Below are 144,179 nucleotides of genomic sequence, written 5' to 3' on the forward strand. Positions count from 1 at the left end.
TTAAAAATAAAGTTAAGGCATACTTTACTTCAAAGTAACAGTGAGTTAGTAAGTAAGTGGGCACAGATAATGAGGGAGAGAATGATACCAAGTTTTTTGGACTTAAATGGCCACATGAATTAACTACCTCTGAGATGAGCATGCCATAACCAATACTGGAAAAGAAGTGCATTTGAGGAGAGAAGGAATGTCGTGACATTAGTTGAGAAAATAACAGGGTATTCATGAGGAAATTGTAAGTTCAGGAGAAAGAGGTGAAGGTTCAGGAGAATGGAGAGAGTATAGGTTAGGAATGAAAATTGTGGAGCTCTTGGTAAATAAAGAGCACTTGCAATCATGTTGCTGAATAAAACTGTCCAAGAATATCATGTAAAATATAAATAAAATATTAAATAATCTTCTTTAGCTCTTTTTAAGACACAATCCCTGCAATGTGAAAGGTGCCAACAGTAGTCTATATTTAATATCTCACTTTTCTAAAGCAATGGAAAAATTAAATAGACATATAATATTGCCAACATTAGCCAGCTTACTGTTTAATTCATTTATTGCTGCAGCAGGGAGAAAGATAAGTGACCACAAAAGGAATATTAATAATGATCTAAATAAGTAATCAGAAGTCCCCAGGACACAGTTGAAAAAAAGATAATGTGGGAAAATATAGAAATATAATGTTAATAATAACCCAAATGTTTTAAGAAGGTATAGAGTTGTACAATAATGATAATAATGGATTACATTTATCTAATGTTGCTAGGCATAACATTAGGCATTCGGTTCAATGCTTTATATGCATTCATTTACTTAACCCTCATAACAAAACTATGAATTAGATTTACAATTCCCTTATTATACACTCAATAACTAAGGTTGATAGAGATTAATTATCTTGCCCAAAGTTACAAAAAACATAAATGAAATAACTGAGATTTGAATCTAGGACTTTCTAATTCCAAAATACTTTTTCTTAACCATTGCACTATACTTCCTAATGTTGTCCATATTAAATACTGCCTCACTGTTAGGTTCACATTTCCTCATTGAGGAAAAGCTATGTCTACTTTTACCACTTCCCTTCAACAATGTACTGGAAGTTCAAGCCAGGGCAATTAAGTAAATAAAAGAAATAAAAGCCACCTAGATTGTGCAGCCATTCTGGGAAACAGCATAGAGTTTCCTCAAAAAGTTAAAAACAGTACTACCCTACCACCTAGCAATTGCACTACTAGGTATTTACCCAAAGGATACAAAAATACTGATTCGAAGGGATACATACACCCTGATGTTTGTAGCAGCATTATCAACAATAGCCAAATTATGGAAAGAGCCCAAGTGTCCATCAATTGATGAATAGATAAAAATGATGTGGTATATATACATATGTGTGTGTGTGTGTGTATAAAATAGATATGTTATGTATATAATGGAATATTACTCAGCCATAAAAGAGAATGAAATCTTGCCATTTGCACTGACATGGATGGAGCTAGAGAGTATTATGCTAAGCAGAATAAGTTAATCAAAGAAAGACAAATACCATATGATTTTATTAATCTGTAGAATTTAAGAAACAAAACAGATGAATGAGGGGGGCATGGAAAGAGAGAGACAAACCAAGAAACAGACTCTTAACTGTAGAGAACAAACTGAGGGTTACCAGAGGGGAGATGGGTGAGTGATGGGTAAAATAGGTGATGGGTATTAAGGAGAGCACTTGTGACGAGTGCTGGGTATTGTATGTAAGTGATTAATCACTGAATTCTATACCTGAAACTAATACTACACTGTATGGTAACTAACTGGAATTTAAATAAAAACCTGAAAGGGGAAAAAGCCATCCAGATTGGAAAAAAGAAGTGTAACTTTCTTTCAAAAACAACATGATCTTGTATAGAGAAAATCTTAATGAATCCACTAAAAAAATACTAAAACTAATAAATTAATTCAGCAAGGTCACAGGATACAGGAGAAACAAAAATCAACTGTCTTTTTATGCACTGGCAATGAATAGTCTGAAAATGAAATTAAGAAAAAATGTTCATTCTTACTAGCATCAAAAGGAACAAAATGCTTAGTAGTAAATTTAAGCAATGAAGCGCAAGACCTATACGCTGAAAAGAGTTTGAAAGACAGCCCATATTCATGGCTTAGGAGAACCATATTGTTAAAATAGCAATACTCCCCAATTGACCTATAGATTCAATGCAATTCTTATCAAAAGTCCATACTGACTTATATGCAGAAATTGGCTAGCTAATCCAAAAACATGTGGAAATGCAAAGGGCCCAAAGTAAACAATCTTTAAAAAAAAAAGAACAAAGTTGGAGCGCTCATACTTTCCGATTTCAAAACTTACTACAAAGCTAGAGTAGCCAAGAAAGTGTGCCACTGGCATAAGGATGGACATATAGGTCAATGTGATAAAACTGAGAGCCCAGAAGTAAACTCTTACTTTTATCATCCACTGATTTTTAACTAAAGTGCCAAGAAAATTCAAAGCGACAAAGACAGTCTTTACAATACAGAGTGATGAAACAATTGGATATGCATATGTAAACAAATGAACGAATGAACCCCTATCTCAAAATGGATTGCAGACCTAAATGTCTTCACTAAAACCATAAAGCTTTTAGAAGGAAATATTGGCATAAAGCTTTGTGATCTTGGGTTAGGCAATAGTTTCTTAGATATGACAAGTGACAAAAGAAAAATAGATAAACCACACCAAAATTAAAAAGTTTATTACTTCAAAAGATAATTAAGAAAGTTTTAAAAGACAATTCACAGAATGAGATAAAATATTTTCAAGTTACAAATTCAATAAGAGTCTTATTACGAAAATAGAACTCTTATAGGTCAATAAGTAAAAGACAAATAACCCTGAAAAGGGCCAAGGATTCTAATAACATTTCTCCAAAGAAGATATACAAATGGCCAATAAGCACACGAAAAAATGTTCAATGTCATTAATCATTAGGAAAATGCAAATCAAACCCACGATAACATAACATTTCACACACACTAGGATGGCTATGATCAAAAAGACAGACTAGGGGCACCTGGGTGGCTCAGTCATTAAGCGTCTGCCTTCAGCTCAGGTCATGATCCCAGGGTCCTGGGATCGAGCCCCACATCAGGCTCCTTGCTCAGTGGAGAGTCTGCTTCTCTCTCTCTCCCCCTCCCCACTGCTTGTTCTCTCTCTCTCTTAAATAAATAAATAAAATCTTTGAAGGAAAAAAAAAAAAGACAGACTATAACAAGTGCCGATGAGGATGTGGAGAAGCTAGAACACTCATACACTGCTGGTGGGAATGTTAAATGGTGCAGCCACTTTAGAAAACAGTTTGATGGTTCCTCAAAATGTTTAACATAGAATTACCATATGACCCAGTTATTTCCTCTCTTGGTATTTACCAAGAAGAAATTAAAATGCACGTCCACACAAAGACCTGTACACAAATGTTCATAGCATTAGTCACAATAGCCAAAAAGTGGAAACAAATCAAATGTCCATTAACTGATGAATGGATTTTAAAAATGTGGTATATTCATACAATAGAATATCATTTGATCATAAAAGAGAGTGAAATACTGGACCAAAAGAGTTAAGATGGTGGAATAGTAGGGGGACCCTGGGCTTGCCTTGACCCTTGAACACAGCTAGATCAACATCAAATCATTTTGAACAACTAGGAAATTGATTTGAGGATTAAAAAGCAATCTGCACAGGTGGAAGGAGAGAACATGGCAGATGTGAGGTTTGGAGACATAAATTGGGGGAGAGAAAAGCTGTGGTGCCAGGGAGAAGAGGGAGCCCTTTTCACAGAGAGACCTCAGGGAGAGAAGGGGAAAGCAAGAGACAGAGCAGCATGTAGGGTTCATGCAAGATGCTGTGGTGTGGGGAGCCCCTGGGTCTCACCAGAAGAGAAGGAACATTCTACTTCCTAGAGTACATTTGGAAGAGGTTATATTGCCTCTCTAAGGGTGAAGGACCTGTCAGGCACTACTGAGCTGCCACTCAACAGCAGGGGACAGAAGCGTGCACAGAAGGCAGGTAGTCTGGTCACAGCTTTTTGCTGTACTTCACCATAGACTCCAGGCACCTCTGTGGCTATGCAACAGCTTTTCTGGAAAAGAACAGTGCTGGGCACAGCACAGCGAGGATCTCCTCCAGGGGAGGAAAGTGGGTCTGTGCCTTGCTAGGTCCTTTAAGATTCGGAGCTTTAAATCCCAACCCAGAGATAAAACACAGGACAACTGTGGACCAGGCATGCCAACAACCTAGGCACAGACAGATTGAGGGCAGGGATCTGATGAGGGACTAGGACACAGGAGGGAATTGTTCACTTTTCTGTGAGGGCCTCCTGAACAGTGGTGGCTGGGAGTTCCCCTCCCGGACATGAGAGGGTGGGGATAATGCCATCTTCCACCCCTGCCCCCACCCGCCAGCATAGTCAGACTTCAGAGAGAAAGACACACTTCCAGTGGAGGCTGGAGTTGCTTACACCAAACCCCACCCCCGTACCTGGCAGGCACATCTTTACTAACTGAGCCAGTGCAATGGGCCTTTCTCTCAGAAGACTGACACGGGCCCCCTTCATTTTCCAAGTCTACTGAGCATAGAAGGCTCCAAAGTGTCGCTTTAGTTCTAGTGGAAATAGGACTAGGCCTTCTTTTTATTTTTTCTTATTTTTTATTTTTTTTACTTTTTTAATTTTCTTTTTTCTTTGGAATCAGGCTTATAGCTTTTTGTTCATTTGTTGCGTTGTAGGTTTATTTCCTGTTTTCATTTTCATCTTTTGGATCAGGCTTCCCTATATTTTTTTCTTCTTTCTTTTTATTTGGAATCAGTAATATCATTTTTTGCTTATCTGTTTGTTTGCTTTTTTATTCCTTTTCACTTTTCTTGAATCAGGCTTTTTTTTTTTCTTTAATCAGGCTTATCTTAACAAACAAATCAAAGCACACCTAGTCAAAAGTCCAAACACTCACCACTGCAAGCAAAGAGGAACTCTGAAGAGGACTGGCCTGTAGGAAGGACCAGTCAAAACACAACAGCAGAGTGCATACCACATACACCAGAAACACCTCCTTGAGCACCAGACCCTGGACAGTGTATGACTCCTTCTTAATATAGTATTATTCTCAGGAGCAGGAAACATAACAAGCTTTTACAAGATGCAAAAGACAGAAACCTAGACATAATGATAAGATTGAGGAATTCTCCACAAAAGAAAGATCAGGAAGAAATCACAGCCAGGGATTTATTCAAAACAGATATAAACAATATATCTGAACAAGAATTTAGAACAACAGTCATAAGAATACTAGCTGGGCTTGAAAGAAGCATAGAAGACACCAGAGAAACCCTGGCTGCAGACACTAAAGACCTAAAAGCCAGTCAGGCTGAAATAAAAAGTGCTATAACTGAGATGTGAAACCAACTGGATGTAATCACAATGGGGATGGAAGAAGCAGAGGAACACATAGGTGATATAGAAGATAAAATAATGGAAAATAATGAAGCTGAAAAGAAGAGGGAAAGAAAACAATTAGATTATGAACATAGACTTTGAGAATGCAGTGATTCCACAAAACACAGTAATATCTGTATCACAGGAGTCCCAGAAGAAAAGCAGGAAAAGGGGGCAGAAGGTTTATTTGAACAAATTATAGCTGAGCACATCTCTAATCTGGGAAGGAAAGAGGCATTCATATCCAAATGGCACAGAGAATTCCCTTCAAAATCAACAAAAACAGGTCAACACCAAGACATATCATAGTGAAACTTGGAAAATACAAAGAGAAAGAGAATTCTGAAAGCAGTTAGGGACAAAAAATCCTTAACCTACAAGGTTAGACACATAAAGTTAGCAGGATATGCAGAAATGTGGCAGGCCAGAAGAGAGTGGCATGATATATTCAACATGCTAAATGAGAAAAATATGCAGCCAAGAATACTATATCCAGCGAAGCTGCCATAGAATAGAAGGAGAGATACAGAGTTTCCAAGACAAGCAAAAACAAAAGGAGTTTGTTAACACTAAACCAGCACTGCAAGAAATAGTAAAGGGGACAGTTTGCGTGAGAAAGAGAGACAAAAAGCAATGAAGACTAGAAAGCAACAGCAACAATCTACAGGAAGAGCAACTTTACAGGTAATACAATGGCACTAAATTCAGATCTATCAATAATCACTCTGAATGTAAGTGGACTAAATGCTCTAATCAAAAGACATAGCTTATTAGAACGGATAAAAAAATGGTTATTAGAATGGATTAAAAAAACAGTCCTGCAAGAAATAATAAGGGGGGCTCTTTGAGGGGGGAAAAAAAGACCAAAAGCAACAAAGACTAGAAAAGAACTGAGAACATCAACAGAAACACCACCTCTATAGGTAACACAATGACACTAAATTTGTATCTTTCAATAATCACTCTGAATGTAAATGGACTAAATGCTCCAACCAAAGACATAGGGTATCAGAATGGATGAAAAACACAAGACCCACTGATATGCAGCTTACAAGAGACTAATTTTAGACTCAAAGACACCTCCAGATTGAAATTGAGGGGGTGGAGAACCATCTATCATGCTAATGGATATCAAAAGAAAGCTGGAGTGACCATACTCATACCGGACAAACTAGATTTTAAATCAAAGACTGTAATAAGAGATGAAGAAGGGCACTATATCACAATAAGGGGGTCTATCCAATAAGAATATCTAAAAATTGTGGATATTTATGCCCCCAACTTGGGAGCAGCCAAATATATAAATCAATTATTAAGAAACTTAAAGAAACATATTGATAATAACACAATAATAGTAGGGGACTTTAACACCCCATTTACAGCAACAGACTGATCATCTAAGCAAAAGATCAACAAGGAAACAATGACCTTGAATGACACACTGGACCACATGGACTGAACAGATATATTCAGAACATTTCATCCTATATCAGAACACACATTCTTTTCAAGTGTACGTGGAACATTCTCCAGAACAGATCACATACTGAGTCACAAATCAGGCCTCAACCAGTACAAAAAGATTGGGATCATACCATACACATTTTCAGACCACAACACTATGAAACTTGAAGTCACCCACAAGAAAAAAATTTGAAAAGACCACAAATACATGAAGGTTAAAGAACACCCTACTAAAGAATGAATGGGATAACGAGGAAATTAAAGAAGAAATAAAAAATACATGGAAGCAAACGAAAATGAAAACATGACAGCTGAAAACCTTTGGGGCACAGCAAAGGTGATCATAAGAGGGGAATATATAGTATTATAGGCCTTCCTCAAGAAACAGAAGTCTCAAATACACAACCTAACTTTACACCTAAAGGAGCTAGAAAAGGAACAGCAAGTGAAGCCTAAAGCCAGCAGAAGGGAAATAATAAAGATTAGAGCAGAAATAAATGATATAGAAACAAACAAACTAGGGGCACCTCGGTGGCAGAGCAGTTAAGCGTCTGCCTTCGGCTCAGGCGTGATCCCGGCGTTATGGGATCGAGCCCCACATCAGGCTCCTCTGCTGTGAGCCTGCTTCTTCCTCTCCCACTCCCCCTGCTTGTGTTCCCTCTCTCGCTGGCTATCTCTATCTCTGTCAAATAAATAAATAAAATCTTTAAAAAAACAAACAAACAAACAAACTAAAAAACAGTAGAACAGATCAACAAAACTAAGAGCTGGTTCTTTGAAAGAATTAACAAAATTGATAAACTCCTTGCCAGACTTATCAAAACAAAGAGAAAGGACCCAAACTAATAAAATCATGAATGAAAGAGGAGAGATCACAACCAACACCACAGAAATACAAACAACTAGAAGAGAATATTATGAGCAATTATATGCCAACAAATTAGGCAATCTGGAAGAAATGGATGCATTCCTAGAAACACAAAAACTACCAAAACTTAAAAAGGAAGAGATAGAAAACCTGAACAGACACACAACCAGCAAAGAAATAGAATCAGTAATCAAATATCTCCCAAATACATTTCTCAATTTCATAAAAGCCATCTATGAAAAGCCTACAGCAAATATTATTCTCAATGGGGAAGAGCTGGAAGCCTTTCCCTTAAGATCAGGAACACGACAAGGATGCCCACTCTCGCCACTATTATTCAACATAGTACTAGAAGTCCTTGCAACAGCAATCAGACAACAAAAACGGATCAAAGGTATCCAAATCGGCAGAGAAGAAGTCAAAATGTCTCTCTTCGCAGATGACATGATACTCTATATGGAAAACCCAAATGACTCCACTCCCAAACTACTAGAAGTTATAGAGCAATTCAGTAATGTGGCGGGATACAAAATCAATGCTCAGAAATCAGTTGCATTTCTATACACGAATAATGAGACTGAAGAAAGAGGAATTAGGTAATCGATTTCATTTACAATAGCACCAAAAATCATACGATATCTTGGATTTAACTTAACCAGAGAGGTAAAGCATCTATACTCAAGAAACTACAGAACACTGATGAAAGTCATTGAAGAAGACATAAAAACATGGAAAAATATTCCATGCTCATGAATAGGAAAAATAAAGAGTTAAAATGTCTATGCTACCCAGAGCAATCTACACTTTCAATGCTATCCCGATCAAAATACCAAGGACATTTTTCAAAGAACTGGAACAAATAGTCCTTAAATTTGTATGGAAACAGAAAAAGGCCCCTAGTGGCTCCAAGGAACTGTTGAAAAGGAAAAAAAAAGTCAGGGGGCATCACAATGCCGGATTTCGAACTGTACTACAAAGCTGTGATCCACAAAGACAGCATGGTACTGGCAAAAAACAGACACATAGACCAATGGAACAGAATAGAGAACCCAGAAATGGACCCTCGGCCTTTGGGCAACAATATTTGATAAAGCAGGAAAACATCCGTGGGGAAAAGACAGTCTCTTCAATAAATGGTGCTCGCGGGAAAATTGGACAGCTACATGCAAAAGAATGAAACTTACCACCTCTCACCATACACAAAAATAAACTCCAATGGATGAAAGACTCGATGTGAGACAGGAATCCATCAAATTTAGAGGAGAAATAGGCAGCAACCTCTATGACATCGCCAAAGCAACATTTTCATGACCATCTCAAAGGCAAGAGAAACAAAAAGATAAAATGAACTATGGGACTTCATCAAGATAAAAAGCTTCTGCACAGCCAAGGAAACAGTCAACAAAACACTAAGAGCCAGAATGAAGGAGAAATATATTTGTAAAGACACTACAGATAAAGGACTGGTATCCAAGATCTACAAAGAACTTCTCAAACTCAATACACGAGAAACAAACAAATCAAAAAATGGGACAAGATATGAACAACAGACATTTTCAATGAAGAATACAAATGGCTAACAGACACATGAAAAAAATGTTCAAAATCATTAGCCATCAGGAAATTCAAATCAAAACCACACTGAGATACCACCTACGCCAGTTAGAATGGCAAAAATAGACAAGGCAAGAAACAACAATTGTTGGAGAGGATGTGGAGAAAGGGATCCCTCCTACATTGTTGGTGGGAATGCAAGTGGTACAGCCACTCTGGAAAACAGTGTGGAGGTCCCAAAAGTTAAAAATTGAGCTACCTCGATCAGCCATATTGCACTAGTGGTGTTTACCCCAAAGATACAGACGTAGTGAAGAGAAGGGCCATATGCACCCCAATGTTCATAGCAGCAATGTCTCACAATAGCTAAATCGTGGAAGGAGCGAGATGCCTCTTCAACAGATGACTGGATTAAGAAGGTGTGGTCCATATATACAATGGAATATTACTCAGCTATCAGAAAGAACGATCAACATTTGCTGCAACATGGGCAAATTGAGGAGAGATAATGCTAAGTGAAATAAGTCAAGAGAAAGAACAACTATCATATGATTTCTCTCATCTATGGAACATAAGAACTAGGAAGATCGGTAGGGAAGAAAGGGATAAAGAAAGGGGGGTAACTAGGGGAATGAAACATGAGACCATGGACTAGTATGAGAAACAAACTGAGGGCCTCAGAGGGGGGGGGTGGGATGGGATAGACTGGTGATGGGTAGGGAGGCACGTATTGCATGGTGCACTGGGTGTTATACGCAACTAACTAATCATCGAGCTTTACATCGGAAACCGGGATGTACTGTATGGTGATTAACATAATATAATAAAAAATCATTAATTAAATTTAATAAATAAATAAATAAATAAATAAATAAATCCTAACTCTGGGGAAAAAAACAAAAGAAAGAAAAAAAAATCTCCCAAAAAACCAGAGTCCAGGGCCAGATGGCCTCCCAGTGGAATTCAATGAAACATTTAAAGAATTAATACCTATTCTTCTGAAACTGTTTCAAAAAATAGAAATGGAAGGAAAACTTCCAAACTCATTCTATGAAGCCAGCATTACCTTGATCCCAAAACCACATAAAGACCCCACTAAAAAGGAAACTTACAGACCAATGTCCCTGATGAACATGGATACAAAAATTCTCAACAAGAAACTAGCTAATTGGATCTAACAGTACATTAAAAGGATTATTCACCATGATCAAGCAGGATTTATTCCCCGCTGCAGGGGTGATTCAATATCTGCAAATCAATCAACATGATACACCACATTAACAAAAGAAAGGATAAGAACCATATGATCCTGTGAAAAGATGCAGAAAAAGCATTGACAAAATACAACATGCTTTCTTGATTAAAACCCTCAAGAAAGTAGGGATAGAAGAAACATATTTCAATATCATAAAGGCCATATGCAAAAGACCCACAGCTAATATCATCCTCAATGAGGAAAAGCTCTCAGTTTTTTTCCCCCTCTAAGGTCAGGAACATGACAGGGATGTCCACTCTCACTATAAATATTTAACATAGGACTAGAAGTCCTCGCCTCAGCAATCAGACAATAAAAGGCATCTGAATCAGCAAGGAAGAAGTCAAACTTCCACTTTTCACAAACATGATACTCTACGTAGAAAACCTGAAAGACTCCACCAAAAAATTACTAGAACTCGTACAGGAATTCAGCAATGTGGCAGGATATAGGATCAGTGCACAGAAATCAGTTGTATTTTTATATACTAACAATGAGACAGAAGAAAGAGAAATTAAGGAATCAATCCCATTTGTAATTGCACCAAAAACCATGATACCCAGGAATAAACCTAACCAAATAGGTAAAGGATCTGTATGCTTAAAACTACAGGACACTTATGAAATAAATTGAAGACACAAAGAAATGGAAAAACATTCCATGCTCATGGATTGGAAGAACAAACATTGTTAAAATATCTATACTGCCCAAAGCAATCTACACATTCAGTGCAATCCTGATCAAAATGACACCAGCCTTTTTCACAGAACTAGAACAACTAATCCTAAAATTTGTATGGAACAAGAAAAGACCCTGAATACCCAAAGTAATGTTGAAAAAGAAAAGCAAAGCAGGAGGCATTACAATCCCAGACTTCAAGCTGTATTACAAAGATGTAATCATCAAGACAGTATGTACTGGCATAAAAACAGACACATAAATCAATGGAACAGAAGAGATAACCCAGATATGGACCCACAACTATATGGTCAACTAATCTTGGTCAACGAATCTTCAACAAAGGAAAGACTATCCAATGGAAAAAAGTCTCTTCAAGAAATGGTGCTGGGAAAACAGGACAGCAACATGTAGAAGAATGAAACTGCACCACTTTCTTTTTTAGATTTTTTTTTTAAGATTTTATTTATTTATTTGACAGAGAGAGAGACAGCCAGCGAGAGGGGGAGCACAAGCAAGGGGAGTGGGAGAGGAAGAAGCAGGCTCCTAGCGGAGGAGCCTGACGTGGGGCTCAATCCCAGAACGCCAGGATCACGCCCTGAGCCGAAGGCAGGCGCTTAACCGCTATGCCACCCAGGCGCCCCGAAACTGCACCACTTTCTTACCGCATACACAAAAATAAATTCAAGATGGATGAAAGACCTAAATATAAGACAGGAAACCATCAAAATCTTAGAGGGGAACACAGGCAGCAACCTCTCTGACCTTGGCTGCAGCAACTGCTTACTAGACTTGTTTCTGAGGAAAGGGAAACAGAAGCAAAAATGAACTATTGGGGCTACATCAAAATAAAAAACTTCTGCACAGTAAAGGAAACAATCAACAAAACTAAAAGGTAACTGATAGAATGGGAGAAGATATTTGCAAATGACATATCGGAAAAAGAGCTAGTATCCAGAATCTATGAAGAACTCACCAAAATCAACACCCCAAAACTAAATAATCCAGTTAAGAATGGGCAGAAGACATGAACAGACACTTCTTCAAAGAAGACATATAGATTGCTAACAGACACATGAAAAAATGCTCAATATCACTCATCATCAGGGAAACACAAATCAAAACCACAATGCAGATACCACCTCATATCTGTCAGAATGGCTAAAATTAACAACTCAGGACTCAGGAAACAACAGATGTCAGCAAGGATGCAGAGAAGGGGGAACATTTTGCACTGTTGGTGGGAACGCAAACTGGTGCAGCTACTCTGGGAAACAATATAGAGGTTCTTCAAATAGTTAAAAATAGAACTACCCTACCACCCAGCAATTGCCCTATTGGGTATTTATCCAGAAGATACAAAAATGATGATTCAAAGGGACACATACACCTCAATATTTACAGCAGTATTATCACAATTGCCAAATTATGGAAAGAGCCCAAATGTCCATCAACAATGAATGGATAAAGAAGAAGTAGACTATATATATATACACACACACTGCATTTATACACATACACACACACACAAACACACATTGTGTATACACACACACGCACACACACACACAGACACACAGACACACACACACACACACACACACACACACACGCACAGGAATATTACTCAGCCAGCAAAAATGAAATCTTGCCATTTGCAACAATGTAAATGGAACTAGAATGTATTATGCTAAGCAAAGTAAGTCAGTCAGAGAATGACAAAAACCATATGATTTTACTCATATGTGGAATTTAAGAAACCAAACAGATAAACATAGGGAAGGGAAGGAAAAATAAGATAAAAACAGAAAGGGAGGCAAACCATAAGTTAATTTTATCTGTAGAGAACAAACGGAGGGTTGCTGGAGGAGAGGTGGGTGGGGAATGGGCTAAATGGGTGATGGGCATTAAGGGGGGCACTTGTGATGAGCAAGGAGTTTATACGTAAGTGGTGAATCACTGAATTCTACTCCTGAAACCAATACCACACTACATATTAACTTGAATTTAAGTTTTAAAAAAAGAATGAAATACTGATTCACACAAGTGAATATTAAAAATATAATTCTTACTGAAAGCAACAAAACACAGAAGGCCACATATATGACTCCATTTATATTAAATATCCAGAATAGGCAAATCATACTATAGAGACAGAGAGTAGATTAGTGGATGCCAGGGGCTGGGAGAGAGGAGAATGGGAACTGACTGCTAATAGATAAAAAGTTTTTTTTTTTTTAATTGTGGTAAAATACGCATTAATTATCTATCTTCAAGAGCACAGTTCAGTAGCATTAAGTACACTCACAATGGTGCAACCATCACCACCACCCATCTCCAGAACTCTTTCCATCTTGCAAAATTGAAACTTTGCTACCCATTAAAAACTAACTCATCTTTTCCCCTTCCCCCCAGTGCCTGGAAACCACCATTCTACTTTCTGTTTTTATGAATTCAACTATTCCAGGTACCTCATATAAGTGGAATTATCCAGTATGTCTTTTTGTAACTGGCTTATTTCACTTTGCATAATGTCCTCAAGGTTCATCCATGTTGCAGCAGGTGTCAGAATTTATTGCCTTTTTAAGGCTGAAAACAATTCCATTGTATGTATATACCATATTTTGTTCATATATTCATGTATTCATGGACACTTGGGTTGCTCCCACCTTTGGCTATTGTGAATAATGCTGCTGTGAACATGAATGCATAAATACCTCTTCAAGACCCTGATTTCAATTCTTTTGGGTATATACCCAGAAGTAGAATTGCTGGATCATATCAGATGCGTTTTATTTAAGATGATGAAAATGTTCTGGAGTTATATAGTGGTTATGGCTGCAAATTCTGTGAATATACAAAAACCACTGAACTATATAGTTTTTTAAAAAAAGAGAGAGATTATGTTTATCTTTTGTAAGAAAGATATACAGATGCTCATGCATTTGCTATTTAATTATAATTCAAGGGAGACAGTTTATCCACTAAATTCAACAAACAAAAAAATGCTTTGGTTTTATAAATAGTAGGCTAACGAGAAAAGAAGGAAATGGGGAAGGGACAGAGAGAGAAGGAACAAGAAAAAAATTTTAAGAGGGAAAAAGAAAAATAAAAAGGGACATGGGTCCACGTGTAAATTTGGGTTAAAGTGTAAACATCCCAAATCCTCTCTGTCCTGCCAAATTCTTATCTCCCCACTACACCACCCCTACCATAACTAACTCAGCCCTCTTTCTCATCTCAGATTCGCTTTTCACATAAGCATGTGAATCCAAGATAAAGTACTCATGTTATGATCTCTGATTCACTTAACTTATAGACATCAAAGGAAATTATCATCTATTAAGTAGAACAGTTCACTAGAAAGAAACCTGATTTAGGAGTCAGAAAACTTGGGTTCAATTCATCTATTTTCCAATCACATATGCTGTCAAGTGGAAGTTCTGAGAATAGTGCCTGTGGTTGAAAAACTCTGAATTTCTCATCATATTAGTAGTAATTGATTTAAAGATCTAATAAAAGGCATTGAGAATTCAAAATAGCATCTATGGTTCACGTTGAGATGTGCCAACTATGAAATGCTATGAAATCAATACAACCTTGAAAGTGAAACTGCAGTTGGCTAAAAAAAATGAAGAGATTTCCATGACAGCTGTGCTAGGTGATAAAGATGCAGAGGTCACACATTTAGTGACCTGTTGAACACGAAATAAAGACATGAACCACTCCTCCTTAACAGACAATGGACTTTAACTTTTTAACTCATTTCCTAAGAAATATATTATGGACTCTTAATCTGTGCTATTATTTCCACTGAACTAACATAGGACTCTCCCAGTTCCATTGTTTACATTCTAAGCATAGTCTTAAAGATCATGTGAAGGATGTGTCAACTAAAAAAAAAAAAAAAAAAAAAAAAAAATTAACATTTCCCTAGTTGTGTTTCACTAATTTAAGATCTTGATGCTATTGTTGTTGATTCTATAGAATCTATGTTTTTTTATATATACAGCAAAAAAGGTGAGGGGGTTAAAGAACAAGAGAAGATGAAAATGAGTAACTGAAGAGAAACTCCAGATCTTACTTGCTCTCCTAAATTTTTGTTTTTATCATCCTTATTATTCACTACTCACATTTCCAGAATGCCAGTTATGCAAGAGGCTTGCTGGACTTTGGGATTCAAAGGAAAGAATTATTAGAACCTCTGATTACATTAAGTTCTCATTCTAGCGTGGCAAAAACTAGCAGGAACTGAGTTGCGGTCGCCCTCTAGATGGACCCTGAGCTCTCTAGTTGACATATTTTCACTTGACTCATTTTCTTCATTTATGTTCCCTGCTTGACCACTGTTGGATTTGTCTATCAAACTGAGACTTGAGAAACTCCACCCCACTGCTTCCAATGTGGCCAAGAGAATGAATGAGACCAGAACCAAGACAAACCCATTGGGTTTAAAGGCTTGGAGGACCTTGGTGAGTGAGTGTGTGTGTGTATGTAAAATTTTTTTGAGAATTGGGCCCAGCGGCTAGATAGGAGTGGGTTTAGGAGTTTGGGAAATGTATGGGATTGAGTAATATCTGCCTCCTCCCTCTCCAATTCATGTCCACCTGGAATTTGTGAATATGACCTTGTTTGGAAATAGTCTTTGTAGATGCAGTGAAGTTAAGATGAGATCATACTAGATTAGGTAAACCCGAATCCATGGCACTTGTCCTTATGCAGAGGAAAATTTGGACACAGAGAGACATTAGAGAGGAAAACACCATGTGAAGTCAGAAATGGAGATTAAAACAGCACACCTACAAGCCAAAAAATACCAAGGATTCCTGGCAACCACCAGGTTCTAGGAAGAAAAGGAAGGATTCTTCCCTAGAGCATTCAGAGGGAGCACAGCTACGCTGACATCTTGATTTTGGACACCAAGCTTTTAGAACCACAGGAACGTGGATTTCTGTTGTTTTAAACTACCAAGTGTGTGGTACTGTGTTACAGCAGCCCTAGGGAGCTAATATATGGAGTGAGGAAACAGAAACTGTGAGTATAGAGTTCTTTAAAGAAGTTTGGCTACATGTGGAAGAAAAAGATACGGTGCGACCTGGAAAGGAGGAATTGAAAATTGAGACGTAACATTTGGACATTGTGTGCCTTTTTCCAGAACTTCTTGGCTGTTGTAGTACAGATACGGAGAAATGGAGAGTAGGGTCTACTTAAGCTTGGAATTTTGTCAAGCAGTTATGACGGGAGAGACAACAGATGAAAGAATTTACAGATTCATGGGACTACTACTAAAGTGAAGAACTCTGGATTCAAAGCTGGCTGAGGAAAGAAAAAAATAGGTGGCAGTGGTAGGTGGGGTTTGATGGATTAAGAGAAAGTAAAGGAGTCAAAGAACTAGAAATTCCCATTATTCCAGTGTAATGAACTGAACCCTGTCCTTGCAAAATCTGTATGTTGAAGCTCTAACCACCAATTTGACTGTATTTGGAGATAGGGTCTTTTAGGAGATAATTAAGGTTAAGTGAGATCCTATGGGTGGGGCCCCTACCCAATAGAACTGGTGTCCTTACAAGAAGAGTAGAGACACCAGAGCTCCTAATCCCACTCCTATCTAGTTGCTGGGCCCAACTCTCAAAATACTATGTTATGATGTTATGTTATGTTATGTTATGTTATGTTATGTTATGTTATACTAATTATTCTATTTATTATATTAGATCAGTATCACCAATGACCTCCAAGCCTCTAAACCCAATATGTTTGTCTCAGTTCTGGTCTGAGACTAGTATACTGCATACACTGTGATCTTTCCAAAAGACAGAATTGCTCATGCACCCATACTTCCCTTCTCCCTCTAGTCACTTCAGTAAGCTTTCGATGTTTCCAAAATCCATAACATAGACTACAAAGCCCATGCATGCAAGCCCCTACACTCTCACCCCCGTATCTCCTCATAGTCCCCCTCTCTCAAGGCATTTTCCAGTCACGCTCGCAATGACCTTCTTTCAGGTCTTTAAATGAACTTATTAGCTTCCATCATGGGACCTCTGCACATGCTGACAGTTCCTCCTTCCATCTACAAGCTCCTCTCCTTACTCTTTTCCCTAGTTAACCCTACCTATTTTTTAATTTTAGCTCAAGCACCATTTATTCAGTAAGCATTCAAGACCCAGTCTAAGTCTTTGTTTTTACTCTCATAAAAATATATGCCTTTGCTTATGAGCCCTACCTCAGTTTGTAAATAAATATTCTTTAGGATGATTATGTGACTAATGTCTGTCTCCCCTACTAAGAGAGAGTTCCATTTATTCAACACCATGAAGTCTTTGGCAGCAGGGCCAATGCATATTTTTTATCATCTTTGATTTCTATTGCTTAGTATAGTATGTGGCACATTACAGGCACTCAATAAGTATTTGTTGAATAAGTAAAAGCCTATATTCTTTCTAAATCAAACTGCCTTGTCCATAGCTACTAAGAAAGAGGCAAGCAACCATAATCCCGGCACACTACCTAGCATGGCTGACTAGACCAAAAGGAGTACATCTTTATTAACTACCTTTTGCTGTGCAGTGAACTATTCTAAAACTCATTGGCTTAAAACAACAGGCACTTATTTAGCTCCTGATTAAACAGGACAGCAAATTGTGCTGAAACAGACTGCTTGATCTGGCTGATCTGGACCAGCTTGGTTGATCCTGGTTAGGCTCACACATGCATTTGCAGTAAACTTTCAGCTGACTAGCTAGTCTAAAGTAGCTTATTTTTGTCCACCTGGTCTCTCAACCTCCAGCAGCCTAGCCAAGACATATTCACACGTCAGATTTTCAAGACAAATAGAAGGACTTAAGGGTCCAAAGGACCAAGCATGCAACTGCATATCACTTCTCTTTCCTTCTACTGACCAAGCAAGTCACAAAGGCAGCCCAGATTCAAGGATAGAAAAAAGGACTCCATCTCTTGATGGGAAAGTTTACAAAATTATATAGCAAGTGTGTGGTTGCAGGGAACTGTGACTCTTTTTGCAATCTATCATAACATCTATTTAACAGGCAATGGCTTACAGCATGATAATATGGAACACAAATGTGAGCTAGGACAATAAGAACCTTACTCTCAGGAAGTAGAATGCAGAGACAAAAGAAGACTGAGCAATGCAGGGTGAGAGCTAAGGTTGAAAGAGTAACTACAACAGTCCCCATCCTAGCCAAAGATAAAAGGAACTAAAGCTCTGAGTAAGCAGAGGCAGTCGGTAGAGGAAGAATGGCTCAGGCCTCAGAGTGATGCAAAAATGCCATGGGAGAGACCCTGGGAAAGGTGGAGAAAGCAGCTAAAAACTAGAGCAGCTTTAGTTCCACTCCACCTTTCCCTGCCAGCTCTAGTCCAAACAAAGCCCTACAACAGGCCCCATACTCATTCAGGCTGAGTTCTTTGTAACTAAAAGTCTAACCAAATATGTGTATGAGAAATATATGTACAACCCTTTTCTTTTTCCTTCTTTCTAAATAGAACTATGCTACCTGCTCACCTACTTTTTCAAAAGAGAGGAAAAAAAAAAAAGATGTTTCTTTGAATGCATGAATGAATTTTGTGATTGGGAGAAGCAAGAGTTTAATAGCACAAGCTTTGAAATAGCACAGTACACCAAATGGATGCAAGTGAGAAAATAAGGTTAATTTTCAGGAAAGAAAATTCCATGAATTTTCTTATATTCATGGTCAACTTTCACTCCGTAAGAGGGTCAATGTGTATACACAGGTGTGCAGGAGGCACCCTTTTTTGGTCCATCTTACTATTCTCCAGTGTTTTCCATTTGAGAACCACTGATATGATGAAACACGAGCTTCATTACAAGTTGTAAACATTGCAATATGCATGAAGAAAATCATATTACAAGCTAAATATTACCCATTTGGATTTGCAGCCAAGTTACAGTCCACTAAATCCTAAGTACTTTTTTTTTCCCAGCCAAAGCTATATTGCATTTCAACTCTCTTGTTAGAAACTGATGCTAGGAATTGACAAGATAATAGGATGGAGAAAGTTTTCAGATCTCATTTACAGCAGATGGGAGAAGGGTCAGTTTCCTGGGTAATGAAGCATTGTCTGGTTGCCCCTAAATCACTCCAAACTCTGCCTGGTCCCAAGAGGCTTAGAACGCATCTGCATTATCACTATCCTTCAGAGCATTATTCTAACACCTTAAAAAAGAAAAGTTCTAATAAATGATCTGAGAATTGGGAGACACAAATGCCAAACTTCAAATTTTGGTTTAAAAAAATAATCTACAGTCCTTCTTGTAAGTATTGCAAGGAATCCTTGTAATTCATGGAAAAAGCTTTTAATTTATATCTAACACTAGACCTTTTTGTCTAATTTGTTCTTTCTCAAACTAATATGTCTTGAAGGCTCCCATTGACTACTTGTTGCTAACAAAACATAGAGGAAAATAAAAGGGCACTGTTTCTGCCTCTCATTCCAATTCTACCTTAATGGCTCCACTCCTCAGTCTACAAATACTTTCCTTCCACCCTTATCTTACAGAAGAGAGCCTGATCCTGTGAGTTATGTTTGGCTTTCCTGGGAACACAGGGAACATAATGGTAAGGATTAACAAAGGAGAATGTAGTCCTTAATATTTATCTTTTAATTTCAGCATCAAATATCTGTCTTTAGCCCTCATGCTTGTTTCAGTTAAATCCCCACAGTGTCCCCTGCCACACTGACAGACAGAAGGCTCTTACGGAGTTCCCAGGACTTCTGGAACACTTCATATACTGTGATGGGCACCTAGATAAGTGACTCGCTTATCAGATTCACCAGTATCCATCAATATAAGGAGAAACAGTATCTATCTGCAAGCATCATTACATTCCAGACAGAATGTCAGTAAAAACCATATGAATTCGTCCAGAAATTTCCACTCTCCAAAAATTCACACAGGCCCAAAACCCTTTTACTTAGCCCTTCCAAGCCTTTATATCTTATAGCAATAAAAATCAAGAGCCTGAATACTGTATAACTACCATTGTGAGCCATATTTTACATGTTATTAAATCTCTGACTTGCATCAGCTTGATTTATTTGCGTCCTGGTCTGTGAGCCTGGGCTAATTTATAGTGATTAATTCATCGTTCATGTCCTCATTGATTCTGAAAAGCTATCTCTCCTCCCTGATAGTTTATTCCATACCAGCTCACATGATCTCTCTTTGCATGAACATTCTTTCGGGTTCTTTACAGATTTGTGTGTATGACCAGAAAAAAGAAAAATGATTTTAAGAGAGACCAAAGTAACATGTTCAGCCCTGATACAGTGGAGGAAAAGATTTATATACATACAGACATACATACATACACACATGTGAGATCTATTAGACTTAAGGTATGAAGCATACGAGAGAGAATATTCACTTTCTCTTTGTTAAAAGAAAGCCTTTAGTAAAGCTGACTCAAATTTAACTCTTCAGTTCCATTCCTACCACACAGTATAATAGTAACTACTATGTAATGTGTATGGAACTACTAATTCTATTATAAACTTTGTAACATTTCCATATTCATGGTTTCTCCGTTTTTAATATCCCCTATTTATTACCACATATTTATCAGCAGAAAAGTTCTAAAAATAAAAATCCTTGTTGCCTGTGTTCTGACACAGTAAGAAAGTATGCAGCTGGGGACTGAGACCCATCTCCCCATCACAGTATTCAAAGTGCGGGGTTGGGTAGTGATAGCTCCTGAGAAGAGAAAGAGCAGAGGCACTCCTGGAGCCTGCCCAGATCAGGAGCAACCAGGCTGGGCTCTAGGACTCAAATGGGAAGGTCTGTGCAGTATTCTCCAATAGCTGAGTTCAGTATTTTATTCACAACATTCTTTTCTTAATTATCTCAGAACCAGAAGCACCGACCAGCAGGTTGTCCTGAGAAGAGAGCTATAATGAATGTATTCTTAAGATTGAGAGGAGGAACTTAGTGTCTTCCTAGCACACTTGCGGGCTGAGCGCTGTTTGGGTTTTGGTGGGGAGGGCTTTGGGGGGCATTTTAGCTTGTTTTGTTTATATGCTTTGGTTTGGTTTGGATTAGATTTAGATTTGGGTTGATTTGGTTTGAGCAACAGTTTTAAATCTGTTTTTTCACTTCTTATAATATGCAAACCACTCCACAGATTTGTTTCCAACTTTCTTGCTATCCTCTCGATTTTTTTCTCTTTCCTCTTACCTATCTTTTCTGCCAATTCTCAAAATCCATTATGATTATAAATATACTTTACATTTACATGGCATTTAGTATATAAAGTACTCACCCATGTCATATTCATTTAAACCTTACAATAACCTTATGCAATGTATATCATTATCACCATTTTACAAATTTTTTAAAAAATGGTGTTAAACCCAAATTCTTTCTTTTCAGATCTAGTAACATTAACCATTCCTGGGTGCTTGCAATATGCAAGGCTTTGTGCTAGTTGCTATATCTGCACTCAGTTCTCCAACAGGCCAGTGTGGTAGGGATTGCTAATTCTCCTTAAGCTACAGATGAGAAAAATACATGCTCTATCAAGATTAAGCAACTTGCCCAGAGTCACACAGCTAGTAACTGGCACGGCCAAAATTTCCCAAGGTTACATAACTGCTGAACACCAGAGCACAGCACTAGAACTTAGGCTTTCTAATTCTGAAAAGGGGCCCATCTACAGTTCTTTTGTTTCCACCTCAAGCTCTGTATCATGGCAAAACATATTTGGTTGTTCCCTCTGTTCAAATATTCTAAATAAAAAGTGTTGGAAGGCATCATAATAAAAGGAAGTATGTTTCTCCAGAGGTTATGCTTCGCACACCCCCCAAGACAGAGTAGAAAGAGTTAAAAGACCCCACTGAAGCTGACTCATTCCATAATTTATCTAGTGCTATAAAAATCAAAGACTTCTTCAGTTTCCTGGCAGCTTCGCTGTCTTAAAGGTGAAATGCCCTCAGGGTCCATAAATAGGTTTTGTTTTTTTGGAGTGCTCAATGTTCCAAAGTGTTTTTTATCTTTAAAATATTAAGTAAACACTGCAAGGTACTTAAATGGGCTCTGGGGGTGTCTCTGGTTTGATTCTGGCCCTTCAGCAAAGCTACTGAAGTATAGATCTGGAGAACTAATCAAAAGAAAACTAAATTCGCAGCTTTCTTTAAATATTTCATAGCATAACGTTTTAGTGTTTCACCTGCCTGCTGTCTCTGCTGGTTTATGAGCAGCTGTCCTGAGAGCATGGACTGTGCTGCCCACACGGACACCTCGACCACACAAGGATGACCCAGCAGCTGGGGACTGGCCAGAGAGAGGAAGGCAACAGCACCTGCCTGCTGTGGCCTCCTTTTCTTTTTGGACTTTCCCTCAGTAGGAAAGCACATTAGGTAGGAGCTGCCTTGAGATGAACAATAACTTGCCAGGTTTTCATCATCTCTCTGGCAGCACCGTCCACAAGGAGCACTTAACATTGCACGGAGAAAATGGTTCCCAGCCATCGGCTTCCTCCCTGGAAGCAGCCAACCATTTCATAAATGGGGACCTGGAGAGTAGCAGGGATGTCTCAGCTCCGACTCACCCTGCTGCCGGGAAGAACGAAACCACTAACACTGAGTGTGCCGCAATGTGTGTCAGGACCATCATCACCTACACACAAAGGCTTTTTAATCGCAATTCTAAATGAAACTCCAACATATTCCCCACCTATCTGAACTCCCAAAGTTCCAAGAGCAAAATCAGTCAGAGGATTTATTTTTAAGGCATGTCCTATATAGTAAAGGAAAAAGCAACTGAAAAGCCTTTTCTAGCCTAGCAGGCAGACTAGCGCACATGCAGACACACACACACAAAAACACACAATGCAATTACTTTTTCCAGATCCCAGCAATCCCTACCATCCATTTAAGCCCCTAAAATGGGTTTTTATGGTTAAGAATAAGTATGGTAATAGAGAATATGAACTCCCATTTCTCCTTCTGCTTCTCCAAAGATTTGAACTACCATAGCATAGGTAAAGGGGAGAAAATGCAGAAACCTCAGGCCCACAGCATTTTCTCCCTCTCTAGAACCTACAGGTGTTCTAAAGGTTCCCAGTTAGCCTGGAACAGATGAGACCGGATCCATCTGGCATGTAGAGTTGTGTCACAGCCCTTGGTATCATTTTATATCTACTGATTTACATGAAGGATGAGGAGCCTCAAAGGCAAAGAACTCAAACATGGTCCAAGATTCCAGTGCAGACATAGGTGACATTTCTGGCAAACCAAGGTGAGGAGAAAGATAAGGTAGACTGCCTGAGAGTGCTGCAGAGTCCCAAAGAAAGAAATCACTCCAAGTAAAGAAGGTATCTGGCATGATGAATAAGACCCAGGGACAAAGCCTAAAGTTTAGAGGAAAGTGGCAATTATGGCTGTCTCAAATAGGTATTTGAACCTGCCCAGTGAAAGAAAAACCGTCCGGAGTTGCAGCAGAGCATCAGCCATCCATGGCAGAGTGGATGGTGTGGTACCCAGTGGAGCAGTGACAGCAGCGACTGACCCATGAACATTTGTGAACCACCACCTAGAGATCCATTAAGGCAGAGTCTGAGAAAAGTCAAGGGAGTGAGGCTGTCATTGTGTCTCGAGGTCAGTGTTGGGAGTTATCTAACCAGCAAAAATCTGGAACTGCTGCAGGTTACTGAAATATAATCATTCAACCCTCAAATACTTATTTCTAAAAGGTTATATCTACCCATTCTGAAAGTACAATAGCTACTTGAATTCCCAGCATGGATTTCATATGGGAGCCTCCCTATATTTTCAGCTGTTCTGAGCTGTTCTTGTTGAATCCCCAGCCATCCTTTCAGATAGGTAGTGTCTGAAGTATCAACATATACAATAGTATCTGAGGCTCAAGTTGGTATCTGCCTAGGCACCTGTTAACACAAATATCTCTACTTAATGTGGAGATTTCTAGCGCACAAGATGACTGAGCCTTTTGGACCCTGTATTTGCAACTCTTGTTCTTTCATCTTCAATGCTTCCCTAAATTTTCAAAAAGCAATGACAGTTATAAAGAACACAGCGTTTTTCTTTGAATGGAAAGTATATTTGAGCTTACTTCATTTCTTAACCAAGTCTTTTGAGACATGACATCAGAGAATTAATGTTCCCTGCAACCCAGATACTTTGTCGCTAGATGATATCAAAAGTAATTGGAAAAGGTTTCAAACTTACGTTAAGTAATAATCACACCATTTTTCTGTCCCCCATCCCGCGAAAGATTTGCCTCCACTAATTTTCCTCTCGTTCTTTCCTGCATTCACTCCAATCTGTTCTGTCTCATAAAGTCTAAATTGAAAGACCAATGTCAATTCTTAGTCCTTATTTTACTCAATTTATGGGCAACAACTGACACCTCTGTTGACTTTTTTTTTTTTTTACTCCTAAATTTATTTCTCTGGTCTGGCCTCTCTCCTGAAGTCCAAAATCAGTATCCAACTGCATATCTCACCTCTCCACTTGAGAGCTAAGGCATTTCAAACCTAATATTATAAAAGTCTTCATTTCTTCTTCTTCCACATTGTTCCTCCTCCCTCAGTTTTCCTCAATCTCAACAAATGTCAACTCTATTCCTTCATGGGCCATAAACCTTGGAGTCATCCTTGACTCCCCTCTTTTTCTCATACCCCATTACTGAATCCTTCAACAAATTCTAAAAGATTGACCTTCAATATATATCCAGAATCTGACCACTTCTCACCACCTCCATCACTGTTACTCTGGGCTAAGCTCCCATCATCTCTTATCTGGATAATTGCAATAGTCTTCTCCCTGATCTTCCTGTTTCCATTTGTTCACCACACAACGGCACAATATGTATGTTAAAATGTAACCAGATCACGTCACGTCTCTACTCAACAATCCTTGTACAGCTTGCTATCCAACACAGAATAAAAGTCAAAGTTCTTATTACCATGTGCACAAGGCCTGACCTAATTTAGAGCTCACCAAGTCTTTGATGTCATCTACTACTCTCTCCTTCCTTTCTTCTACTGCAGCCATGATGGAACTCGCTGTCCCCTCAACAGCCCAAACATGTTCCCATCCCAGAGTCTTCACACTCACCGTCCCCTCTACCTGGAGTTATCTTATCCAACCTCATGTCTCACTCCTTCCCTTTCTTGTGGTCTCTTCTCAAATACTCCTCATCAGAGATAACTTCCCTGGCTCTGAATATACAAAAAGAACACCTCATTCCCACTTGTCGCTCTCCTGGCCTCGCCTAGCTTTGCTTTCCCTCCATGGCACTAATGATCACCTGACATAATTATTTTCTCCCCCCATTCAAATGTAAATTCCATCAGAGTAGATATATTATCAGTTTTGATTACTGATGCACCCCCATCACCCAGAACATTATCTCATTCATATATCATATTTCATCTCCTCCAAGACTTATGTTTATATACATTTTAACATCTCTAGATTGGGGATGCATCTTACAATATGCAACTTTCTTTCCCTTCTTAGTGGTCCATATAACAGTGGTCTGTATTTTAATTGACATCTTAGATTCAATGAAATATGGTATTGGCATTCAGAACATATTTTGAATGAACAAATCCATTTATGTTATTTTCAGAATTAATCGGAGCTTAGGCTCTTGGGCAAAAGGCTACTGAATTATAATGTAATATACAACTTAATCTACTGATTTGGAATGTTTATCTGATTTATACTAAAATAGGGTTATAGAAAAGTATCAAGGAAAGGGAATTGTTAAACTGAAACAGCCTAGAGTAAGGAAGAGACAATAGAGGCAAGAGAATCACCAGAACTTATTTAAAAATTTGAGGTAATTAATCAAACAGACATACATAACTTACTAGCCCCTGAGGGAAACACTCTATTAACATATAAAACAAAAATTATTCATAATGGTAACCTGAGACCTACTCATCACAAAATGAATAAAATATTTAGTATGCTCAGTTCAAAAAGCAAAACAATAGTACATCGGCATTAGGTTTCCTTCAAAAAAAATGGTTAAAATAAAAATAATTAATTTGGCTTTTATAAGTGATAAAATTTAATAATCTGGAACATTTATTCCAATGGTACACTTACGGCTCTCTAAATGATGTCATCATCATCGGAGTAATTCTCAGAGATCTTCTATTGGTATTCACTGTGCATTTCCACTAAATTTCATTAAGACCCAATATGAGTTCATCCTAGAAGAAAATCTGAGGAAATGCAGAATTATAAGACCTTTTTACATGAAATCTAATCTTACTTCTTATTTTGATAGATGCTCTGAATTAAAATGTGTTGGAATACTACTAATACTAAAATGTGTTGGAATCATTTTCTAGTGTTCACATATTACACACTTCTGCTAGTGAATAAAATTTACCTTTGCCCACCTTGTATGCTTCCTGCCAATGAAGGAGGAAAAAGTTTTATAATTTTCTAATTGTGATTGTTTCTACTATGTTGTATATGTCCTGTTAATTCTGTATACCATAAATTTAGAAAATTTTTTATCAACATAACAAAATAAAATGAAAGTTAAGTCAGTAGGTAAATCATGTAGTTGGGAAAGAAAGGTGGGTCATAGTTTGGGACAAAGGTAAGAGTATCTTACTGATTTCAGCTCTGTACAAATGCAGTCTATTAACACAGGCTTATATTGTCCATATGAACTCAGTATTCTCAATAAAGTTAATTTCCCACATCTCAGTTATTAAAATGTTTATTCCTTGGTATCTGCTCTCAAAAGGTACATAATCAAAAAATTCATTCATCAAAATGCTGAGTGGTTGTCTATTATTTTTTATCTTTGCTTGTTCATATTTTGTGCAATAAAACATCTTACTGCTCGATAATAAAAGAAATATTGAGATGTTGACTTTGTGCAAGTTTTTAAATGTTGACTTTGTGCAAGTTTTTTAAATGTTGACTTTGTGCAACTTCAGGTCCTCACTTGTTACATAGGGATAGCAATTCCTAAAAGAATGGTTATAAAGACTCAATAATGCCAAAATGCTAAGAAATTTGAATGGTGTCTGTTACATAAAAAAACTTGATTATTATTACTTTTACTAGATTTACTGTTGTTGTTATTAAGAAATTAGACATTTGGGCTAAAACATCGATCTAGGAATAAAGACATAGGATTTAACAGAATGCCCCCCTTGGGCTGTTTTCATGAGGACTCAGTACGAATAGGGGTGAAGGTTGACCCGTCATTTAAGCAGTGGAAGGAATGAGAAAGAAGACTGTGAAGAATTGACTACATTAATTCTGCACCCCTCTTGGGGTGCCTGGGTGGCTCAGTTGGTTAAGCATTTACCTTCAGCTCAGGTCATGATCCCAGCATCTGCTGGGAGTCTGCTTGTCCCTCCCCCTGTGCTCGCTCTCTCTCTCTCTCTCTCTCACCCTCTCAAATAAAATCTCTTAGAAAATTCCATACCCTTCTTGTATGCCTGCCTTTGCCTTATCACTTTGTAGTACTCTCCCACTCTGGGCAGGGGGCTCCATCCCACCTCTGGTTTCTGGACTTAACCACATGACTTGCTTTAGCCATTGGGATTTTAGACCGCTGGTGGATAAGACATGGAACAGAGGCTCCATTGTTCCAGCTAAAGCCTTTCCAGACTGAACAAGAAGCCGTCTAATACCTGCGTATGTGAGAGATACCAATCACAATCAATACATCATTTATCAAGCCAAGACCAAAAACACCACCCAGTTCACCTGAAAACTCATGAGTTAAATAAATGTATTGTTTTAGTCACTGAGTTTTGGGTGGTTGTTACACAGCATAACTGTGGCAATAAATAACTGATAGAAGTTGATAGTGCACTGAGTGGAAACAGTGAAAAAAAATGATGCACCAGGTCCTTGTTGGTGAAAAAGATGGTATGCAGTAAAATGTTAAAAGTATCAAGGATCTGGGTACTACTCTTCCAGTGCAGTAAGGAACAAAGGACTGTGTCCCACTCCAAGATCAGACTTGCAAAATCCAAGAGAAAAATTGAGTACTAGCAGCTTGAAAACAGAAAGGAAACGAGGCAGGAGTCCTGGGTGTGCAGCCAGCAGGAAAAAGATAATGGGGAAATAGCCTAGCCCTGAAAAGGACTTTGGGGTTCAAAAGAAGAAAGCCCCAAGTGGTTCCCCCAACATTCAGTCTCACAGATTTTCCGTGGATCATTCTAATTTTTCAGTAGGGCAAATGCCATTATTTTTTTAATTGCTCTTTCATACTAGTTTCCTATCCATTTTCATCACCAAAATCTTAAAGATTTCCTTCCTTCTCACCTTACTATTACAAAATAACCTCTTTTCTGGCCTGACCTGGTCAGCTCTCTCATCATGAAATCCACTATTAACACCAGATGATTTTTAAACCAAATTCAATCATGTTTCTTTGCTATCTAAAAATATTTAATGACTAATTGCCTACTTAATTACTTATACCTGGATCACCCTTTCACTTAAGACTCTCCACAAAATACACACAACTTCTGTTCCAGGATGGATATGGACGGGTGGGTGAACAGATGGGCAGATAGGTAGATAGATTCACAGGTAGATGATTGACAGAGAGATAGATGATAGATAGATAGATAGACAGACTAACTCAAACTAATTAGCCACAAGGACAAGTAGATTTTACCTCCCAGTTAGAAATATAATTTAGTAGGGGTGGCTTTATATACATATTTTTGAGTTTCATATTTGCAGTTCCACAGAGCACTGAGACTGTAATTCAGTAATCTTAACCTTGACTTCACACTGAAATCACCTGGAGAGCTTTAATAGCTACTGGTGCTTGGATTTCTGATTAATTGGTAAGGATAATCAGGATTTTTTAAAGCTCCCTCGGTGATTTTAACATAAGAACCACTTCTATGGGACACCTGGGTGGCTCCGCCAGATAAACAGCTGCCTTTGGCTCAGGTCATGATCCCAGGGTCCTGGGATCCAGTCCCACATTGGGCTGCTTGCTCAGTGGGGAGCCTGCTTCTCCCTCTGCCTGCTGCTCCCTCTGCTTGTGTGTGCGTGGACTCTCTCTTTCTCTCTCTCTCTCTCTCTCTCTCTCTCTCTCATAAATAAATAAATAAATAGAATATTTTTTTAAAGATTTTATTTATTTGACAGAGAGACACAGCCAGCGAGAGAGGGAACACAGCAGGGGGAGTGGGAGAGGAAGAAGCAGGCTCCCAGCGGAGGAGCCTGATGTGGGGCTCGATCCCAGAACGCTGGGATCACGCCCTGAGCCAAAGGCAGACGCTTAACGACTGAGCCACCCAGGCGCCCCTAAAATATTTTTTAAAAAGAAAAAAAAGAATCACTTCTATAACCGAACAATGCTAGAATGATTTTTTTTTTCTTTCTAGTCTCAACAAAGATGGCTTGCCTTAGCATACATGGAGCATTTTACTGTATAATGCAATGAGAAGCACAGAACCTTAAGTATCTTTCAGTGTGTTGGTATCTGTAAAACAGAAATATGGACTGCACACTCTATCTCTAGTTTTTCCCCCAAAACTGGAATTCTTTTGTAATTAAAGAAAGAGAATTGTGCTGCTACTGGATGCAAACTGATAGAGCCCATGCGGCATCCAATGAGAGATCTGCAGAGACCATGTTTGGGCTGCCCTTATTATTGCTTCACATCAATATTACGAATTCAGACATCAACATGGCAGCTTATCCCACTTCCAGACACATCTTAAGACAAGGTATCTTAGTGATTTGAATGAGAATCCATGATTTCTGATTATTTTTGATTAGAAAAAGAGCAACTTTGCACAGGGCAAGCCTAACTATTTTTTCTCTAGACTGAGTCTCAGGCCCCAGAGGGACAAATTCAAAAGACTGGATGACTGTGATTAGAAAATGTAGTTGAAGTTTTTTTCTTTTCTTTTTTTTTTTTTCTTAAATTCAACCCATCCTTCTGTCCAGCCCCTAGCTGGAATGGACACAAAAGCTTTTGAAAAATAATTGGATCATACAACCATAATCAGTAAGAAGGACATGTGTGGTTGGTTAGTCCCCTTTTCCCATCCCCTTTACATGATCCTATGAAGCTCAGGCTGCTGCTGTCTTGGCCAACCCTTTCTTGATGCTGCTAATGTCACCTGCTTTATTGGGACTCATTCCTTCAACTCTCTCCTATACTGGAATGATTTATTTGTCCCCAGGACCCTCCCATCAGCATTTAGAGCAGTCTCTTTTTCTCCCTTCATAATTAAACTGCCATAAATCTAGTGTCCGGGAGCCAAATCCTCAGGTCCAAGTCCCCACAGGCACCGCACGGGATTACCAGGAGACCTCAAGGAATCAGGACTGCTAGTGCTTAACCCAGTGTCCCAGAGTTCATGAGGCAGATATGCAAATTCACCTGCTCCTGAATCTCACTGTATAAGTTTCAGTGTCGTCAAGGTTATACAAACAACTAGTCAGTTAAAAGTGAATATTGTCTTATACAGTCATATTCAAAACTATTTCAACACTATAATACATTTAGTCTTCTTTGTTCTAAATATTTTACTCAAGACTTCTTTCACTTTGAGCTTTTTGATGCTAAAACATATATGTGCTTTTTTTATTTTTTAGGGTACAACACAATCCCTTCTAGAACATTCCAGTCACTGTGCTATGCACAGTAACACTAACCAAATGGAAAAGGTTTTTAAAAGGCTTTCAACAAGACAGCTCTTTATTACTGCAATGCAATTTTGAGTTCAATCTACTCTAAAGAAAGAAAAAAATCACTGCAGTTTGCAACTAGAATGCACCAGTGAAACATAAAATGTTAACCCCTGGTACTCCTAGTACCCCTAGACATACACAGCAGTCCTCCTTCCCCATCACAGTGTTGTGAGTCAATTCCTTCCTAACAGACTTCTAAATCATTCCTGATGAATGAAAACATCTCCCTGAAGGAGTCATTCAGTATATTCACCAGACAGCTCCAGTTATCACCTGTGTTGTTATACCTCGAAAATAGTATGGTCATCTCAACATCTCAGTGAAAATACTATAGAAATAGTTTTACTAATTACTGTTGAGTTGCAACCAGCATTAACTTCCAGTTAGTGTGTATAACTATTTAAAAGTATCACTGTTAATACCATAACATCCTATGATACTTTTACTAAATCTTCTGAATGTTATAGCCCCTGGATTCACTGTTAAGAATAAACCAGTTTACTTTGCCAGATACAAAAACAGTTCTGGGGCACCTTTCCTCAAAGCAGCAATTCTAAAAAGGCCCATCGTTTCCTCCCTACTGTCTTTATAAGGCTATAACTTGCCAACAGCCTGGAAAAGGCAGTTCTACACACTTCGTGCTCCACAATTTCTAGGTAAAGGAATTAGAACCAGCATGGGAGTTCTGACCCAAGCTAGACCAATGATATCATCTCTCAAAAATTTAAAATTGGGAGCCGGAGAGTAAGTCCGTAAGTTATGGTCAGCAAGCAAAGCAACCTTGTGTGAAAGCAATGAGTCAACAGAAAATACAGTCTGCAAAAAAGAGAAAGCAGACTGTCTTGGTTATCTATTGCTGTATAACAAATTACTCCAAAACTCAGTGCCTTAAAACAACAAACATTTATCATATCACAGTTTCTGAAGGTCAGAAATCTGGGAGCAGGTTAGTGAGGTGGTTCTGATCCAGGGTCTCTCATAACATTGTAGTCAAGTTTTCAGCTGGGTCGGTAGAGATCTCAAGACCAGACTGGGCCTTAAGGATCTGCTTGTAAATTTAGTAAAATGGTCATTAGCAGGCTTCAGTTCCTCCTGGGTGAACGCCCTTAAGGAGCTTGGTTTCTTATAATAGTACATGGACCTCTCCATAGGTCTGCTCACCACATGGCAACTTGCTTCCCCGGTACCAATGACGTGTGTATGTGTGAGAGAGAGAGAAGAACACATCTAAGATGGAAGCCAAAATCATCTTGAATCTCATCTTAGAAGTGACAGCCTATCTCTTTGGCTATGCTATATTCCTTTGAGAGTAAATCACTAGATCCAGCCAGATTGCATGAGAAGAGGTTACACAAGAGCATGAATACCACAAGGGAGAATCATTGGGAGCCATATTAGAAACCACCTACCATAGTCTACACCTATGGCCCCCAATGATTCACTTTTCTTTTATGTGCAATATTCCCTCATCTCCTCCCAAACCGTGGAGAGTTTTATCCCATTATGCTATCAGTTCAAAGTCCAGAATCCTGTCATCAAAATTAAGTCCAGGCATTGATGGGACTGCTCAGGTGTAGTTCCCTAAGTACAGCTCCTCAAATTCAGTACCTCTTGATCAACACACAATTATCTGCCCTCTCTACACACATGCACACACAATGTATGTATGGTATGATGGAAGCAGAGTACTGGAAAACTGCTATACACATTCCTGTCCAAAAGGGAAGATAAGGGATACACAATGGTCCTTGACAGCTCTGAAATCCAGCTGGGCAAATGTTGGTTGCTTCTTGGTTAGATTTCAAGGCCTGGGAAAAATTTTCCCTGACTCTCAACTCTACATTCTCAGTTCTTTATTCTTCCCTCTGAGTCTTCTTTTCTTTTGTTATGAAAGAAAGCATGTATTTACACCTAAACAACTATCACAGCCTCTTTCCTTCCAGCAACTCTGGGGTTCAAAATCTCTGCTCTTTTTATACTGTCTCTATCCCCCTAATCCAAGCTGGCAATATTTCTGCATATATAACTCTTAAGAACTTTGTGGGTCTACTGTGAATGATCTTGGGGTTCACTCCATTAGACAAAAGCTACGATCACAAATCTTGAAATAAGCTCGTCCTGCCCTTGAGCCTTGGCTGAAACAGCTGAAGCACTACAGTTTCAATGAGAGGATCTGTGAGAAGCACCACTGATCTCTTTAACGGACCCCCTGTGTTACTGAGTAATACCCTGGGGCATGACCTTTGATCTCTCTGAGGTCTTAACAGAAGTTTTGACAGTGGCATCCTTTGCTTCATCTTGAGATCTCTGTTCTCTTGGCAGTACCCTGGATTTGATTTTTGATAAAATCCCATTTCTTAATTTTGGCACCAGCTGCCATCTGGAAGAACAAAATTTTTAAAACTATCAACTCTCGGCTCCTTTTACTTTAACATCCTTACCTCGATTTAATTCATTGCTCTCTCATTTTACTATATCAGCTGTAGGAAGAAACAGGACAGCACCTTCAGCATGTTGCTGGAAAATCTCCTGAGCTAGGTCACCCAATTCATAAAGTACATTTTCTACTTTTCACATTACTACCAACAACAATGTTGCTAAGTTTTCTGGCCCTCATTACAAGGATCCCCCTTTCCTTCATTTTACTGCCAGCAACCATCCTCAGCCTTAGAAAAGACCAAGACTTTTCTATTAGCAGCTTCTTCGAGGCACTCTAGAATTTCACTAGATTTGCTCAAATCCCAGTTCCAAAGCCACTCCTACATTTTAGGTTTTCATCATGGCAGTACCCTACTTCTAGGCACCAAATCTGTATTTATTATCTTTCGCTGCATAACAAATTATACCAAAAAAATAGCAGCTTAAAACAACAAACATTATTTCTCTCACAGTTCCTGGGAGCCAGAAATCAGAAGCAGTTTGGCTAGGGAATTTTGGCTCAGAGTACTCAGGAGGTTACAGTCAAGCTGTCAGCTGACACTGCAACATCTCAAGATTCAACGACTCAACTTCGGAAGAGGTATCCACGTCCAAGTTCATGTGGTTATTAGCAGGCTTTAGTTAATCATAGGCTTTCAGACTGCAGTCCTCAGTTTCTCATAAGTTGTTGGACTGAGGACATCAAGTCTTCACCAAATCAACTGGGCCTTTCCATATGGCTACTCAAAACATGGCACTTTGTTCCCCCAACATAGGCATTCTGATTGAAGTCACCACCTTTTTAAACCTAACCTCAAAAGTGACATCCCATTACTTCCACTTTTAGAAGTGGGTCAAGAAATCCAGGCAACACTCAAGGAAGGAAAATTACATTACATTAAGGCATGTAATGTAATTACATTAGGGCATGAATACCAGGAGGGGGGAAGACCATCTTAGAAGTTACACCACACATTCTTCAAGATGAGAGACGAAGAAGTGGCAGGAGAAAAGGAAAGATCACCTGATGGGTTTCCAGTCTCATGAGAGATGCCTATTTCCAGTAGTTGCGTTGTATGAGATTTCCCTGAACACCTAAGATAAATGTACCCTCTTAAGGAACTTTGAGTTTCTGCTCCTTACAACCAATTTTTTCCTAAAACTATATTCTGTTTCCTTGCAGAATCTGTACTCCACCTTTGTGAAACTGAAAGCAAATATAATATACCCCTTTACAATCTAAACAAGACTCAGAATGTCTAAACTGGCCTGCAGATATTATAGATCAGGCATGCTCTGTATTCTGCTGACCCTGTCAGCAAAAAGCTCTCTGCCAGCACATTAAAGACAGCACACTTTTTTTAGAAGCTGCACTTTTAATTTCTGTGACATGTGATGAGGCAGTCTCACTAGCCAGAATATTTTATTAGGTCATAATGTGTTAAATGTGGTTTAATCAAGAGTTGCCATTAGATAGCTTCCCAGTGAACTTCAGACGTAAGATGATCATATAACAAGTCATCTATGGAATCGCTCTGAAATAGTGTTAAGAAAGATGGGCCATCTCTGCAATCTAAGCAATAATACCCTCATAACTAGTAATAATAATGATGAAATAGCGAATATTTATTGTGCACACACATAAGGTTCTCTTATAGCTCAAGATGGCTATCCTGGAAATGCCCATCATTTTATACTCTTACACATGCCCACTCTTTTTAGGAAAATTACACTGAAAAAACACAACTTGCATGTATTGGTTACCATATCTTAATCTCTGAAATATTACATTTAGTCTTCACAGCCCTATAAGACAGCTACCATTATCTCCATTTCAAAAGCAGAGGAAACGAGTTCAGCAACATTGAGCAACTAGTCCAAGGTCAAATAGCTTGCCTCTGGATAAAACTAATCTGGGTGGTCCCCTGTCACATTCTATCAGGGATGGTCTGTGGGGTCAATCATTACAGCAAAAAGAATGGTAAGTGACTTGTGATGCTAGGTCACACAAACCATTTCAGCTTCCACTTTGCTCTCTTGGATTCCTCATGCTGGAGGAAACCAGATGCCATATGGTAAGAACACATAAGAAGTCGTAAGAAAGTCATGTGGCAAAGAACTGAGTTCTCCTAAACACCATCAACTTGCCAGGAATGTCAGTGAGCTATTTGAGAAGTGAATCCTCCAGCTCCAGTCAATCCCTGAGGTGACAGTATCCCCAACTAGCATCTTGACTATAACTTCAGGAGAGACCTCAAGCCAAAACCACCCAGGTGAGTCACTCCCAAATTCCTGACACACAGAAACTGCAGGATAATAAATGCTGCTGTTTTTCCAGCCACTAAGTTTTGAGGTTGTTTGTTACTCAACAGGTAAATGATATAGCAATGAAGCTGAGTGCCCTGCCTCAAGTTCTTTCATGGATTATAGTCATGAATTTGCCAAAACTGAGGTTTAATCTGAAGATGGATTGGGAAGGCATCTGCTTTTAAGCTCATTTATGCAGCCGTAGGCAAGATTCAGTTTTGATTATTGGCCAGAGAACTCCCTCCGTTTCTTGCCATGTGGGCCTCTCCATAGAGCAGCTCACAAAGCGGCAGCTAGCTATCTTCTCTTACAGCAAGTAAGAAAGAATAAAAGCAGAATACCCAAGATGGAAGCCACAGCCTTTTATAATCTACTCTCAAAAGTGACAGCACATCAAATCTGCCACATTTTATTCCCTAAAGGTGAATAAATAAATCTAGCCCATACTTAAGGAGAGGAGATTACACAAGGGTGTGAATACCAGTAAGTGGGGATCATTGGGGGCCATTCTCCACACTGGGATATGACTCCAGTGGTCTGGGTCAAGGTTTTTCTTTTCATCATTATGCTCCATGCCTCCCTTGATCTAGTCATGAATTCCATTTATAGAAATAGAATCCAAAAACAGTATGGAACTACCTCAAAAAGTTAAAAACAGAACAACCCTATGGTCTAGTAATCACAAAAATACAAAAACACTAATTCAGTGGGATACATACACCCCTATGTCTATAAGCAGCATTATTTACAATAGCCAAATAATGGAAGCAATCCAAGTATCTGTTGATAAATAAATGAATAAAGAAAATGTGGTATATATATATAGAATGGAATATTATTCAGCCATAAAAAAGAATGAAATCTTGCCATTTGCAATGACATAGATGGAATTAGAGAGTATAATGCTAAGTGAAATAAGTCAGTCAGAGAAAAACAAATACCATATGATTTCACTCATATGAGAATTTAAGACACAAAACAAATGAGCAAAGGAAGAAAAAAAGGAGAGAGAGAGAGAGAGACAAACCAAAAAACAGATGTTTAACTATAGAGAACAAACTGGTGGTTACCAGAGAGGACATGGGTCGGGGGATGGGTGAAATAAGTGATGGGGATTAAGGAATGCACTTGTCTCAATGAGCACTGGGTGATATATGGAATTCTTGCATCACTATATTGTACACCTGAAACTAATATAATACTGTAAGTTAACTATGCTAGAATTAAAATAAACAAAATATTTTTTTAAAAAAGTAATAGAATCCAAACATCAGCCTTCTCCTATAATTACAACACATCTCTCCAGGATATCTGGTAAAAGGATGATTAGGCTGAAGACTACTCCTGAGTCACCCCCATGTTACAGCTGCTTCTACTCCCCAGTCATATTTCTACCTCAGGTCATTGATCAGCTACACTCAGAGTTAATCCCTTCACTCTTCAAAGTACCACTAACTCAAGACTTAATTCAAAGACAACTTTCCTGATGGCTCAAGAGTAACTGAAATTATTTACTGTCTCTCAGCAAATATCTATAAAATTGAACATTAGTCAATACTGCCTTTAAAATTATTCCAACCCCCTAGGCATTGATAACTTCCCGCAGATCACCTTGCCCAAAGATTCCACCTACTACATTATCCCTCCCTATCCAGGGCCACCATATAGAACTGGACAAGTTGTTCACTGCACAAGAGTGCTTGGCTAAAGGGGTGAGTAGGGGACTAAAATTCAGCTCGTATTTTGCTTCCCAATCTGAAGGATCAGTCTTGGGGTGGGGTTGCTTCTACCCAAAGCAGTACAAAGTGCCACCTAGGCTAGCTGAAGTTTTGTGCACTTTTCACACTGGTTTGCAGGACCCCTTCTCTCATTTATAAACTATTCCTAGAAACTCCTATGACAAGGAAAAAAAAATGATGAAAAGCCTATCATTACTCATAACTTTCAAATTCTAAAGAAAGTGGATCCTAGAAGTTAAAGAAACTTTTTAGCTGTGAGCACATCATTTTTAACATAATGGTCTTTCACATACTTGAAGATAGAGTTCAGTGAAAAGAATGAAGATGCAAAATTAGAAAAACTTAGGCAAAGCTAATTTTCTCTGCTTAAGATAAGGGATATGGAAAATAATAGGATTGGGGAGAAACTGGAACCAGGAGCTCGAAGGTGTATGGAAGCTAAGGAGAGCAACCTTGCAGATACAAGAGACATCTGATGGACATTTTTGGATGAAATGCTGTTCACCTGAGATGTAAAACACCCTTTCACCTTCCTAAAATTTTTCTCACTACCATCTGGGTATATATTTGCTTGGGTTAAAGACAGGGATAAATGCACCACGATAGCCATGTTTAGGGTAAACTCAAAATTGCTTACTTTATTATACAGAACACTTTGGTTCTCCTCCTCTCACGTCTTCAAATCTTCATCCACACCCTGAGGCCTATATTTCCATAAACAAATCACCCCATCATAAAGATTTCTGTAAAACTCAAGGCAATATATACTACTCCTAGAAGAAAGGACTGCTACTTATGTAACAATTTTTCCTTCCATCAAATAAACTTAAAACTCCCCACCAAATTAATAATGCTTATTAAGGCAAGTAACTTTGATTGAGTCTCTGGAATTTTCACATACATCATATCACCAAATAACCCTAGAAAACTGGTATTATCCTCCCATTTTAAAGATGAGGAATTATGGCTTAGAAATATTAAGAAACATCCACAAGGTAATAAAGTAAGAAGTAGAAAAAACACAAATCATATCCAGATGATACTGGAGCTCTGTTTTTTTTGTTGTTGTTGTTTTTTGTTTTGTTTTGTTTTGTTTTTCTCTACAGCATATTATCGCCATACAGTTTGGTCGTAGCAATCAGCTATCAATATACACTTTTTTAATGCCTTAATTACTCAGATCAACATATAATGAGCTTACTTTTGATCGGTGCTCCTATTTTTTGAGCTTTAAGACAGACTGAAAGCTTAGCAACATACTGTCTTTAGGAAGAAGAGTCATAGGCATCCAAATTTTGTACAGCCTCAAAGAAACTCAAAAAGATAAAACATTTAACACACTTAATCCCTGTGCTCATGACATGCTTTGCACACAACATGATAATTTACAAGAAACAGAGTGTTTAATTTGGAAGTTTCAGCTGAGGCATTGAGATAGGATATATAACAGATACCAAAATAATTTTGCAGAAAAAAACATATGCAGATTTTCAAGACATTATCCAAAAACCAAGTCAAAGTCTGGTTTATATCCATAAGAATATATAGAAGACTTTAAAAAGTAGAGTTGGGGGGCGCCTGGGTGGCACAGCGGTTAAGGCGTCTGCCTTCGGCTCAGGGCGTTATCCCGGCGTTACGGGATCGAGCCCCACATCAGGCTCCTCCGCTATGAGCCTGCTTCTTCCTCTCCCACTCCCCCTGCTTGTGTTCCCTCTCTCGCTGGCTGTCTCTATCTCTGTCAAATAAATAAATAAAATCTTTAAAAAAAAAAATAAAATAAAATAAAAAGTAGAGTTGGGGACAGAACGCTTTGAGAAAGATGATGCTGTATGATGAGCTCTAACCCATCAGACAACGAAGAAGAAAGGATAGAGAAGTTTCTGCTCCTTCATTTCAAGCCTAGAGAGTAAGGTTCTTCAGTGGAACCACCTAGAGAGAAGGAGAGGTATGTTCTAACATTTTAGGATTCAAAGGTTGGCTGTCTCCCTAAGGAAACTGGGGAGCTACTTTGGTGGCAAAGTAAAGGTGGCTTGTGGCTGCACGTGAGAAGTAGCTGCATTTGCAGTCAGTCCTACATGAGTATTCACGTGGATTAGATGTCAGCCTCACAGGAGCCAGCTGAAAGCTCACCTAAGTCAACCACCCAGAAGGGCCCACAGGACTCCAATAGCAAGAGCCTACATGTGAGGGGCAGCCGCGTTCAGGATCAGCTCCCTGGAGGGCAAGCTGCACAGTTCCCTAGAACCCTGCATTCAGAGAGGCCCCAGGTTCGATCGAATGCTCTGTGTTCTCAAATTCTTAATAATCGTATCTTTGACAAGTGTTATAGAAGTCCAGCAGGATAGGGGCGCCTGGGTGGCACAGCGGTTAAGCGTCTGCCTTCGGCTCAGGGCGTGATCCCGGCGTTCTGGGATCGAGCCCCACATCAGGCTCCTCTGCTGTGAGCCTGCTTCTTCCTCTCCCACTCCCCCTGCTTGTGTTCCCTCTCTCACTGGCTGTCTCTATCTCTGTCGAATAAATAAATAAAATCTTTAAACAAAAAAAAAAAAAAGAAAGAAAGAAGAAGTCCAGCAGGATAATGTGTGTCTGCCATTCCTTGCTGCTCCATTTGCAGACAGCATTTATGATCCCCCAGAAGCACAGAATTCAAGCGGACCCACAATGCCCAGAAACTCAGTGAGACGAGTACAAGGTAAATGTGTTATGTCCATAACCGAATAAGCAGAGGTTGCGGACAGGCCCCAGAGGCCATACCTTACGTATCAATTACAACTTGCTCCAAACACAAAAAGCAGGCAGTGACATGCTAAAAAATACAAATGACCAAGGAAACCTATCGAATCCTTCTTATATTTTAGGGAGGGAACAAGTTAATTCTCTGAATTAACTAACCACTTACACTACAAATGATGACATGGAAGGAAAGAGAAAGACAGGGCAACTCACGGTTCCTTTTCCTTTTGGTCCTCCCTTATTTATTAGTAAGCCCAAGGTAGAAAGTGTTAGTAGAATGTACATGCATCAAGAAGTGGAATAAAAACAATTGAGCTTGTTTTGTGCAAGATTTCCACTGTTCTGTGTTTGTGGGTTCCAGCTGCAAAATACAAGCTATGTGATTTCAGGGATTTTGCATACAAGTTAAATATTCTTTTATTTGGTTTGAAAACTGGCATTGCAAAATATAAGGAAGAACAATGAAATCATGCGAATTTTTTTCTTGCAATGACATTAAATAGCAAAAACACCATGATGAGGGAGATTATGTAATAAAGGAAAAAGCTTTATATTTTAGGACTTTTTTTTTTTTAAAGATTTTATTTATTTATTTGACACAGAGAGAGAGCACAAGCAGGGGGAAGCGGCAGGCAAAGGGAGATGGAGAGGGAGAAGCAGGCTCTCCACCGGATGTGGGGCTCGAACCCAGGACCCTGGGATCATGACCTGAGCCAAAGGTAGATGCCTAACCAACTGAGCCACCCAGGTACCCCTGTATTTTAGGACTTTTAAAGACACTTTCTCCTGCTTTTTGAACAAGGGACCCTGCATATCATTTTGCACTGGGCCCTGAAATTTGTAGCTGGTTCTGATTGCACCAACCACTTAAATCTACTCTTTTCCTTCAATGAACTCACTCCCCCACAGGGCCTAACACTGGAGGGTCAAAACATAGTTAGCAAACTAGGAAAGGAGGAGAAATACTAATGGGATGGGAAGGAAAATACAATGGTCCCTGCTGGGGAAAAAGAAAAAAAATATGATTAATGTTTTGATCGTTGTTGGGAAGGCACATTCTAGTGTTTGAACCTGAGAATGGTGTTGATCTAAAATGACTTTACTGCAGTCTGTTACCTAAATTTGAACCAAAAGTAATGGAATCAGCCCTCCACCCAGAGGGAACAAGAGATTATTCCACTAAATAAATTTTAAAGGAGCAGTAGGGGGCAAAAGTAGAGTTGCATTTTTATCGTATCTCAAGAGTCATGCTTGCTCAATACCCCAGTTACAAATGAAACAGAAAGTTTGAAGAGGTCTGACCAGAGTTTTATCTGCAAAAAAAAGAAAGAAAGCAAGCTTTTCATGGTTTAGAATACTTCAGCCACAGAAATTACATTGAAAATGATTAGACTCCATAGCCGATTTTACCTCACAAATTACCCATATGTTCCAGCTCATGTTACAATTTCTTTGGGGAGCATTAAAATGATTTTTCAATTTTCTCACTCAATTTTTTCTATCTCTGCTGAAAATAAGAGATGACATTGTATGATAAGAGCAAGTCACTTTAAATTAGAACAACTTGACTTTTGTCTTGCAGTCAATCAAATGCAGATCAAATATGGGGTTTTTTTTCCCCAAAGAAATAACAAACTGTGGAAAATTCATAAAGAAGCACTTCACATATTTTTAGAAATATAAAGGTTTGTTTTGAAATTCCTCTATTTTTAATCTTCTGTCACACTGATAAGCTGTGAATTTTAATTTATCACTTTGCCACATCTTCAAAACAAGAAAAAAGCCAAGAAAGTTCTTTCTGAAAGATAAACACAATAAGGTTTCCGTCGCAATACATGTCTTTAAAATGTAGAACTGTAATTATTTCACATAGTCCACCCAAATTAGCCTCTACTGATCAATAGATTTTGTTTCCATGATTTTTTCAGCTGAATTGAATTTTATACAGAACTTCCACGTATCAGAGCACAAAACGCTTTTAAAACATTTTGAGATAACTGATCAATACAAAAAAATTATATTAAATGGAGATTCCAGAAATAAAAGTATATGCTACAAAGTTAAATGTTAGATTTAGAGCAAGTAATGAATACAAGGTATCAGGGTGTGTTAAAGGATTTGCTGATAAGTAAAGTCTCATGAATAAACAAATGTGAACTTTATGAGATGTGTCAGTCACATTCTCTGCCTCTGAAATTATGCAGAAGCAGTGAAATAGCTAGAAACTGAGCCGCTGAGCACTCCAATATGGTTCCTTAATTGTTTTTTTTCCCCCTAATTTTTCATCTCCCCTATATTGCAGAAACTTTCTGGATGACATTTCACTGACTACTTAATGATTGCCTCTTATGGACCAGGTCTTAGAGCCTTCCAACTAGTCTAGAGTTGCTAGATAGAATACAGAACTCCCAGTGAGATTTGAATTTCAGGTAAATGAGTAGTTTTTTAGTAAAAGTATGTCCCAAATATTTCATGGGATATATGTTTCTTTTCCAAAACTGGCCATCCTAGATCACTGGAACTGGGAGCTTTGCTCCTACACTACAGAACCAGTACTCAGGCATCTGCACAATACAAGCTGAATTTTGACTCCACGCACACCTCCACTGCTGCCTTCCCTCCATCCCTCTCCTATGTTGGCCTATTTTGTCTGAAGCTGATCTCTTCCTCTATTTTGTAATTACATCTTTCTTTGATGAAATTTATTTTCCAACAATTTCCATAAATAATGTGTGGAGGTAGAACATTCTGAGCTCTTACATGTTTGAGAATATCTTTATTCCGCCATCGCATTTGATTGATACTTAGTCTGAATATAGAATTCTAGATTAAGAATGAGTTCTCCTCAGAACTTTGAAGGAATTGCTCCCTTGTCTTCTAGTATCCAGTATTGCTGATGAGAAGTCAAAGGGCATTCTGATTTTCATTCTTTTTGTGGGTGACCTGTTTCATGTTTGTTTTCTGAAAGCATTTATGATCTCTTCATTCTTGGTTGTATTAGTTTGCTAGGGCTGCCATAACAAAATGCCACAGTCAGGGCACCTGGGTGGCTCAGTCGGGTAAGCATCTGACTCTTGATTTCAGCTCAGGTCATGATCTCAGGGTTGTGAGATCACGCCCACATCATGGTCTGCACTCAGCAGGGAGCCTGCTTGAGATTCTCTCCCTCTCCCTCTGCCCCTCCCCACCATGCTTGCACTCTCTCTATAAAATAAATAAATAAATCTTTCTTTTTTTTTTTAATGTCACAAAGTGGGTGATTTAAATAACAGAAATTTACTTTCTCACCATTATGGATATTAGAAGTCCAAGATGAAGGGATCATCAGGTTGTTTCTTTTAAAGCTTTTAGGATTGTAGATGACTACCTTCTCACTGTGTTCTCACATGAACATCCCTCTGTGTCCTAATCACCTCTACTTATAAGAACACCAGTCCCAAGGAGGAGGTAAGGTTGTGTGCTTAAATCTTATGTCACCTTGTACCATCAATGAGAAATTAGACTCCAACTATGTACCATCTTTTCATATTCCCAGGCTCTGAGCTCTGACGATTACAGTAGAGCCAAGAAATATAGCCCTATGTCCATGGAACAGTTACCCAAACTTACCTAGTGAAACCTAGTTAAGTGAAGGGAAATCAGGGCAGGGGACAGTCGAAGGGACGAGCAAGAATGAAATGATGGTGATACCAAAGCTGATGAGTAAGGGAAGGAAAGGGAGATGAGCAATTAAGGCCAAAACTATAGCCAAATCATATGCACAGAAGCTATACTATGGATAGGCTCAAAATATGCAGATCTGTAGGTATATTTACTGCTTACAAATGCTTACTCTCCTCAGCTTAGAAATTAGATACTAATATATTGTTTTGCCCTCCCATTTTCATGGGTTTAGGTCAATGGTTCTCAAAGTATGGTCCTGGACTGTATGATCATTATCTAAGAACTTATTAAAAACACAAATTTTTAGAGATTCTAAATATGTAAAGCAAATATTAACAGATCTGAAGGGAGATATAGAAAACAATGCCAAAATAGTAGGAGACTTCAACACCCCACTTTCAACAATGGATAGATAATCCAGACAGAAAATAAATAATCACTGGGCTTGAGCTAAACATTAGGCCAAATAGACCTACCAGTTATATAAAAAACATTCCATCAAACAGCAGCAGAGCACATGTTCTTCTTTCCAAGTACACATAGAACGTTCTCTGGGATATGTCATACATTATTAGGCCATAAAACAAGTCTTAACAAATTCAAGATTGAAATCAAAACAAGCATCTTTTCTAACCACAGTCATATGAAACAAGGAATCAATAATGGGAGGAAAACTGGAAAACTCACAAATACGTAGAAATTAAACAACACACTCCTGAACAATCAATGGATCAAAAAAGAAAAAGGGAAATCAAAAAATATCTTGAAACATAACACATCAAAATATATGGATTGTAGCAAAAGCAGTTATAACAGGGCAGTTTGTAACAATAAATGCCTATATTAAGAAAAAAGGGGCATCTGGGTGGCTCAGTGGGTTAAGCACCTGACTTGGTTTCGGCTCTGGTCATGATCTCAGGGTCGTGAGATGAACCCCAACGACAGCTCCACACTGCACATGGAGCCTCCTTAAGATTCTCTCTCTCCTTCTCTTTCTGCCCCTTCCCCTCCAGGGCACGTGGACGTGCTTGCTCGCTCTCTCTCTCTCAGAAAAAAAGAAAAAAAGAACGATCACAAATAAACATTACTTAAGGAACCAGAAAAAGAAGAGACAAACCCCAAAGTTAACAGAAGGAAAATATAACAAGATCAGATCAGAAATAAATGAAATAGAGACTAGAAAGGTAATAGAAAAAATAAAACTTAGTTGCTTTTTTAAAGATACACAAAATAAACTTTTAGCAAGACTAAGAAAAAAGAGAAAAGATTCAAAAAACAAGGCAAAAAAAGCAAATAAATAAATTAAGTGGGATTCTGGAGTTAAGATGGCAGAGGAGTAGGGGACCCCTTTTTCAGCCAGTCCCCTGAGTCGAGTTGGATAGGTACCAGACCATCCTGAACATCCACGGAATCAGCCTGAGAAGCAGGAAGATACATCTGGATCTCTACAAACGAACATCTCCAGTGCTGAGATTGAGATATGAAGCGGGGAGCTGTGAAACCGTGCACAAATATGGGAAGATAAACAGAAGGGGGAGGGAGCTGCTGCGCTCGGGCGCCGGGAAGCGGTAGCCACCTGCACGGGGGAGCGGGCCGGACTCATGGACCAGCACCCACGAGAGAGCAGACTGAGACTATGAGCCGGGGAACGCACACGATCAGACTGAAACGAAGCTCCGGTGCGCTCACTGGAACCAGACTGAGACCAGGAGCTCCGGAGCATGCGGGGGTAGCTGGCGACTGGCGGTGTTAGAAACACAAAGGACAGAGATGCTCCAGCCCTGGAAATGAGGGCTGGGACGCCGGGTGTGGGGCGGACATCCCAGGACACTGCAGGGGTGAGCAGCACCAACAGAAACAGAGTTAAAGTGGCCAGAACATCAGTGGAGAACGGTCCACGATCCCTCTGTTCTGAGACAGAGGCTGAGATTCGGCCACTGCTGCTCTGACTCTCAGAAGAGGCAGAGCAAACCGCCAAGGAAAGCTTCCAGAGAACAAAAGCCTGGAAATACTGGCTCACAGTGTGCCCATCCCCATCCCCCCTTGCAGGGGACACAGAGACTCTACCCAAACAGGGTTGCCTGAGTATCAGCACGGCAGGCCCCTCCCCCAGAAGGCAGGCTGAAAAATCAAGGTCATCCCTAGGTCGCTATAAAACAAGTGCGTACAGCCTGGGTCCCGGTGAATAATTTGGGCTCTGGACAACCTGCAACCTCTCCTCATCAGAATGACGAGAAGGAGAAATCCCCCACAGCAAAAAAAAGACAATGAGTCTATGGCCTCTGCCACAGAACTAATGGATATGGATATAACCAAATTATCAGAAATGGAATTCAGAGTAACAATGGTCACGATGATGTGTAGACTTGAAAAAAGTATTCACGAAAATGTTAATGAGAATATAGAAACTCTAAGGACAGAAATGAGAGTGAATCTGGCAGAAATTAAAAATTCTACGAGCCAAATGCAGTCAAAACTAAAGGCTCTGACGGCCAGGCTGAATGAGGCAGAAGAACGTATCAGCAAATTGGAGGATGGGTTAGTAGAAGAGAAGGCTAAAATAGAATCTGGGCTAAAAAAATCCAATCTCAAGAATGTAGGTTACGGGAGATTACTGACTCAATGAAACGTTCCAATGTCAGAATCTTCGGCATCTCCGAGGGGGTGGAGAAAAACAGAGGTCTAGAAGAGATATTTGAACAAATTGTAGCTGAAAACTTCCCTAATCTAGCAAGGGAAACAAATATTCGTGTCCAAGAGGCGGAGAGGACCCCTCCCAAGCTCAACCCCGACAAACCTACGCCACATCACGTCATAGTGCATTTTGCAAATATTAGATCCAAGGATACAGTATTGAAAGCGGCCAGGGCAAAGAAATTTCTCATGTACCAAGGCAATTTATCAGAATTACATCAGACCTGTCTACACAGACCTGGAATGAGAGAAAGGGTTCGGGGGCATTTTTAAAGCTCTTTCAGAGAAAAACACGCAGCCAAGGATCCTTTATCCAGCAAGGCTGTCATTCAGAATGGATGGAGAAATAAAGACCTTCCAGAATCGCCAGTCATTGACCAATTTTGTAATGAAACCAACCCTACAGGAGATATTAAGGGGGGTTCTATAAAAGTAAAAAGGCCCCAAGAGTGATACAGAACAGAAAGTCACAATCTATAGAAACAAAGCCTTTACTGGCAACATAGCATCATTAAAATCATATCTCTCAATAAGCAGTCTCAATGTAAATGGCCTAAATGCTCCCATAAAACGCCACAGGGTTGCAGATTGGATAAAAAGACATGACCCATTCATTTGCTGTCTACAAGAGACTCATTTTGAACCTAAAGATACATTCAGACTGAAAGCAAAGGGATGGAATACCATCTTTCACGCAAATGGACCTAAAAAGAAAGCTGGGGTAGCAATTTTCATATCAGACAGATTAGATTTTAAACTACAGACTATAGTTAGAAGGGCACTATATTATTCTTAAAGGATGTATCCAACAAGTGGATACGACAATTATAAATATATATGCCCCCAACAGGGGAGCAGCAAGATACACAAACCAACTCTTAACCACAATAAAGAGACATATAGATAAAAAAATACGTTAATAGTAGGGGACCTCAACAATTCCACTATCAGAAATAGACAGATCACCTAAGCAAGAAATCAGCAAAGAAACAATAGCTTTGAATGCCATACTCAACGTGTTGGACCTCATAGATATATATAGAACACCACACCACAGAACCAAAGAATACTCATTCTCTTCTAAGGCCCATGGAACATTCTCAAGAATAGACCATGTTCTGGGTCACAAAACAGGTCTCAACCAATTCCAAAAGACTGAATTATTCCCTGCGTATTCTCAGACCACAACACTTTGAAATTGGAACTCAACCACAAGGAAAAATTTGGAAGAAACTCAAACACTTGGAGACTAAGAACCATCCTGCTCAGGAATGAATCGATAAACCAGGAAATCAAAAATCAATTTAAACAATTTATGAAGACCAAGGAGAATGAAGACACAATGGTCCAAAACCTATGGGATACTGCAAAGGCAGTCCTAAGGGGAAAATACATAGCCATCCAAGCCTCACTCAAAAGAATAGAAAAATCTAAAATACAGTTTTTATATTCTCACCTCAAGAAGCTGGAACAGCAACAGAGGGACAGGCCTAATCCACGCACGAGGAAGCAGTTGACCAAAATTAGAGCTGAAATCAATCAAGCAGAAACCAGAAGTACAGTAGAGCAGATCAACAGGACTAGAAGCTGGTTCTTTGAGAGAATCAATAAAATTGACAGACCACTGGCAACACTTATCCAAAAGAAAAGAGAAAGGACCCAGATTATTAAAATTATGAATGAAAAAGGAGAGGTCATAACCAAAACCAATGAAATTGGAAGGATTATCAGAAACTTTTATCAATAGCTTTATGCCAACAATCTGGAAGAGATGGAATCCTTCCTGGAAACCTATAAACTACCAAGATTGAAACAGGAAGAAATTGATTTCTTAAACAGGCCAATTAATTATGAAGAAATTGAGTCAGTGATAAACAACCTTCCAAATAACAAAACTCCAGGCCCGGATGGTTTTCCTGGGGAATTCTACCAAACATTCAAAGAAGAAATAATACCTATTCTCCTAAAGCTATTTCAAAAAATAGAAACTGAAGGAAAGCTACCAAACTCATTCTATGAGGCCAGTATTACCTTGATCCCCAAACCAGGCAAAGACCCCATCAAAAAGAATTACAGACTGATATCCTTGATGAATATGGATGCCAAAATTCTCAACAAGATCCTAGCTAATAGAATCCAACAGTACATTAAAAGGATTATCCATCATGACCAAGTGGGATTCATCCCTGGGATGCAAGGGTGGTTCAACATTCGCAAATCTATCAGTGTGATAGATTATATCAACAAGAAAAAAGCCAAGAATCATATGATTCTCTCAATAGATGCAGAAAAAGCATTTGACAAAATACAGAATCCTTTCCTGATTAAAACTCTTTAGAGTGTAGGGATAGAGGGTACATTCCTCAATCTCATAAAAACCATCTATGAAAAGCCTACAGCAAATATAATTTTCGATGGGGAAAAGCTGGAAGCCTTTCCCTTAAGACCAGGAACACGACAAGGATACCCACTCTCGCCACTATTATTCAACATAGTACTAGAAGTCCTTGCAACAGCAATCAGACAACAAAAAGGGATAAAAGGTATCCAAATAGGCAAAGAAGAAGTCAAAATGTCTCTCTTTGCAGATGACATGATACTTTATATGGAAAACCCAAAATAATCCACCCAAACTATTAGAAGTTATAGAGCAATTCAGTAACGTGGCAGGATACAAAATCAATGCTCAGAAATCAATTGCATTTCTATACACGAATAATGAGACTGAAGAAAGAGAAATTAGGGAATCCATCCCATTTACAATAGCACCAAAAACATACGTTACCTTGGAATTAACTTAACCAGAGACGTAAAGGACCTATATTCTAGAAACTATAAATCACTTTCGAAAGACTTTGAAGAAGACACAAAAAGATGGAAAAATATTCCATGCTCATGGATCAGAAGACTTAACATTGTTAAAATGTCCATGCTACCCAGAGCAATCTACGCTTTCAATACCATCCCGATCAAAATACCGATGACATTTTTCAAAGAACTGGAACAAATAGTCCTTAAATTTGTATGGAACCAGAAAAGGCCCCAAATTGCCAAGGAATTGTTGAAAAGGAAAAACAAAGCTGGGGGCATCACAATGCCGGATTTAGAACTGTACTACAAAGCTGTGATCACAAAGACAGCATGGTACTGGCACAAAAACAGCCACATAGACCAATGGAACAGAATAGAGAACCCAGAAATAGACCCTCGGCTCTTTAGGCAACTAATCTTTGATAAAGCAGGAAAAAACATCCAGTGGAAAAAAGACAGTCTCTTCAATAAATGGTGCTGGGAAAATTGGAAAGCTACATGCAAAAGAATGAAACTTGACCACTCTTTCACACCATACACAAAGATAAACTCCAAATGGATGAAAGACCTCAATGTGAGACAGGAATCCATCAAAATCCCAGAGGAGAACATAGGCAGCAACCTATATGACATCGGCCAAAGCAAACTTTTTCATGACACATCTCCAAAGGCAAAAGAAACAAAAGAAAAAATGAACTCGTGGGACTTCATCAAGATAAAAAGCTTCTGCACAGCCAAGGAAACAATCAAAAAAACTAAGAGGCAGCCCATGGAATGGGAGAATATATTTGCAAATGAGGCTACAGATAAAAGACTGGTATCCAAGATCTACAAAGAACTTCTCAAACTCAATACACGAAAAACAAATAAATCATAAAATGGGCAGAAGATATGAACAGACACTTTTCCAATGATGACATACAAATGGCTAACAGACACATGAAAAAATGTTCAACATCATTAGCCATCTGGGAAATTCAAATCAAAACCACACTAAGATACCACCTTAGACCAGTTAGAATGGTAAAAATTGACAAGGAAGAAACAACAGTTGCTGGAGAGGATGTGGAGAAAGGGGATCCCTCCTACATTGTTGGTGGGAATGCAAGTTGGTACAGCCACTCTGGAAAACAGTGTGGAGGTCCCTTAAAAAGTTAAAAATTGAGCTACCCTATGACCCAGCCATTGCACTACTGGGTATTTACCCCAATGATACAGATGTAGTGAAGAGAAGGGCCATATGCACCCCAATGTTCATAGCAGCAATGTCCACAATAGCTAAATCATGGAAGGAGCCGAGATGCCCTGCAACAGATGACTGGATTAAGAAGTTGTAGGTCATTTATACAATGGAATATTACTCAGCTATCAAAAAGGATGGTTTCTCAACACTTGCTGCAACATGGACAGCACTGGAGGAGATAATGCTAAGTGAAATAAGTCAAGCAGAGAAAGACAATTATCATATGATTTCTCTCATCTATGGAACATAAGAACTAGGAAGAACAGTAGGGGAAGAAAGGGATAAAGAAAGGGGGGGGGTAATCAGAAGGGGGAATGAAGCATGAGAGACTATGGACTATGAGAAACAAACTGAGGGCTTCAGAGGGGAGGGGCGTGGGGGAATGGGATAGACCGGTGATGGGATGTAAGGAGGGCACGTATTGCATGGTGCACTGGGTGTTATATGCAACTAATGAATCATCGAACTTACATCAAAAAAATAAATAAATAAATACATAAATAATAAAAATAAAATAAATTAAATTAAGTGGGACTACATTAAATTAAAAAGTTTTGGCACAGCAAAGGAAACCATCAACAAAATGAAAAGGCAACTACAGGATAGGAAATAAATATTTGCAAATCCTGTATCTAATAAGGCGTTAATGTCTGAAACATATAAGGAATTTTTACAACTCAATAGCAAAAAAATCAATATCTCAATTTTAAAATGGGCAAAGGGCCTGAATAGACATTTCCTAAAAAAGAGACGCAAATGCTGGTAACGGCAAGTATTGCACAGACATGTGTTCAAGTAAATCATCTATTCTACCATTTTTAAAAAAGGGATACAAATGGCCAAGAGATACATTAAAGATGCTCAATATCACTAATCATTAGGAAAATGCAAATCAAAACCACAATAAGCCACTACCTCACATCTGTTACAATGGCTATTATCAAATAGTCAAATGATAACAAGTGGTGGCAAGGATGTGGAGGAAAGGGAACCCTTGTACACTGAAAATGTAAATTGGTACCCATTATGGAAAACAGTATGGAGGTTCCTCAAAAAACTAGAATAGAACCCCCATGTGATCTAGCAATCCACTTCTGGGTACATATCCAAAGGAAACAAAATCACTATCTCAAAGAAATATCTGAACTCCCACATGCACCGCAGCATTATTCACAATTGCCACGAAAAGGAAACAACCTCAGTGTCAATCAATGGATGAATGGACAAAGAAAATATGGTATACATACAACAGAATATTATTCAGCCATTAAAAAAGAAATCTTGCCACTTGTGACAACATGAATGAGACAGGAGGGCATCATGCTAAGCGAAATAAGCCAGACAGAGAAAGACAAATACTGTATGATATCAGTTATTGATGTAATCTTTTTAGAAATTATAGCTGAATTTGTAGAAACAAAGAATGGCATAGTGGTTGCATGGTTACTAGAGGCTGGTGAAAACGGGGAAAGTTTGGTCAAACAGTACAAACTTTCAATTATAAGAGGAAAAAGTTCTCAGGATCTAATGTGCAGCATGGTAACGTTATGTAGTGAACACTGTATTTTGTATTTGAAATTTGCTAAGACAGTGGATGCTAACTGCTCTCACAACAAAAAAAAAGTTACTATGTGAGTGATGGATGTTAATTAACTTGACTGTGAGAATCGTTTCACGATAGGTATGTATATCAAGTCATCACGTTGTACACTTTAAATATATGACAATTTTGTCAATTAATCTCAATGAAATGGGGGAGGCAGCAGAGGATGCAAATTCTCCAGTTCCACTCCAGGCTGCTAAATCAGAAACTCTGGATTTTGAACTTTGACAAGTCCACCAGGTGATTCTGAATTAAACTAAAATTTAAGACCCACTGGGTTAGCCTAAGAGAACACAAGCCTCTATGTGCACATGTACATGACTGCATAGCCTTATAGTTCTTGGAGGAGAGAAGGGGCAGGGAGAGAGAGCTGCCCCGGATGACATGATGACGTGTCAGAGTAGAGAGCTTTGGTGTCCTATATAAAAAGATTTAACTTGGAGACCTGAAATTTAGATAGTTACAACCCTCTGAAAAACAAAAATTAAAAATAGTAGAGGAAAAAAAGTATTTTCTGCTCATCACCTGATATCTTTTAGGTGTTTGACACAAGCTTCTTTCTCCATTCTCCTCTCCTTTGGTTCAGAGACAGGCAGTAAGGTTAAGCTCACAGGTTCTGGAACCAGACACTGCAGGCTTCAAACCCCAGCTCCCTCACTTTATTAGGTATGCAACTTGGGCATGTTAACCTCTTTCCACTTCCTTGTCTGCAAAAGCGGGCATATAATAACTAGACCTCTTTCACAGGATTGTGATAGGTTAAATTCATACATATAAAAGTTACATTTTATAGACACTTAGCCCCCCCATTCATACTAAGTCCCATGTAAGTGTTACCCATTTAACATGCATTCACTTTTTTACTTATATTATGCTCTAAGATCTCTGCATCTTAACTCTTTTATTACAGTAAAAGAATTTTGTTTAAAATCTATATATTAGGGCGCCTGGGTTGCTCAGTCAGTGAAGTGTCTGCCTTCGGCTCAGGTCATGATCCCAGAGTCCTGGGATCAAGTCCCACATCAGGCTCCCTGCTCAGTGGGGAGCCTGCTTCTCCCTCTCCTCCCCATTCATACTCTCTCTCACTATTTCTGTCCCTATCTCTGTCTGTCTCAAATAAATAAAATCTTAAAAATAAAATAAAATCTATATATTAAATACATAGCATTGATTTAGTGATTTCAGTTTCCGGTAAAAGAGCAATGTGACAATATCTTGCTGAAGTACCAGAAAATCCTTAAAGATCTTTCTTTTATTTCAGTTGTCACTGAATTAACTATTTGAAAGTAATTTATAGCAGTGAGCATTTTGGGAATTATATACAGATTTGGTACTGTAAGAGTTAACTGAAGAGCTCTTATCAAAGGAAGAAACTGGCTGAATAGGAACTAGCTGAATAAAAGAAAAAAAGACTGATGTGGCTGCTAGAGTATGTTTTGCATGCAGAAATATGAATCACAGCCGTGAAAATAAAAAAAAAAAAATGTCGATTGTTATGAATGTTTCTACAGGGCATACTGAACCTAAGAACATTTTTCTTTCTCTTCATGTGACTTCCTTCGTGGATGATTTCCTAGGAGTTCTGATAGTCGATTCATTCCATTTTGGCAAAATATAGCAACTTCTTCCAAATCAGTTTTCTCAACTGGAGGGGGCATCAGACAGCCAGAGAAATAAATTCAAAATACACATCCCTGCCACAGCCCACCTTGAAATGCTTATCAAACTTTCTCAGAAAGGGTCCCAGGTATGTGTACTTAGAAACATCTCCTCAAGGGATCAGGGTATTTTGCTCCCCATCTCACATTAAGCCCTTACCTCCCACACACCATACAAACACATAACTGCAAACCACTGTTCTAGATGGCACCCGGTTCCCAGTAGAAGTGTTCAAAGCATGCATTCCACATGAAACAACAGTGTCGTCATTAAAAACCCAGGCTCTGGAGTCAAGTTGGGTTTGAACTCAGGCTCTTCTATGTGTGACCTTAGCTAATTCACAATGCTACCGTTAATAGCATTAGTTATACGAAACATTGGGTGTTTTCTATGTTCTAGGCACTGTGATAACACTAAACAGATTAACTCACAAACCAATGAAGTTGATGCTATTATTTTTTTTTTTTTTAGATTTTATTTATTTATTTGACAGAGAGAGAGACAGCCAGCGAGAGAGGGAACACAAGCAGGGGGAGTGGGAGAGGAAGAAGCTGGCTCACAACGGAGGAGTCTGATGCGGGGCTCGATCCCAGAACGCCGGGATCACGCCCTGAGCCAAAGGCAGACGCTTAACAACCGCGCCACCCAGGCACCCCAATTGATGCTATTATTATCCCGATTTCACAGATGAGGAAATTGACGCTTAGAGAGAGGGTATGCAACTGTTAACTTGTTTAAAATCATACAGCTAAACAAAAATGGAGCTGGGATAACACCCAGGGTCTCTAACTCTAGGGACCATGCACTTGGCTGCTTTGTTGTATGGACACTCAGAAATACAAAGAGAGTAAAAGGCAAAACTCATGAAAAACAGGAGTTCATGAATCTAAGAAAGAAATCAAAATGAAAATCTATGAATTTGGGTTAGCCTGGCACTGTGCTAGACAAAGAAAAAAAACAGTAATGGTGGATTAATGTTCAAAGGAAGGTAATGGGGAGGTTGCCCATAAAAGTATTGGAGGAGATTATGCTATGTGAAATAAGTCAAGCAGAGAAAGACAATTATCATATGGTTTCACTCATTTGTGGAACATAAGGAATAGCAGGGCGATCGGTAGGAGAAGGAAGGGAAGAATGAAGGGGGGGGTAAACAGAAGGGGAATGAACCACGAGAGACTATGGACTCTGGGAAACAAACTGAGGGCTTCAGAGGGGAGGGGGGTGGGGGTTGGGATGGGCTGGTGATCGGTATTAAGGAGGACACGTATTGCATGGAGCACTGGGTGTTATACGCAACAATGAATCATGGAACACTACATCAAAAACTAATGATGTACTGCATGGTGACTAACATAACATAACAACAAATTAAAAAAAAAAAAAAAAAGGAGGGATTCCCATTTCCCAGGTCACACCCTACAACTAACCTATTAAATGAAGAATGGCAGATGTCATTTCCACACTTCGCCTTTTTAATGCACTTTTCCCTGAAAACACTGAATGGAAGTTCCAGTAGGACAGCTATTTAGCAGGTGTAGACAACATCAAATCCAAAACTTGAACAAAAAGATACAGAGCTTTGGGAGGGAGGTCTCCAGAGGGAATGAAAAAAGGGAGCCTGAACACAACAGATGATATTTTAGAGAAGTTGAGGGGAAAATTGTGGGAAAAAAATATAAGCTACTTTGCAGATATACACAGAAAAAATTAGAAAATTTTGACTTTGTATTGAACAATATTTACCCAATTATAATTATGTGAATACTATTTATAGCTCTCAACTTTTTGAATCAACCTACACAACAATCACCAAAGACCCAGTTTTGGTTACAAAACAGAGTTTAACTATCACTGTATTGGACTGTGTTCAGCTGTGAGAATAACATGTACCTCAAACATGACAGAAGCTTATTGTCCTTTCATGTGAACAGTCATAAGTAAGCAGTCTGGGGCAGGTATGGCGCTGGCCATCAGAAGAGATCCCGGCTCCTTCCACCAAAACAGGGCTTCCATCTCAGGACCCACAATGACTACCCAAGCACTAGACATAACTTCTACATTCCAGATAGCAGGAAAGAGGAAGCTATGGAGAAAAATGTGGACTTTCCCTCTAGGAACACTTCTGGAAGTCACGTTCAACACTTCTGCTTACATCCGGTTGGCCAAGCACATGACCACACCTAGTCGAAAGGACACTGGGGATGGTAGTTTCCATTCTGGGTAGCCATTTGTACAACTAAAATAGAGATTCCATTACTAACGCAGAAGGAGGGATGGATATTGGGTGACAATATCTTCTTTGCCACAATTACCATCCTTAACAGTGTAGAAGAGATAATAGGACTTAGAAGAGGAAAGTAGGGAAGGGAGCTGGAAAGTATAAGTAGTTACAAAATAAGGAGTTAAAAAACAGCATTTATGTTTACAAAAAAATTAAAAGTGTAAGAAAGAAATTAAAATTACTGTAGTTACATAGCTATTAAGCAGAGAAAAAGGATAAAGGTGGGTAATTAGTATAAGAAAGTTAAATCATAAATCTCCTATGTTTTCTCTGGGAAACAGATCTAGGAATGGAAGAAAAGAAATGGGAAAATGGGCTAGCAGATAAAGAGAGGCAGTGAGAGTCAACCTACCGAGAGAAAGGAGTCCATGTATTCAACACATACAGAATCAAAAATTAAATAGAGAAATTTTGCTTCAAGAGTACAATAAATGTCATTGGTTTCTGAATTAAAGGTTTGTGAATTTACTCCATTTATGAACTCCCTTCTTCCCACATACACACAAAAAAATTTAAATCTAGCCACGATTCATATGCATGAAAGAAGTGATAATGATACATCTTTATTAATAAAAAGTGAAAATTGATGTTAAATTATACACAGAAAAGATGCAGCACCTTTTACCTCTAATTCCTTAAAAATGCCAAAAGTCTTTTTCAGAATGTCCTCAAACATCTCTATCCACTCCTTCATCTACCAGTCAAACCTGCCTTTCTATAGTTACTGCCATATGAAAAAAGTTAAAACGTCTTTGTTTTCTTTAAAAATCTGCTTTATTGTTAATATTGAAAACATCAGAAAAGTATTCTCTAAATTCTTTTAACATATTCTTATATTTACATATATTTTAAAATACTTAAAGAAGTGATGTCACAATGTTTTCTTGTTTTTGCTTTAATATGTTTGGGAATTTCCACTGCAGCATGAGTTAAATTGGCTTGGGAATGTAACTACCATTTATGATATAGTTTTTCAATAGGAAAATATGCTCTGAGTGCCAAACAAGTGATCTGTGAATAACAAGAAACACAAAACACGAACCTGTACTTGAAGGACTACTTTGATTCCTTAATTCACCTGGACTATGGAATTCCAGGTTATACGAATACCTGAAAAGTTGATGTCATGGTGATGAAGGTACAAACTGATAAATAAGATGGCAACTAAGACCAGATGTGACTTTTTTTATTGTATCACTTTGTGCTGTCTAAGAAAAATAGCATAGATTTCTGGAACAATGCCATGTTTGAAAACCTGCAGTTTTGTGTAACATCAGCAGAACAGAGCCTAATGTCAGCAATGTTTTCCAGGGTTGGCCATATCTCATGATGGGAGGATGTCAGCTTGCCAAAGAGAATATTATATGCCAGGCAATGCAGTATAAAGTACTGAATCCTATCATTCAGCAGTATGGAACAAGATTCAGTCATATACACCTGCAGTTATGGGGGTGGAGACAAAAAGAAGTTACCCATCTTATTGGCCATTCCACAAAGTTTATCTATTAATTATGAGTGATTGGCCTTCTGTTAAAATGATTTAGTAAATAGCTTTTGTCCATCCAGCAGAACTCCAGACTTTAAGCAGGATTATTGAAATGTGTGAAAATGGAAAAAAACTCTGTAACATTTAGTTTCACCAAACAATCATTAGAAGGTATGTTTCCCAATTAAAATTAGCCTTGCGTTGCAGATGCCTAAAACTGAGAAATTTTAGAAAGCCCAGAGCACGGCAACAGAGCTTTGGGTGGACTCTCACCTTGCTAAGGATTACTCTTCTTCGTTTATAAAAAGGGTCAACTTCTCGTACAGCCATTCAAACTTGTTTACTTAGGAAAAGGATTTTTACCAAGCAGAAAAGGACTGAGGAAAATGTCCACAAACAGGGACTCTTGCAAAGAAAAACTTTGTTACTCTTGGTTTCTTTTCATTGTATGTTACTTTGTTCTGCTGTCATTGACAAGAAGAAATTTGACCTTCAGAACGGCTAGGCTTCTTCAGAATTGCTGACTTCAGAATATTTCATGCCAGCCTGTGATTGTTAGAACAAACATTTTAAGGGTAAATTTTTTCTATAGAATTCTCTGTACTTTGGCTGTTTCCCTTTGGCATATTTATCCACAGTTTATCTGAAATTGTTCTATATAGTATAACATTGTTCTCCAAACAAACACGATCCTTGAAGAGACTACTTATTTACCACATCCTATTCATGACTTTTTCTCTTTTTTTTTTTTGTTTCTTTTCGGTAAACTCTACCCCCAACAGGGGATTCAAACTCACAACCCCAAGATCAAGAGTCGCATGCTCTACCCACTGAGCCAGCCAGGCACCCCTCGTGACTTTTTTCCTATGTTTTAATTCTACTTTGCAATTTAGAAATCTTATGTAAGCTCTCTGTAAACACAACATTGTGCTTGAACAGTCCATTGTACCAGGGAGACAAGACTATCAGGTTTTTAAAGGGAACTTCATTCCTTCCTTTCAAGGCAACGTTTTAGATATTTGGATTAGAGTTAATGATCCCTCTAGTTTAAATGAAGGAACCCACCTCCAAAAAGCCTCTTCGTCAGCTTGCCTTCTTAAATTTCAGAATTGCTTGTGTCTCTCCCTCCTAAATTTATTTTAATCAATCTTCTTTTTTTTTTTAAGATTTTATTTATTTATTTGACAGAGAGAGAGACAGCCAGCGATAGAGGGAACACAAGCAGGGGGAGTGGTAGAGGAAGAAGCAGGCTCCTAGCGGTGGAGCCTGATGTGGGGCTCGATCCCAGAACCCCAGGATCATGCCCTGGGCTGAAGGCAGATGCTTAACGACTGAGCCACCCAGGCGCCCCCTTTCATCAATCTTTTAAGTGAGTTGATCTGAAATACATTTTCAATGAGACCCAATAGGCCAGATGACTCGCTTGTCTACACCACCAGCCACATTTCTCCTGAGTCCTAGTACCATAAAAATGTACTAACCTGACTCTGGATATCCCAAACACTCAAAACTGTAATTTTCTTTCCCTCATATTTTATAACCCCTCCTGTGAGCCTTATCTCAACAAACGACACCTCCATTACCTGAATAAGAAATGAGAATTACCCTAAATTGTTTCCCTTTCTCTCACTCTCCAAGCATCCAATTAATCCAATAAATCTTGTGGATTTGTTATAGTAGAATGGTCCCAGGAGAGCCCAACAGAAATATGGTATGAAGACCTGAAGACCTCTTCAATTCCATTCCCCCATTCTCATGCCCTATATACAACGTTATCTGTTTTCTTAAGTTTCAGGATTTTTTGTGGCTGAAGCAAAGAAAAAGGAGATCGGCCTGCAGGACTCAGGCGAGATAGAAAAGTAGTATGGAAATGGAAAGCAGTGTGGTATCAATTTTCCAATCAGTTCAAAGAGATTGGTCTGACCCTCTGTAGTGAATGGGACACAGGCAAAAGTCAAAAAGCTTTTTAAATGAGGATAATTATAAGACTTTCTACAGCTCTGTCCCCATCACTTCACCCCTGGACACCTGCATTTGCCCATTACCTGCCTTTCCTTATCTTGTGACACCCCTTCAATTGCTCCTCCACAGAGCTACCAGAGTAGTCTTTGCAAAGTATTAACTTAATGATTTCACTTCCCTGTTAATGAGACATCAAAATCTCCCCATAGCTATAAAGTGATATGTCCAATTTGCTACCCTAGTCTCCCCCTCAGTCCCATGCTCTGACTACAACAAACCACTAGTGGTTACCTGAATGACCCTATCATTTCATGCCACCCCAAGGTCATATATGCTGCCCCCCTCCATCAGCCACCTCCTTCTTACTGACACAACTAATATGCTAGCATTCTTTTATTCTTTAAGATTACTCAGGCATTTCCCCCTAAGGATAGCCTTTCTTGGACCCTAGAATGATTTAGACACCCACTGTCTGTGTCCCCAAAGCACTCTACATTCACCTCTGCCACACTCTTCCACTGTTGCAAGGTCTTTGAGGAAGTATTAGTCATCTTTCTTTTACCACTGTATTGCCTGGCACATAATAGATCTACAATAAATTTCTCTGTATAAACAATATAACATTTTTTTCAAGGAAACATATTTTCCTAGTTCCAAACAAATTGGCATACAAATATATTTTGTGAACTCAATCTGTTCATAAGTTTTATAGGCTCTATTCTGGGAAATTGAAAGTCACTTCATATATCACACATGAATAATCAATTGTCAAACAATACAATCAAATATACTAACTCCAAAACAGCATCAAGTAAAATTTAACTTTTATTAATTCAGCACTTTCTTCATATCTTGGAATGCCTCACAGCATACTCATGAACACCAATTTCTATGGTATCGTAGATAAAAGATGCTTACATAATGATAAAGATTTTTAAACTTGGTATTGGGACAGTTGGCGTATTAACATTTATTATTTTTGCCAGAATTAACTCTAAGTTGTATGTCATGCAACTTACAAGGGCCAGTCTTAGCTGTTGCTGCTACCAAGGCAACACTTCCAAGAATTTTAAAACAGAATGTATGGAGAGATCCCAGACTGGAACCCAAAATCAATTGGAACTGCAATGAAAGCCACCTTTCTTTTGTCAAATTGTAGTTTAGCTAAATATAGCCAATGTGCTGTAAAACACATAGAATATTTCATAAAATGTATGCAGAGCTAAACCCTCTAAAGGTGAACAACATAGCCACTTGTTGAAGATGATTTGTTTAACTTGCTAGTGGGCAGTTGTTTAAATAAAGTTAGCATGCAGGTCTAAAGGACAAAAATAGTTCTTTCTCTATCTTGTTAAGCATCTTCTATTCTCTGAAACACCAGATACATATTTTTCGAAATAAATATAAAAGGGCTCTTCCTGAACTTCGTTCTAGAAACACATCTAGTAATAAATATGGTAATTATATAAAAATCCTTTTTTTAATAAATCACTTATGCCCCATGCACAATTAGCTGACTCTTCATATTGTCTTGAAATACCTGTTACATTAAGGCATGCGTTACTATTATATGTATTATATGTATGAAAATGAAGCTATTGAGCTGCCACGAGTGTGACTTGCATTTTGAACTGTTTTTTTTTTTTTCCCAAGCAGTAATAATACATTTTCTCTTATCCACCCATGTTTTGATCAGTGGCAAGATTATGTGAGATGGCCACCTAGAATTCGAGCATTGTCTGTAGCCCCATAATAGAGAATTATTCTAGGTAATATAACAGGCATTGGAGAGGACAGAATTGATGACCTTGACTTCAACCTCATGACTAGTAGACTTCAACCAACAAAGATAGCATACCTTAGAAATACACTAACCATAACTCAACAAATCAAATTATGCATTCAAGGCAAAACTGGATGGATGCTTCCAGTCATATCAATATCATGATCACAGTCATTCTGACTTAAAAATGAAATTCCATATATCTAGTCATCAGTGAATACTAACAGCTTTTAAAAGAGCTAAATCAAAAAAATCCATAAATTAGCATGTACAGTAGTCTCCCCTTATCTTCCAAGACACCCAGTGGATGCCTAAAACCATGAAAAGTACTGAAACCTATTTATATATCTATGTTTTTTCTTATACATACATACCTAAAGTTTAATTTATAAATAAGGCACAGTAAGAGATTAACAACAGTAATTCATAATAAAGTAGATTATATAATAAAAATTAAGTGAATGTGGTCTCTCTCTCTCTCAAAATACCTTATTGTACTGTACTTACCCTTCTTGCAATGATGTGAGATGATAAAATGCCTACCTGCGGAGATGAAGTATGGTGACTGACAAAAGCATTGTGACTAGCCAAAGGCTACTACTAACCTTCTGACAATTGGTCAAAAGAAGGATCATCTGTTTTCAGTGGGTGGTTACCCGCGGGTAACTGAAACAGCAGAAAGCAAAACCGCGGATAAGGGGAAGCCACTGTACTTCAGTGTGAACACTAGTCCTTTGATACTTATTAAATCTTAGATGATGGTACTTGTCACCAGCTAACATTATGCTCTACCTGTTCAGACTGTTTTCCCCAGATGATAAATCTCTTTTTCACACTCCAAAATTTTTTTATTATCACTTCTCCATGAAATGGGCCTTTTTATTTTTAGCATTGTCTAGATTAAATTCCCTTTGATGTATATTTCAAGCTTCCCCTTTGACTAGCTCAGTGTTACAGACCTCACTAAATCCTTATTCAAATGGCAGGCACGACACTGTTCCCTTCTCTAATCACAGCAGCATCCCCTAACAGAAGCTATTCCAAGGCTCTTGGGGAAAAAAAAATCATGTTTAATCTATGAGGAGAAATTTAAGGTGGCAGGATTTTATTTCTCTAATGTATGTACACGTGTATAATATACAAGGAACATAAAGTGCTGCTTGAAGCTTTTTTGTTTTGTTTGTTACAAAAAAACCAGTATGTAGGATCTACGTACAGAATTAGAATTATTCTGGCTTAATTTGTCTATTGTGGGACTTGGATTGTAATATCTCAGGAACACCTACAAAATGAAGCTCAAACGAAGACTCAGATCTCAGACAAAGATAAATTGGGAGGTAATGAAACAGCCAAATTGACAAGATTACTCTAGCCTTTGTTTTTCCTGTCAATAGAAGGACATTGATTTACTTAACTTGCTATTTTCAGACTAAATATAATGGGAGAAAATTAAACATCTAAGAAACTCTGCAGAAGGATGGTCATCCAAGCAAGAAAAAATAGAAGCACGTAAGCCCCAAGAATTTGGATAAGTAATTTTTCAAACAAATATTAAAAGTACCAGTTGTGAAACACCAAGTCAAAGATATAACAATTGTAAAAGATTTTGTGAGTTATTCAACTTTGTGAATCAATATTAACAACAACAACAAAAAAAAGGTGGGGCACCTGGCTGGCTCAGTTGGTAGAGCATGCAACACTTGATCTCAGGGTCTTGAGTTCAAGCCCCATGTTGGATGTAGAGCTTACTTTAAAAAAAAAAAAAAAAAAAAACAATTACCATTAATGAAAGTTAAATTTCACTATAGTAATAACTTAATAACTTTATTCTTTTTTTCATATTTATAAGAATTAAGAGCCTGGGAAGATTTTGTTTATAAAAAAGATCATTATAGTATTTATGAGACAAATCAAATATATTAAATTTATAAATACAGGGTGAAATGTTTAAGTGAGTCTAATTAGCTATAAAATTTGCGAATGTTTCCAAATACTAATCAAAGGACTCTTGGAAAACAGATAGTTAAAATTTGCTGAACTTAGAATAAGATTTGTAAGGTGAGCCTGAAAACTAAAGGAAGAACTATTGTTTTATATGTTGTTGTTGGATTTTTCATTTGTAACTTCTTGATAAATTGAATAATAATTTTAAATATCAAACTTACTCTGAACAGGTTTTTGCTGCAAAGAAAAGCCTCCCTTGAAACAGTAAAATCTCTCATTTGACACAATGTCAGAGTCACTGGTGATTGATCAGTAGGTCACAGAGAACTTTAAGAGAGCGGAGTGGTAAGAGCAGAAGGCAAGATTTCTGATGGTCAAGGTATGGACAGAGTCATAGACTATTGCATCTGTTTCTTGTTGCTGCTATAAACAAACTACCACAAACCGGGGGCTTAACACAGGTCTATTCTCTTACAGCTCCGGAGTTCAGAAGTCCAAAATATGGCTTAGCGAGCTGAAAACAAGGATTCAGGAGGGCTGATTTCCTTCTGGAGGCTGTAGGGAAGAATCCATTTCCTTGCTTTTTCAAGCTTCTAGAAGCCATCTCCATCCCTTAGCTCATTGCCCCTTCATCCATTTTCAAAACCTGCAGTGTTAACATCTTCAAATTTCTCTCTGACTCATCCTCTGCCCCTCTCCCCCATTTTTTAAGAATCCCTGTGATTACACTGAGCACACCCAGATAATCCTGGATTTCCCCATCTCAAAATCCTAGTTTTATCATACATATATGAAGACCCTTTTGTCATGTGGGGTAATATATTCACAGTTTCCAGGAATTAGGACATGGACACCTTTGGGGAAGTCATATTCTGTCTACCACAATTGTTCAAAATATTTAACAAAGAAAGGAAGAAGACAGTCTATGGTACTTTGAAGTGACAAAAAGTTTAATGGAAGGTTTTTTTGGTAGACAAAGAGAAAGGAGTTAAGAAGAGGGGGAAAATTAGGAAGAAAATATTGAGGAAGTAGGTCCTAGGTCCCCAAACGAAGGGTTACCCTCGGAAAGGAAGGACAGAGACTCTTTCTTGGGCCAGAAGCAGAAAACAAGAGGAAGAGTAAAGATGTCAGTAGATTTGGGTGCAGAAAAGGGAGGTTGGGGGACTTCATCTCAATGATTTAACTCTTTTGAGTGAAAGTGACCTCACCCATAGTGAGCATAGGACTTTAAAATTCCAGTTAATGTCCCTCTATCTGATCCCTTCCAAGCTCCTACCCACCTTACTAATAATAATAATCACTATTATTATTTTGGTACTAATTCTTCCAACCCCATCCTGTGCTGTTTTTACTAGACTTTTGTGTATATTTAACTAAATGTGAAATAGTACAGTGTTTACAAAACTCTGAATTCAAACTGCATAGATTTCCATCCTCATTCCACCACTTTTTGGCATATCTTGAATTGTATCTGAATATTGGGTTACATCTTGAATTGTATCTTAAGAAGTGTCTCTGTGTCTTAGTGCCCCATCTATAAAATTGAGATAATAACAACACACATATCATAGGGTTGTTGTGAAGATTAAATGTTTTAGAAAATGTAAAATGCTTAGTTCAGTGCCTGGCACAGTGAGGGGAGGACTAAATTAAATATTAGCTTTCATTATTTTTTTTCACAGATTAACATATTGAGATCAATATTTATATTTATAGCTTTATTTATAAAGTTCAAATTTGAGATGATTTATTCCATGTTTCTTTATAAGTTTTTTAAATATATATACATAGCTGCAATACAGTAGACTAAGTACCTTGACCAACACTGCACTGAAAACAAATAAAATTCTGGCTAAAATATTTTTAAATCTTATTAAATGCATCTATAAGCTGGCAAGAGTGTAAGGTATACTCAAACAAAACACTTAGTGAAGGTGAAGTTCGAGAGGGAAAAATAGAATTCTGAGGCTGGCTTTAGCCTTCAATACATTTGCCAGACCAGGTAAACCTGAGTTTTCATTTTCACAACTTTGAGGGCCTGAGAATAAGACGTGTCTAAGACAAAGCCTCTAATTAGAGACTCTATGCCAGTAAGCCCAGGACCCCAGCAGACAACAATTCCAATCTAAAGACCTGAAAAGAAAACTGCCTGTCTCAAATCTATTTGTGACCACAAGCTGGCCTCCCTGCAGCTTTGCAAACTAAATTCATATTACCTAAATGGAACAGAAAGCTTCATGCCCATATTCTTAAATTTTCAACAACTCTATGTACATATATGCACATTATATTTAGCAGCTGTGGGATTAAGAATAATAAGATAGGTTAAGGACTTAATCATATGAAATTTTTGCAACTAAAGTTGACTGATGAGATCATTTATAGGCTTTAAAATTCTATTTCTTGATGTTCCTTCTTATTTGATATCACTTTCCAAACATGAACTCAGTTATTTTACTATCTTATTATGTCAAATTTTCACTCACTTGCCAAATATCCACATATTGTCTGTTTAAGCACCATCATAGAACCATCCAACAAGGAAGTTGAATGAGATAAACATAGTTACAGCTCCTTTTCTTCTTAAAATGTAAACTAAATACAATTTCTGTTTCTCTTCCTCCTACTTAAGAAACTGTCAGAAACAAGAATTTAAGATGGACAATTGAGGGAACTGGCAGGTGGTTTCAAAGAGGCAGATTCCTCTGGTTGTGCCACATGAAAAATTCATCTCAAAAGTTCATCATGTAAGAATCACCTGGCCATCTCAAGAAGCTCAAGAATCAGGACTATAGAGGTTGCATTCTGAGATGATGAGCATGAGGTTAGATGACTCATCTTACTGAAAAGAACCTAAGTAGTTCAGCATGATTTTGTTCCTGTTGACTTATTTCTCAAGATCGAAGTTCATACCATCATTTGCAGCCCCCACAGAATGATATGAAGAATGCATCCTAAGATGATAGAATCAAAAAGATGGCTTCTTTATGAGTGTAAGTTTCCTGGACAGTTCTTCCTGCTCTGCTGTAACTCTATATACTCCAGTGTCTCTAAGGGATTGCATGCTAGACTCAAAGGGAGCCAATCTGGTTGGCATGACCCTTCGCAGACTCATGATTCATGCCACAGGCCATCATGATAGGCGTGGCATAGATATCCCTCATCACTGGATACGCATACCCAGCCCAGAAGGACTCTGACTTTTAGGGAATACTGAATGCAGATACTATAAGGAAAGGTGACTCAGCTGCACTGTGAAGAAGCAGCTAGTAAACAGAATCAGTCAAACAGACCTACTGGGACATCTTCTAGGGTATGGGAAAACACACCTAGTGCTAAACAACCTTCTAAGATGCTAGCCATCTGTGATGGTTCATCTTATGTGTCAACTTTACTAGGCTATGGTGCTCAGGTGTTTAGTGAAACACCTGGTGCTATGAAGGTACTTTTGAGATGTGATTAACATTCAAATCAATAGACTTTGAGTAAAGCCGATTATTCACAACATGAGTGGGCCTCACCCAATCAGTCAAAGGCCTTTAAAGCAAAGACTGTGATTTCTCCAAGAAGGGGAACTTTTCCCAAGACCACAACATAGAAACACTGCCTGAGTTTTCAGTTGGTTGCCCTGTGTAATCCAAATTCAAGATTGCAACATCCGCCCTTACCTGAGTCTCCAGCCTGCTGACCTGCCCTACAGATTTCAGATTTGCTAGCCCCTAGATTCACTTGAGTCAATTCCTTAAAAGATCTCTTTCTCCTCTCTCTCAAATAAAATTTTATTTTATTCTTGGATACCTGGGTAAATTTATCCCAATTTAACTAAGCATGTGTAGTTTCTTTTTTCTTCTTTAGATAAAGCTTTAAAAACAAAATCTATATAGGAAACATTGTCATTCTTGCAGTTTTAATATTTAGAGTGGATTTTTGAACACATGTTTCTGTAAGATTTCAAAAGTTAAGAATATCTAGATAACATTGTTTACAGACTTAAAAAATATTTTTATCACAATTCTCTAAAAAGGAAGAAACTACTACATAAAATTAGGAATAAGTTATTTTCATCAGTTTTACCAATTTGGAAGGGAAGCAAAGAAACCTAAGTCAAAAGCTTAGCTTAAAGTAGTCTTGGACTGTTAGTATAAGCAGACATGCAAGACAAAGATTTCTAGCAGTCTAAGAAAAATGAGCGATTCACATTCAAATACCACTGAGCGACAAGGAAAACATGGCGCCAACACTGAGAATCAGCAGACTTTCTAATATTTCAGATACTGGAACTAATAAGCACAGAATATAGTGAGTATTAATATATTATATTTAAAGAACTAATATATAAGCTTTAAAATAGGAGCAAGGAAAAAGAAACTATAAAGAATAACCAAGCCAATTTTACAGAACCAAATAAAATGTCTAGATGTGGAAACAATAGTAATTGAAATTAAAAACTCAGTGACCAGCTTTAACAACATATTAAGACACAAGCCAAAGCAATAACCAGGGAAGTTTAAAATGCATCTTAAAAAAAATTAGTAGAATGAAGCCAAGAGACACACAAGATACAATACATAAAAGAGAAATTTAGAGACCTGGAAAATAGGATGAGAAGGTTTAAGAAAAGTTTATAAGTTCTAGAAGGAGAGAAAGAATAGGACAGAGTCCATTTTTGAAGAGATAAAGTTGAGAAATTATTTTTTAAAAAACATAGATCCACAAATTCAAGAAGTCCAGTGATTCCCAATAGAACAAATAAAAGAAGATCTACACTTAGGCCCATTATGGTGAAACTCTAGAACACCAAAACATTCCTCTGAGGTCTACTTTGTTCACCATTGCACCCTCTAGTGTTGGACCCTCAAAATGTACTTGATGAATGAATAACAGAAGATTATAATCAATAGGAAGGTAAAATCATGGGGATGGCATAGTTCTGAATAATGATGTGTCTATTTGGAGCCTATACTCATGAATGTCTGAAATGGAGTGGAATTTGACATTAACATTGATAAAGTATAAATACTCTGGTTAATTTACTCCATACTGGTTGATGCCTTAGAATACTCAAACAAGGCCAAAAAAAAAATTAAATATACTATAAAAATCTTTGCTCTTAAACTTGCCATTTTTGCCTTAGCAGGCGACAATATTTTGTTCTAAGTTCATTTCATGCTATCCTCGAAAACATGGTGTGAGAAGCTGTGATGGTCATGAGAGCTGTTCACGAATACTCTGACTTTCTCTCATTCCAGGTATGTGATGTGATTGCCCTTCCCTGCCTACTTGAAGTTAGGTGTGGTCATAGGACTTACTTTGGCCAATAAAACATGAGAACCAACACGTGTTCTTAATATATGGAAATATTAAGAACTAGTGCATGTTTTCCCACTACCTTTCTTTACCTTCTGCCATGGCAATATTCCAGATAGTGCCTGCTCTTCAACCTGGGCTCCAGACAAAGCAGCAAAAAGACCCCAAAGACACCATGAGGGATGGATACTGTAAATGAGAAGTGAACCTTTGTGGTTTTAAGCCACTTAAACTTAGGAGCTGTTTGTTGAATAAGCATGAGCTAACCTTTCTTAATTCATACAAAAACACTAAAGAGTTTCTACATTTCTTCAATACGTTTGGCCTAACCTACAATGCTTAAATTCCAAATTGGAAGATCTAGATTACGGATTCAGAAACATTTCCTCAGTGACGCAAAATCACAGAATGTGGTACAAGCAAAGCTGTAGAACTGTCTTTTCAGGCAGTGTCTGAGAAGAGAATAGTGCCTAATCTAGCTTAGGTTTCAAGCTGCCTAATGATAAGGCAGTATATTATATAACCACTCAAATTCCCTCCCAGCCCTATGGCTTTACACTTATTAGTACAGTGCCATGACTGGAAAGAAATAGGTTAGAGAAGAAACAGTATGGTTCATATTCTAGATTAGTCAGCAATTTCTATAATATATTTTAGTATTTTTAAGATTCACAGTGATTTTTCAATGCTATTAAAATAACATCAGCGGGTCATCTGGGTGGCTCGGTCTGTAAGCAGCCAACTCTTGCTTTCGACTTAGGTGGTGATCTCAGGGTGGTGAGATAAAGCCCCACATCGGCTCCTCACTCAGTACAAGTCTGCTTGGTTCTCTCTTCCTCTCTCTCTCTCTCTCAAATAAATCAACAAATCTTTTTTTAAAAAAATAACATTGGTGAATTATAACAGCCCTTCATATAAATTACTTGAAAAAACTAAGACCCCAGCAGCACTTATAATGTACACAATCAAAGTAAACTAATTTTTTCTTTCATTCAAAAACACATATTAATCACTAATGAAGTTCCAGGTACTAGCTTAGACTCCACAGATAATAGAGGCAGAGTAGTCACCTAAAAAACTAATTACAGGACAACGTGTTACATGCTATAGATGAGGGATAAACAAAGCTGTAAGTGATGACAGAGAGGTAAGAAAAAGGAACAAAGTACGTCAGAGAAAACTTCCAAGGTGAAAAAAACCCACACCATTAATTGTTACTAAAAATTTATACACATATATACATATTTATACATATGCTCAGAAAAAGAGATACATAATACATTTGTATATATATACACACATACATACTCAGGCTTTAGATAATTTAAATGCATAATTCATGCTTTTATTTATCTAAAATGAATGTAAAAATAAATTATGTAGAGGCCAAGGGCAGGCTGCCCCAAGATGTGCCACTTCAGCATGTAGATTATTTTGAGCTGAAAGCAATCAAGGTCCAAAAGACAGGAAGAGACTTTGACCTTCCCCCAACTGCCTGAAAGAATTTAGATAGAGGACCCACTTCTAGAAGAGAATTAACACCATAGATAACTACATTATAATATGAACTAGGCATAGTAGACAGGAAGGAACCTAGCAAAATCTGTTAAAATTCCTCTCTGCGTCTCACTGTTTCTGTATGGCCCAGCAAACATTTGTTTACCAAACATGTACTCTTTCATCTTCCTATGAATTGCCATCCTTCCCTTTGAAGACACAAACCCATATTCCTTCTTAGTTCAGGATGGCATATATGCCTCATTTTGCCTGTCTGACTTTGGAATCTCATGTCTGTGTAGATTCCCTGTAGGTATACAATTAAATTTGATTTTCTCCTGTTAATTGGTCTCTTGTCAACTCAATTCTTTGACCAGCTAGAACAATCTTGAAGACTGGAGGAAATTTTTCCTCCCCACCAATGAATTTTTTGTAACAGAAATAGTAAGGCATGAGAAAGCCACCTTAAACATAGTGACATCTATCTTTGATCATGTGAAGAGAATTGCAGGCTCATAGAAGACCTTGAGTTGTTACCTAAGTCAAGCTACCTTTAACCTCTGAACCTCAATTTCTGATGTGAGAATTAGAGATAACACCTACTCTGATGGATTGTTCTGAGGATTAGAAATAACAAAGCACTTGTACATACCTTGCAAATAATTTGTCTTCAATAAATAGTAGTTGTTATGGGGGCATGTGGGTTGCTCAGTCAGTTTAATGTCTGCCTTTGACTCAGGTCGTGATTCCAGGGTCCCGGGATTGAGCCCTGAGTCGAGCTCCCTGCTCAGCAGGGAGTCTGCTTCTCCCTCTCCCTCTAGCCCTTCCCCCACACCCCTGCCACTTGTGCCCATGCTCTCTTTCACATACACACACAGCTCTATCACTCTCTCTCTAATAAATAAATAAAATCCTTTTTAAAAATTTTAATAGTAGCCATTACAGTTATAATTGCTATATTTTGTATCATTAGAATTAGGAAGCAAAACTGAACCTTCACTGACCTTAAAACATGCTGTGGAAGTTATACTTTTGAACTAAGCCCTGTTATGACTTTGTTAGGTATTGTCTTTCTATTTCCATTTTCTTTTTCTTATAAAAATATACTATAAACTTTACCCTCAACAACAACAAAAAAACATCCAGTATCTGAGTTTTTTGACTATTTGAATTCAGGATCAACAGTTTATAGGTTATAAGAAAATGAAAGGAAGAGAAGGAGAACCATGATGAAGTGGAAAATGTATAAGGAAATGAAAGTTTCGAAGACATCTGGCAACCCCAGTCATTGAATCAAAATATTCATGGAGCTATGGTTACTGCTGGAGGCTTCTTCCAGGCATAAAATATCACAATCATCTTTAACATTCCTTCTCCACTATACAAGCAAGGCAAATTACTCCATCGCTAAATAAATGCCTGGGGGTGGTTATTTTACCTCTCGGTTACATAAATTACTCAAAAACAGTACCCATGTTTTCCAAATATGCAAAACTTTAAACAGTAGGTACATACTATAATGAGAAATGAGAGCAGATATAAACTCCTCTAACAAGTTTTTATATGCACCCTTTTTCTTTTTGTAAACTAAGATGAGAATACAATCAAGAGATAAGAAGAATTTATCCTTAGTCTATCACTGCAACTGATTAAGAAGTAAGATTTAGCAATTAGACAGCTAATGTTATACATAAAATAACATATGTACTTAGAACCTCAAATCTGTATTGCAAAGATATGTTAGAAACTCAAATCTGTATTATGAAGTTATGTTAGGAGCAAATTCTCCATGGGTCTCTCATGATTCTGCACAATTTGCAAGCAGAGGCACTGATAGTCTGTTCCAGACTACATTTTTGAAGATGTTTGAAAAGCCTTGAAAAATGGATGTAGTGTCTCCCTTGGGAACAGAGGGCAGATTTATTTGTTGTCTAGTGTAATAATGTCTCTCTCCAGGGTGAAGATGGAGCAGTTTTGTTTGCAGGCCATTATGAAGGATTGGAGTTCTCTGAGCTCAAATTTCCTCAGCTGTGATACACACCCACTATATGATCATTGTCCACCTGGACCACTCCACATTGTACTCACAGGACATAGAGAGCAAGAGGAACCGACATGAACATGAAGCTTATGCTGCTTGCTGTGCCATGAGTGATAGTTCTTCTCTGACCCAGCAGTCTCATGTCTTTGGTCACTATGCATAAAACTGTGGTAGGGTGACTTACTAACTTGCAAGTAAGGTAAAAACCTCAAACTCTTCACAGTTCTTGACAAAGCATACCTTAAAAGGTAAATATTTTGTGATCTATAAGCACACTTCAGAAGAACGGTGTCAGGGTGCCTGGGTGGCTCAGTCAGCTAAGCATCTGACTTCGGCTCAGGTCATGATCCCAGGGTCCTGGGATTGAGTCCTGCATTGGGCTCCCTGCTTAGCAGGGAATCTGATTCTCCCTCTACCCTTTCCTCCTGCTTGTGATCTCTCTCTCTCTCACTCTCTCTCTCTCTCAAATAAGTAAATAAAATCTTAAAAAAAAAAAAAAAAGAGCATTGCCTTTCAACTAAATAGTATTTATTGAAAATCTAGCACATACAAGGCACAATGCCTCAATTCTCAAGTTCCCAACTTTACTCAAATCAATATGGGGTTGAATGAGAATCTAGACATTAGCTTCTTTCAGCAGATATCACAGTTGAAGACTTCAGGAGAGGCATGTAACAAAGTTGCTCTGAAATGTGCTGGCACTGCAACAGGCTATATAGCATAAGTCTAATGTGTGTCTCACCAAACATTAATTCTAACATGCCATGGATCTTCAAACTGAGAAAGGGTAGAAGCAGAAAAATGTTCACCTTTAGCCCAGAAGGCTGATCTACAGCCTGCATAGTTCCTATAAGGACCAAATATGTGCTGGCTGCTACATTCTTTTCTTCTTTTTTTTTTTTTTTTTCATTATGTTCAGTTAGCCAACATATAGCACATCTTAAGTTTTTGTTGTAATATTCAACGATTCATTAGTTGCATATAACATCCAGTGCTCATCACAGCACATGCCCTCCTTAATGCCCATCTCTCGGTTACCCCAGCCTCCCATCCCCCTTTGTTCTGTAATCCTCAGTTTGTTTCCCAGAGTCCAGAGTCTCTCATGGTTTGTCTCACCCTCCAATTTCTTCCCATTCAGTTTTCCCTCCCTTCCCCTGTTGTCCTCTGCTCTATACCTTACATTCCACATATGAGTGAAACCATATGATAATTGTCTTTCTCTGCTTGGCTTACTTCACTTAGCATAATCCCCTCCAGTGCCGTCCATGTCAGTGCAAATGGTAGGTATTCATCCTTTCTGATGGCTGAGTAATATTCCATTGTATATATGTAGTATAACTTCTTTATTCATTCACCTGTTGAAGGGCATCTTGGTTCCTTCCACAGTTTGGCTATTGTGGACACTGCCACTATGAACATTGGGGTGCATGTGCCCCTTCTTTTTACTAATCTATAAAGAATTTATCAAATTCAATACCCAAAAAACAAATAATCCAGTCAAGAAATGGGCAGAAGGCATGAACAGACGCTTCTCCAAAGAATACATACAAATGGCTAACAGACACATGAAAAAATATTCAACATCACTAGCCATCAGGGAAATACAAATCAAAACCACAATGAGATACCACCTTACACCAGTTAGAATGGCCAAAATTAACAAGACAGGAAACAACAAGTGTTGGTGAGGTTGTGGAGCAGGAACCCTCTTGCACTGTTGGCTGCTACATTCTTAAAGGGTCTCATGCCTGTCTGTACGTCTCACCAATAGTTAATATCGAGCTGAATGATAAGCACCAGAAAAAACTTGTGAAAGTAATTTTATGAGTAGAAATTCGAAGAAGGTATTTATGATCTAATACTCCCTTACATATCCGCTCCCCTTTGAGCACTAAGCATATTAACCACCAGCGTCATATAGCAAAGTGCAGCTCTTTCTGCCCATGGGCCCTGTCTCCATACTATAATAAAAGCACCTTTTCTGCACTGAAAAAGGATTCTTTCTTGACCAGCAGCTCATGGCCCCACATCACAAATGTCAAGTCTATGAATGCCTAAAGACTAAATTGGCAATAATAGACTTGAACTCTGATTTACCAGATTAGAAGCAGGAAGTGGCATTACTTACTCTCAAATTTCGTATCCCTCATCAAGCATTAAACCTACTATTATTACATCCAAGTTTTACTAAGCTCATCTAAGAACATGTACTTTTTTAAAAAGAGAATTGCTTTAACTTCAAGTTCACGATAATTAGAGGGACTATATAATTTATCACTCAACAGAGACAATTTGGGGGAGAAAGAGAGGGCATTATTAATAATTATACTGAAACAACAGTCAGAAATCAGGACTGACTGAGGCAAAGGGACACATCACCGGGCTGAAATACCAGCTACGTTCCAAGGAGTTCAAAGAACCAATTCTTTAACAAATCCATTGAGAGTTTGGGAGAAACTTTTTTGTATTCAAAGCTAGTTGCTAAGACTCTTGCACTTTCAGGTTGGTTATAAACTTATAATTAGAGCAAAGCTAACCAAAATCTAACACATGCAAACAAGGGAACTTGGCAAGCAATTTTTTAAAGTATTTTCTAGGACTGGCTCAGTGCACATTTTACTTCTCACAGAGAGTTATTGTATTTTGAAATGACTTGCAAGATTTCATTTGGTGTCATCCCTGCAGGGGACACAAACCACAGCTAGCAACAAGAGGAGTTGTAATGCTAATTCCCTAAATACCACACTGTTAATTAATCTCAGTGAATAATAGCGTTTCTAATGCAAATTATTCTGATGTCATCCTTTGCCTAAAGGTGTTTCTAATGACTATACAAATGTCAGAAGATAAGCTTTAGTCACCATGTGATAGAGAACTGGACAAACAAGCAGGGGAAACCTGGTTCATCAGAAGTCAGTAGTAGCTAGATCAACAGAAGCCTGTTAGAGAACTTAAAAGAATTTCGTTTTCCCAGGAGTTGTTTTCTCTTCCTAAAAAGCAACTGCAATGAAAACTGGACATGAAATTTCGTTAAGAAATGGCTATATCGGACAATGAGTAACGCAAAATAACTTTAGCCACTTCTCTTCAATACACACTTCCAGAGAGGTTTGATGTCCTGTTTTACAAGCCCAGGAATTCATGTTGGTGTTGGTGTTGCCATCTGAGCATACTGAAGAAAAGAATTTGAACTATGTAGAGAGTCTCCCTGCTACCCCAAAGTAGAGAGTTCCTATAAAACCTTTCATAGACCAAAATGACATAAAGTGAAGAAGTAATTACCATTAATTCATACCAAAAATTTTTTGAGCATTTCCAGACCCAAAAATAACCTCTCTTAGGCTTTTCTGATACCTTAGGACACATCTTGCTTACAAATGCACAAAATACACCAAGATAAAGCATGGATGCTCATAGACACCATTCACAGCTATGGCGACTTGATGCCGAGAGGCTGAGTGTAGTTCCCAGGGAAGGAGCTTGGTGGAGCCACTCTCCCTGCTCAAGGTACACTATGCCTCTAAAACTGCTGAATATAAAACAAACAGTAAACCGTATTTTCACCTTCCACATTTTTTCATAGAAGTGGAAATCCTCAGGTGCCTAGGGGTCTAAGTCTCGGACTCTTGATTTCAGCTCAGGTCTTGATCTCAGGGTCATGAGATCTGGGATGGAGCCCTCCTTGGCTCCATGCTCAGCAGGGAGCCTGCTTGAGATTCTCTCTCTCTCTCTCCCCCTCCGCCTGCCTGCTCTGGCACTCTAACGCGCATGCTCAAGCATTCTCTATCTCTCTCTCTCTCTCTCTTTCCCTAATAAATAAATCAATTTTTTTTAAAAAATGGAAATCCTCTTTGGATTTCTTTCAGTTAGCCAAAACAGGTCCTGATGGTCCTTCATAAAAGTGAGGTGTGTTAATGCAAAGTTTAGAAAAGCAAGGGATACTTGCATAAGATGTAACAATTCAAATGTTGCCATTGTTGCTTCTTATTTTTCTCTTTTTCCAAGTTGCACATCACTGAACTATACATGAACCACACACTGAAGCATGCAAAGGTGGATAAAATGCTTATATCCTCCTCATCTGGTAATTGCAGCCAGGAAAGAATTCCAGGTTTTTAGCATTCTTCCTAGACTTCTTCACAATTCTAAAATATTGATTCATCCCTAGAAGGTACAGAGTGGAGATTTATTTATCTATAGAAAACCTTTTGTCTTTGAGGTTGCACATTGCAAAGAAGACTGTTCATTGCCCTTCACTATCCATTGATGTAGGAAATGGTTGGGGTTCAGAGCCGACAGCCAAGAAAAAATTCTTGAGACATCTTCAGTGCAAAAAGGTAGCTTTATTAAAGTAACATGACAGTTACTGAAGCCATTTCTTTTTCCATTACTGTAGGCTGGAACTTGGATGTGTGGGTGATGTACCAGCTTAGAACGTGCAGCCAAGATTAACACTCTAGATCATGGAACAGTCAATTAGAAGATTTTTCGAGAAAAAAAAAATCAGAGAAAAAAGTACAGAATATTTTTTATCTTTCAGAGAAAATTCTCCTATTTTGCTTAAGCCGTTTTTATTTTGATCTTGCTTAAAGTAGCGAACTACTGTCCTAATCAATAAAATATTACAAGTTAATTTATTTTAGGACTGTCCACCTCATCATTTATCTGAGATCACTTAAAAACTTGGCATGTGACTGATAAATGTCTCTGTTAAAGCACAAAATCTAGTCCAGGGATCCATTAGAAAAAAACTTCTAAAACTCATGTGCTAATTAAACTTCACTGCTCTTCAGTTAACCTGCTTATATTTTAATGCATTCTGAGAGATAGTTTACTAAATTGAAACCTTGGAGCTCAAATGTAGTTACTTAAAAACAAAATGTGATTTTTTTTTTTTCAGGCAACCACCTGAAATTAAATTTTGAAGTCTCCCAAATTGGCGATAAAAGCCAAGTGAAATTCTGTTACTAACACAATAGTAGAGCAAACGTATAAGTTATTTGTCAATTACACCACCAGTGAAATAACAGCATGTCTATCTTCTGGGAGTTTTACTTCAATCACATCAAGAACTTACAGTATATGTCATCATCACTTTAGTCTTCATCATTCAAAAAGTATTCACTACACCACCATCAGTGAGGTATGAACACAGCTTATAATTTTAGACTGGTAAGATTCACTTTGTAATTATTGACTGCTTTCTGTTATTTATTTTTCTCTTTTGTTGGTCAGTAGGAATGAGATAAGAAAGAAATTTCAGAAGAAGCCCTACAAAAAAACTCTAAATTTGAATCATTATGTAATACGGTTATATTTCCTCAGGCTTTTCTTTTGTTCATTTGTCCATACATCCATTTAATGTTTCATTCAACAAAGCTTCGTTGAGCAGTGTGCTGGGTCCAGGAGATATAACAATGAATAAGATACAGTTTATCCCCTAACAGTGCTAACAGACTCTTGGAGAAATAGGTGAAGAAAATAATTATGTGAGTAAATGAGGAAAATTTCAATCACCAGAATTTCTTTGTGGAAGCATGTAATACTAGCTATTATGTTACATTCATTGATGGGTATGACTTGCAAATTTCATGCTTTAATTTTTAAAAAAAAATGTTGGTGAAGAATATCTGTCCTGATTAAATTAGTAGTGCAAATATATGTGTAAAATTGAAGCGGAACTATTTTCTTAGGCAAAACAGAGAAAACAAGCAAAAAAGAGATTGTTTTTGACTTACTAGAGCTACTTAATAGGCTTTTTCTGGATGTAGTAAGAGATTCAATAGACCAGAGGGTAGAATTCAGAGATAGTGAGGGGGAAGGAATAGAAAGGAATCAAGATGCTCTTGGTAGGTTGGCCCCCGTTGTAAAGATTCCTATATGCTATATTCAGCAGTTTGGACCTTTTTCTACAAGAGAGAATTGAAAGATTTCAAGAGGAGGAATGAGAATCAGATCTGCATTTATAATGGTCATTCTAGCAACACTGTAAGGGAGGCTATTGCCAGGGCTAGACCATAAACAACGAAGCCATGCCCTAAGGCAGTATCTTCCCAGTGAGAAGAGATGATACAATAAACAGATCATTCCAAACCTGATCTGTTGGATATGGGAGATGATAAAGAACTTGGGATCTTGGGTAATTCTCGGGATTCTTGCATGGAAAACTTGGTGTTGAATTGAAGGGTACAGGATCAAGAAAGGGGTGTTTTGTTTTCTTTTCCTTCTCTCTTTTTTATTTTGTTTTGTTTTGTTTTGTTAAGATTGAGAGAGATCTGGGGCACCTGCGTGGCTCAGTCGGTTAAGCGTCTGACTTCAACTCAGGTCATGATCCCAGGATCCTGGGATCGAGGCCCACATTAGGCTCCCCGCTCCACAGGGAGTCTGCTTCTCCTTCTGCCCCTCCTCCCACTCATTCTCTCAATCTCTCTCTTTCTCTCTCTCAAATATTAAATAAATAAAATCTTAAAAAAAAAAAGAATGAGAGAGATCTGAACTCTATTTCATAAGCTAAAAGGAAGGAGCCAGTGGAGGTAAGTAGTTTAAAAAAAAAAATCAAGTAATTAATGAATCGATATCCCAAAGGTTGGCAAGAGGGATGTTCGTGTTGCATAGCACATAGAACATAGTGAGGACCCAATAAATATTTGTTCTTAGAATCAAAATTACTTTCCTCTCAATTAGTCAAATTTCCAAATTAGTGAGGTTTTACTCTATTTTGCATCTTATATTTAATAAAATAATTTTCAGTTCCAAGTTAGCATCCTGATTTTTATATGCATAATCATAAAAATAACTACCATTTAATGAACACTTAGTGTGTACTGTACAGAGCATCCCATCCCTTAAAAAACTGCACTAAAGTCAATGTTATTTACAAATATGAAAACTGTGACTCAGAAGTATGAAAAAATTCAGTTGTGTCATACAGTTAGTAAATTGTGGAGCCAGATTTCGAAGCCAGGTCTGAGGTCATTTAAAAATCTGTGTTCTAACTTTACCTCTGTTTTAAACCTCCATCTGTACTAGAAAGTACTAGAAAATTAATTTTTTTTCCAGCTTACCTTTTAATTCAGTCAAAAGACCCAGATGGGCAAAGCATCCTGTGATAGGACCTGAAACTACCCCCTCAAGCAATTACAACTGCCCCGACTCCAGCAAACCCTGCATGATTGACCCCAAGACAACCATCAAACCTGACATTTACTGTCCCGCTGCATGTACCCACTGACCTTTGTCCTATCTTTTCCTTATATAAACCTAGATGTATTTTCAGCACTTTGGAGACAACCATTGGGACCACTAGTCTGCACTCTTCCTGGTACTGGCCTCACAGAAATAAATTCCTGTCTTGTTTCACAACTCCCCCCCAAAAAAATCTATGTTCTAAATCACTATGGTCTATTGTGTCTCACATAATTTGTAAATATAGGCCTTTCTTGAAACTATTCTATGAAAGTTTTAAAGGGAGATTATTTTAAGATTTTATTGTTATTTATTTATTTTAGAGGGAGAGAGATAGCACAGAGAGGCATAGGGGAAGGGAGAATCTGAAGCAGACTTTGCACTGAACTCAGAGCCTATCACAGGGCTCAATCCCACAACTGTGAAATATGACCTGAGCCGAAACCAAGAGCCAGATGCCCAACTCACTGAGCCACCCAGGCACCCCTAAAGGGAAATAATTAAGACATCGGTACAATGGGGGAAAAAAATCCATCATTACAATTAAAACCAAATTGATTTGTTTCTTCTTCAAAGTCAAGATGAGTTTCAATCTTGTTAGCCATAGAACACAGCTTATTTTCTCATCTAGAAAAGACATTTTCATTTGTCAAAGGTCTAAAATACAAACAATACAGGACATATAATTGGGTACTATTATTGTCACCAATACTAAAATTTGTTTAAAATGCCTCTTATAGATTATTTCTATCACAATTACAACTTAATTTTTTTATTTTAAAAATACAAAAAGAACATTTCATGAGTTTTATAAGCTTTGCATGATGTTGGAAATTCTTTGTTTATTAAAATCGGTAGGTGGCAAGGATATATTTCAGAAATGAGGATACAATTGCAACCATAATGTATAAAATGGGAATTTTTAATAGATGAGAAAAAATATTCTTAAGTTAAACTTCTCTGAAATGCAAGGACCTTAACTGTAGGACCTTATGAATGATTCATAATAACCTTGTAAAACATAGAGAAGGATAATATTTTTCCTCAATTATCCTTGGTATCGAAATCCTGAAATCCCAATCTCCAGGCAAAAGAGAATGCAGGTTAGAGTTACCAGATTAACTATCTGTACAATCAGGCCCTGCGAAAATAGGATTCACAAGCAGCTTCCCTGGTAATCACCTTTTATAAGCAGGAGAGAAAAAGAAAAACCAAAAGCAAATTAAAAAAAAAAAAAAACGATTCAAAACATGTCAATTAAGATCTCCTACAGAAGAGGGAGGAAAAAAAAAAGTTTCATTTTGGTTTGATAGAGAATCAATTACCAGGCAGATAATTCAAAATGCTCTGCCCCTATTGGTTTTCTCCCCTTAATTTCTTGTTCTTGCCTTTCCCCCAACTGATTGGCCCCTCTCTCTGCAGGGGCAGAGGTAGCAGCAGCAGAACTGCCAATAATGTCCACTAACAGCCTGATCTCAAGGTGCACTGTGCCTCTTACTTCAAAGACCAGGTCAGTCCATTTCCTTGACACTCACCTCTTCTAGAGCTTTTGTAGGGTGGCTTTTAGCTGGCCTCCCAGCAGAGGTCAACTCTAAGAAAACAGGGCAACCAAGGAGAGTTGAAAATAAAAGGAAAGGCCTTCAAAGTAAGTTAGGGTCTACATTTTATAGAGTCTCTTTTTGTAAGTTTATCAGGACATTTTTGCCTCACTGAAGTAGAGCCTAGATGCTATTAAAGTCAACAATATCCCACCTTTCTTCTCCCATGCTCCATGTCCCTCCTGGCATATATTTTGTGTTTCCCCAAGAGCTTTATTATACAGCTGGGCAGAAAGAAGCATACGTTTTATGAAAGGGGCACAGGGGGTGGGGGGGGCAGGGAGGACACTTGGGAAAGAGGAAAGACTAAAGACCACTGGGAACAAGGGAGGCATTTTTTAATGAGATTTGTTAAAATCATAGCCAAGGGGCTCACGTTAGGAACTGTTTAAGAGAGGGACTGTTTATCTAGGCCTTGATTTATTAAAAAAAAAAAAAAAAGTGTGACACTCAGCAGAAAAGAAGTTAGATTTCCCACCTCAGCAGAGAACCCACAGATTCTCTGGCATGCCAAGGACAGGAAGCACTTGAGACACACCCTGGACATGGATGTTGGCATTATGATAATGGGCACTGTCAATGGGAAACCCCACCAAATGGCAAACTGGATTATAAATTCTGAGGGTCTCATAGTGGGCATTAGGAGGAAGCTAATATGAAGCAGCTGTTCAGTAAGGGCTCTACCTACCATAATGTGGTTATTAAAAGTCAATATGTAACCATATTTTGTGGTCAGAGGTCATGTTATACCTACTACATGTGCATTTATTTCCCAATTAACAACAAAGAATCATTTGGCATATTAATGTCATTTAGTAATATTGAAAGCTATTTTTTCTGGCTTCATTCTGGGCCCCATCTTTTAAATCTTCATAATTTAGTTAAAATCCCTCTCTTGTAAGATGGCTGAACCCTAGGGTTTTCTAAGGCGATAGTGACACAAAAATAATAAGCGTGGTAAGGTCACTTTCTGCAAAAGGTTCAGCATGTGTCCAACTCCATTTAGGAGACGGGTGGAACTGTGTAAGTAAAGCCGCAATCATTATCTAGGTATCAAAACAGAAGCCTTCAAATGCCCAGTGAGGAATCAGGAGCAACAGCCAAGAGCAGTAACTGGAAGAGGCAAATGAGCAGCAAAAACAGGATTTAAGAAGAATCAGGCCAACGGTGCCTAGGTGGCTCAGTCAGTTAAGCATCCAACCCTTAATTTCAGCTCAGGTCATGACCTCAGGATTGTGAGATCAAGACCCATGTCGGGCCCCACACTGAGCATGATGGAGCCTGCTTAAGATTCTCTCTGCCTGTGCACCTTCCCAACCCTGCGCACAGCACTCTCTTTAAAAAAAAGAAGATTCGGGGCGCCTGGGTGGCACAGCAGTTAAGCGTCTGCCTTCGGCTCAGGGCGTGATCCTGGCGTTACGGGATCGAGCCCCACGTCAGGCTCCTCCACTATGAGCCTGCTTCTTCCTCTCCCACTCCCCCTGCTTGTGTTCCCTCTCTCGCTGGCTGTCTCTATCTCTGTCAAATAAATAAATAAAATCTTTAAAAAAAAAAACAGTCAGGTCAGTCCAATCTAATTCCAGAGTACACTACCTTATAGCCGACATGGTTGTTGAGAATACACCTTATCAGACACTTCTTAGAAAGACTGGAAGCCATTGCCTTTCACCTAAAATTTTGTGGCTCCTGACCCTTATGACTGAGGGCTATATATATATATCCTTGCCCAGTTTAATGAGTAGGTAGCTTACTACATAATATAATTTAAAGGTTCACTGACTCAAATATAAACCCCACCAAGGAAATGTAACATGTTAGTAATTATCAGCCAAGACCCTGGGTCTCCAAGATGATCAGCCCCTGATCCCCTCTAAAACAATGAGATGTAACATTTACTGACTCTAGGGGGTAGACCAGTTCACCATCTTAGTTTTGTGGGCATTAGGCAGTGTTTGTGAACCAGAAGCTAAGAGCTTCTGATTCCACTGATTAGTGGCAGATGCTCTCTGTAAAAAGTACAAGGTCATTCTCAGGACAAAACCAAATCAGTAATGAGACATACAACCAATATCAAAGATGAGAGCAGGGGATCAAGTCCAGGATAGAAGGAAAGCACCTGGCACAACTGGCTTTGTTGACCCAGTTCTGCAAGGAGGGTCTCTCACTCCCAGGAGAGTTAATTGACCTTTGGCAACCAGAGAGACACATGCTGAAAGAAGACTATAGCACACAATGTTGCCTAGAGTTGAACCTGGCATTATATTTTTTAGGTGATCTAATAAATTATGACAGTCAAAACTAGGTGAACCGAATGCACAATTTTTTTTTTCATTTTTAAAATATAACCAAACAAATTTGTAGAGATTAAAAATATCTGGGATTTATTGTAAAAAAATTGAGTCCCACATTGGGCTCCTTACTCAGCAGGGAGTCTGCTTCTCCTCTACCCTTCCGCCCTTACCCTGCTTGTGCTCTCTTTCTCTCTCTCTCTCTCTCAAAAATAAGTAAATAAAATCTTTAAAAAAAAAAAAAAGAAGAAGACTATTGCAATAGGGGAGAAAGACTGACCTCATCTGTGCTGAAATAAAAGACAGGAATGAGCTAAAGGAAAAGTCCTGGAGGACATTAGTCCTAGAGGATATGAGATGGTCAGTGGAGCCATCTGTATTTGCTAATTGTTGGTTATGGAAGTTAGGATCCTACGCTCTCCCAGAGACAAAAAGACTGGGGCCCTTTCTCACATGTCAAAGGAATGGAAAAAACATTCCAGAACTGTAGAAGATTTACATCCCAACAAGGCAGAGAAAGAATTTACAATAAGTTTCCTCAAGTAAACGTTCTAAGAAAAGGGAGGAGGTCAGGGGTCTCTTATCAAAAAGAAGCTTGTCCAAAGTTTAGTCAAGCTGAGGGGAACATTACCATTTTGGTCACTATGTCCAACCTTGGAAAGCACATGGTGTAAACTATCTTCATCTGGTTCAATAAAGATCCACCCCTGCCCTTTTCCCTGGTTCAGTCCCATAATTCTATTTTGCAGGTTAATTGCTTCAGTGAATGATGAGTCTTAAAGCAAACAGTAATCACACTAAAATCCTCTTTGCAAATGTTGTTTTCCACTTACAACTTAAATCCTCCTTGGGGACTTGCTACTACTCAAACAAGCATTTGGTGTTTATACTGAGAATACTCTCCCGCCTGGGTTAATCTTTCCAGAGGAGAAGATCCCCAAGTTTAATTGTCACAATAGCTATGGGAAAATCCTTTATGCAAAGGATTCTACTATATGTTGGAAGCTTCTGACTCACCTGGCATTCTCAAATTAAAGCTCTTAATAAAGGTTTCACTTCCCTCATGTGTGTATCAGTCACCTGTCACTCAATGGGACTAGAGAACAGGAATGAAAGATTTCTGACAACTGTTCTAACAAAAACATAATGAAATTCTTCTGATGAATCCCATTTTAACAGGTCATGGCATTAGATTGATGGGTCCGGCAATTCATTTGATTACTGGAGCTTTGCAGGGGAAAATGAGGTCTAAGAAAACCAGCTGATAAAAAGCACAGCAAAGGTCGAACAAATCAGAAAAATGATCAGCCTAATGAGCCACAAAATTATTTATTTGCTTGTAAAAAAGAAATTAGCCATAGTTCATCATACATAACCAAGACCTGTCTTAGTTGATGGAACACATGATTGCTTAGACAAAAAGAAGCAGGGCAGGGGGATTCAGGTGTGCAGCCTCTGGAGGGGATTACTGGATTTTTAGCCATCTGAAAACCCTAAAGACATACTCAGAGCCAAAATAATTAGGAAACCATTGTTGATTGAATTCAATACCTTGTCTGATGGGGCTTCTAGGTTGTTAAGGTAGTTACTGCACAAACAGAAGATGGAAACACTGAATCCTAGTTCATTTTGTTACTTTGGCTTCTATTTGTTCATGCCCATTGGGATGTGCCTAAGCTTACTTGCTATTTCAGCCTTCTGCTTTCAGGATAATCCACTTTTTTTTTTTTAACCTAAAATAAACTACTTCGACAATGGTCATTAAAGATCACTTATTTCTCTTGGCCAGCTTTAATCTTAAAGCATTTATTGCATATTTCTTGACCTTCCTGTGTGGATTGACAATGAGGCTCTTGTTCTGTTTTTTATGCACAGACCATCAATGCTCTATATATAGGATATTAATATTCCATGTCCTAGCCTAATATTCCATTAGGCAGATTCCATTGTCTACCCTTAGAACAAGAGAGTACACATTTCTACTCCTTTGTCTGCAGATCAAACATGGTATGGATGTGAGATCCAGCCTTGTAGAGCCCAGTGAAGAGAGCTGCTTGCCTTCTCTTTGGCGTGACGCTTAGCCTATATTTCAGTCCAACACTCTTCAGAATTTTTATTATTAAGGTATAGTTGACATACAGTGTTAGATTAGTTTCAGTTTCACAACACAGTGATTCAACAATTCGATACACTAAGCAGGGCTCGCAACAATAAGTGTAGTTACCATCTACCACCATACAATATTATTACAATATTATTAACTATATTCTCTATGCTATACTCTTCATCTCCATGGCTTATTTATTTTACAACTGGAAGTCTGTACCTCTTAATCCCCTTTACCTATTTTGCTCATCCTCCTACCCTTCTCCCCTCTTCCACTTACAAGTTTGGCATCTCAGTTTGGCATTGTAAGCAAGTGTCTTTGTCTCATATAATTACAAGTGAATGTAATTCTCCAAAACAGTATGAGATGCACAGTAAATGACTAAAGACATAGTATTTACACCACATAGGCAAAAGGACCTTTGATGCACATCGTTAAAACAAAAACAAGCAGAGTTCTAAATTTTTTCACTTTTTATTTTGAAATATTTATAAACTCTCAGGAAGTTGTTAGTACTTAGGGTCCCTGCGCCTTAACCTAGTTTCCCCCAATAGTGACATCTCATACAACTGTAGGATAGTATCAAAAGACATTGGTAAAATATTGTTAACTAGACTACTAACTGGACTACACAATTCATTTTCACAACTTTTTACATGCATGCATTTGTGTGTGTTTATGTGTAGTGCTATGCAATTTTATCCCACATACAGATCTGTGAAACCACCACCACAATCAAACTCCTTCACGCTACTCATTTATATTGGCACTACTCACCTACCCCTTCCCACCCCTATCCCCACCCCCTGGTAACCACTAATCTGTTCTCCACCTCTATAATTTTATTGTTTCACAAAGGTTATACAAATGTAATCATATAGTATGTAACCTTTTGACATCTTTTCACTAAGAAAAATGCTCATGAGATCTGTTCAGATTGTTGCACGTATCAATAGTTTATTCCCTTCATTGCTGAGTAGTATTACATTGTATGAATGTTCCAGAGTTTAATTACCCAACCACTGAAGAAGATTGGGTTGTTTCAAGTTTTTGCTATTAAAAATAAAGCTGCTATGAACACTTGTTCATATGCTTTTGTGTGAACATAGGTTTTCATTTCCCTGGGATAACTGCCGAAGAGTGCAGTTGTTATTTCATAAGGTAACTGCACATTTAGCTTCATAATACACTGTCATATTTTCTGGAATGTCTGTACCATTTCACATTCCCACCTGCAATATATGAGAGATCTAGTTTCTCTGCATTATCGCCAACATTTGGTATTGCCGCTATTTTTTATTTTAGCTGTCCTAATAGGTGTATAATGATATCTCATTGTGGTCAGACTGAATTTTTTACACTATGTTCCCACTAATAAGTTACTGCCTTTTACATTGTACTCAGCATTCACCCCATTATTGATACGTGTTATATCCCTAAGCCTTTAGTTTCCCCCACCCAACCTTCTCTCACCTATAGACACATATTTTTACCAAATAACTGTCTGTAAAACTGCCCTGAATTTTGTTACCTTTAATCACATCTCCAAAATATTGTAAAACTAGCTAGAGAAACGGAATTGGCTTGCATTTAGAATGAGCAAGCAAAGTTAAGTGCCCAAAGAATCCATAAAGCATTCCTCTCACGGGTCTGATTTTTTTAATGAAGTATTTACAGGCTTTCAGGTAGGAAAGAGAATGCTAGTAGGGGCAGTGTCCTTAGACTAGTAGCCACAGATTCTATGTCCTGTCAGAAAAGTGAGTCATTACGTTATAGGAGAGAGTTTGGAACTATGGAATGAAACCTATTTTATTTGTCCAGACTAAAGACAAATGAGGATATGACATCCAGCTGTGGTAAAAATCAAAGCAGAAACTAAGATTTTATTCTCATGGCTCCTGAGAAACCCAAGAAATCAAACACCTGCTGTGCTGCCAGAGGGGCCTTTCTGGGTATGGCAGCTCCATAATGGGTACTTGAATTAACACCATAGGTCTTAAATGAAAAGGCTATTCAGTACAATCTACCCATTTGTTACATTGTCTTAACAATGTACCACCATGGGATCAGAGAGGTTGGGGAACAAGTTCTAATTGTAAAAAATAATTTAAATACTGAAAAGCTGTCATCCACTTTCCACATCACATAGGCTTTCATAATATTCAACACACTGATCCAAAACCCAAGTAAAATCCGTGCAGTAAAAATATTCTTTACAAATCTGTGCTGAAATTCCTGAAAGTTATACTGTTTATGGTGGTTGGGGAAGGAGGATGAGCTCATCAATAGTGGTTCTAAATCAGAGAAATAATGAATCTCCTGCTGAACTCCACTCTAGCAGAATTAAAAAGAAAAAAAAGACTATATCATGAAGATGATAATGGTAGATACCCTTTCAAGTTGGAAACAACAAAAAGATCTATAGATTTAAAAAGAAATAACTGAATCAAAATGTCTACACCTAAGAAAAATCTTCAGTCTATGAGTTAATATCTGCTTTTCTAAGAATGGAGCTCAAAACTTGGCAATATGGATTGCCAATATACAGTTTGCTATATAACACACAACATTATGTCATTTGAAACTTGATACTCAAAATCAATTTAAACAGATCAAAACCATTTTTGTTATTTTTAAAATTGTGTGTTTGTGTGTGTGTGTTTGTGTGTGTTTGTGCTCATTACTGATCTTATAACCAATCTCAAGTCTCGCCTGACACATCACACCTGGCAGTTAGGAATTTGATGAAATTGTACCATCCTCTATCGCTACACTATAAACAAGCAAGAAAATTTCAAAGAACCTCAGGAACATAATGGCTATAGAAAGAGAAATGTAAAGTGGGAATGGGAGGGTGGACAATAGTCTCAAAGAGGAAGCAAGGAAAAAATGTGTCTTTAAGGAAGGTAGGTTCTTTTCCCCAGTGTTATGGAATACCCTGATCTCAAGATGATAGACTCCAAAGGTGTCATATGGTGCCATTGTAACAGCAACCAATGCTGGCCATCTCACTGTTAGAACACCACCAGGCCCATGCTGGGATCTTCTGAATAGCATGTAATGGTTATAAAGGGACAGAATTAAAAATTAGAGCTGTGTCTGACTCATTTTATTTTAATACAAATTCTAAAGAGGCACTTTTAGAGGTACATATTCTAAGACATATGATTGCAAGTATAAAAGGTGATTTGAGAACTGACAGTTTTCCCTGAAGCATACATTTAGAGAAACTAACATGAAAGATTTTTGAGAGAGAGAAAGAGAGAGAGAGAGAGCAAGAGCACATGAGCAGGAGGAGAGGGGCAGAGAAAGGGAGAGAGAGAATCCTAAGCAGGCTCCTTGCCCAGCACATAGCCCAACATGGGGCTCGTTCTCACGACCCCGAGATCATGACTGGAGCCAAAATCAAGAGTCAGACACTTAACCGACTGAGCCATCCAGGTGCCCCTGACATATATATTTTGTTCTGAATTTTGTACAGAAAAGAAAATTTCTTTCAATGGATTGGTTGAATTCTACTATTTATGCGTCTGTGGCAGCATAACACTGTTTCCATCATTATTCTTCAAGTAGTTGACAGGAAGTTTGAGGGTAAGGAATAGATCTATATAGATATTCAAGACCCAAATGACTCACACTGTTCACTGACAGTGAACTTGAGAGATATACAATATCACTAGGAACCTGCCTTGTGCACATTGCATCATATCTCCCGATAACTCTGAGAACAGAGTCTTCAGGATATCTATTTCTGGTCTGTTTGGGGGGTTTCGTGGAGTGTGCAGAGGGATTCAATGTGATCATATGCTCAGACACATTCAAGTGAGAATTCACGCTATATTTTTTGCTAATCTGAAGTGATGAGTTTCTATATTGACTTAAAAGGTTTTTCCCACATAATTATCCCAAACGATAAGTGGCACTTTAACCTTCAAAGTCAAAATGTTGAGAGACGAATAATGAAAACTTGTATTACAAGATAGTGGCCGATACGACAAGTAGAACAGCTTGCAATTAATGTAATTTGTCACTCCACTCAGATAAGATGCTAAGAATAGGATTAAGAGAACCATAAAACTGTTATGAAGATGACTTTATTAGAAAAAAAAATGGCATTATGGTGATATTTAAAGCATTATCATAGAAGACTATTTTATTGCAAATATACTTGCCCCTGTAGGCATTGTTCTTCTAGCTGTCCTAGGCTATTCCTCAGTCAAACTAATAAGTCTGAACTGTTTTCTAATTTCTGTGTAAAGATGAAGGTATTGGAAACTTATCATGAATACTAAAAAAGAAATATATGCACTAGGGAAAACGCACCTGTGCATTGCTATTCTCTGTCTGACTCTCTAACTGCCACCATTAATATTTTTTGTGTTTCTCACAGCTGTCAGAATGTGCTAGCTTCTGCTTTATTCTCAGAGCCTAAACACATCTTTTCAGGCTACATAGTTTGCATGCTAATATGTTCGAGCAAGGCCTATTCTTCACTCTAATTTTGATATTATCAAAGGCAGGACAAGGATTTTAAATGCTACAACCGTTCATACTAATTAGAAGAACTATTTAACAGCCAGCCTTAGCTTTCTCAAAGACTAAGGCATAAATAAGAAATAGGCCTCACAATTAAACTGATAGCAATAGCACAGAAAAATTTTAAATGTTCACGTTTATTTTATGTTTTAAATTCAACTGGGTACTATTTTCAAGTGATCAGAAATCAGATGACGTATCATTTATACAAAATATGATCATAGGCATTCCAAGCCAAATGCTACTCTAGAGATCATTTAGCACAACTCCCTAATTTCATCAATGAGGAAGTTTAGAAGAAGTCAGAATCCCACCCAAAGGCACACTGTGAGTTAATGGCAGAGTCAGGACTTAAAATCATGCTCTTCTGTGTCCCAGCCACACAATATAAGTTAAGATCATACAGAAGAAAAATGTACATCATTTTAAAAATTAGAGCACATAAAAGGTATTTTTTAATTGCCTTCCTTGTTCTATATAAAATCTCTATTCAAGTCACAATGATCAAATTTTCTTCCTTACAATTGTTTTCCTTGAGTTTTTTGACCAGAAGCCATCACATTACCTCTGCCAGATCCTACAGTAAAAGTTCTAACCTTCACCCCATCAGAAGACCTGTAATTGATCAATGTTCCATTTCTCAAAATATCACTCTATCTTGGTGTGGCCCTTTGCCACTTGATTTCAAATACTGATAATCTCAATACATACAGAGAGATGGCTTCCCACACCTAATGCTCCTCAGGAGATATAACCTTACTCAAATCAGTGGAATATTAAGTAGGTCACCATCATTTAAATCATTTGGCTCACTTGGAAGCTTATAGCCCACCCTTAGACCATTTAGGTTAAGTACAAACTTGGATTTCCAAATGCATTGACCCTCTACAGTCTTAATGCAAATTAATTTTTTTAAAGATTTATTTATGTACTTATTGGGGGGAGCAGAGGGAGAGAGAGAGAGAATCTCAAGCAGACTCTCCACTGAGCACAAAGCCAGACCCGGGGCTCAATCCCATGACCCTGAGATCATGACCTGAGCCAAAACCAAGAGTCGGATGCTTAAGTGACTGTGCGACCCAGGTACCCCAAAATGCAAAATTGGACACACTGAACACAATTGCAGCTTTAATCATGTAGAAGGGTCTACATGTAAATGAGAAGGAAACATATGAGGTAAAATTGTTTTGGAAAGGATTCCTAGGGGCACCTGGGTGTTGCAGTCAGTTAAGCATTTGACTCTTGATTTCAGCTCAGGTCATGATCTCAGGGTTGTGAGATCCACCCGGAGTGGGACTGCACCCTCAGCAGGGAGTCTGCCTGAAGATTCTCTCCCTCTGCCCCTCCCCCACAATAAGTAAAATACACATTGAGTAATTGGTTATCATATACTTAAACGATATGAAAATCAAAACATGTTGTGTTTGCCTTTTGGTCTGATCCCTGTGAGGTATGAAAGGAAGTAGAACTTTCACTTCCATTTTAAAAGAAACTTAGAGAAACAGAAGAGGTATAATTTTCCTGTGTTGAGATTAAATTGTGTTGTCAGATACCAAGCTTCTGAGAACAGAATAAAAATATCTATTCAGCTTTTTTGCAGCACACATTCAGTCATATGATCCCTGTTTCTTACAGTCAATACACAATAAAAATCAACATACTTTCCTCTCTTGTTTTGACTGAGGAAAAAGGACAATGAGTAGATATCTTCAATTTGGAAGAGAACCATGACCTATAAATTCATAGTGCTTTTGTCCATTAATCTCTCCCTTTTTGATCACCAAACTAATCTTATAAAGAATCTCAGAGATACAGAAATGTCAAATGACTTCATTACTGTATTATGTGTCAAGGATTATATCCTGAACCCAAAGACATAAGGAAAAAGGCTTCTGGCCCCAGTTCTATTTCATACTTGGGGAATAAAGATATACTTACCCCTGTTTGCAAGGTAGAATAACAAAAAACACACCCTTTAAATGAAATGGTCATTTCACAATGTGGCATTTCCTTTAAGTGATTCTGGAAATCAATTCGTTTCAACCCATTTCATTGTATTGACTACTAAGATGAGGACAAAAGACCCAATTGAGACTTTGTTAGCTCATAACAATGTGTCCTCCCTCCAAAAAAAAAAAAAAATGACTTGGAGAAACTTAAGATTCTATAAGTGAAGTTTTACAAAAACATTTTTTCCCACATAATGGAGATAGTTTGTTGTAAGCTATGCAGTAAGCTTCATGTGTTCCCAGGTGCATATCGGTGGTTCTGCTCCATAGCACCCATATCCTCGTGGCAAGCAATGAAGTCTGTTTCTGTTATGACTGTCACTGTTGTTTTGACTGCCTTTAACCTGTCTGGCAACTTGAGAATCTTTTTGTCAGGATCCGCACCCATAAAGAGGCCATGATGTAGCCTTTGTTGATATACTGTTCACACTTCTCTGACAGATATTTCCTAATGTCTTGTATATAGTGACAGTGATCCCACAGTGACAGCTAACGCTGAAAAAATTCTACAGTCCAATTTTAACAACAAGATGTGGGGGTTGTGGGGGATGTGGAAAAAGACACAGAAAACATAGGTGAATTGAAATGAAGGTCATAGGATACAAATGCAAACTCCTTCCAGGAATGTTTGGGAGTACCCGGTTATATACACCCTTGCCACCATTAGGTACTATGCTATTTTAAAATCTTTGTCAGTTGAATTAATTAAAAATCATATCTAATTGTAATTTATAGTTTCCTTTTTTAATATTTTAATATCTTAGTTTATCACTACTTTTATTTGTTCACTCTCTTTGCCTGTTTTTCTATTGAGAACCTTATCTCTGTTTTATTGAATTGCAAGAGTATCTTACATACAGAATATCAATTCTAACATTAAGAATAAATTAAAGACTAAACGACTAATCTCTCTTTGATTTCAAATACCTGCAACAGGAGGGAGAAAGCGTTACTCATGAAAATTCCCAAGGAGTTGGTAGGGGAGTTACATGTCTGCAGTCTGTACATGAGGAAAGGGTTGCTTTTTTTTTTTTTTTTTAAGTATAGTTGACACACAATGTTACGTCAGTTTCAGGTACACAACACAGTGATTGGACAACTCTGTATATTAAGCCATGCTCACCACAGTGTACTAGCATTTAAGAGTCTTGAGATTTCTGCAGGCCTTACCTACATAAATGTTTGTTGCTTTAAGCCACCAAGTTTTGGGGTAATGCAATGCAAAGCAATGCAAATATAGATAACTAATACAGTAGCCATTAAGAATGATAATGTAGATGTGTGGTATGGAGGAGGTTAGAGGTGTGGGGGTGTGTATATGTAGTCTGCCCTGTAACACGGGATTCTGTACACATATTTTGTATGTATATGATTGATAAAAAGTAGAATTAAGTCAGTATAAATGTGGAGCCACGTTAGCTTATATTCAAGTTTTTCTAGGTAAGTAGAGCCAGAATAGGAGGAGTAGACTTCTAACCATCAACAGGAAAGGAAAGTCATGCACTCAGAAGCTGCACTGACAGCAAGAGCTCCTTGGTCTATATTTTAAGAAAATTTAAAACAAGTGCCTAGTAATATGAAATATGCAAAAAAACATATTTATTATGGCATGATTTATAAAATTTATAGTAAGAAAAGACCTCAAACAACCCAAATCCCATCAACATAAGACTGATTAAATAAACCATGGTACACCCACCGATGGAGTACTATGCAGCTATAAAAAGAAGGTATACTATTATAGCGTGGTCTCCAGAGTTTAGCTATTAAGTGAAATATAGCAAGGAACAGAAGAGTTAAGTCATATGTGTAATAAAGGGGAAATACCAATATCCATACATATTTACTATTATTTTCAAAAATAAACTATAGATGTTATTCAAAAACTAATTAAAAATATAACAACCAAATCAAATTTGTGGCTTTTCCTTGAATTTTGATTGGAAGAAAGCAAATATAAAATGATATTTTTAACTGGAAAAATTTGACCATGGATTTGATATTACATATTAAGAAATTTTGGTCAATTTTGTTAGGTGTGATAATGGCATTATACTTACGGGGTTTTTGTCTTCATCCAGCAGAGATACATATGAAGTTATTAATAAGTAAAATGATACGATGTCAGGATTTGCTCCAAAATACTTCAGTGAGGGGGAAGGGGTGGTGAAGGGTAGGGTCGGGGAGACAGAAGCAACAGGATCAGAAAAATAATGATATCTGTTGAAGCTAGTTTTTAGGTATATTATTTTCTTTACTTATAGGTGTGCTTAAAATTTTCCATAATAAAAAGTTGAAAAAGAGATAAATGTTAAAAGAGGGTTTGCTCACAGACCTTCTGTCTTAAGTCAGCTCAGGTTGCCATAACAAAATACTATAGACTGAGTGACTTCAACACCAGAAATTTATTTTCTCACAGCTCTGGAGGCTAGAAGCCCAACATCAAGGTGTCAGCATGGTCAGTTTTTGGTGAGGACTCACTTCAAGCTTGTAGATGGCTGACTTATCACTGTGTCCTCACATGGTGAAGGGAGAGAAAGCCAGCTCTCTGGTGTCTCTTCTTATAAAGACACTAATTCTATCATGAGGGCTGCAGCCTAGTGACTTCATTTAAACCTAATTATCTTCCAAAGGCCCCATCTCCACATACCATCACATAGGGGGTTAGGGCTTTAACATATGAATTTTGGGAGGACAAAATTTGGTCCCCAGCACCTTCCTACTCAGCAGGGCATATGTCCAGACAGGCACAGTTCTCAGCTCACAGCCAGTTTCATGGCACCCATGCCTACCTTGAGGGTAGTCGCACTGGCTCAGAGCTCTGCTTCCACCTGTATTGTGCATACTCCTGCTCTGCGTACTCCTTCCAGATCTAATTAAAGGGTTGATGGCACTGCCACTCTATTGTTCTTGCAATTTTTTTATATCTGACATGCCAGTCTGTAGTCATGCTGAATTGTCTGTTGACAGCCCAACTTATCTCCCCAGGTACCAATGATTGTTTTTGCTAGTGCTCTGGTTACAAATTGCTGGGATTTTTAATACCCTTCTCTAACCTTATTTTCCAGTTAAGTCCTGTCATTTTTAGTGCACAGTTTTGCCAAATACAGGGTTTTTCAGGAACACATATATTGCATTTTGCCAGAACTGCCTGTATATGCAAAATGCAAGATGCACAGAAAAGAGCAAGTTAGCAAATAGTTTGTATATAGCATGATTCAATTTTTGTTAAAATATACGTATATACGTACATACGAAAAAAGAAGTTTGTAGCTATTTATATGCATTTTCTAATCTTTTCCATGCATTTTATGTGTTCATAAAAGAAATGAGTTTTTATTTTTTTAATTTTATTTATTTATTTATTTATTTATTTATTTATTTATTTATTTGACAGAGAGAGACAGCCAGCGAGAGAGGGAACACAAGCAGGGGGAGTGGGAGAGGAAGAAGCAGGCTCCTAGAGGAGGAGCCTGATGTGGGGCTCGATCCCAGAAGTCTGGGATCACGCCCTGAGCCTAAGGCAGACGCTTAACGACTACTTCACCCAAGCGCCCCTGATAAGAGTTTTTAAAACTAAAAAACAATTGATAGCCCAGAGTCTAATTACTGAACCTCTAGGAATATTATTAGGTATAGTCATATTAAGATCCTATTAGAAAAAAAATATTCTGACATTTGTTAAATGGTAAGGAAGGCTTTATTCAGAACTATTGTGATAGGTGTCAAGACTATCACAATAGTGAAGACAGATCCGGCTCAACAGTGAATACAGCAAAGACAGCTGAGAATTTGTAGCTAAGGAGAAGAGTTGGGGTGGAGAGGATTGTCAATGGATAGAAAATCACTGAAAGAAGGCTTCAAAGGTAGGGGGATTATTGATAAACCAATTTAACAGAATTCTTGTTGAAGGCAGATCAGGGTAATGAAATGCTGAAGACGAAGGATGAAGATATCAAAGGTGATCAGATATCAAGGGTGGGAGCGTTCTCTCTAAACTGACCTAGCAGGATACTTGCTAAAACTGGACTTTGCAGGTGTTAGAAGCTTCCAACACAAGGACTAGTCAGAAAGAGGGCTCAAAGGAGCCACTCCACAGTTCCACCAAACAGAGAGTCTTTGTCACCACATGTCAGCATTTATAAACAAAAGAAAGAAGGAAGGAAGTTAACACACTTTTAAGGACGGATTGTGGCACTGTGTCATTACATGGTACTTTGTATGTATTATCTTAATTAATAATAATTAATAAAATAATATAAGGAAGTTGTCATTATCCTCACCTAACATATGAAGAAACTGAGGCTCAAAGAAATTAAATAATACCCTGGCATCAGAAGAGCTGGATAAGATGTTGGCTTTTTCCTATAACCTTTTACCATCTCTGCTGACTTTAAGAAAGCTACTTAACCACTCTGTTTCAGTTGATATGCAATATGGAGATAATATACCTCCCTCCCAGGTCTTTTATCAACTATTATTTATGTGGGGATGACTCTAGAATCTCTCTCAAATTCTTTTTTCTAGATTCATATCTCTAGCTGTCTACTAGATAGATGCTCCTAAAAAGTAACGTCCAAACTGAACTCATTAACTTACTTCAAAATAACTGCTCTGCTTCCTGAATTCTTAATCTCCCTAAATGATAGCTATGTAATTTTCCAAGCTAGAAACATCAGAGTTATAGTCAACTCTAGGCAGCCATGACTCCCATACCCAAACACATATACTCCCATAAGTATATACCTAACCCTAAGAGAAACATTTCCCAAAGCCACCTTCTCAATTAGGTCCTCATGGCGGCTCCATTCCTGTCCTCATCATGTCACCTGGGCTGCAACAACAGCCTCCCGGTGGCCTCCTTACCAATAATCATTATCTGCCACAATCGGTCCTCTTAATTGTCATTAACCTTATATCTATTAAAACTAAATCTTGTCATGGGGCTCCTGGGTAGTTCAGTTAGATAAGCGTCTGACTCTTGGTTTTGGTTCAGGTCATGATCTCAGGGTTGTGCAACTAAGCCCTGAGTCAGGCTCCGTGCTGGGTGTGGAACCTGCTTGAGAGTTTCTCTCTCTCTCTCTCTCTCTGTCCCTCCCCCCTCTTTCTTTCTTTCTCTTTCTTTTTCTCTCTCTCTCCCTGTCTAAAATAAACAGGGGCGCCTGGGTGGCTCAGTCATTAAGCGTCTGCCTTCAGCTCAGGGCGTGATCCTGGCGTTGTGGGATCAAGCCCCGCATCGGGCTCCTCCGCTGGGAGCCTGCTTCTTCCTCTCCCACTCCCCCTGCTTGTGTTCCCTCTCTCGCTGGCTGTCTCTCTCTCTGTCAAACAAATAAATAAAATCTTTAAAAAAATAAAAATAAAACAAACAAACAACAATGACAACAAACCCTAAATCAGGTCATATCACTGTGCTGCTTAAAAACTCTGTTAGCCGTTTACTGCCTACCAGTGAAACCCAAAGTCCCAGGACCCCAGGATCATGACCTGAGCTGAAGGCAGATGCTTAGGTGACTAAGCCACCCAGGTGCCCCAAGACAACTATTTTTCAATTGTGTCTTGTTAACTCAAAGTCAGTAAGGTTCCCATTCATTTAAAATTAAGGAAAAACAGGGTCCAAAAAGCATTTCCCCTAGGATTAAAATACATTATTGTACACTTATAGACCACACTTTAAAAATTAAAGTGTATTACTTCTTTGGTGATTTGATTTCTTTCATTTCATTTACTATTTTTATAGCATGTATGATAAGCCACCTACAGTCATTTCTTAAGTAGTTACTAGAATAAAAGAAATTTAAATTAAATCTTATAATTTTTCCTTAGAAATATTAAATCATCACTGCCAATAACTTCTCAATGTATTTTCTGGGTTACTATGATTTTTAGTTAAAAATTAAATTCTAAAATAAATTTTAAATTACTCTGCATTAAAGTAATTCTAAATGAATAACAAACATTAATACATAAGTCCATTATTTGCAATATTCTGCCATTTTAGTTATCACAGATAAGCTACAAATATTCTAAACTGTTTATGTTTGCAAAATATAAATGTCTTAATTATTATGTAACCTATCGTGTAAAATATTAAATTTTAATTATTAAATCATGTACCTTAAGTTATTATATTACCTAAATAATTAGCATATAATCACGACAATCTTCATGACCCACACTGAACCATCCTGAATCATTGTGAACTACAATTTAAATTTGTACAGCTATTTAGAACTATCTCTAAGCAATGCCTTTTTTTTTTTTTTTTTACTTTTTCTTTTAAATCCAGTATAGTTAACGCACAGTGTTATATTAGTTTCAGGTGTACAATATGCGATTCTACAATGCTATGCATTACTCAGTCTAAGCAATGTCTTTCGATAGACAGAACCATGTGGCTGTTCTACTCATTGTTCTTTGCTGTAGAACTTAACATATATTCCTGACTTTATATTTATCAACTACAGTATATTGTAAAGAATATTTTATTTACATGCGTTCCCAAAAATTGAAATGCAATCTTCCACAGGTAATTTTCCCAACACTGTTCCTCTAAATGATGTGACCTGGTCAATTTCCTTTCTGTGAAAAAGGTAACAGAAATTTTACCTAACTTTCAGGTGTATTTTACATTGTCAAAGATTGCTGGTTGCCTACTCAATATCCATTCTCCTCTTCTTCCTAGTACGTGGAATTACAATTTTGTTGGCAGCATCCATGTGCTCAAGAGAAAAAGCATCTACATTTCCCAATCTCCCTGGCAAAGAGGGTGGCCATGGGACATAGAAGCGAACAAGGCCATGGAAGTGGAAGCTGTTGTTGGGCTTCTGGAGAAGCTCCAGAAAAAGAGAATCTAACTCAGAAGACACAGTTATTTTTGTCCTTTGCTCTTCCTCCTCCTCCCTTAGGTCTTGAGAAAAAGGCCAAAAGAATTGCAGACATCTCAGCCCTGACACCCAGAGTCACCAAACCAACTCAAGCAACCAGAGTTCTCTCTACATAAGAAAAAACAAGCCTTTATCTCATTTAAGTCACTGTTACTTGAGTTTTCTGTTTCATGCAGCTGAACTGAATCTCTAACTGAGGAACCTGTAGTAACTCAGTAGTGTCAGTTACTAGAATCACCCTGCAAACCTATCTGCACAAAAGAACATTACTTTTCACGTAGGGATTTTGTTAAATTTTAAATTTTAGCACCTCAGTAAAAGTCATTAGACAAATCCGATTTTGTTTATATATGAAAGCCTTTTGAGAGGGTGGGTCCCAAAAAGAGCACAATATGTAATAAAGAGACAAGACAATGAAAGGCAGGTCAGCATCCTCAAAGACAGATTCCTCCACAATAGAGCACTGAAAAAGAATTAGGCAGAGTCCGACAGAGCTGTTTCTGAAAATAATGGCTATGTTAAAAAAAAAAAAAAAAGGTAAGGAAGGAAAAGACTATGAACAGCAGAGCCTTTGAAATGCATAGAATGTTACAAAAATAATGATTTGTTCTATGTATCTGTTCTTTACATTGTGGCCTCATTATTTTGTTTGAAATTCCCAGTACATCAGACATACTCATAAATACCAAGTCATATATCAAAGATTTTGGATTCATTTTCTCATTCACTGAATATGTTTTAAATGCCTACTACATGCCAGACACTATTCTAGGCCCTGGAGATATGGCTATAAAGAAGACAGGTAAAGCTTCTGTCGACAAGGAGCTTATAGTCTGAAGGGGAAGAAGACAGATAAATAAGTTAGATAGTGGTACGTGCTGAGGAGACAAAAAGGAGGGAAGGGGTGTGAGACATCAGGAGTAGGTATGATTTTTTTTTGTTTTTTTAAGATTTCATTTATTTATTGAGAGAGAGAAAGCATGAACAGGGGAAGGGGCAAAGGGAGAGGGAGACAGAGAATCTCAAGTACATTCCCTGCTGAGTACAGAGCCCTGCAAGGGGCTTCACGGGGGGGCTCAAACTCTCACAACCCTGAGATCATGACCTGCGCCAAAATCAAGAGACCCTGGAGTAGGTATGATTTTAGATGGGACTGTGAAGAAGCCTCCATGAGAAGATGACATTTAGTGAAGATATTAAAGGGCATGAGGAAACAACTTCCGGAGATATCTAGGGAAAGAACATTCTAGGCTAGTGGGGGAGGGAGGAATGAACAAAAGCAGAAGTTGGGAGGCTGGAGTGCTTACTTCAGAGTACTGTTAGAGGCCAGTGGGGCTTAGAGCAGAGTGAGCATAAATTTTAGAGTAACGTGATTGTGTCACATCTCAGGCTCCACATCCATTTGCTTAACATTTATCCATAACATTAAAAAACAGAAACAAAAACAAAAAAAACCTTACATTTGACCCTTCTAGTTTCCAATGATATTTGGAGGGTTTGTTATTTGGAACACTTTATAAAATAAAAAGAAGAGTAGAATTCTTGATATATCATGAGAAAATTTATGTTTAAATACCTGGTCATAAAGAACTATATTTTCATTTTGTTACCAATGTTTAAAAAGTGATGGCACTCAAATATTTCTTATACTTTTTAAATCTCAGGTTTTTGAAAATGTGCTGCACATATTAAGTACTAGTTTCAGCCTTTAGAAGATTTTTATCCTGTAATACAAGTAATTTTCTGAAAGAGTATTGCTTGTGTGGAGAAAATTAAGCGCCTATCTCAATTTAGGAGTATGTCTGAAAGAGTATCCCTTAAAAGGGTTACATTCTTAGGGGTCAGAAATAGTAGATTGAGGTTTGTAATGTGTATCAAAATGGAAATTTTATTTTGATAGACTTTATATCATTCCAATTGCCCCGCTGAAATATAGATACATGAATACTAAAATCTGCTGCATTAAAATTTTAAACTCATTGCTCTAAAATGAATGTATCTGGACTGCCTATGTGCTTAGGGTGAGTCATTTATCCTCTCATTCTCCCACAGAGATTTTGATTGCATTCAAACTACCCAGCTGGAGAATTCAGCTACCTTTGGAAAAGTTGATATCAAAGGATCTGTGAAGAGTTCTCTTACCCTGTGCAGAAGCTTGAATGTGGCCTGAGGTGGCCATCATCACCTCTTCACGGCTAAGGAAGCCAGAAGAGGCATCCTGCCATCTTCTTCAGGTATTTCTAGCGTTTGTGAGTTTACCACTCTAGAAGATGAGAGAATCGATTTTAGCACGTTCATGCTTATTTTCAAAAAACTTTTGCGTTACTTTGACTCATCTCTCCCCCAATACTCATATCGATTAATACACATCCAATTAAATTTTAGACCTTTAATTATTATTAAAACCATTTAATTTAATCCCTTCAAGTTACAGGATTCTAAATAAATAAGTAATGACAATTGTTTTGTAGATCTCTGTCTTAAAAATTAATCACAGCCTACTCTTGTATAGTATTTGTAAAGACAGCTTCTATTCTGAATACTCTAAACTATTTATTCATTTGATCCTCCAGCCAACCCTAGGAAGTAAGTGCCATTATCATCTTATAGACAAGAAAACTAAGCAACATGGACCTACGTAACCTGCCCAGCATCACACAACTGGTAAGTAGTAGTGCCAGGATATGGACCTGGGAGTGTGGGTTCCAGACACTGGAGTTTTAGCCATGATTTCATGCTGTTGAACTTAAGTTCTTGGTGCAATGTGTTGTTCAAGTGAATTATGTCTACAAAAACACGTATCTGTTATTCTACAGATCTGTAATTATTCATAAAGTAAGGCACTGCTAGTGAGAAGTAGCCATGGTAGTTACCTGGTAATAGGAAATGTAAGCACATATCCGTGGAAATATATCAAACACTACCAACTTGGGTAGAAGGAAATTCCCTATGAGTTTAGAAGAAAAACTCCTAAACCAAGGTTATTTGTAAATGGTTCAAATGTGAATGGGATTTGAGGTTTACTGAAAAGAGAGGAATTGGATTTGAGAAAGAGGACGCATAGAAGGGAAGGATAGCTTGAGCAAAGAGCATGAAAGAGTAAAGCATGGGATTGTTAATGGAACAGCAAATATGCCAACTGCTAGAGAAGTGGATTCACCAGCACCCACTGATGCTCTAAGGATTTGTTCACTGGTGTATGTAATGCTCTTTGAACATCTTGGGGGAAAAAATAAGGATTTAAATTAAGCCTATTACTATTACTTTTGCTTATGGATTTTTCTTTCACCCAATCCTAATATTCAAAAGTCAGAGAAACTGGGGCACCTGGGTGGCTCAGTTGGTTAAGCATCTGCCTTCAGCTCAGGTCATGATCCCTGGATGGATTCCACTGCTCAGTGGGGAGCCTGCTTCTCCCTCTCCCTCGTCCTTCCCTCCCCCCAACTTGTGCACGCACAGGCGCACACACTCTCTCACTCTCTTGCTTTCTCTCAAATAAATAAAAAAAAATTTTTAAGTCAAAGAAACTGCTGGCTTTCTTGAAAACTGGAACCCTTGGCTTCCAGATCATTCAATTACAGAATCAGAAAATTAGAGTCAAAACTCTGATCTAATCCAGCCCTAACACTTCCTTGAGAGTTAAGCTCTCTAAACCCCAATTTCCTTTTCTGTAGTATGAAAAAATACTATCTCATTTGGTATGCTGGGAGAATTAAAATGAGATAACGCTCATCATTCACTGAGTATTGGCATTAGAGCTTGGCCATGATAGGCTCTCAATAAACATGTTTCTCCCACTCCCGCATCTCCTTTATACACACACTCACACACATGTGCACACACATAGAAACACACACACACAACTTCTAAGGGGATTCTTAGGATATCCAGTGTGCCCTTCTTGATTTAGAAATGAGAAAAAACTAGTAATGTGAAATTATATATCCCAAAACAATCTAAAGATAGGAAACTAATTCTGTCTCTTTGCTTGATTTTAACTTTCAGCTTGCTGGAGCAGAGATTTACATTGTCTTTCTCATGACTGTGAGCACATTTGGACCTACCACTAGAGAAGGTACCCCTGCTCTAAGGGTGAGTTCACTTGGAAGCACCCTGCCTGCTCTGTTTTAGCTGGAGCTGACCACTGACTTCCCAACTCGCTGGGCCTTGACTCTAGGGAAGGGAAATCATAAAACGAACTGCAGATTACATCCTTAACGTATGTTTTCCTATGTTACTTTCTTTTTAGAAAGCTGACAATATGTCTAATAAAAATGATTTTACTTAGGGGCACCTGGGTGGCTCAGTCAGTTAAGCATCCCACTCTTGGTTTTGGCTCAGGTCATGATCTCAAGGTCATGAAATCAAGCCACTTGTCTGGCTCTGCATTGGATATGGAGTCTGCTGGAGATTCTCTCTCCCTCTCTCTCCCCTTTTGCCCCCCCCACCTCACATGCACATGCTCGTTCTCTCTAAAATAAATAAATACACAAACAAAATCTTTTTTAAAAAAATATTTTACTTAATGCTAAAGTAAAAAGATTTCTGAGGACCATTTTATTACATTTACGTTGTTGATTAAGCAAAAAGAATCAATTAAACTCATTAACCAAGTATATTCAATTCAAGGTTCCTCTCTTGTTAATTTCTTGACTCCTGGTCAAGTCTTTCCTCTTTACCAAGTCCTTCTCCTCCATGCTCATTCTCTATTTTGTGCCCCAATCTAGCCTTGCTTCTTTCCCATCCATGCAAGTACCAGTTCTTTCTTGGCTCATCTCATCACTAGGCTAACAAATCCTACCTACCCAGATTTGGTAGCAATTATTATCATATTCAGATCAGCCTGCAATGTGATCAAACCTCTGTCTGCCAAGCTATAATGTTTCCTTATTTAAATCATTCTGTTTCCTTGCCTACTTCCTTGAGGATAACTGAAAATTTCCTTGTGGTTCTTCATCCACTTTAATAACAATAGCCACAATTTTTTTTAAAAAATGGCTAGCTAGCATTTATGGATCCTGTTCTGTATAGCATTTCTCTAAATTTTTTGTATACATTGTTGCATTTAACTTTTATAACAACTTTATGATATTAGTATTATTATGCCAACATGACAGATGAGGAAATTGAGTAGTATGGCTGTTAAATAACCCGTCAGGTCTCACAGCTAAGAAGTGGCAGAGCCAGGACTACCTGCCTTCCGAGGCATGTGTGTCATACCCAGTTGAGCAGACCACTTTCCCCGTCCCTGATTAAAGAGCCTACGTGGGCACAGACAAAAGGGACTCAAAACACAGGCTGAAGGAGCCCTGTGCCTCCGAAGTATTTTCTTTACTTTTACACTTACTACAAACTAAGTTCTGTAGACCTTAACATTCCAATTTTTCTCAAATTCCAGCTTTGCTCAAAGCTTCCTCTTCCCTTTACAGCCCACCAACTACTCAGCTCACACATCAGGGACCCACATGCCTGGCACATGCCCGTCTACCAGATAGCAGTCTCACTCGGCATGGATATCAGCATACCTAAAACTCATCTGTACTCACAATGACTCGCTTCTCCTCAGGAGTTATAATATCCATACACATATGAGAGGAGGGAATTTGCCACAAAATATCACTAGATTGCCGGTCTGTAGCTTTTGAATGCACAATTTGCATAGGCAAAAGCTTGCTAGCAATCTGAGTTCATTTGGTTTTATTAGTTGTTGCTTTAAATTAAAAAGTTAGGGATAATTACATTTTGATAATCCCTAAGCCACTTCTGACAGACTAAGCCTAGCACACATCTGAAAATGACACTTGTATAATAACTGCTTATAAGACAAAACTGGGGATTAAAACTATAAGCTTGCATTTTGATATTCAAATACATAAAAGGAACAAAAATAATAATTCAGATATCCTTTGTTACACAGAAATTTTTCATGTAGAATTTTGGAGATTACAGAATTAAAACCCAAGGAAAGTCCTCAATACCCAAAGAGTCAAAAGAAAAATAACAGTAAAATAGACTTGAGTTTTGCTTTGTTTTGCTCAGTATTCATCCATAAGAAAAACATTCCTATTTCTCATTAAGTTATATGCCTTTTAAAAATAAGTTTGGTTGAAAAATGAAATTTAGTAATTGGAATATCAACAGCTACCAGCGTAAAGAAGGTAAGTATATCAACCAATATGCCTTAAATTTCAACTATCTGGAAAATACTCTAATAAAATAATGCTTTTTTTCTTTCTCTACAAGTCTGGTGTCATAGCTCATTGTCAATGGGACACTGGCTTCATCATACTCCAAGTAACAGTGGCACCTACCCACACCCTCTTGTGAACATCGGTATGGCGGTAGGATCAGAAGACACATTGAGAGAGGAGTCTGTAACTATGAGGAAAAGGTTCCCTGGTACAAAGCTGACCTGATCAAACAATGACTTTGGCTTTGACACAGTCCATCTATGACCAACTAAGCCTGCTTAGTTAAGCTAAAGACGGTATAATAGCTCTTTATACTCACCCAGTTTTACTCTGGCACAATATCATACAAGACACCTTATCAAAGAACCCAAAATAAAATCTTCCCATTTTTGCTTTTGCTTATTTAAAATCCAAACCACCTCATGCCCCTGTCTCATTCTAACCACCCCTTCTATACATTCCATTTCAGACAAGTGTGCCCAAACCTCCTTATCCATCCATCTCACATCACTGGCCCAACTCAGGCAGAGCTTAGAAGATCCACTCATCCCCATTTCTTCCAAGCCAACTAGAAGATCTCTTTTTATCAACACAGTTCTTCCAAACCTACCATTTCACTTACTTATTGAACTTAGAAATTCAATCACATGCATTTGTCTTTTACCTAAATCATGATCCCATCTAAATGACAGGGATTTTTTTTTTTTAAAGGTATAATAAACAGGGCAAGGAGAGATAGGAGTGAGGCAAATATCGAAAGCAGGGAACATGACTGAAAGTCTGTATACAAAGGAGTTTGACCCTCCCCAGGCACATTCTCTCACTGTAAGCAGCCATGTTTCTAATCCCACCCACATACCAGTCACCCACATCCTGCTCACCAGTGGAGACCAAAGGTTAATTCTCTGTAGAATAAACCTGAGAGGACTCAGACTCTGGGATACCAGAGACAGAGAAGGTGAGTGAGGCAAAGTGATAGAAACAAAAAGTCCACATCCACATTTCAAGCTGCTCCCAGAATGCTCACAGGGAGGCATATGGCCCCTGATTAGAAATTGAAGTTTTCTCGAACAAAAACTGAACACGCCCAGAGAAAGGACCTACATATGCTGACATTTGAGAGCTATACACCCTTCCTCCAACCCAAGCTAAAAATCCAGCTCACTTCCCACAGGTAGGTAAACCCTAGCCTCACATACAGAAAGCTTCCAATCAGCCTTTCAATGATCTGCTCATAAATATAAATGGACATGTGGAGAATCATCAGAAGGTTAAGAAAAGTCTCCAACATAAAAGAGAAGAAAACCAACAGGCAGAAAACAGTAGCCTGGAAGAAATATAAAAATAAAGGATACAAAACAGACAAAACTCTATAAATAATATCTTAAATGAAGTAAGAAAAGATAGCCCTTTTTTTTTAAGATTTATTTATTCATTTTACAGACAGAAACAGAGAGAGTGCCCACATGCACTAGTGGGGGGAAGGGTACAGTGAGAGGAAGAGGGAGAGAGAGAGAATCCTCAAGCAGACTTCCCACTGAATGTGGAGTCTGAGGCAGGCCTCAATCCCAGGACCCTGAGGTTATAACCTGAGCTGAAATCAAGAGTCCATTGCTTAATGGACTGAACCATCCAGGCACCCCAAGATAGCACTTTTAAGATGTTGTTCAAGAAAAAAAGATGAAATTAGAGAAAAGTAAGAGCCCTCAGAAATTAAAACATGATGGTATAAATTTGAATTTCTTAAATAGCTTGGAAGATAATGTTAAAGAACTCTCCTAGAGAGTAGAACAAAAAGATAAAGAGTTGGAAAATAAGCAGAAAAAGATAAAAGATTTAGAGGATTCTTTCAGGATATTTATTATCGAATAGTAACTCCACAAAGATAGAAAAGAGAATACAGAAGAAAGGAAATAATCAAATCACTCAAGACAAATTCCCAGAACTGAAGGATATACCCCAGATTAAAAAGGCAGACTAAGTGCCCAATATTATGAAAAACATACACCCAAGCACCCACCCACCCACTATAAGACTCAAAACTGTGAAATTCAGAACACTAATATGAAAGGTCACAAAAGAATCCAGAGAGAATTACATACCCACGTGTGTGTGTGTGTGTGTGTGTGTGTGTGTGTGTGTGTCACTGGAAACAGTAACAAGTCCCAACCGCAATGCTGGAATAGAGAATATAAGGAATCAATGCGTTCAATATTCTGAGGAAGATGCAGTTTTAATTCACAATGCTATATTCAACAAAACCACTAATCAAATATGACGATGAAATAGATTTTCAGACATTCAAAAAAGCACAGAAAATTATTTTTCACACATCATTTCTTAAGCAGCTACTGAAGATTTATTTTTAGAAAACAACAAGGAAGGAAGACATGGACTCAGAAACATAGTGCGTCAGCAGGATGGCAGCAACAGAAAGTTATTTCCAATTCACAATTCAGAAATTCTAATTTTAAAAGAGAAAAAAAAAACATAAAATAACTTATTCTAAAAACAGTCTTTTGACAAAGTTGGAGAAATAAAATCAATTTACCAACTTCTAATACCATATTTCCTTCACTAAAATTACCTCTTTTCTTGTTTCAGCCCTTCTTAAAGGCAACAGTGCATTGAATTATAGAGGGTTCAAAAGGTCTTTTCAAACATGAAAAATCTTGGTATCTGAACCAGAAAATATTGATAGCTTATCGTTTTCTCAAATTATTTGAACCTTTTATCTTCCATATATTTTCTGGCCTCCAAAATGGGTATGTGAGACTAGGGATTATAATGCATCCTTCATTGTAACTGCTAAAGTCCTCAACATACAGTAAGTGCTCGATAAGTAACAGTGTAATATACATGATTTTGAGTGTATCATAATTAAAGTGTAATTAATTCATGTGGGTTGCAACTTCACGGTGCTACAGAGGAAGCTATGAAAGATCTGCATAATGAAGACCCACCAGGAGTAAACTAACCAAGTGGGGCACACCAGCATTTTGAAGAACACGGTCAGAGAGAGCAGACCTTCCCTGAATATCAAATGATAGAGGTGTGCTACTTAAAGACTATACTTTGAGCAAATACTAGAAAAACATTATGAGATTTCTGTGATTCTGATTAGGAGCCTGAAAAAAAATGTCAATCAAGAATGGACAGTATGAGAAATGTACAAATATATCCCTGATGGACAAAAGGACGAAGGGTAAGAAAGAAAGGAGGAAAGGTGTTTGGGAGAGAGAAACGACTTGAAGAGAGCCGAGAAGGAGGGAAGAAAAGGAAAAGGAAATCCAAAAGTAACAGAACACACGGAAGTATTCTTAGTGTTAAGTAAAGATTATCCTAAGTACCTTCACCAAAATTAGTGTCAGAATTCACTATTTCTTTCATTTATTTTAATTAACATGTATTGTGACTCTCGTATCAGGGCTACAAATTAAGGATTTAACAATGAACCCATAAGAACTCTACTCACAGAGTTTAAGATTTGTATATATAGATGTATACATTCCTAATAAAATGTATCTTTTTCTCATGCTGTTTTTACAATTCGCAACATATCCTTTTGTGTTCTCATTACAATCTAGAATAAAAAAAAAATTCTAGGCCCTAACTAGATTGGTTTTGCCTGACTATAATCTGAGTTTAGAGGTAGGGGAGAGGGGATGTCAACGGTATAAAGCCAAATGAGCAGCACTTCACGGGAGCGTGTTTTCCTGAGATTTCCTTTTCTCTGGGTATACTACATATTACAGTTCCTGATTTGTTTTTATTGCCGCTGTTGGTGCTAAAAGGGACATCTGGAAACTAGGGATTAAAAGTTTTCAGCTCCACATGAGCTCAAGGTTATAGCCCCAGACCTTATACAAATAACTAATCAATTTTGCCAAGGTTCTCTCTAATAGAATCTGCAAGATCAAGACTGGTGTGTCAAGGGTCTCTTGTACTAAGATATATTATAAAAGCTACAGTCTTGTGGAATTCTGTTTTCCTCTGTAGCCCACTAAGCCACCGGGATATACTGAAGCTGGATTTCAATAAAGATTAAGCTCTTATTTTATATGCAGAATTGGAACCAGAGAAGACCTGAAATTCAGTCATAAGCAAGTGTTCAGACAAGTTATTTCATGCATCTCTCCTACACACAGACTGGAAACTATAGCTCTAAAATTGATCCCACTGGGACCTGAAGCAAAACATTTTCCAGGATGAATACGGTGCACTAATTGCTCTCCTCTATCCATTTGTTCCCCATCCCTTCCTGGTTTTCCCCTTCTCTCCTTACCTTTGCCCCTTGGTGATCTCTCATGAGAAGGAAATTTGTTTCCTTTTTCCTTTACAGAATCAAAAGGAAATACTCATAAGAAAGGCACTGTCTGAAATAATAACTAAGAGGAGACAGGGCACTTTCAAGAAAAGAATTCCTTAAAAGCTATTTCATATTTGAATATGTTTTCATTCACCTACCTGTGCAACTGAATTCTTTAGCGACCAGAAAAAGAAGCACCCCAGTTCTTTTATAGAAGCCTGATAAGGTCATGCATCCTTTTGCCTCTTCTCCCTTGCTTAAGCCACCCTAATAAGAAGCGAATTCCCCTCTCCTCTTTTTATTTTCATTGTGTGTGTCAAAGACTCGGATGCACATTTTGTTATTCTGGAATCCTTGTTGGACAAAGATATTTGAGATGTGAGGGGCATGTTAAGAAACCATTTATAGTTTATATAACAGAGCTTTAAAAAGCCCAGGGTCAACACAGCAGTGTCTATTTCACCTAAAGCCAAATTTTTAAGCCAAGGGAAAATGAAAAATAGTGTTCTGAGTTTTATTTACCACATACTGATAATTCAAAGAAAAACAAAAATAGCAGAGTCTAAATGCACTATTACTGACTCTTCAACGCAGAAACAATGATTTTTGAATGCACCAAGTGAAAAATTTTGAAATCACAATGCTTCAAAATTGCTACTTGACAATGTTTCTGTGTCCTGGCTTTAACTCAGAGACATCTCTAGACCCAGAATTTCCCTTTTCTGAAACAGTTATCAACTTCTTTATCCTGAAAACTTGGTTTCTAAACATCTTGATGATAATGATGATGATGATTGATGTAGTTTTAGAATATAGGCGAGGTTCAGCGGGGTGGAGTCCGGAGCCGACCGAGAAAGAATTCTTGAGAGGTCTTTGGTGCAAAATGGTGGTTTATTAAAGCACAGGGACAGGATCCGTGGGCAGAAAGAGCTGCGGCCTGGGGTAGTGAGGGGTGGCTGATTATATACTATGGGGTTGGGGGAGGTAAGGAAAAAGGGGGGTTGAGAAAGTACTTTTTTTTTTTTAAGATTTTATTTATTTATTTGACAGAGAGCCAGCGAGAGAGGGAACACAAGCAGGGGGAGTGGGAGAGGAAGAAGCAGGCTCATAGCGGAAGAGCCTGATGTGGGGCTCGATCCCATAACGCCGGGATCACACCCTGAGCCGAAGACAGACGCTTAACCACTGTGCCACCCAGGCGCCCCTGAGAAAGTACTTTCATATGTTAATGAAGACTCACAGGATACTAGAGGCCCTCCATTGTCAAGTTAAGGTTGTTTTTTCCTCTAGCAAGGCATTAACGTGAAGATAGTCGGGAACTTCCTGGAGGAACATTATACTTGCCTGCTTCAAGTATCTGCTTTGTCCTCTGCTTGCCTTCTGTTCCCTCATCAATGATTACAAGAATTTACTTTCAAAAAACTTTTTAGAGCAGCTGGATGGCTGTTGGTTAAGTGTTTGCCTTCAACTCAGGTTGTGATCCCAGAGTTCTGGGATCCAGCCAGCTTTGTTGGGCACCCTGCTTGATGGGAGCCTGCTTCTCCCTCTGCCCCTCCCCTGCTTGTGCAAGTGCACACTCTCTCTCTCTTTCTCTCTCTCACACACACACACACACACACACACACGAAGGAATAAAATCTTTTTTAAAAACTTTTATTTTTATAAAAAGACATTAGAATGAGAAAATAGTATTGGTTGTCAGTAACTTGAATTCTCAGACTGTAGTTTCCCTATACAATTTTGCTCTTCTCAGCTAAGAGACTGAAACAGCAGCCTAAGGACTTAAAGAAATTCTCTTAACTTCCATTAATCCTTGCCTTAAAGGAATCTGGTTACTAGTCAGTAAACTTTTGGCAAGTTACCAACCCAGAAGTTACCCAATTATAAAAGTTTCCATGAAGTCTCTCAAGCATCACATTCAGAAATCGATGGCCAAATAAGGAGTGTGCCAATGTACGGGATTTGGGTGGGAAAGAGTGCATAAATGTGCTAGATTCTTTGAAAGGGAACTGAGGTTGCATTTACAGATGATAGAGATGGTTCTGCCAGTCAGTTACCTCCTACCAATCTCTCGAACCCATTCAGATCTGTCTTCCTTCTCTCACCTATCCATCATCTCTCCTCCCCTGTTCAGATACTTTCTTCCCTCTGCTAACTCCTCTTCAAAGGAAATTGAGGTCAGGAAGAGACAGAAAATATGCCACGTATAAAAGATGACCACCTCTCTAGTTCACTTCTTTAACTTCTACCTCTCCATACATTTTAAAGAAAATTCCCCCACTCCTCTCCCCAAGTGCAAAATAGTTATTTTGTTGAGTTAACCCAAAAGAAACTTTTGCGGAGGGTTTGTGATCACAGTGCCCCTTAGGCTTGGAAATGCAGTCGCCCCGTGTTGCAACCCTCAGTCAGGTCCAGTGAGTGGCACAAATCCAGGCTCCACTCCTTCCAATCAGGGGATCTGACAAGAGTCACCAGCATCGGAGACCCAGCGGGTAGCCTGCACTCTTGAGTCAGACTCTGGGCTTCAACCCCAGCTATGCTAACTGCTTGTTGTTTCAACATGAGCAAGAACCCATCTGGAAAATAGGGTTGCTGATGATAATTTTAGTACCAATATTTATAGTATTATTATGAGGTTTAAGTAAGTTAACACTTGTGAATGGCCAAAATACTTAGAATAGTGCCTGGCTCATAGGCTATGGAAAATAGCTTGTCAAAGTAAAATTTAGGCTTGTTAAAATAAATTAGTTTTAAAATTTAGATTGTAATCTATGTATCATCTACATTTGTGATTAAAATATAGTCAGTCATTTTTGTTACTTTACTTTTTTAAGTTGTACGTGCTTGGCATCAGAACCCCTTCAGCCCCATTCTTCTACTTTATACAAAATAAAACTCTTTAGATAAGTATCTTTATCTTTTTTTTTCCCCCTAAACATTACAGTACCTAGCAAAAGAGCTTAAACTTGAATGGACTATTGCAAAACATCAACTCTTTCTTAATAACATATACTTCTTTTCTAAATGACATAGGGAAACCTATATAGATTAGGTTATTTCCCTGTATCTTTTTCATTGGCAGGCTGTGTTTCTAAGCTCGAAAACAACTAAGTAGGAAAAAAAGAAAGAAAAGAAAAAAACTACTTCAGTTACTGAACCTTACAACCTAGTACTTCATAAAAGATGCAGGTAAAGGGGCCATTTTCCATCAAAATAGCTATCTTGAGTGCATTCCATTGTGATACTTCCAGTTTGGGATGGTATTTTAATGGAAGAAAATGGAAGCCAAGGCCAGTTTGAGCAGTGCTGTGGTATGTGCTACAGCCATGACTCAGTGTGATTTGATTTAACTAGGTCAGTACTAGCTACACAAGTTCGTTACATCATGAACTTCAGACTCTTCTCTGCAGTAAAACTCTTTGAATCATGATTTTCAGCCAACATTTGCCTCACCTGTTGTAATTTCCAGCCAACATTTGCATCACCAAAACATGCCAATGGCCAAAGTCTCATACATATTCAGAAAAAATTCGGTCCAGTAACCTTGCTCAGTAAGGAAGAACAGAGCAAGCACTCAAGGGGGAGAAAAAAGGTGGGTTATTTATAGATAGAAAAAACTTTCCTGGGCACAAGGTGTTTAAAGTTTTCAACTCAATACGAGTTTAGAGCTATAGTTCCAAACATCAGGACAATAACTAATCAATTTACCCACAACTGTCACCAACAGCCTTTGTAAGGTTGAGACAAGAAGGTCAAAGGTCTGCTACAACAAGATTTACAATTTATTAAGTCATAGTTCTGTCCATCCTCTGCTCAGGTTCAACCTGTGATCAATGAAGGGATGTCCTTCCAAAGCCCTGACATTCAGTATGGATGTTTCATAAAACTCAGTATGTTGAAAACACATAGATTGATACCATTCCAATTTAAAAGAATAATTTGGTAGTAAAAGCCTTCACTTTACAAAACTTGAAAGCTATTTTAAAGGCAGATGAATATGCTTGTGAAGAAATTGCTCAGTAAAATCACCAAAAGAAAAGTTTGAGAACATGTCAGAATTGTTTAATGGAGCTTTCAGTGTGTAATTGGAATTATGTAATTTCAATAATGTTCAACATTCATAAAATAAACCAGAATCTTTGTATGAGGCTATCTCAATTAAAAGAAGAAACAACAAATCTAAAAGGATCAGTCAAGATGGTGAAGAAGCAAAATTAAAAGCAACAACAGATTTTAGAGTATCCCATACACCACTTTTCTTTTATGTTAAGAAAACAAACTAAATATGAACAAAATGGGACAAGCTCACTTCAACCACAAATGACAGTGACTTCAAATAAGTGGGCCTACACAAAGCTCAATGATCCTTTTCAGAAACACTAAACTGGAATTTGAGAAACACTTGACCAAAGCCTCACTGATCATCCTCAAGTTGTATAAAAGAGTACCCAAGATTTTTTTATTTAATCATCCAACTTTTCCTTTGGAGAGAGAGAAAATTGAGTAACTCTTTTGACTTACCTCTTGTCTTCCTGCCACCCCGCCCCCGCCCGCCACACACACACCATGAATTAACAACACTGATGACATTAGAAAACAAATGGCAATAATCAGCTTTTCTACATAACCTAAGCTTTGAAGCTAGTTTTTAAAAAGATTGTATAAGTTTTTAAAAAATATAAATAGCTTGTAAGATTTTTTCTAATTCATAAGTAACACACATTAAGTTTTTAAAAAAATGAAAAGGACAAAGAAAAGAAGAGTCATCCATTATCACCTAGAAAAGTAACTACTAATATATTTTTGTGTACTTTAATCTTCTTTGCATGCCTGTATATATTTAAATAACAAAATTCAGGGGTGCCTGGGTGGCTTAGTTGGTTAAGCATCTGCCTTTGGCTCAGGTCATGATCCTAGGGTCCTGGGGTTGAGCTCCATGTCAGGCTCCCTGCTCAGCGGGGAGTCTGCTTCTCCCTCTCCCTCTGCTCCTCCCCCCCACCCATGCTCTCTTTCTCATTTGCTAATAAATAAATAAAATCTTTTTAAAAAATGTTTTTAATTTTTATAAAATTGGGATCCCACAGAATATAGTTTTGCAAACTTAATAATATACTATAAACATTTTGGACATCATTAAATATTCTACTAATTATTTTAGCAGCTAAATTGTATTAACTAATCTCTATTTGAGATTATTGGTCATTTCATTTTTTATTATTATAAACAATGCTTTGATAAATATCCCAGTAGATTAATCGAAAACTGTTTTCTTAGAACACATTTCTAGAAGGGAATTGTTACTTTAAATAATATGTATGTATTGATGTTTTGAAATATATTGCCTAATTGCCTTCTAGAAGGCTTTTTTTTTAATGTTCCATGTTGCACTTAATTGTGCTACCAGCTAGATTACTAAAAATCACAGTTACCTAGAATTTTCCCATGGTTCATTAAAAAGGCTTTCACGATGCTAGCCTCCAGTTACCAAAAAGATATCAATTAGAGCTCAAATGTCATTGCTCCATCATCAGTGCCTATGGCACAGACATACCAGCAAGAACAAATGTCTATCCAAGTAAGTCTAACATCAGCACATGCCTTCCTCAAGCAGACATTGAATAAACATCATCCCTTTGTGATTGTGTGGCATTCAAAGAGGGAAAAAAAATTGCTTACATTTTCTAAAAATACTCAGAAATGAGGATTTCATAAATCAGGGACTTCTATACTAAGTCACAATATACAACTTATACTTAACAATAATTCCTAAATGAGTTTCTTTCAAAATACCTATTCTGTGTACTGTTTTTTTAATAGAGATTCTTCCTGGTTGTGATTAATTTAAAGGTGAGTCCACATAGTATAGCCGTTAAGGGCAAAGTTAAGTTCAGCAATTGGCCTCCCTGTGTTCTAAGTGTTTTTCTGCTACTTACTGCTTCTGTGGTCCTGAGCAAATTATTTAACCTCTCTGTGCCTCCGTTTCTTCACGTGTGAAATTTGGGTGTAATAAAAGTAAAATTTTTCCTTTAGTTGTTCTAAGCAAGTGTTAAATAAGAGAATCTGTATAAAATGCTTAACACCATGCTTAGCACATAATAAGTATTCAATATCTGTTGGTAGTTGTTATTATTAAGCAAAAATTGCCTTTGGCTCTTCGAAACTTGTTGCCCTTCATCATTCATCTGCCTAATAAAAGAATGTACATTCTGTGCAGCCTGTGAGGACATAAGGTCTTTTTCGTCTCTGTGATGCTAAAAGAACTTTCATGACCCTTAGAAGCCAGCAAGGGTGCAGTGTTGATTAGCAGTGAGATAAAATCCTCTTGGGCTCCTGGGTCACCCCAACTTCTGTGTTTGCAATGAAACAACACTGACATCTAGTGATCAGAAAGATAAATGACAGGTTTTGGCAAATGGCAAATATAAAAGCCTGTGGTCTTGGCCCAATGAGTTTTCCTATTATTTTAGGGAAAATGAGTTAAATCCTAGGTAGATTTGGGCATAGGCTCTTTATGTTGGCTATATCTCATCTTTTGGTTGCATAAATAGTATTCTGAAAAACTAAAATCCACATTATCCATCATTTTATACTTTCATTTTAATCAATTTGCTTACCTCAAAAATCTGAAAAAGAGAAAAATATATTTAAGAGGAATATTAATATATGTTCATTTTACTTTCAAAACATATATAAAAGTAGAGCAACGTAATGCAAATTAATCCAGCATAATAGGCATAAAATACATTAATGGGCCTTGAATGTTATATATTTATGAATCCGTTTTATACAATTTTATAGTGAAGATCAAAGAACTGAAAGCATTGTGTTAAATAAAACATAACCAATAATTTTTCTGTCTCATTTATATTTTCCTATGACAAAGAGGAGTGGGAAAAGAAGTATTTCAGGAAAGGGTTTGCACATCAATCATAAAACAGGCTTTAAGAGAACTTCTTACAAATAAGTTAGAAGATTAGTCACAGGAAATCCACCATTATTGGTCTACATTTACTGAAGCTGCGCCAGGACCATTTTGCCTTGTGGCACTTGGTTAAACTCTGCAAGAAAGCCTGAAGATTAGATTCAGCAGCAGAACCTCAGATACACCAATTAGAAATGCTAATAGGAACAACTAGATCAGGAGAACAAAACTGAGTGATCCCCGGAGCCAGCTCAACCATCAGTTTATCGTTGTCATTGCTAATAGCATCTACCACTTGTAGAACATTTACTGTGTCTCGTACTCTGCTAGGTTCTTCTAATTCATAATTGTTCATTTATTCAATAAATGAACTGTCTACAGTGCTGCCAGATCATGTAGCAACAACGATGAGTCACAACAGACACAATCCCTGTCCTCACCGAGATTAAAAGCCACTGAAAATAGAGTAAGAATCACACACTTACGGGCTGTGTTATAGGCTGAATTGTGATCCCCCGAACTTCTTATGTTGAAACCCTACTCCCAATATCTCAGAAAGTAAAGAGGTAGGTAAGTTAAAATGAGACCATGAAGGTGGACCCCAATCCAATCTGACTGGTGTCCTTATTAGAGAAGGAAATGTGGACAGAGTGACACTAGGGATGTGTACACACAGAGAAAAGACCATGTGAGGATTCCGTGGGAAAGTGGCCATCTGCAAACTGAGGAGAGAGGCCTAAAGAGAAACCAAGCCTGCTGACACCTTGGTGTTACACTTCTAGCCTCTAGAATTGTGAGAAATAAATTTCTATGGTCTGTGGTATTTTGTCATGGCAGCTCTAGCAAACTAATACACCCTGATCTCAGACTTACAGCCTCTGGAACTGTAAGAACTGAGAAATTTCTGTTGTTTTTAAGCCACACAGTCTATGGTACTTTGCATCAGCCCAGACTGATGCAAATAGGAGGTAATTAAGTTTAGAGAAGGTCATGAGGGTGGAGCCTCCATGATAGAATTAGTGTCCTTATAAGAAGAGACCTCAGAGCTTCCTCTCTTCACCATATGAAGATACAGAAGGAAGGCAGCCATCTGCAAGCCAGGAGGGTCCTTGCCAAGAATCAAATCTGCCCGGGCGCCTGGGTGGCACAGCGGTTAAGCGTCTGCCTTTGGCTCAGGGCGTGATCCCGGCGATCTAGGATCGAGCCCCACATCAGGCTCTTCTGCTATGAGCCTGCTTCTTCCTCTCCCATTCCCCCTGCTTGTGTTCCCTCTCTCGCTGGCTGTCTCTATCTCTGTCGAATAAATAAATAAAATCTTTAAAAAAAAAAAAAAGAATCAAATCTGCCTGCACCATGATCCTGGACTTCCTAGCTTCCAAAACTAAGAAATAAATGTTGTTTAAGCCACCCAGACTATGGTATTTTGTTATACCATCCTGAGCTGAGACAGTGGGGGTAGAGTGGAGGGGGGTGTATCATTATTGTGTTTGCTTTAGTATGTTTTAGTGGGGGACAGAGGAATATGTTTTAAAGCTGATGAGAATCACACCATCTCTGAAAGAAAGACACTTCGTTTCACATATGATAAATCAGGAATCCAAGGATTATAAAGGTTAAGTAATTAGTCTTAAATAATAGAACTAATAAGCAGCTGAACCAAGTTCCAAAGTCAGGCCTATTTATTATCTCCACTTTGCCATGCTGCCTTTCAAATAATACTTATTGTGCACCAACTACATGCAAGACCAAATGACATAATTCAAATCTAATTAGAGTTGGGGAAAGATTCAGTACATAAAATGTTGATGTTACTCCAAAGGAACAGAATCTGTTCTCGTCTATTACATCCAGAAAGACTTTTTCTTGCCCTTGGTATTGCCAACTCTGCATAATGACAACCTGAAAATTTAGAGCTGCCTAGAGCAACCAGGAGTTGGGAGATGGGATGAAGAAATGGCATATTAGAGAGTAGGAAAGAGGGAACAAAGTCAGGACCTGAACCTTGGTTTTAGCTCTGTCATTCTTAGAGATCTACGGAGGAAAAAAAAATGGGATCACTAACTTATGTAATGTCATTATTACTGCTACAGTTCCGATGGTATCATCTCATCTCATTCCTAACCCAGGTCTCTCCCTTATGAAGACTGTTAATAAACACAGTTAAAAGATATTTTCAATGAAACACACTTTCTTAGGGTTGCAAACCTTAACTACTGCTTGAATTCCAGTAAGAAATAGCCCTTCAAGAAGCCCAAGCACAGACCTTGTTTAAGACCTAACACCACTGGATATTTGCTCTGTGGTTTTTGTACTCCCCCAGGGAGTATTTTAAAAAGAAAAAGAGCTGAAAATGTTCTTTTGCAGTGACTTTCAACCTTGGCTACACACTGGAATCACCTGAAAAGCTTTAAAAATACCGCTTTTAAAAACACTGATGCCTGGGTCCTACCCCCAGAGATTCTGATTCAGTAGGTCTCAGATATGACCTATGTATTGGAATTCAAAATTTTCTTCAAGGTATTCAAATGTGTAGCCACAGGCTACTAAGAGCCATACATGGGCTCTCTGGGAAAGTTTATTCTTGCAACAAACAGTCAGTATTCACTCTGGGGCAGATACTATGCTGTATGCTGTGACAGATAAATAAGACAAAACTGCTACCCTCAAGAAGTATCCTTCCCCACAGAAGGGTCAGGTGTAAAACAATTAGAACATCTTTAAAAGTCTTGTGATAGAAATATAACCCAGACACCAACTACACTACCACACTTCTAATTAAAAGGATTCCGTTCGTTAATTGTCAAGAAATTCAGAATATATGGTCCTATATGGTCACAACAGGTGAATTTTTCTCCAGGACCTTCAGAGTTGTAGTTCTCTGGACTCTGTTGCCACTAAGAGCCAACAAAGACTCTCCATCACGGTCTACTCTTAAAGTAAATGCTCCCTCTCCTCCTGACACCCAGCAGGAAATGGGGAACAGCAAAACACACTGCGGGAGACACTGTTCTTTGGCTACTACAAACATCCTCCCCGCCCACCATTACCATTTCTCCCCTCTGCACAAGCAGAACGTCATTTTGTGTTCAGGTAAATATTAGAGAAGTCATGCTTCCTCCTGCTCGTCCAAGAGTTGAATCATGAGCAAATTGAAACGGTCAAGGTAACACCTTTCCGCTTGAGATAAGTTCTTTCCCAGCCTCCTTTGCAACTTGAGGTAACCATGTGATACAGTTCTGGCCAATAGAATGGAAGGAGACTCTGAGAGTGGGCTTCTGGGAAGATTTGTCCATGAGCGAGGAGAATTTGGGCCCTTTTCTCCTTTTTCCTGTCTTAAAAGCAAATGTAATGTCTGGAACTAAGGCAGACATCTTGAGACCATGCAGCAACATGCACAAGCACAAAAAACCAACATGCTCAGGATGGTAGGCAGAGAAACTTAAAGAACCAGAGCCCTAGATGACCTTACTGAGCATCTGCTCCAGCCCGGGACAGACTTCACCCAAACCGCTCACCCTATGCAAAAAATAAATTCCTGTTTGTTTAAGCTACTCTTAATTGGGTTTTCTGCCACTATCAAAATCATAATTAATTAATACACAGTCCCTGCTTCCCTGCCACTTTGTCTTTTTGGCCTCCAAAACATCAGATAGTAATGTAATTATGAAGTATGAATACTGACTGAAGGGAAGTTCATAAGAGAAATACAGTACAGGATAGATAAAACTAACATTTTAAGACTTTTCCATTCACCACTTAAGTGAGACATCTCTAGATGTTGGCTTTCATCCTCTATAAGGAAGATAATCACCTCGTAGCTCCCTCTGCCTCTGATCAGGCCCACTACCCTAAAGTCCATAGCCCTCTTGTGGGGGGTTGCACTGTTAAACTAAAGAACTACATTTCCCAGCATCCCCTTCCCCTTCCCTGTATGGTTCTAAGGTAGGTTGGATAAAAGAAGAACTTGCATGAGATTTGAAAGGCAGAAGTAAAACAGTGACTATTACTCTTTGAAGGTCATTGTTGACAAATATGGAAATGGAGACATGCAAAAGTAATCAGCCAGTTCCATTTCATAGTCATTCTCCCCTGTTCTGGGTCCAACGCTTCTCAAATGCTGACCTTGTTGACCTCACCCCCCCCCCAACCAGATAATTGGCTACTGACCCACCAGAAGCAAGAGCCACAAAGGGGCAAAAGCTTGCCATGGACCTTCCTTGTCACAGCCCCTCTTTGGTGGTGGCTAGACATGCTTAGCTTCTCAGATGAACCAATGGTTCATTTCTTTTCTGATCCTGCAACTCCCCTTCCAGATTTTCACTTGTGCAGCTCCTCAACTGTATACGGTCGAATTCCTATAATAATTCCCTTATCCCATAACCTTTACAGTGCCTCTACTCCCCTGACTGATATGCCTGTCCACCCACTACCTACTTTACACATAAAGAGCCTATGCTCAATTTCTTCCTCCCATCAGGTGGTAAACAGTCATATTACCCCCATTCTATTGTAGTTCTTTAGCTAAAGTAAACAGTGTCTCCCCCGCCACAATCCTAGTTCCAGCTTCCCTCCTGCAATAGTGGCAAGCCTGCTGATTCCATTACTAGGGGACCAATTAAATAAGCACTCTTCTCAGTAACAAACATTAGCTTTCCCTGGAGATAAATAAGTCTCTACGTACAATAAAAAAAAAAAAAAAAAAAAACAAAAAAAAAAAACCCTTTCTTCAATAGTAGGGCTCTGGCCTGCCATGAAGAAACAACAGGCAACTCATTTTGGCTCAGAACACTACGGTTCTGTTCAACGGGCTTGAGACCAAGCAGAGAGCCACACAGCTGCACCCTGTCTCCCAGCTCAGATTGTATCGTTTCGAGTAACAGTCTCTCTGTAAGGTTGGGAAAGTTTGAGAAAGCGAAGTTATTTGGCAATCCTCCTACCATAGAACGTGAAATGAGAACTGAGAAAACACCAAAGGTAAAGGAATCAGTGTAGCTAGGGGGATCTGGAAAAGGTCTCATCTAGGAGGTTACATTTTAGCTGGAGCCTAAGGCAAGTAGAACTTCTACTGTTAGAGAAGGTGGAGAGATTTTTCTTAGTATCCCTCACTATCAGACTCTATCCATTCCTGAGTCAACATATTAAGAGTTAGGGTAAGAAGGAGACACGGCAGTATCTGAGTCTACTTCAATTCCTGTTTCAGACAAACTGAAACACTTCAGCATCTCATTGCAAGGAAAGAAGGAGAAAAGTTTTCACAACAGTCCAGTAAAATACCAACCTTGTTTTTTTACACAGTATTTCTACTCAGATTTTAATGCTCTAATCCAATGAATCATAACCCATAATCATTTTGGTAAAACCATAAATGTTGGCATAGAAACTTCACAACCATTTTTCTGAGGGAGAGAAAAGAATTGTTGTCTTTTAGACCTTTCTTTCTCAAATTTCAGAGCTGCTAAAAAATAGATATACCTTGATCTCCTAGAATAAAAAAATGACATCAAAAGCAATCTATTTCTCCATAGTCTTTTCAAAGGAAACAGTAATTGTTTAAAAATTAAGACTTAAATTTAGGTTTCCTTAAAGATAGGTAGCACTTTAACATATAAAAAAAAGTTAAGCAATAAAATTAAATTTACCCCAGTGAATTTTTCTTGAGCTGCTGAAATACTGCCATAAAAGATCAAATCTTTGGTAAACTTCTGAGAGCAAGATTGCTCAAGTAATGTTCAGGATGAAAGAGGCAAATAAATGTGCTTACTATTTGAGTAGGATGAGACTAGACTGGGTAGAGGGGGTGAAATGCAGCTGGGAAAGTCTTTTAAATACAGCCAATATAAATCTCAGTCAACAAACTCACATGTGAAAAAAATCATTTCTATTTACCATGGATTAATATAATTTTTGGCCAGCAGAAAACCTGAGGTATTCTTGGTGTTCCCACACACACTCCAAAGGTTAAGCCAAAGTTATATAGTCTTAATTAACAGTGATGCAATGGAAGACTGCTCTGGCCATTGGTCATCTCCTCAAACAGGTCATGCCTGAGAGCTGGCCTTCATGGTCTACTCCAAATCCAACAGCTCCTACAGCTTCGTTTGCCACAAACGGGGCATGAAAGTTTGCTGAAGCTGGAAACCTAGCACTTGATGTTGCCTCCCTGCTCACACAACCTCCCCTCTGTATTCTGTAGTCTGGCTACATCTGATTTTTGGTTTGGTTTGTTTGGTTTGGTTTGTTTTTTTTGGTGTTTTTTTGTTTTGTTTTGTTTTGTTTTGTTTTTTTGAGAAAGAAAGAGAATCCGTGCACTTGTGTGTGCACATGAGTGGGGGAAGGGCAGAAGGAGAGAGAGAAAGAGAGACAGCATCTTACCCAGGGCAGAGCCTGACAGGGGCTCCATCTCACAACCCTGAGATCATGACCTGAGCTGAAATCAACAGTTGGACGCTTAACCAACTGAGCCACTAAGGCACCCACTGGCTGCATCTTTGAAAAACAGTCAAGAACAGTACATCCTACAATCTCCTTTTTAGTCTCAGGTGTCCCCATGCTCCCTCCAGCTTCTCCAGGACACCCTGCCTCTTCCCTCAAACCCTATCATCCCCCCCTTTTAATAAAACACTTTGGTGGCTACTATGGTCTGTTTATATCCCCCCAAAACTCATGTGTTGAAACCTAATGCCCAATGTGATGGTATCAGGAAGTGGGGACTTTGGGACGTGATTAAGTCATGAGAGTGGAACTCTCATGAATGGGACTGTGCTCTCAAAAAGAGATTCCACGGAGCCCTCTAGCCACTTCTACCACGTGATGTTACAGCAAAAAGACAGCCATCTAGGAAGTAGGCTCTCACCAGACACCCAATCTGCCAACACCATGATCTCAGACTTCCCAGCATCCAGAACTGTGAGAAATAATGTTTGTTGTTTATAAGGCACACGGTCTCTAGCCAACTGAACAGACAAAGACAATAACTGATTAATCCCAGAGCCTAAATCGTTACCTAAAATAGTCTCCTCCCTAAGAGCCCCTAGTCCTTCGATTTTCACTCCCTTATTTTCTTCACAGCACATTTTTGAAATCAGATATTTGTATTTCTAATTGTGTAGCTCTCCCTATACATTTCTCCTCATACATCTCTCCATTCATTTGCATAAAATGTAAACTAGTATCTAGAAAAATGCCTGACACGTGATAGATACTCAGAGTTGTTGAATAAATGATGAACATAAATTTGACCACCAAACAACGAGTTTTCTAGTCCTCACAAGCAGAGAGGGTTTAATCATCAAACCCTCCCAGGAGGGTTTATTTATTTCATATCCATCTACTACACTGAATAAAAGGAAAACAAAAACAGTTATGTTTCCAAGTTTAAAACAATCTGAATCTTATTTTGCCATATATGTTTTCAAGTTATGTGATTATTATGCTGTCTTGCGTCTCCATGAAGCACCTACATTGTCCTGAAGTTAATTTGTTCTAGGCCTAAGGACCTACAGCATTCTCCCCACACAGGGCAGTGGGAGAAACTTTGAGACCTGAGAGGAAGAAAAGATGAGGGCAGAAGGGTCTCCTGATCTTGCTGTTTGTGCTCCACTTCTGTTATATTTCAGTCATTAAAATACATCATGGGGTTCTGGGAAGTTGTATGAATACCTTTTTATTCAGAACAGTGAAAACTAGTCAATCAAAGGAAGAAAATACATAGGAATTAAATAAAAATTATAATCGGTAAGTGGGAAAGAAATCATTGAGAGGAAGATGCCTGTTAAAAATATATTCTCATTAGCTTACTTTATATCTAGACTATAAAAGGAAAAAGTAGAAATCTACTTCACAAAATAGTCAGATGTCACGTCTCTTTATCACTGTGTGTTTGCACTTATAAGGCATTCATCAGGCTTGTTGACTCAAGTTATTACATTCTAATATAGATTAGCTAAATTGTTGGAACACAGATGCACACTCAAGAGAGCATGAATTTAAAAATCCAATTTTATATTTCATGTCTTGAGAAGTTTTACTATGGTTTGAAATCCATCCTAAAGGAGGATAGTAGAATATTCATATTTTATGTGACAAAACCAACAGGTTCACCATTTATTCCTAACTAAAATTGAATTGTCTGAGAATTGCAGTAACTGTCAGCCTCTAAAGAGCTTATCTCATGTCTCACAGTTTAATTGGATTGTTTTCTGAGAAAGTCTTTCCTTTTCAATTTCATAAAGACCATAAATGCTCATATTATTGTTCTTTTGTTCTTTTTCCTCAGAATTTTGTTCATTTTAATGTCTAGTTATAGTCGCCGACAATGGCCCTGTTTTCCCTTCTAACACAAAGTTCAAGTGAACTGCAACTATGGAACTATTGACATCTTTCCATCTATAATTTCATGGATAAGATAAGAAGGAGCTTAATAAGGAATGCAACAAATGAGTCATTTATATTTGCAAGTGGTCCAAATCATGAAGGAGCAAAACAAATTTCAGTGTACAAATGAATGGTTCTTAAGTTATGTACCTGGAACTAGACCATTTACCAAAAAATCAAACCACAAAATGACAAAAGTACACCAAACTCCCAGTTCTAAGTGTTCTAGCCAGAGACAACCCAGAGATAGCCAGAGATAGATATTGGATAGCAAATGAGCTACTCAACAAAATTTGCTATAAAGCAAGTTTATATAATGATGAATACTTTTTTGGGCATTAAAAACTAGAATAGGGGCACGTGGATGGCTCAGTCAGTTGAGCCTTTAGCTCAGGTCATGATCCCAGGGTCCTGGGATCAAGCCCTGTCCTGCTCAGTGGGGAGCCTGCTTCTCCCTCTCTCTGTCCCCTCTCCAGCTCGTGCCCTCTCTCTCTCACTCTCTATCCCAAATAAATAAATAAAATCTTTTTAAATAAATACATACATACTAAAATAGGATTATACTGGAAAAATTCATCCATAAATACATCAAAACTTACTGAAGTCCTAATCATGCTTAGCACCATATCAGGCACTATGGTAATACAAAAATTTTAAAGCTTGGCTTAAAATATAATTATAGTACAAATGTAAAAACACAAAAAATTGTTTAGTCTTTTATTATAAAAATATGTCATAAAGAGGGGAATTCAAGCAGCGCATCACAGCATCTTCTAGATACACATATAGCTACAAATAGGATTCTAATTACACACACACACACACACACACACATACACACTAATTAATAGCAGCTATTTCTGGGTGATGGAATAATGAGTAATTTTTATTTTCCTCTTTATACCTTTACAGATTTACACGGTTTCTACAATAACTGCACATTGCTTTGGTGATCACATACACAAAGTATATTTAAGTCATCTTAACTCTCTAAATGCTATCTACCTAATCCAGCATACTCATACTCCAAGTACCAAGGAGATGCTCCATATGTATTAAATACTAAATCTAGGGTATTAAGAATGTAATCCTGTCACAGCCACCTGATAAATGTAATTCATCCCTTGCACTGTTTCTTATTCTCATGAGAATCAGAAGCTCCCCACCCCAACCTGCCCCCTTACTACACACACACACACACACACACACACACACACACACACCCCAAAATGCTGGCAAAGAAGTTCTCCACTTCTTCACACTTACAGGTCACAGAGAACTTTGGAAGGCAATGTCTGAATCTGAAAGTCTTTATTAGATATTTTTAGGTAAGATACCCTGGCTATCCCTCCAAATGTCACTAGGGAGGACTACCATCTGCCAATCAAGGGCCAGATTGGGTTCTTTAGAAGCCTAAACACTGAAGAGATTAAATACTACATATCTAATTTTTCAAAATGACAAAAAAATTAATTACATACACACTAAAATTAAAATAGCCTCTGTTTCAATGTTGTACTTGCAAAGTTCAGGTTCAGAATTCTCTTTTTGATATTGGAAGCAGATGGTTCTTTGCTGGTACTCTAAGCATGTCCACACTCTATCCACTGCCTAAGCCAGCCATGTACCTAAACAGTGGCCAGCTCTGCCCTCCTGCCCAGTTCTGCAATAAAATACTTCAGATCAGGAAATTGAATTACCAACACATTCTATATTTGTATAAACTTCTCACCTTACAAAGTCAAGAAGGTTTCCAGATTAACAATAAAAACACAAATTGTAAATTCTTTTTCTTCCTTTTTGAAGCATACAAAGCCCTATCTATGAGATCTGATACCAACTCATGTATCACTCCTCTTTCTACCCCTTACAAAAGCATTCCACAGTGGCTGTACCAATTTATATTCCCACCAACATTGCATGAGGGTTCTTTAGCTCCACATCTTCACCAACACTTGTTGTTTCTTCTCTTTTTTTAAATTATTTTTAATTCCAGTATGATTAACACACAGTGCTATGCTCAGAGGTACAATATAGTGATTCAACAATTCTACACATTACTCAGTGCTCATCACAATAAGTGTACTCTTAATCCCCTTCACCTTTTTCACCCATTCCCTACCCCACTTCCCCTCTGGTAACTACCAGTTTGTTCTCTATATTTAAGGGTCTGGTTTTTTCTTCTCTTTTTTTTTTTCTTTGTTCATTTTTTTTGTTTCTTAAATTCCACATATGAGGGAAATCATATGGTATTTGTCTTTCTCTGAATTCAAAAAGATATATGCACCCCTATGTTTACTGCAGCATTATTTAAAATGGCCAAGATATGGAAACAACCCAAGAGTCCATCAATAGATGAATGGATAAAGAAAATGTGATATATATGTATATATATATATGAATATTACTCAACTGTAAAAAAAAAAAAGAATGAAATCTTGTCATTTGCAACATGGATGGATCTGGAGGGTATAATGTTAAGTGTTTCTCTTATTTTTTATTTTAACCGTTCTAACATGTATGAGGTGATATCTCATTGTTGTTTTGATTTGCGTTTCCCTGATCATTAGTGATGTTGAGCATCTTTTCATGAGTCTATTGCCCTGAGAAAGACGAATACCATATGATTCCACTCATAAATGGAATCTAAAAAAGTGAATAAACAAAAAGTATAATCAGAACTATAAATACAGGGGCGCCTGGGTGGCTCAGTCGTTAAGCTTCTGCCTTCGGCTCAGGGTGTGATCCCAGGGTCCTGGGATCGAGCCCCACATCGGGCTCCTCTGCTGGAAGCCTGCTTCTTCCTCTCCCACTCCTGTCTCTCTCTCTGTGTCAGATAAATAAATAAAATCTTTAAAAAAAAAAAAGAACTATAAATACAGAGAAGTGATGATTGCCAGAGGGAAAAGGGGTGAGGAGTTGGGCAAAATGGATGAAGGGGAGAGGGAGATACAGGCCTCTACTTATGGAATGAATAAGTCAAGGGAATAAAAGGCAGAGCAAAAAGAATACAATTGTATTGTAATAGGGATTTAACAGGACAGATGGTAGCTACAGGTGTGGTGAACATTGCATAATGTGTAAACTTGTCAAATCACCAAGTTGTACACCTGAAACTAATGTAACATTGTGTATCACCTATACTCAAACAAAAATTTAAAAAAATAAAGCATCCCTTTATTCACAAAGCAAGCTAAATGAAAGACTAAATTGAGTGCAGTTGGAATAATTTACCCCAATCTAGCTATAGAAACACATAAACAAAGATAATTAAAATATGTAAGTATATATGCATGTCTGTATACATTTTAAACACTTCAAGACTTCATTTGAATTAAGAGAGATGCTACCAAGAGAGCATATATGTTCCAGGAAGCAGAGTCTTGGTCAATGTTCAGAAGGAAAACCAAAACTGAATCCAGCTGTCTGAAGTAATCAATTGTCAGCAACTTGAGGTGGGTTTGTGTTATGCACAGTTAAGTATAGGCGATTATAAACTCACAAGTGAAGCTAACATCTGAAGTGAAGGAAAGTGTTTTCAATGCTAATATTTAAGCTTACTTGACAATAAAGAAAAAGGGAAAGGAAAGTTTATTTGTAATCTGAAAAAACCATACACAAAAGAGAATACATTTCTACCATTACTCTTTCATAGTAGAGCAACCAAAGAATTCAGAACCAACGGGCTCAGGAATTCAAGAGTCCATTAAGTAAAGTATTGGGTCTATGGGCACTGGCTTCCCTTCCATTTGAGCTGGGCATTTGTTACAAGGACCTATTACTATGGCGTTAATAAGATCCACTTCAGGCCCCAGGTCATCCAAAGAGGGTCCCCACCTGTCACCTTCATTGCCCTCTTCTTGTGAGGCAGAACTGCCAGACAGTTTCTACTGTGTGGCTTTAAAAGATTTTTAAGCCATACCTCCAAAAGGATGTGACAGGTAATTGCTTCTAACCCAATTCTCTTTCATGACCAAATGGGTTTCAAAATGTAACTTAGGCCCTTCTTTTCATTTTTATTCAACAAAACAAAAATGCATTAGTACAAATAATTGCTATTTTATTAATGTATACTTGTGTTAGTTCAGCCTTCATTCATGTGTTTCTATCATTATCAGATTGAGTCCATAAAGACGGCTGACTTCACACTTAAGTAAAATCCAGGATTGCCACCTGTTATAATGTGAAGTGTATGCTAAATCACCTAATATTTTAAGATTACTCCTCTTGCTATGAGGGCTAGAAATTTCCACCATTTAAAAATTGCTGAATTCAGGAGCTTCTTTGGAATATCCGATAATTACTTAGTAACTAATTCCCAAGAATTAGTGATTAGACAATATAAAGCCAGTCATAGATAAAAACTTCTCACGTACAATAAAAATGTTTAAAATTTTCTGTTTGATTAGGTAATGATACATAATAGACTATCCCTCATTTGGTTATCTTATCAACAAATAGTTTAAAGACTAAAAGAGCAAAAAATTAAGCAACCACTTATATTGAAGTACCAAAACCAGAGCTGCAAAATCCGGTGGACTGTTCTCTGTTCTCATCTTATTCGATCCTCCAGTATTGTTTCTCAACAATAATCCCTCTCTTCTCTTGGTTTCCATGACTCCACTCTCCAGTTTTTCTCATTGATCATTTCTCCTCCATCTGCTTCCTGGCTCTTCCTCCTCTACCTCTAAATTTTGAAGTGTCCCAGTGGTTATTCCTAGGCACTCTTATCCATCTTCATTCTCTAAGTGACTTCTTCAATTTTCACAGATTTACAGACTATCTGTGTGCTAGTGATTCCCAAACTTATATCTCTACCTCAGCCCTTTATTTGTGAGTCCCAGAGTCAGACAAAAACAGCCTTTTTTTTTTTTTAAAGATTTTATTTATTTATTTGACAGAGAGAGAGACAGCCAGCGAGAGGGGGAACACAAGCAGGGGGAGTAGGAGAGGAAGAAGCAGGATCCCAGTGAAGGAGCCTGATGTGGGGCTCGATCCCAGAACGCCGGGATCACGCCCTGAGCCAAAGGCAGACGCTTAATGACTGAGCTACCCAGGAGCCCCAAAAAACAGCTCACTTGAAATCTTTACTTGAAGGTCTTACAAACATCTCAGACTTAACATGTCCAAAATGGGATTCTTCACCAATCTCATCTGTTATTTGGATAGGATGGCACCCTATTGAGTTACTAAAGCTAGAGAACTCAAATTTCCCCCTTTATCTCATGCCCTTCAACCCATCTCCAAAAATATATCTTGGATCTACCCACACCACTTTTGTTCCTCTGTACCAGCAGCATGCCAGGTGACCACTGCCTCTTAACTAGACTACTGCAACTGCCTCCTGCCTGCCCTCTTCCTCCTACCATTGCCCTACTCCAGCCCACCAAACACATAGAAGCAAATGTAATGCAAAACATATTTTGAACCAGCCATTTCCTTTCTTAAAACCTTTCCATAGCTTCCTGTTTCACCTGGAATAAAATTAAAACTCCTTAAACTTTCTACAATGTCTAATAAGATCCAACCCCCACCTATGTCTTCACTACTCTCCACCTTGCTCTAAGCACTGCTCCTGTAGCCTATCAAGTTTTTTCCACATCAGGACCTTTGCATATGCTAGAGTCATGGATAGATTCCAAATACATTTTTTGAGATGGGTTAAGGAACGTGAGAAAAAGAGGAGATTCAAGGACAAGTCCTATTTGGTATTCCTTCCATATTTGACATGACTCCCCACATAGCTAGCTCCTCTTTATTTTTTTTTTTAAGATTTCATTTATTTATTTGAGAGGGAGAGAGCACACGAGTGGGGAGAAGGGAAGAGGGAGACAGTCTTCAAGCAGACTTCCTGCTGAGCACAGAACCCAGAGCCCAATGCAGGGCCAATTTCATGACAAATGAAATCATGACCTGAGCCGAAACCAAGAGACAGACACTTAGCCAGCTGAGCCATCCAGGTGCCCCTTTCATTCTTTCTGTCTCAGCCCACCCTGAACATCATCAAGCTCAATCCCACTGACATTCTGAGTCTGTCCCCTGTCCCTTCAATCAAGACTGGTGGGACTTCCAGTAGAGGAGTAAGGACAGACTGAAAAAGGGCTCTGCCAGGTGATGTGGGACAGTGAGCCCTAGGTCACTGGTTGTAGCAGGTATGAAATGAAAACTGATCAACAAGATGGTAACACCAATGAGACTCACCTTATTTTACAAACTGTACATACTTTTCTTGTCTCTGAACTCCTAGGCTGCCCAAAGTAGGTCATTTAATTTATTCCATTCTGATAACCACAGTCAAATACAATACTTTTTAGTCACTTTTAAATTAAAACTTGGTCCTTCTCTTTCAGTGAAATTCAAGTACTATCTCAGTCACCATTCACACCTCAAAGGTTTCTCTTTGAGCTTTCTTCCTCTATACTTAAATCCCCAGAGAACCTGCCCAAGACTCATCCTGTCAGCAAGTCAGTGAAGACAGGGAGAGTCTGCTTGTAAGAGACAGGTTGCACACCTGGTTCACATCGCTTTTCTCTTAGCCCCAGATGCTGGCATCCCCACTGATCGTGCTGGTGGCTCTGTTTTATAGCAGGTTTGCTGGTCACTGAACATCTAGCTGGACAGTCTCTCCACAACCTTCTAGTGTCAAGAGAAAGGCTGCAGTTTGCCACCTCAGCTCCTAGTTGTCTATAGCCCATGAATGGGTCTCTTGCTCCTGATGGTCAGCCTTCGAGGTAGCAAGCCAGCCTACAGTCCCACATACTTTCTTTAGCCTGCTTTAGACCTCAAAAACAATTATTATCAACTGTAACAGGCTCAGCTCCACAGGGGCTATCTTTGCCTTCTCTGACAAGCTATGCACACTGCCAGTTTTCTACTGTCCTCCTCCCAATTGGTTATACCTATATGTTCTGCCTCTCAGAGAGCTCGGAGACAAGAATCTAGCACCAGTACCTATATTAAATACCTCTAATTCCAAGAGAATTTGGGGGGAGGGCTAACTTTAGGACAGGATGGGACAAGTAGAAAATTCTCCTCTCCCTGCACAAGACTGTGGGAAGGCACAAAGCACCTAACATGAATGTTCCATAAACTCTTTCCTACCATACACATCATCTTCCATCCACTGGCCTTAGATATATTCTTTTGATTTATGTCAACCATATTTTCTCATACCTCGCAAGGTCTACATCCTACCTAAACATTTCCTTGTCCTCAGAGATCTTGAGTGGGAAATGATCCTAAAGAAAGAAACCACCTCTGTATTTTAATGTCTGAAGTTATTGCCATGAGTAAATACTTCATATGTGAGTCCCTTATCCCATCATTTTCCACTGATCCAATGAGCAGTATTTGTCTCATATCCCCTGTCAAAGACTAAGACCACTATTTAAAATTTAAAACCACAAGTACAGTGATAAATCTGATGCTTATTTAAGTAATGAAGAGCTATGCTGGTCAGAGAGAGAAAACCTCTCGTCTTATAGAGCATCCTTAGGAAATGTTTACTGATTACAGAGATAAGCTGACATCTTAAAAGTATGTTTTGTGTTGATTAGAAAGGTCAGTCTTAGAAGTTGTTGACTGGGGGGGTGGGGGAATGGGATAGACCGGTGATGGGTAGTAAGGAGGGCACATATTGCAATGGTGCACTGGGTGTTATACACAACTAATGAATCATCGAGCCTTACATCGAAAACCGGGGATGTACTGTATGGTGACTAACATAATATAATAAAAAATCATTATTAATAAAAAAATAAATAAATAAATAAATAATAAAATTACGGTGCAAAAATCAAAAAAAAAAAAAGAAGTTGTTGACTGAAGTGAAGCCACTACCCATTGTGACCCATAGTGACCGTTGCCACTAATTAATTACACAGATCTAAAACTGGTTCTAACTGTAACCACGGCATAGGATTGTAGTCTTTTTTTAGGAGTATGGAGACTTTTTTTTTTTTAACTCTCAATCCCCTTTTCATCCTTCTCAGCCAAAGCTGCAGGAAAGATCATCAAGACTATCCAGATCTTCTCCAATGTGGTTAATTCTCTTGGAAGATTTTTAATTTGCAGAGGTCAGATTTTCAGTCTGAGTATTTCCCAGCATGATTTTTACCTCCATTCATTTTTGGATCATGTTAGGAAATTGATACATAGAAGCATTCAGGATTCTGGATAATAAACATGACATAACTATAAAGAAAACAAGAATAACTAAAGTACTACAAAAAAGCACTCTAAAACCATGCCTTATGGTTTCCCAGAATGGACCACGAAAACAAGTCTCAACAACTCCTCGAAGTCTACTTTAGATGGTCAGGTTGCTTTTAATTTTGTTTATAGATTGTTTCATCACTCCCAACCCTGGTTAATCCAGGCACAAAATAAAGTGTTAGTAATGGTATAGATTCCCCACTTGTTGGTCAAAAGAAAATGCAAAGTTATTATTTCATCTGCAATAATTTGGGTTAAGCAATTTAAATGTTTATTCTGCTATATTATTTACAAAGTTCAGGATAATTTTTGAGACCATCTGGACTCACCTCCTATGAATAGGATTACTATCCCTCAAAAGACTCTTTGGGGAGTTATTACCTCTAATAAAAGTTTTATCCCTTTAGACATTTTTAAGAAGATACAGTCTATTGAAGCCATAGGGGATTCATTCAATAGGAATGATCTAACTCATACCTCCATAGAACAATTAGCCAAGTATTCAGCTGGTACTGAAAAGCCTGATATCAACACAGGTGAAAGAATCCAATGGCTGATAAGAGAAGCATTCGATCTTTTTTTAACTATAGGCTTATTTCCTCTGAGTTTGTCATTCCAGTCACTATTATATCTCAAGAATTTCTGTAGCCTCCTCTTTCTGTACAAGGACAGTTTCTTGTATTTATATAGTCTTAAAAAGAGGATCATCAATGGGTAAGGTTAATGTAACACATTCTCTAAACTGGCCACACTAGCAACAGCTTGGGAGAGCTGAGTTATAGAGTTATGATAATAATCATCCCTAGACTCATGCATGTTATTATTGTAGCAAAAGAACAAAGATAAATTAAGTCAGAAGCATACAACCTTAAACCAGTAAAGAAGAAAAATATGGCAGAATTTGTTATCAGAGGGATATAGCAACCTAGATACAAATGATCTTTTGTACCAGTCCCAAACTCTGGCAATTTATGCCACATCCAGAAAGAAAGGGGGAAAAAATCTGAAATGATCAAGTTGATGAGTCCCCAAGCATCAGGCAGTACAACTGACAGCCTGAGTTGTATCCTCAGCAGCCATGAAGTGTACAAACCCAAAACGGTCACCCTTACCTCAGAGGGGAATGGAGGAAGGCACATTGAAAAGACTGGCTCTACCAGTTGAAAAACTACAGCTTTCTTCAAAGGCATTTGGTTTGGCACCAGTAATAACAGAAATTATCATAAATGACTGGAAACATCATTAAGTCCTTTGAAAACATCCTAAGGAATGGACTGTGGAAGCGTTTGGTCTTGCCTCAGAAACATCACCTCTTATACACTCATCTGCATGGTTCCTGTCCCTCTCCTACTCTACCCTATCTATAACAGCATTTAACTGGGAAGAAAAAAAATCCAGGGGTGCCTGGGTGGCTCAGTCGTTAAGCGTCTGCCTTTGGCTCAGGGCGTGATCCCGGCGTTCTGGGATCAAGCCCCACATCAGGCTCCTCGGCTGGAAGCCTGCTTCATCCTCTTCCACTCCCCCTGCTTGTGTTCCCTCTCTCACTGGCTGTCTCTATCTCTGTCAAATAAATAAATAAAATCTTAAAAAAAAAAAAAAAGAAAGAAAGAAAAGAAAAGGAACTCCACAAGTATGCTTTCAAATCATTTCTCCTTAAGCCATCAACTTTTTTTAGCCAAATACCAGAGAGTTTACTGCCTATGTTCTGGGTGACCCATGTCTATCTGCACCAAAGGGGGGGGGGAAATTCTTCAGTTCATAAGTGAAAGAATTTGATGAGATGATCCCTGAGGTGCATAGGTTAATACTTTGAAATAGTTTCCCAGCACACACAAAGCTGCCATGAAGAGTGAAGCCACTGGCTTCACTTTCCATTTCCTCATATGTCATATCCAATGACCTCTGCTTTGGGGAAAGTGACAAAGGGCCAGAAGAGTGCAGTCTCACACAAGCAGCTTATGAGACAGCTATTGGGATAGGTCAACATAACAGTGAGGGGGGGAAATGGAACCTAGGAGCAGGGCCAAAAGCTATATAGAGAGATTGGGTCTTGCCACAGGATTAGATAAAACAGTAAAGTTATTGAATGATGACCTGACATTTGGAGGTTCATCAGTTAGAATCCCTTTTTCAGTTTCTACAGCACAGCCAAAGATGTAGACAGAGTTGTCAAGGCGATGCCTTACACTACTCGTCTAACGTTTGTGGAGCTGATATAAAGGGCTCTACTCCGTAAGATTGCGTTCTTAATTTGTTCAGAAAAGGACACCAAAACCAATCTGATGCAAGGTGATGAAGCAGGAACACAACTACAACTTCCCCAAGAGCCACCAAAGTCCCAAGTTGGGGCAGAGTCCACTTCCCCACAATATCCAATATGAGATTAATCAGTCAAACCCAGGGATAGTTGAAAGAGACACAGACACTCACATTAAAGAACAAAAAGTCAGGAGGAAAGGCGTTAATAGAACAGGAGACCCTTTGAAATGGGAGAGAATGTCTACGAGAGAACTCCACAACCTTTATGTATGAAGAGATAGTGAGCACCCTTCAGCAGACCTTAATCCACTGTAGCCACAGCATCTGTACACTGGACCAGTAAGAGTCTCAGGGCAAAGCTGGGTCACTGAGCCGGGATAGCACTACCAAACACGAGGAGGACTGCCTTTTAAAAATGAGGGAAAGGATCCAGGAGACCTTTCTGCTACATTCCAGGGTTGGCCCCAGACCCTTGAACAAGCTGTTGAAACAGAGAAGGTACATTCTCACTCTCTGCCACACTCTGCCCTGTGTATGGTGTGGAATATATTGCTTTAGCCTGAATTGAAGGGCTCCGTGTAGGGCTCCACGTAGGGCTCCACGTGTGCTGGACCAGCTAACAGCAACTCTGCCTTTGGGACAGCACACTCTTCCTCCGTTCCCTGGCATAGGGGTAGTATACGGCCTTTATAGGCAAAAAGCTAATACCCCTTATAGACTTGAGGCTTCTTTCTTCTTGGATGTACTACAAGGTGTTTTGGGTTTTTTTTCTATAAGCAACAACCAAAGAGAGAGAGAAAGCAAGCAGTTTGGTTATAGAATTCAATTATTTTTCTTTAATTCAGCAAACAGTGAGCACCTACTTTTTGTCAAGCATTTTAGGAAGCATTTTTAAAAATAGCATCAATCTGAAAATCAGATGGTGCTTCCAACTAAAGCCCTCTAGAATTTTGTTGTTTTAGAATTGAAAGTACTAGAGAATGTTCAGAACAGATGGTCTCAAAAGGATATCCGAAACGGGTGCTCCCAAGAATGAGAATGTGATTGCTCTTACCGTCTCTTGCCTAAAACATCACAGTAAGTTCCAAATTAGTGTCCCTTCCTCCCATCCATTGTCTCCTCTCAAAGTCATTCCCCCTCTATCAGAGCCATCCTTCTAAAAAAAACAAAAAACAAAACAAAACAAAAAAAAATAAACAAAAAAAGCAGCCTTAGCCTTTCGCTTCCTTTTTTTCCTTCCCTTAGTAACCCTACATAAAATCCAAACTTTTTTACCACGGCTTTCTAAGCCTTTTATCATCAGGCTCTGACCCCTCTTACAAATCTCATCTACCCCTCTGAAAAGGTTAGACCATCTCCCCAAGCTATAAACTAGAAGATGTTTGAAAATGCTATTAATTTTGTTATAACTTCATACTGTCTATGGCAACTAGGACAACAACATGGTAGCTCTTTCCCAGAAACATTCTTGTCAAAACCCCAAAGGAACCAATGGTTGGACTCTGATCTAAAATATAGCCCTTAAATTAAGAAGCATCCTCATTGCTATGAACAGTGGGATTTTTTAGGGAAGCTACTTAAAATATTATTTGTGCTACAAGGAAGGAGATTCAGAATTTTAATGAACATCACAAAATCTGCTGGAATAAGCGATGACCACAAACCCTAACCTACTACTCCTCTAGGTTGTGATAATACAGTGGTTCAAAATGGACCCTGAGGTCTTATGCTGCCCTTGTTCTCTCTGAATGGTCCCCTTATTTGCTGGGACAACCATAAATAAATTTGCAAAGTAGACAATCTGGCTTGGACTCAGAAACAGGAAAGAAGAGGATGCTACTTTCCTTTCTAGCATGCCTACCACCTGGTCTGAACCGCTCTTGCTGCTCGGGGCCAGATCTGTCACACTGTGCACCATGCATCATAATTCACTTTCTCTATCTCCCTCCCCACATTGTGATTCATATTCTCTAGGTGCCCTACTCCCAGCTAGTAGTTGGTTGGATTATTAGCCCTAAGTGTTCCCTGGTAATAGGATTACACATCCACACCCTTTGCCATGTCACTTTGTACTCCCAATGCGGGTAAAATATACTTTCATGCCCCTTTGATATTAGCTTTGCTTTGGCCAATGAATGTTAGTGGATGTGACATGAGCAGAGACTTCAAATGTGCTCGTAGAGTTTGGCTTGTGCTTTTGTGCTCTTGTGATTTGCCGTGAGAAGAAATAACGCCTCCAGGTAGCTGTGGTCCAAGGAGAATGAGAAAATTTAGATAGCAGATGTAAATGCAACTGATCTCAGCCAAATCCAGCAGAGTCATATCCAACCCACAGCCCATGATCAAAAATACGTAGATAGAGAAACGTCTGTCTTTGTAAAACACTGACTTTGGGGGACGGTTTAGTACTCAGAATTATTGTGGCAAGAACTGAATAATACTCTAATAAACCAATTTTAATCAAGCCAGTTATGATCAATATTACCTTCCATATGCCAGGTATTTATTTGTGAAATAGAAATAAGAAAAAGAATTGAACTCAAACAGTTATAGCAAGAAATAAATAACACAATTGTAAAGCCCCTAGGTAGGGACTGGCCCACAGAAAAACACAATATAGTAATTTTGAGGTTATTTGATTAATCTGTTACCTTCCCAAGTTTATTAGTATTTTCAGATGTTTTCCCAAAACAGGACGGTTGGATTTATAACTACAGCTTCTAGCTGAGGCCCCCCAGGTACTTCTGTCCACTAATAAGTAAGTGTCAAAGACAAAATGCTTCCCATAGGAAGCTTGCCCTTTTCTATTTCTAAATACTTTAAGTGATTTGAACAAAAACACTTTATGCTCAGTTACACAGTAGTTTTACCTACAGCATTTTAAAATAGGACCCACTTTAACTCAGAGGAATGAATTTCTAATGGTGAACTCAGAAGCACTGTGACAAGTGAATGGTGAAGAGATTGGAGGGGGAGAAGAGAATTTATAAGGCTCTGAAAATCACAGCAAATAGCTATCCCCTTGTTTCATGTACTGACTAAGCCAATTGTGGTGGCAGAATCAGGACACAAATGCAGAAGCATTTCAGTTGGCTTCTCAAGAACCTGCAAAGGGATGTCATAACTCTTTCTCTTAGAAAAAGTCATAGGTCGAATGTGGGTAGTTTCTATCACCCTTCAGACATCAAGATTCTGAGTCCTGCCTATATGCATGTCTATTTTAAAGGAATCTAATGTTTTCTATAAGAAAATGGAAGGACATTTATTGGGCACCTATCCTGTACTCTTCTAGGGAAATTACAATGCTATTAAGTAGGTATAGGGCCAGCTTCTGGGCACGTGACAAGTGCGGTCACACAGAGCCCTGTTCTCAGAAGGGCCTTGCACTTGTTTGGGAGCTCTGCTGTTGCCATCATGAAATTCTTAACAATTTTATTTTTGAGTGTGTGTTTTCTTTTCTTTTCTTTTTTTAAGATTTTATTTATTTGACAGAGATAGAGACAGCCAGCGAGAGAGGGAACACAAGCAGGGGGAGTGGGAGAGGAAGAAGCAGGCTCCCAGCGGAGGAGCCTGATGTGGGGCTCGATCCCAGAATGCCGGGATCACGCCCTGAGCCAAAGGCAGATGCTTAACGACGGAGCCACCAAGGCGCCCAGAGTGCGTGTTTTCTAAGTGAAGTTCGGAGGGACAATGGAGGATACATATGAATAGAGTAAATACATACATATGTCAGCAGTAACTTGCCACTCCATTCACATATAGCCTTCATGGCTTCTATAACATGCTTATTCCCCTGTGAGTCTACTGAAATCCAATGCATAATGGGTCCACCAGAATTCTATACTCATGCTCCATACAACATGTCTATGGCTGAGTAAGTAGGGTCACTAACAGACCAGAGGGTCTATGCTTTACCCTTCTGAATGCCAACTTGCTTAGAGCACAAAAACAATGTAATTGGAGCTTCTGCGTTGGTGAACAGATGGGGATGGGGGGACAGGGGCACACTTGGAGTGGGCATGGAAGCTCTGCCCCCTACCCCATACCTTGCCCTATACATCTCTTCCATTTGGCTGTTTCTGAGTTATATCCTTTAATAGTAAACCAGTGATCACTCTTTATGTTCTTTAATACCTCAAAGTTGAAGATGACTCTGTTGATTTTATATATATTAGAACTGAGTCTTCTAGGATATTTTGATATCCCCAAGAAAATCTACATCCCTCAGATTCCGGAAATTCAAGCAACATTGACTCAATCTCAAGAAGGTAACCTTCAAATAAAACAGATTATCAATAAAAAAAGAAAAACAAAAAAAGAAGGTAATGGTATTCTAAGAAACACGAACAACCAAGGAACCCTATCATATCCTTTTTTAGTCATGCTACTTCCCAGTACCCAAAACGCTGAATATGATGACACAGTAAAAAAGGAAAGATGAGGCAGCCCATTGCTGGGTTCATTCCAGTCCTTCCTTCCTCTTCAGTAAGCTGAAGGTAGACAGTGTGGGTAGAATATGCACATATAAAGAAATGTTTTAAAAATTATTTTTATGCATATTTTCCCCTACTCTTCTGCTAGGAATGAAATACATATGTATGTATGAGCTATGAAATGCCAGTAATTCCACACACAAGTTAAATGCCTTTATATTTGTATTTAAAATTATACATTGTAAATATATATTGGCATTCTACGATATAAACATGAAAGGTAAAATTCATGCTAATAATTTAAAATTTTAATTTTTCTGTACTTGCAATGATTACATTATGTTTTATAAATTATAAAATATTTATACAGGAAAAAAGCTTTATATATCCATACTTTAAATAGAATTTTTTTTCCTGCTTTTTGAACAAAGAGCCTGGTATTTTCTTTTAGCTCTGTGACCCATGAATTATAGAGCTGGCCTTAAGTAGGTACTATTATCCTCCATTTATAGATGAGAAAACAGACTCAGTCAGATTAAGCCACTTTCCCAAGATCACAGAACTAGCGAGTGGCAAACAGCAGATTCAAGCATGTCTGACTCCTAAGATATTGCTCCTCTATGGTTCCAGACTGCATCCAAATTGCAGCTGGGGAAGAGCCCAAGAGAAACTCAAGCTTAGGGGTGAGTCTGTTGCTTCAACTCCTGTCCAGGTAGACTTGTTTGGAGCAAATATTTTGGTTAAGACTCACCCACATAACATGGAGTAGCTATGAAGTTAAGAGGCTATTTTAGGAAACTTCTTCTAGCATTCTTTTCACTAATCTGTGATCAATTTCTCAACTTAGGAAGTCCACAGATTTAACATCATCAATTCAATCATAAATACATCATGCTCAGATAAGAACCTTACATTTTCTCTCAAACTCTTTTTCTAAGTCCCACGTATTTCTATATCCCCCATATTGAGTCATGTGAAAATATTTCATTTAATTTTTATGCTATATCATTACCACCAAAGTTGTCCAAGGAATCATATTAATGTGACTACAATACAAATTTTTTTAATGACTTTTACCCAATTAAACTTTTTGCCCGGTATTTCATGAGCATCCTGTTGTCCACAAGACCTTGGGCCTCTAATAATTTACCTTCTGGCTTCAGTGGGCATTTTCCTAGATTCACAGCAACAGTTTCTAAGGCCTCTGTCTTACCTTTGACAGTAACATTTACAAAGTCTGTGTTAGCAAGCACATAGACTCCGTTAAGGGATCATAATCCTTTGCTACCTGTAAATGGTCAGAGAGAGAGTTATCTTTTTACCACACCTGCAGGGGGAAATGTGTTCCTAACGCTAAAAAATATAAATTAAGATAAACGTCTTTCCTTTTAGAAGTCACCATCCAATGGTGAGGTATTTTGTTCTTACATATCAATATATTCACTTGTTACCCCTAGGACTGTGGAGCTGCTGCCACAGCCAGAAATGTGAAATATTTGTGTCAAAATTTTTATCACAGCAACTCTTCCTTTGAGATATTCAGAGAATCGAATATATTTTATAGATATTTCCAGACACAGAACACAAATACTGCTGTCAAGAAAATTTCCTCTAAGAATGATGCGGCAAAGATGTCACTGTCAGAAAAAACAATGAATTCTTCGATGATAATCTCTATAATACATTCCTGAGAGTGTAGAAATAACACTACATAAATATTCTTATTTGAACAACTTGAGAAGACATGCATAAACATAAACTGTATTTATAGGTTTAAAAATTGCACTACATGAAGCCTGAAAAAATATTTCTTTTGATTTTTTAAATCCATGGTGTCTCACTGCTCGCCAAAAACAAAATAAAAAGTGGAGAATTCAAAGACACACAACCAGGGACTTTTAGCCCAAACCTAAATGTACTATGTCATCATAAAATGGTCTTAATTAAGAGAGAAATTATTATTTTCCTTATGTCAGAAACTGTCCCTCTGGTCTCCACAGCTCAAAATCCAGAAAAAAAATTCCCAAGGGAAAAAAAAGAAATAGTGAACCTACTATAAAAGAAGAAACTAAAAGCAAAGGTTTTTCTTTGGGATATGGAGCCTGAGAAATTATAGGATTCTAATTTTACTTTTTTAAGATTTTATTTATTGTTTATTTGAGAGAGAGAGAGAGCACAAGTCAGGTAAGGGGCAGAGGGAGACGCAGACTCCTTGCTAAGGGAGGATTCTAATTTTATTTAATTTTTAGAGGGTTTTTTTTTTATTCATTTCTTTGAGAGAGAGAGAGAGAAATAGTGACAGAGAGCATGAGTGGGGAGGAGAGGGAGAAGGCAGCTCTCCGCTGAGCGGGGAGCCTGACATGGGGCTCCATCCCAGGACCCTGGGATCACGACCTGAGACGAAGGCAGACACTAACCAACTGAGCCACCCAGGCACCCCAGGATTCTAATTCTAAAGAGCATAAACTACCTAAGTATAATATAATAAATATTTGTGATACTGCAATCTCAGTAGTATGATAGGCAGCCTTCCAAGATCGCCCCAATAATCACAGCCTCCTAGTAGTCCTCATACCCATGCCCTAGGGAGTCTTTTCGCGCCTTGACTCATGGCTAGCCCGTGTAACAAATACTGCAGAAATTAAACACATTGCCACTTCTTCCTTGTTCTCTCTTAGATTACTAGCCATACGGGATGCCAGATGCCATGTTCTGAAGACACTCAAGCAGCCTGTTGAGAGAGCCAAGTGAGGAGAAACTAAGGCCTACCACCATTAGCCCAGAGCCACTTGCCAGCCACATGAGCGAATCACTTTGGATGTAAATCCTCTCGCCCGTATCAAGTCTTCATATACAGCAGCCCTGGCTTACATCTTGATTGTACCCTCAAGTTAGAATCACCCAGCTAAGCTGCTTCTGAATTTCTCATCCACAGAAACTGTAAGATAATGCTTATTGTTTAAAGAATAACAACAACAACAACAAAAAAGATGGGACCCCTGGGTGGCTCAGTCAGTTAAGCATCTGACTCTTGATTTCAGCTCAGGTCATAATCTCAGGGCTGTGAGATGGGATCCCATGTTGGGCTCTGCATTAGGAGTGGAGTCTGCTTAAGATTCTCTCTCTTTGGGGCGCCTGGGTGGCACAGCGGTTGGGCATCTGCCTTCAGCTTAGGGCGTGATCCCGGCGATCTGGGATCGAGCCCCACATCAGGCTCTTCTGCTGTGGGCCTGCTTCTTCCTCTCCCACTCCCCCTGCTTGTGTTCCCTCTCTCGCTGGCTGTCTCTAGCTCTGTCGAATAAATAAATAAAATCTTTAAAAAAAAAAAAAAAAGATTCTCTCTCTTTTCCTCTCCCTAGGCGTCTCCCCCACCCTCTCTAAAAAATTAAAATAAAAAATAAAATAAAGAACCATATTTTTGCAGTAATTTGTTATGCAGCAAAAGATAACTAATACATGGCCTTAACCTGATAGGTAGATTTCCTGACACAAGATGTCTACATCTTGGTGATATCAGAACAAATTGATCATTTGCTTTACAAGTCAGTAAACTCAATTTTATCAGGTTACCCAAAAGTGATGAGTACCTAGACTCATGCCCACTAGATAATCAAACTCACAACAGTAGTACTCGCAACAAGATGTCAATTTAATAATTTACAGTGAGAGATGGACCAGTGATTGCCCAGAGTGCTAGGTACATTGAAGAGGCCAAACTAAGACTTAATGGTTGTTTCATGAGGGTAGAAATGGAAAAAGGATTTTGGATTATCTTATAGAATATATCCACAAACTAAGGGGTATGAATTTTAAAATTCTTTCACTTTTCTAGAATGTTTATTTCAAAAGAACTAGTCATTAAAACCAGAGCACTCTTTAAGTGTGCCAGCAGAATAGGTATCAGGGCCTTTGAAGTAATCAGTCATAAAACTGTGTCATTAAGGCACTCTACGAAACATGGGAGGACATCCCTAGGTTTTCAGAGAGCATTTGTAGGCTCCCATAAAAATCTCCTCATTTTACAATAGAAACAACTGCTCTGCTCCAGCCATACCAGTATGTTTCTGTGTTGAAGGTACTGCTGGAACCCATCTGTAAACAAAGCCTCCAATTTTCCTATCCCCCTAACTACTTCTCCCCCACATAAAGGCAAAACCAGACTCAGATAGACCCAACGAGGAGGGTTTCTTTGCCCCTACTTTTCATTTACTTCCTCCTCCTTCTCCCCCAATTAAATTCTTATTTCAGCTCCTTTTCCCTCCAGAGAGCTAATTCATTTAATGTCTGATATTCTATTTAATATATCATCCTTCCCAGTAGGTTTGCATTTTTACCTGGTAAAATGCCAGTCTGGACATATTTCAGGCTTCAGGACCTCTGATAAGGTCATAATTTTTAAACTTTGATACGTATAAGAATCATTAAGAGCTTATTTAAAATGTTATTTCCTGGTCTCACTTCTACAAATTTTAATCCATCAATCTAAGGTAGGGCCCAGAAACCTGCATTTATAACAAACAACCTCTCCCTACCCTCAGTGATGCTTATGAAAGCAACTGAAGACCATGGTTTGAGGAAGTGTTCTAAAGGAAGATACCTGGGACTAAGGAAGTCTAGGTTATCAGAAACCACCAGCAACTGTAGCTTCCCCCCTTTCTTTAACCAGTATTCAACCTCCTTGCAATTAGAGT

This window comes from Ursus maritimus, unplaced genomic scaffold (genome assembly GCF_017311325.1).
Source record: "Ursus maritimus isolate PB19 unplaced genomic scaffold, ASM1731132v1 scaffold_36, whole genome shotgun sequence".
NCBI lineage: Eukaryota > Metazoa > Chordata > Mammalia > Carnivora > Ursidae > Ursus > Ursus maritimus.